The sequence below is a fragment of the Apodemus sylvaticus genome, chromosome 8, assembly GCF_947179515.1.
Source record: "Apodemus sylvaticus chromosome 8, mApoSyl1.1, whole genome shotgun sequence".
In the NCBI taxonomy this organism is placed as follows: domain Eukaryota; kingdom Metazoa; phylum Chordata; class Mammalia; order Rodentia; family Muridae; genus Apodemus; species Apodemus sylvaticus.
Genome location: NC_067479.1, coordinates 61,603,977 through 61,725,872, shown reverse-complemented (window position 1 = coordinate 61,725,872; position 121,896 = coordinate 61,603,977). Strand labels below are relative to the sequence as shown.

At 47.1% G+C, this 121,896-nt stretch overlaps 1 protein-coding gene across 1 annotated transcript; it reads left to right on the top strand.

The window, feature by feature from the left end:
* Nucleotides 1-6,465: 6,465 nt before the first annotated feature.
* Nucleotides 6,466-108,025, top strand: Scara5 (scavenger receptor class A member 5). The gene is made up of 9 exons (XM_052191165.1): nucleotides 6,466-6,795; nucleotides 11,140-11,257; nucleotides 29,615-29,743; nucleotides 73,291-73,965; nucleotides 79,592-79,672; nucleotides 81,477-81,575; nucleotides 83,310-83,357; nucleotides 100,472-100,666; nucleotides 105,964-108,025. The coding sequence occupies exons 2-9, from the start codon at nucleotides 11,143-11,145 to the stop codon at nucleotides 106,098-106,100; spliced, it is 1,479 nt and encodes a 492-aa protein (XP_052047125.1). The 5' UTR covers nucleotides 6,466-6,795; nucleotides 11,140-11,142; the 3' UTR covers nucleotides 106,101-108,025.
* Nucleotides 108,026-121,896: the final 13,871 nt, after the last annotated feature.

Here is a 121,896-nt window from a genome sequence, read left to right as displayed (position 1 = left end):
ATGAATTGACACACATATAGACAAGTTTTGGTGCACCAAAGACGTACAATAGACAGCGAGGGAACTTGATGTCCCCAAAAGATCCAAATATCTTAACCTGAACTAAGGAGATCTCCAGTAGGTTTCAGAGAGAAAACAGGACATCTCCCATTTTCTTCTCCTTTCCAGGAGAGTTTTGAAATAGCTTCTTTCTAACTATTTCTTTCTTTCTTTCTTTCTTTCTTTCTTTCTTTCTTTCTTTCTTTCTTTCTTTCTTTCTTTCTTTCTTTCTTTCTTTCTTTCTTTCTTTTCTTTTTTTTTTCTTTTTTTTTTTTTGATACCGTGTCCTACACATGGAAAAACTGCTTTTCTGCAACCTGCTTTTTCTCTTAAGATTTAACAAGGGGGAAGGAGGATGCCTAGTCGAACACACACACCTGTGGAGAGGGGAGGAGAGCCCAGGAATTTCTCTGCAGTCCAGGTCTTACATGCTGCCCATGAGCAGTTTTTCTTCCGCCGCCTCAGCAGCAGTCTCTGACTTCTACCTGCATGGGTCTCCCCTGTCCATTTTTGCCTAGTCCCTGTCCAGGGAGATAGCCCTGGGAGAGCATTTGTTGAGCAATAACCTCATTGGGACTACACATAAGGACTTTCATTTGAGAGAGAATGTCTCTTCCCCAGAGGTTATCAGGCAGACCAGAAACCACAAAGGGCTGAGTAGAGCCAGTATTTCCCTCTGTCCTCCCAAGACCGCAACTTTGAGCTCTGGAGAGTGTTTTTTTTTTTTTTTTTTTTTTTTTTTTTTTTTGATTGTCCAATCCCCTGCAGATGGGTCAGAGAGGCTTGCAAAGGCCAAGCAGGGGGCCAAGCACATTGCGAGATCACAGTAGAATCAGCACCTGAGTCTAAGATGCCCTCAAAGCTTTTACCATTTATTTTAAGGCTGAGTATAGGACGATCTCTGGTGATTGCCTGGACCCAGTAAAGGTCTGAGGAACTTTGCTGAGAGGAGCCGCACTGCATGCCTATCACAGGGTATAGGGTGGCAGGCCACGTGGAGGGGCTTGTTTTGGCTCTGGCTTTTTCTAGGCATTTGACTTTGAAATAAATCTTGAAGTTAGAATGACCATTTGTCCCTCGTAGCTCCTTTAAGAGGACTGCTTGCTCTCTGCAGCTTTTCTCCTCCAAGTTGGCTTTCTCCCCAGGGGTTCTCTAAACTTAATGACATATCAGCAAGGGATGGGTCCCTCAGGAGCGGAGGATAAAGAGAAGTTACAGGAGCGGATGGCGGGGACTCAGACCTGTCTATAACGACCAAGGAAGGTTTTGGAGAGTTCTTTTTACGGGAAAGCAAGGTCACAGAAGCTGCCTGAGACAAAGGGCGGAGGCAATATTCAGCAGGGTCCTCGTTCGCACTCTGAATGAGCCTCCAGTAACTAAAGAATGTATCAAACATTGGTTCACCTGTACCTGTTTTTAAAATCTTATTAATTTCTTTACCAACCTTATCTCAAGTTAACGGGTGAATATCAGGTCCACTTAAAATTAACCAAGGACATTTCTCATGACAAAACAAAAGAACTTAATTAAATCTTTTTTCTTAACTCTTACTCCTCTCTCCCTGAATGATTGCTTGATTTCTCCTATGAATCAAGCCTCTTTAGCCTCTTTTTTTTTTTTTTTTTTTTTTCCCCCAATGACAATCGGACGACAATGTTTGGCCACTCACCTGCCCCTCCAGCGACGCACGAGCGATGCGGTCTGTGGGGTCCTTGATTCCTTTTCCCGGGATTTCTCCTCCGTCGTCCGGTAGTTGACCGTACTTCGGGTCCCTGGTTCGGGCGCCACTGTAACCCGTCCCGCGGGTCAGTTATTCCAGGGTTCCGAAGGGGTGCTACCTGCGGGTCAAAAGGGGGGGAGAGAGACGGAGGCCAAGCACGAAGAAGGACAGAGTCACTCTGAATTGTGTCAAAGCCTCGTTTAATGTTCTGGGGTACCCACGTTATAAGGCTTCCAGAAGGGGAGTACCCCAAGGCAAGGACAAAGAGGGGCAGAGGTATTCCTGGCATTTACAGCAGGAGGTGAGGAGGTTATCTGATGAAGATACCCGGAGTCGGCGATGTTGACGCAGGCAGGATCATTCTGCAGTAATCTCGAGACAATGGCTAAACAAATACCCATTGGAGAGGCTCTTGTTTGCTTTTCTCAGGGCTTTAGCCCTGTCAGCCAAAGTGAGGGTCTCTCTAATGGCTTCCCACAAATGTCAACCACTTTTTACTTACTTGTTTGTTTATTTTGCACGTGTGTGCACTTAGATGTGTATCACAGTGTGCACGTGGAAGTAAGGTGATAACTTGCCAGAGTCGATTCCCACCATGTGGGTTCCGGGGATCAAACTTGCGTCATCAGGCTTGGCAATGAGCACCTTTGCCTGCTGAGCCACCTCACAAGCCCTGAACTGTTTGAGCTTAGGTGACAAAAAAAAAAAATAAAAAAAAAAAAAATAAAAAAAAGGAGGAGGGGACTTGAGCAGCCTGAAGTACTTCTTGCCCACTAAGAAACAAAGCCTGCCTTCCCAGCTACTGCTCTCTTCTATTATCCAGAGCCTGGGGCTTTTTATTCAATTTTCATTCAATTAAACAATCAAAATGCCCATAAAGGAGAGCTAAGGCTGGAGAGATGGCCCAGCTGTTAAGAGTGCTGACTGCTCTGTCAGAGAACCCAGGTTCAGTCCCTAGCACACACATGGTGGCTCACAACCATCTGTAACTCCAGTCCCAGGGGATCCCAATGGCTCCCCTGGCCTCTGTGTGTTTCTGCATGCATGGGTACACATATATGCATTCTGACACATACCCATACACATGAAAAATTAAATAAACAAAGAAGTAAAATATTGTGGGTTCATGTACATAATGTTACACTACTCAGCAAGAAGAAAGGAAAAAAAAAAAAACCAAAGACTTAACTTGTTAGTGCAGATAGATCTTACCCTGAGACAAGTCAAATGAACCAGAGACAAAAGAGGGGAAGGGGAAAAGTGTCCTGGCCCATAGCCACTGGCTTTTAAATGATACACAGATTTCTCCAGCCGTCTTACAGTTTGACAGTCCTATGCCTGTCTGTGGGCCTCCTGCAAAAAACCCAGCCCCTGTCTAAATCAGTGTCTTACTCACAGATGGTGCAGGAGGGGCTTGGCTAGGCTCTTGTTACTTCTCTGCTGCCGTGATAAAACATGGTGACCAAGGCAGTTTATAGAAGGAAGAATTCATTTGGCTTATAGTTCCACAGAGTCAGAGTCCATAACAGCGGGGATGTTATGACACTAGAGCAGAAGCTGAGGGCTCACATCTTGAACCCAAAGCAGGAAGGAGGGAGGGAGGCAGAAAGGGCAGAGGGAGAGGGAAGAAGAGAGAGAGAGAGAGAGAGAGAGAGAGAGAGAGAGAGAGAGAGACTCCAAGTAGGTTGGGATTTTACTTTCAAAGCCCCCCACCCCCAGTGGTACATTTCCTCTAGCAAGGACACACCCAAACCTACCCAACTGGGGATTCAAATGCCAGAGACCGTAAGGGACATTTCTCATTCAAACCACCACACTTGGGCTGTGCATAGATTCCACCTCGCTCCTCCTTGTCCACATCTGCCTTCTTTCCCTACTTCTTAAAGCAGGTCAGTGAAGGTTGCTGAATAAAAACAGACAATGTTCCTTTTAGGCACGGTTGGTATTATAGTCTGAATCTGAAATTCCCATTGCAGTCTTCATGGTTTGAATGCTTGGTCCTTAGCCACTGGTGCTATTTTGGGATGCTATGGAGTCTTTAGAAGGTGGAGCCTGACTGGTGGAAGTTATGTCCCAGCCTCTGCTTCCTGCCTTGGTATCTGCTTCCTGTCTGCCATGTTGTGAACATTCTCCACCACCCCTTTGGCATCCACCACATCTCTGCCAGGGTGAACTGAAGTCACCAGGCAAAGGACGCCTTTCCTCCTTAGCTGTCGGCAGGTATTTTGGTGCTGGGAGTCACAAAGGTGAAGAATACATAGGACAACCCCAGGTCTTAGCGACCGTCTTAATTTGTGATATAAAACAAAATGTCTGTGGATAGAAATCTAGAACAGACAGGGATTCGATTCTTCTCCATTTGAGATCTGAAAGTCCAAGATTAAAATGGCAGCCTCTGGCGTATTCTGACAGTGCGATCACGTGGCAGGAGGCAAGAGAGAAGGAAGGTCGAGTCTTCCCATGGCAACAGACAGACAAGAGGAAGATACTTCTGTAAATCATTCTTACAGTGTGGTTGGCTCCTGCCATTCCCAATAGGCCCCGCCTCCCTGCACTGTTGCCCTGGAGATTCAGATTCTGGGAAGTCAGCTTCAACCACAGAACTGACACGCTGGCTGCATTTCTTCCTGATGCATGTGTATCTGTAATGAAGGTCTGTGAGTGTCACATTCTGAGTGCACACCTAGCTAGATGGGAGATTCCATTCCCAGGGATGTTGGTGACTTGTTGAGTGGCAGAAGCATTATTTTGGTAAGGGGTAAAAAGGGGGTGGTTATAGGCCTAGACTCACAGCAACGCCTAGGACGGAATTGAATTGCAGCTCTTCCATTCACAGGCTGGAGTGACCCAAGACAGATCTCTTGATCTCTGTGTAAATGGTTTCAGGAACCGCACCTGCCTCACATGGCTGCTATGAAGTCCACAACGTCTCTCACTGTGTTAACAGCATCCACATCTGCAGATGGAAGCTGACCACAGATCAAGACTATTTTTTTAAAGTAATCAGGGTTTGTACTGAATATTAAAATTCTCAAAACTATATGGCATGATAGCTGTTCACAATAACATTTATATTGTGTTGGATAGCATACATAACCTGGAGATGATTTAGAGTGAGTTAGAGTAGACAGGATGCTATGTGGGGCCTTTATGCAAACACCATGATGTTTTATGCTGGGCACTTACATGCCTGAGGTCTTCACATCCATGAAAGAGTGAAACCAACCTCAGGAGGATATCAAGAACCAACTACATAGGTATTTGAAAAGCATTTGAAATAGTACATACATTATCTGTATATATCAATATCATAAAGTGTCCCTTCCTCCTCCTCCTCCTCCTTCTCCTCCCCTTCCTCCCCTTCCTCCTCCCCTTCCTCCCCTTCCTTCTCCTTATACAAGGACTGCTTTTTTCTTCCTATAAAGCAGTGTCTTACAGGAGCTGCCCTTGGGGACAATTAAGAGGGTGGTCACTGAAGATGGCTAAAACTTTTCGGAGTCAGTTGAGGGTTGGCAATTGCACTGTGGGCAGAGTTGAGTTTGGCAGACTCTCCTTCTGTTAGAAACCCGACCTTGAAACCCCATTCTCGTGTTTAGCCAACAAACAGGAACTTATTTATGAATGTTCGCTTCTGTGCCCTGCGGTCCAGATCCATCGCCTGATCTATCCAGTCCTGGCTCGCACTGGGTTCTTGGGGGAGGTGGGCATGACTCTCTGATATCCTCTCTCTTCCCACCTCGCTCATCTGAATTCATTGCTTCTTTAACACCTGCCTGGGTCTCTTTTTAATCCTTTCAATTTGTATTTAATTTCACTGTGTGTGTCTGTATGTGTGTACGTATATGTATGGGTGTCTATGAGTGTGCATGTGTACAAGTGTATCAGGGGACAGACTGGCGTCAAGCTCAGATGTCATTCTGCCTTGAGGGTTTTTATACAGGCTCCCTTGCTGGCCTGGAACTCACCAAGCAAGCTGGGCTGTCTGGCCAGCCTGCATCTTGTCCCCAGCCCCAGCACTGGGGTCCCGGTGTGTGCCACCACACCATCTTTTGTATGTGGGTGCTGGGAATCCAGTTCAGGTCTTGCTTGAGAGGTAAGGGCCCTGTGAACTCTGCTATCTCCCAGCCCAGTGTAACTCCTTTTTACAAGGTAATTATTTGTGCTGAGGTTTCCAGTTCTTTGAGACCCAGTCAGACTTCCAACCAGCCGGCTTCTCCTAGGCCTGTTCTCTCTTGCCTTGTGCGGTCTTTGTGCTCCACAGACACTGGCATTGTTACTGAACTGTGTTGATCTGAACTTCGGGAAGTTCTTTCAGCGCCTCCCCAGACTTTATTCTAAATAGCCCCAGTGTGAACTGTCCAAGTCCTTTGGGAGTGGATGTAACTTCAGGAAATGCCAAATTTGCTGAATGAATTGAGAAATGCAAGTTCCGTGCTACAGTAAATTTTACAAGACTGGTCTCGTTGGGTGTGTCATAAACCAGGTCTAGCTGCCATTTTCCCAGAAGCTGTCCAAAAAGTATTTTGAGCAGGGCCTTTAAAACAGTCACTGAGTCCCAAAGCCAAGGGCTGGAAATGCGATGCAGAGAGTTGTAAGTCTGGGGGTGGCCACAAGAGGGCAGGCGTAGTCCAGACTCCCTCTAGCAGTTGCTTTCAGAAGTTTTTAAAAATAAAGACTGAGAGGTTGGAGCACCTCCCACCCAGTCAGTACCTAGCAGAGCGGCGGGTGGCTACACAGAATATCTCCTCGGATCGCTTTCTGAGGGTGACCGACGCTGCACCAAGACAAGGAATCCCACGTGCAGACCAGTCATTTAGCCACTTTGTCCAAAGTCACATAGAAGTGACTGTGGCTCTCACCTAAACCACTAGGTGACCCTGAAGCCTCTTTCTATATGACTCCATCTGGATTTGGCTGGCTGTGGGGACAAGCTTCAAGGGACTTTCTGGGTCTCCGTGGGGCAGCAGTCAGCTCTCTGTCTACCATGGCAATCGCTGGGAACTGAAGGAACCCCAGCCTTAGAGTGGAGCATACAGGTGAGTTTTGACATTTTGAATTAGAAGCTACTGGGTAATGGTGCCCCGAGGGCAGATGGAGGAAGCGATGCACTAATGTAGCCGAGTACTGGGAAGTCGTGCAGATAGAGGACCTGGAGTTGCCTGGCTCCTGGTGGGAGGGTCTCAGGGATCAGAGCCTGTAGACACACATGGGCCCCAGGTCTCAGTTACTAAAGCTGTAGAGTGAGAACTCGCATCCAGATACCAGAGGGATGCTGTGCTTCCGTGGCATCTCTGCCTGTCTTATGTCTCATGTCATAGCTCCAGAGCCTGTCGGGGACTAAATATGTGTGCACCGTATGCAGTGTGCATGTGTGCATGCATGCATGCATGCGTGGGTGTATACATGGGTGCATGTGCATATGCACGCGCGCGTGCGTGTGTGTGTGTGTGTGTGTGTGTGTGTATGTAAACACAGCAGGGTGGGACAAATGATGCAGGAGGTTGTTCATGAAGCATCTAGACCTCTCTAACGGTGAGTTAGGATCCAGTAAACTGAGTACAGTTAGGAAAAAAAAAGGGTTTAAGACCCATCTAGCAACTTTTTCTTGGGGGCCGCGTTTGCAGTGACTTTATTTGGTTTAAATGAGTTTTAGAAACCAGGCGAGAAGCAGTAATCCCTGCCAAGTGAGAGGTCAGAGCCCACGGAAAAAGATTCAGAGTTGCAAGGGAGGCCCCTGATCTAGCTCCCTGCCTCAGCACCCCTTTTGGTGTTCCCAGAGAAACTTCCGGAACCAGGGTTCAAACCTCAGTCTTAAGCCACTTTTGAGGTTGCATTTTTTGTGTGAAGGAAGCCCCCCCACACACACACACAACTGCATTTCTGAGACATTTTGAGCAGTGGGGAGTCCTCAGGACTCTGAGACCCCCTACCTGCTGAGGAGCAATTTTATAGTCTTTGGCTGTCCCCTGCTATTTTGTATGGCTTTGAAAAGTCCTTGCTCCTTTATCAGCCCACATGATATTCTTCACTTCTCTCTCCCTCACATCGCAGGGCTGAGGCACAGATTGGGTCAGCAAAGGAGACCACTTTCCCAAACTGAGAGACAGGAAAAGCAGCCCATGTGCTGTGAGCTCCCTCACTCCCGCACCTGCACCTGCGCAGAGATCGAGGGTGTCCCAGGGCAGCTGTCAGACAGACTCTGGAAGCAATGGTTAGCCCCTACCTCAGCCTTTGTGGGGAGCGACTCATAACACACCCTGGGTGGCTTCCTTGTTTAGCAAAGCTGAATTCAGGCTCCCTGAGCACCAAGGAACCTGTGGCTCCACCCATGAGGCCTAGGTGTCCATCCAGGCCTCTCTGCTCAAACCCTTACAGATGTGCACTGGCTGCCCCTCCAAGGTGTGCCCAGTGCAGCCCCCATTACAGCAGCCCTGAAGGCGGCCACTGAAAGTAACAGCCGTGGATATATACCTTTGATACAGCAGCCTATGATGGGGTCAGTGCTGTGTGTGTGGACCCCTGAACCACCCATCTAATTCCTGCCTCTTTGACTCTTTATTTCCAGTATTGTTATTCTTGCCTCTTTGGTCTTGGTTGGGTTATCTTTAAAATGGGAATGATAAAATGATGATCTGCCCTCCTGCCTTGCTCATGGTGCTCCCGGGAGGTGTTCCCAGGAAATGCTCCTAGAAAGTGCTCCCAGGAAGTTTTGGGGGTTTGGGGACAATCAGTCTGAGGCCCAAGGGGGCGTCTCCAATGCACCAGCAGCTTCCATGAGTCCCACTACTCTAGATCGTCAGCTGTGACATGCCTGAGAGCACAGACTGGGTCTAAAGCTGGCAGAACAGGATCTCAGAGTTCAGAACCTGCTCTGGACTCTGAGAGGAGAAAACACAGCCCCCACGTAAAACCACGCAGGCAGAACACGCTTGCATTTTGTTTCCAAGTAATGAAGAATTGACCATTTTCAAAGTTATCTGGACCTGCTCTGCCCCGGCCCCTTTCTCTAGTCTGTTGCTCAGTCCATCCAGGAGGTGGGGAGGATGGCTAAGGCGTTGCCAGTGGACACATTCTAGGTCCCAGTGGTCTGGAGTTGATCAGGAGAGAAGGAAGAGGTTCTGGGGACCTCTGGCTGTAGACACTGTTGCCTTTGGCAGAGCAAGGGTTATCACAGGCTGCAGAGACAGTGGCCTCCAGCTTTGTAGCCTCTTACGATTGAGGCCAGAGGGGAAGGACCACACACATCTTGAGACCAGGGAGGATCCCCTATAGTTGAGCAGAGCTGGAGCCATCCAGCCCCACCTAGAGGCCCTTGCTGGGCGGAGGGCTTGGTTAGGAGATTAGCAAATTGGCCATGGGGGTGGAGGAGGCATAGAATGGCTGGGTGGGAGCTGTCTATGTGAGAAGTCCTGATAGACCCAAGGACCATCTCCCTCTCCTGTCCCTCTCATAGACTGGGAGAAAGACCAGTGCCTGAGTGCCTGTGTGTGTGTGTGTGTGTGTGTGTGTGTATGTGTGTGTGTGTGTGTGTGTGTGTGTGTGTGTGTGTGTGTGTGTATACCAAAGTGAGTGAGCCACTGTGGGGAACTCCACTACTTGGAGCAATAGAGCAGAAGACCCCATAGATCCTGGGTCGTTGCTTGGGCAGTTAAACAGCCACTGGTCACTTTTAGCCTCTTCTCCTCCCCAAAGGCCAAGTCTCTGTTCTGGAAGCTTCTCTAGTAGTCCAAGTTCAAGTTGTAAAGAGAACACATGGTTTTGCTTTGCCCTTTCCCCTCCTTCTTTATCCCTGTGGATGCTTCCTTTGTACCTCTAAAGAGGAATGGATGACCTTAAGACCCATTGCAGTCTCCCTGCCTCCCCACCAGTACCTTCCAGGCACCGTGCACCCATCCAGGCTGAGGGTTCCGCTTGTTTCTCAGGATCTCAGGTTCTGTTCCATGCTGGGCTTGTGCCTGTCTTTCTAGGGACTTTGTTTTCCCAAAATTCACCTTGAAGATAAATAAATGCCTCTCCCATCTGACTTATTTTCTCTTCTCTTTACCTCCTTTGCCTTCCTTCCCCTCCACTTCTTCCTTCTCCTCCCCCCTTCTTAATTTTGGTTAAATAATCAGACAGCTAAAGAACATCAGGAAAGCAGGTTGACATACACGTATGACCAGTTAGAGTGGTCACTGAAAGTAATATGTAAAATTACAGGCTGCGTATGTGAGGAAAACAGCCAAAGGATTTTGTATAAACAAACACTTTGCAATTCAGTTTTATAAAGAGGATTTTTCTCATTACACAAAGAATGCAAATTCATCTTAGAAGAACTCAGAAAATCCCTTCCAGCCTGGGTCTCATGATGCCCTTCCTCCCCAGAGCCACCCACGCAGGTTCTGAGGATGATGTTCCAGTCACACAGTTATGCATGGCAGAATGGGATGGTGTGGGCCACACTGTTCTGCCATCAGCATGGCTGTGCCACTTCAAGTGAGAGCTTCCACGTCAGGAGCTCAAGACCCCGTCCGTCCCAGCCTTGAGGGCATCATGTAGGCAGAACCCCCCACCCCCCCACCCCCCACCGCTCACCCCCTGGACTCCTCTGGAGATGAGTTCCTGCCACAGCCTGCTGTATGGTTAGGGACCGTCTGATGCCCTTTGCTGATCCTAACCCATCTCAATGCATCTGTGCTTGCAGATTCCCTCTTGCAATTATCTGACTCTCCCAGGCCACTGAGGCTTACACGGTGGTTCCCAACCTTCCCAATGCTGCGACCTAATGCTGCTTTAATACAGTTTCTCAGGCTGTGGTGACCCCCAACCATAAAATTATTTCATTGCTATTTTATAACTGTAATTTTGCTACTCTTATGAACTGTAATATATCTGTGTTTTCCAATGGTCTTAGGTGACCACTGTGAAAGAGTGGCTCGACCCCCACAGGGGTCACGATCCACAGGTTGAGAACTGCTTGTAGGAGCTACGAGCTGCTCTCTTCTCACCATCTGGGTGGTAGAGTCCCTTTCAAGTGCTGCCCAGTGTGGCCATGGTGTCCCCAGCCTAAGGCTCCAGCCCCATAGAGAGCTGTCGAAAAGAAAGGTCAGAGCCCATGCTTGACCTTCTAGCACAGAGCAGGGAGAGCTAGAAATGGGGGTGGGCTGTCCAGAGAACCTGGATGATGCTCCCAGATCCTGCTGAAGAGGTAGAAAGAGCCCTGTTCCAGGCTGGCGTCACATGGGTGGGCACCTCCAGGCTGGGGTCACATGGGTGGGCACCTCCAGGCTGGGGTCACATGGGTGGGCACCTGATTCTACCATTTGTTTGTCACATAGTTGACTCTGTATTGCCTCTGTCCCCCCCCCCCCCCCGTGCTCCTGGTGTCTCTACTGCTTCAGGATATGATGGACAACAAAGCCATGTACCTGCACACCGTGAGTGACCGTGACAACGGCTCCATCTTTGAGGAACCCTTTGATGGCAGGAGCCTGTCCAAGCTGAACCTGTGTGAGGACGGTGAGTGCTTCTAGCTGCCTTGGGCTCTGAAGCTCTTTCTGGGGTGCTGAAGGCCCATGCTTCCCACTGCTGCCTTCCCCCATTTAGTTCTGCAGATAGTGAATGTTATAGCTTCGAAAATCTCTTTTATGACTTTTCTCACTCACTCATTTCAATAAACCTGTATCATTAGAAAATAAGAACCTATTTTATAGATGGGCCTGTTAAGACCAAGGACATCAAATATTCCATAACTCACCAGTCCCTCAGAGAGGGTCCAGCATGGAGTTGTCAGCACTTGTACCCTGTGCACCGGCAAGCAGGCATTTAGTAAATGTCTGTACTGCTATTGGACAGGTACTTAATAAAAGCTCACTTCAGACACAAACCCACTCTCCACTGGGCTTATGTGGAAGAGGAGAACACCATCCTACTTCTGAGAGCAAAGGAATGAGGCCTACAGGGTTGTGTTGTGGGGACATCAGGCTGGACACAGACCTAGAGACAGCCCCTTGTCCACAGTGTAGTGTGCAGCCTGGTTCTTTGCTTTGTGACACTGCCCACAGCCTTTCTCGGGGGCGCTGGCTCTGTCTCTTTTCTCACAGGGGCAGATGTAGGAAAAAAAGAGTGTCTTGGGAAGACAGAGGGGACAGCCCCTGCAGGAGGGGCAGACAAGGAGATCTGAGCTTTGAAGTAAAGATCCCTTGGTTCATCCTTGGGGACTCTCAGTGTTTCGCTCTTCCTCCTTGTTCTAGTCTGTGTTGGGTGTCAGGGATGCTCTGGGAGGGACTGCAACAGCGCCTGTCCTCAAAGGGCTCATGACTGCTGGTGGGAGGAGGAGCAAGTATGAGACTTGAGCAAGCAGGAGGACTGCGTGAGAGCAGTGTGGACGCTGAGGTAAAGCAGGGACATGGCTTCTGGAAAAGAGCGTAAGAATGTAAGGATGACCGTAAGATTTTTGGCTCACCATCTGAGGGTGCAGAGCGTAATGACAGACAAGGTGTGGTGGCAGGGCCACTTTGCATGCTCAGTCACAAAGCAGAGATGATGAATGGGGTTGCTACGCTCCCTGTCTCCATTTTGTTTGCTTGCAGCCCCTGCCCATGGTGTAGTGCTGGTGGGTCTCCCCCTTCAGCTAAACGTCTCTGAACATCCTCACAGACACACCTAGAGATGTGTCTCCACGTTGTCAGTCAAGAGAAACCATCACACAGAGATTTTGAAAGAGAAGAGTTGGAGAAAGGTTCTGTCAGCTTGTTCCCCAGACTAATCCAATGTCCTAACACCTGGGGAGGAGAACAAAAGTGTACATGTCTATGCTACAAGTTACACACACACACACACACACACACGTATGTGCACACATGTGTGCACGTGTTTACCCTGCTTAGGAAGTCAGCGAGGATGTTGCTGGAATTCACTCTTGATCCAGTTCTATTCCCACTCGCACATTGTTAAAGAGGCCGAGCTTGGCCAGAAAGGACCGTGGCTGTGAGTAGTTGGAGGGAGTCACCCAGGGTCAACTGGGACACCAGGCCTGGAGTAGGGGCGAAGCCTGCGGTGTGGGATGTCACTGGGACTGCCACCTTTTTTCTCCCCTCTCCCACCTCTCCCCTGTATGTTCTGGACCCCAGATCAAAAACAATCATTTCGACCAGGGAAACATAACCAAGCAATGATCTCAGCTTCCGTGCTTCCTGGTGCCAGCCTGAGGGACCTGCCGGAGACACTGGCGATTCAGTGGCCGACGGGGCTCTCAGCTGTGCCGGGGTCCTGAGTAGGGCTTCTCTGGGCCCCAGTTTCTGGTGCAGTGAAGCCAGGAGCTGTGGATTCCAGATTGACTCTAGGCTGATGTCTTCATCCACCAGAAGAGGATACAGCCGGTACCTCTGAGCTCATTGCCTTAGGGTGTGTCTCTTTAAATTCAGACTTGGAGAATGATGCTGTCCAATTTAAAAGCCAGTCAAAGCCCAGCCCCTGATCACTTGGTAAAGAACCCAGACTCTCCTCTCTCACTCTCCTCCAGGATGGAGTCCCCAGTGTTCTTCAGAAAGACTCAATCTGTGGGTTGTTTTGGAAGGACATTGGTCCTCCCCCCCTCCCCCCCCTTCCTGCTCTTCCTCTCTGGAGAGCCAAACAGGAAGGAGAGGGGTGAGTCCAAGAGAGGCAAGGAGAAACTGGAAGGAGATAACAAACGGTTGGAAGCCTGGGCCACGCCCATCCCAGGGGCCTTCAGTAGATTAAACTGCAAAGTGTTGTCTGAGCTCCAGGCCCGCTTTAGGCTGCCTCCTCCAAGGTAGAGTCGGAATGGAGAATGAGCCTTTCCTCTCATTGGAGGCTGGCTCTCGGGTCATGGCTTGGAGCAAGATCCTTAAAACAGAGCCCGACTATTCAGGTGTGACTTTAAGAATTTTGGCACTGGCTGCTCTTCCAGAGGACCCAGGTTCAATTCCCAGCACCCACATAGCACCTCACAACTTTCTGTAACTCCAATTGCAGAAAGGAGTGGGACATTCTCACACAGGCGTACATGCAGGTAAAACACCAATGCACAGAAAATAAAATTATAAATTATAATTAATATATTATAATAAATTATATTATAATAAATTATAATTTTATAATTAATTATATATAAAAAGAGAAAGGAAAGAACTGTGGATGTAAATACTCATGTTAGACAGAGGTTCTGTCCTGGCTACATCCTTTCCAGTTCTCTCTTGGCGTCCTTGCCAAATGGTGGCACTCCCAACATGAGTCCACAGATTCTGTCTGTACCTTCTTGCTCTTGCCCACCTCCTGAGGCAGCCACAGTCTTCCCACATCCTATTCTTCACCTCCCTGTGCCCCATCTACCACCTCAAGTCCCACCCCCTGCTCTGCCCCATGGATGGCATCCCCAGGCACACCCCTGCTCTGGGTCTCAGAGCTTGTGTTTGGTTTCCACCAAATGCCCAATCCCTTGACCGGAACACCTTACAGGAGGGAGGGATTTGGGGCTCACAGTTGGGGCCCGACTTGAGCAGGATACCATGATGACTGGAGCACAGGCAGATGAGGACACCTTTTGACTTCAGAGTGCCCAGGAAGCAGAGAGTAGTCCAGGACATTGCAGTCCCCAAGGACATTCCTCCAGTGACCTTCTTCCTCCAAGCAGACCCAGGCTTCAGAAGTTTCCATCCCCTACACATGGTGCCAAATTGCAAACCCATCATGGTGTCAATTAAACGAGAACCCCCAGGAGCCTCTGACTTCTCAAGGACCAGATCTGTGGCTTCAAGCACCTGAGCCTGTTTGGGGGACATAAACCATAACCAATCATTTTGTAAAATGTAGTGTATTCCAGCTGGCTGGGCTCTTCTCTGGGTGGTGTGTGTGTGTGTGTGTGTGTGTGTGTGTGTGTGTGTGTTTGGGGGACATAAACCATAACCAATCATTTTGTAAAATGTAGTGTATTCCAGCTGGCTGGGCTCTTCTCTGGGTGGTGTGTGTGTGTGTGTGTGTGTGTGTGTGTGTGTGTATGGTGTGTGTGTATGTGTGTTTGTGTGTGTATGTGTTTATGTATGGTGTGTATATTGTGTGTGTGTATGTGTGTGGTATACATGTGGTATGTGTGTTTATGGTATGTGTGTATGGTGTGTGTATTGTGTGTGATGGTGTATATATGGTGTATGTGTGGTGTATTATGTGTGTGTGTGTGTGTTGTGTATGGTGTGTGTATGGTGTATATATGGTATGTGTATGTATTGTCTGTGTGTATGTGTGTGTCTCTGTCTGTCTGTCTGTGATTTTTTTTTCATCCTTACTGCACTCTAAATGTTTTGAAGCCAGGGAAGGCAACAGGTTTTTCTCTGTGTTCCCCAGGCACTCAGGAAGGCAGTGATATTAGTGCATAACTTACCTAAGGCCACTCAAATAGCAGCAGGACTGAAGCCTGACTCAGGGCCTCTCTGCCTGTGATTCAGGGTTCCTTTCCGGGAAAAGAATGAGAAAGTGTTGGGCTGATGATCCTTAAGATCTCCTCCTCTGGATTCTGAACTGACAGAAAAATTGAGTGGGAGACACGTAAGACTGAAAACACAGAATCTGTCTTTTTCCTGGAAAGGCTACCTTCAGGGATGTGGCCTGGGGCCTGTGACTGGCTGCCAATGGAGTCTGATGCAGCAAGGCATTCATGGTGTGTGTCTGTGTGTGTGTCTGTGTGTGTGTGTGTGTCTGCACCTGGTACTGACTCTTACTTGGTTGCTGTGCCCTGCCCTCCCCACAAGAGGATCAGAGACAAAGGACTGGAGGGCCGAGAGCTCCTGCTTTGCTAAAACAGGAGCTCCAGAGCATGGAAGCTGCGTGTTCAGGAGCTGTGAGTGAGCCTAAGGGTCGAAGCCTCACACCACGTGCTGGGCTAGAGGGTGCATTGCCAGGGTGTGTCCTCGGTGGGCAGGAAGGGGCCTCTTCCTGCAACCACCTTAGTAGCAGCTTCTACTAATCACGACTGTTGCCCCCTTCGGTCCAATCTATTTTTCAACCTCTCTCTCTCTCTCTGTCTCTCTCTAACGTCTTTCTGTCTGTCTGTCTGTCTGTCTGTCTCTGTCTCTCTGTCTCTCTCTGTCTCTGTCTCTATCTGTCTCTCTCTGTCTCTTTCTCTGTCTGTCTCTGTTTCTGTCTGTCTCTCTCTCTCTCTGTCTTTGTCTCTCTGCTTGTTCCTAGCTTCTGTCTTCTTTCCTTTCCCTGCCTCCATTCCTCTATTTTTGTTTCCTGGGTGATAAGAAAAGGGGAGGGACTTGGTCTCTCACTGGTCCCCTTTTCAAGCCCGCAGCATCCTCACATCCTTCAAGCTGCCTGCCTCCACAGCAGCCTCAGTAGCTCAGTCTCTCTGTACCTCTGAGGCCGCTTCTTCCTTTCTGTGCTATGGCTCAGCAGGGTCCCTGGAGCCCACTGTAGACTGTCAGGCCAAGGGCAGGCCTACAGCCTGCTAGGTAATAATAGCACAGGGGACGTAATATCAGAAACGTTTAGGAGAACCGGCCCAGAAAAGACCGGAAAGCTCTTTGCAGCACGTGGTCTCACTTGGTTATCCCTCCAAACTGAAACTCATCTGAGACAGTCAGTCCCTGTTCCTGTCCTGTCCTTCCCTCCCAGGCCCCTCCCCTCCTCACCTTCCCCTCTCCACCCTGTTCAGCCCACTGAAGACTGCTCCAGGCTGGCTCTAGCACACAGAGGAGTCCTGGGAATGGAAGGTGTCTGGCTGGGCCAGCCTCCTCCTCTGAAGTGTTTTTTTTTTTTTTTTTTTTTTTTTTTTTGAGGCCCAGAGAGAGAGGTGTTAGAGTTAGGAAAACATAATCCTGCTCTCTCCGTGCCCTCAGCCCGCCCCACCACACACGGGGCGTCATTCATGGCTCCCCATGGGAAGCCAAGGTAGGTAATGAGTTACATGTGCTTCTGGTAGTGGCAGGATGCCTGTAGCCCGGACTCCCTGGTCCCTCATTTCTTCGCCATAAAATTAAATTATTCTCTCGGGGGACTTGCTACACTCTCCCTTCCGCCCATCAGACATCCTTGCTTCATTTGGTGTAGTGAGAACTGCTGTGTGGCACACAAGGGTCTGGCTATGACCTCACTGAGAGTCACCGCCCTTTACAGGTTAGAGCAGAAGAGGGGCGTTAACCTGTTCGGTCCTGCAACACTAGGACACATGTCCTGTTAACTACGAGCAGAGAGTACTGTTAGATTAGGCTGTGCCCCCTGGGGATGCTGCCCCCTGGGGATGCTGCCCACTGGGGTTGCTGGCGGCCTGATGGCCCACTGGGGATGCTGGCGGCCTGATGGCCCCCTGGGGATGCTGCCCACTGGGGATGCTGCCCACTGGGGATGCTGCCCCCTGGGGATGCTGGCGGCCTGATGGCCCACTGGGTTTCCTCTCCGAGACAAAGAGAGGGAAAAAGAGGCCAGAATTTCAGTCTGTCAGATCCTAGGCCACCCACAACCACCGTGGGCCTGGGCACAGGTCCCCAGATGGTGCAGAAGCCTGTGTGTAGCTCTCTGATACCCTGTGACACTGTTTTGTATTTGGCTTCATGTCTCCTGGGTTCAGGTATCAGGGCCCTAGCAGCAGATGGGAGGCGGGAAGACATGGGGGCTCCAGCGTGTCCTACACCCCAAGACCTACTCTACAGGGCCGCCTCAGGCCCAGGGACCTTTCTAGGAAAGCTTTTCCTTTCTGAGTTCCAGTTACCCTGTCTCATGCCTGAGGCAGCCTCAGGCCCAAGGCGTTGACAGCTCCAGGACGCTGTCTGTGCCTGATGGGTGTCTCACCTTTAAAAAAAATGATTTTATTTTTATTTTATGTGCATTGGTGTTTGCCTGCATACATATGTCTGTGTGAGACTGTCTGATCTCGGAGTTACAGACAGTTGTGAGGTGCCACGTGAGTGCTGGGATTTGAACCTGGGTCTTTTGCATTCTTAACTGCTGAGCCCATCTCTCCAGCTCCTAGACCACTTTTTTAAAACCTAAAAGTCTGTACATAGGAGCAGGCCATCTGCGGCTGGGGGTTGGCTTTGCCCGGAGTCCTCATCTTTAAATGAGAATCATGCCATTGTTCTCCCAGAATCATGCACAACAGCAGACACTCCATCCCGTGTGTTTCCCTGTTTATCTGTTGAGACCTTGAAGACCTTGGAGAGGTGGGGAAGGAGGGAAAGGAAAGGAGGGAGGGAGGGAAGGCAAAAGGAAGGAGGGAGGGAAAAGGAAGGAAGTCCTAACTGGAACAGCACAGACAATCCCAGCCGTAAGCGTGTGTTGTTTATCTTTGCTCAGATGAGCCGGGCTTCCTTCTGCGGCACACCCTGCTCTGTTTTGGGGGCAGAGGTGGCCCAGCTGCAGCCTCCAGGGACACACCAAGCTCAGTCCCATTCAGAGTCCCATTCAGGTGGCTCAACCTTTCTGTCTTCAAAAGCAGACACCCACGGGACCCTTCCCAAGCCTTGGCTTGCAGCTGCTTGCAGAAGGGGCGAGGAGAAGACCGGGGCACTAAGCTTGATTTTCTGCTCCCTGTCCAAAGGAGAAGCCAGCAGAAGCCAGCGCACTAAGACACAGCGGGGACGGAGCTGGCCCGGAGGATGCGGACCTGCCTGAGTCCCTCACTTCCAAGTTATAAACATGTTCAGCTCCGGCATTTGACAGGGACAGGAGAGGAATGGGAATCTTTACTGGAATTTGGGGCTACTCTACAAGCTGATGATCTTCATGGGATTTTTGTTTGTTTGTTGTGGAGTCTGTGTGCACACACATGTGTGTATGTGTGTGTCTACGTCAGAGGTCAGCCTCCGGTGTTATTTCTCAGGCATCCTGCACTTTGTTTTTCTCTCTGGCCTGAAACTCCCCGTGGGTCAATCTGGGATGGCTGAGCAGCCGGCCCCAGGGGTCCCGTGACCTCCTCTCCCTGGTGCTGGGATTACACGAATGCACTGCCGTGTCCGGCTTTTTTCATGGCTTCTAGGGATGACTTCGGGTTCAGCTAAGGATGAGCCTAGTGTTTGCAAGGGGAGCACTTCACTGACTGGGCCACCTTCCCAGCCCACGAAGGGGATCTTTTGGTCTGAATTTAGGCAGAATCATAGGCCTGCTGCTTTTTGAAATCCTGGATGTTCCGGCAGCATTCCCTCCTCCCCTGTATTCCAAGTATCTTTTTAAAGCAGGGGCACTGCCTTTTATTTATTTAAGTGAAAATTTATTTTTTTACACATAGAATTACACACGAATTCACATAGAATTTCGTATGTGAGTGCTGTATGCACATCATTTCTACCCTTCACCCTGCCTTCCCAACCCCCAACTACTCCCATTTGTTTAGGGCTGACCATTGAGTTCTGGATAACCCAACAGTGGCTTGTTCTAGCAGAAGTGGATCTTCTTCTCAGCGGCCATTAATTGCCTATAATTCTTCATTTAGCAGTTGAACATCCGATCCTCGGTCCACCTTGATACACTGTATCAGTCTTGCTTGGGTGACCAAATTTTTGAGATTTCATGGGTTCTGACTCTTACAATCTTTCTGTCTCCTCTTCAGTGACGTTTCCTCCGCCGTGGGTATGGGAGTTGTAGGTGCATCAGTTGGGGCAGGGCACTCCACAGTCAACCGTTCTCTTCATTTTGAGTAGTCATGGCTTCCTGTAAGGTCTCTGTCTGCTGCAAAAAGAAGCTTCTTGGAGGAGGGGAAAGAGCTACACTTACCATGAGCATAAGGATACGTATTTAGAGTGCAGTTAGGAATTGTGCTGGCTTAGGTAAGCGGCTGTGGCAGGTTTTCCTTTAGGATCTATGGCCTCACCAGCCACCGTAGGTAGTTGGTAGTTGTCTATGTTTAATGTGCCAGACATCAATTCTCTCCTGTTGAATCGGCCTTGTGCCCAATTTATACAGCTGTTGACTCCCATCAAGACACAGGGACTGTGTCTCTGCTGTACCCTGGCCATGCTGGTCTTTGACGTGGTCTGTAGGCTTTACAGCTGGGCAAGACTAGCGATTGCTTTTCTCTCTTGGCAGCTTACAAAAACTCTTCGGATACCACCTGGGCTACAGTAACACACACCTTTAATCTCAGCAGTTGGAAAGCAGAAGCAGACAGGTCTCTGAGTTTGAGGTTAGCCTGGTCTACAGAGTGAGTTCCAGGACAGCCAGAGCTATGCGGAGAAATCCTGTCTTGAAAAACAAAAAATGAAAACCAACCAACCAACCAACAAACAAACAATCTCAAGATACTCCTCAGGGAGGAAGTGGCTTCTTTAGGCCGCTTCCTCCAAATCATGTATTCAAATACATGGTGACTTCAACAATAGGTTCTCTGTCACCTTCAAGTTCTAAGAGGCAAACAAAGGTGGTGTTAAAAGCCTGTATTGTTTTGGGAGTCTTGTTAACTCCTCTGACCGACAACTCAAAGGGAGATTTCTCATGCCTGGCACTGGGAATTTTGTAGATAGTCTATAGCTCTTGGGAAAAGCATTATTATCTTAAGTGGCTAAATGTGTGTGTGTGTGTGTGTGTGTGTGTGTGTGTGTTATATTTTTAAGGAGTCATGATATAATATGATTCCATGTGGGGCTAGACTAGTGGTCGCTCCCAGCAGCCCCCACGAGTGGTGTGTTCTGGGTCCACGCCATGGCTCTTTCCATCCCACTGGGTGGTTGGCTGGCTCTCCTTGCCTGCTCTTCTCCACCCCTGCGCTCGCTTCCCGTCTCTCAATCTTAGCTCTAAAGGCAGGCGCACAGCAGCCAGCAGGCTGTCCTTCCATTGGTTTCCTGTGGAAGATAAGCACAAGCCATTGACTGTTTTCAAAGAATCTTTTTTTCCCCCGTTTTTCTGAGACCAGGGTTTCTCTGTGTAGCCCTGGCTGTCCTGGAACTCACTTTATAGATCAGGGTGGCCTCCAACTCAGAAATCCTCCTGCCTCTGCCTCCCAATTGCTGGGATTACATGTGTGCACCACCACGCCCGGCTTCAAAGGATCTTTATTTGGAGGGCCCTGGGGAACAGATGGGGCTTGGGACACAGAAACAAAGTGATAAGACAATCTGGAAGTACTAGGAGGGGCTGTCCTAGAGCCCCATGAAGTGGAATTAGCTCAGGCTACCCTTTTTACCACCTTCTCTCCTTTTCTTAGAAATGGGTGTGAAAGGTTCAGACCAGTTTGATAATAAAGGTGATGGCTTCCTTCTACCTGTGACCTACCCCCACCCCCACCCCACATCTCCTCTGCTCTGGCCTGTCTTCCCCAAGGACTAAGTAAGGCCTGAGATGACACAGGATCACTGTTTGCTGCTCTCTGTAGCCCACTCGGCAGTGCTGAGATAGGATATAAACCAAACCAAGTGGTGGGGTTGAGTTTTCTTTTTCTACCCTCCTATCAACAATCAACACAGAATACTTTAGCTCAGCTCATCAAAAAGAGGGAGGGGCTTCTCTCCATCAATAACCAGCTCTGTAGTAACTGGGTTCCAGCTAGCTGTCTTCTAATTCACTTCAATTCTGACAGTATCTTCCTGCAAATAGCATCAGATCCCACAGAGAAGTCTTACCATAACACTGTCCCCATTAGAGAGCCCATTCATGCACCCCAGGTGTAGTATATGCTTGTTACCGTGGCTATAAATCAGAGTTCCCATGAGCCTCCTCCTCTGGTCTAATTGGTTGCAGTGGCTCAGAACTCAGGAAAACACTAACTATGTGTCCCCATTTGTTGCAATAGGCGTTACCAAGGACACTGCTCGACAACCACATGGAAGCTTTGTGTAGGGTTAGAAGTGCAGAACCCCCATAACCTCTGGGGGTAATACCATGTCCAGCATCACCCACAAATTCTTGAAGCCCTCGGAAGCCAATATTTTGTTTTGTTTTGTTTCATCTAATTATCTAGCATGATTGCGTAGCTCACTAGTTATTGTGATCAGCCTTTATCCTCTCTGCTTCTTAGTGACTGAGGGGAGGGCTGGAGTCCACCCCTCTCTGTGTACCTTGCTCTTTTTGGGGACCAGTCTCATTTTAAAGCTCTGTAGGAGCCCCCGCCTCTCTTACTGATGTATAAAAGACATTCTCTTTATTCTTGAGGTTTCAAGGGTTTGGGGAGATTTCTCCAGAATATATAAGGAAGACCACTGTATATATCACCACACCAAAGATGGTTAGGGCCCTCCCAGGTTATGGCTCACTGTCCCTTCAGGCCTGAGGCTTTCCTTCCCGTTGCCCCCACTGCACAGGTGTCTTCCTCCCTTCTATGAGCAAAGCTAAATGGAGTCCCCATGAAAGGCACAGTCACAGCAGCAGTAGAGACAGAGGTCATCTGGGGCCGCCTCTCATCGTGCCTATTGTACAATGAAAACAACGTGAGGGATGAGTAAGCAGTGGGAATGACGCTGGTCCTAATGAAGTCAGACTTGGGCAGGTCGAACGGAGATCCTTGGATGAGCTGAGGTTCCTCCCAGTAATAAAACCCGGCCCCACCTGCTGTTTATGGGCCCCGGACCAGTGAGACCCAAAGCAAAGGACTGGGTGAGTGTAACAACTCAAGTTGTGGACTCACAATCATCCCAGCCCCTGTTTGCTGACGTCTCCACCCAGTTACTGTGGAGATAAATACCTGGTTTATCAGACCCAACTTACAAGTACGTTTGTACACCAGAAGAAAAAACAAATCTAAGACGATAACTCCAAAGGCTCTGAAATTATAACTAAAACAACCTGAAACATTTCTAGAGGAAGTGAAAGTTATGTGTTCAGGGGAAGAGTATATTGACGAGGGACAGTTTGGAATGCTTTAGCATGGCCTCACAGCCCTTACGTGACAGATCGTCTTTAAATCCCCCTCCAAAATCCCCACACCCATCCCTGCCCACATGACAGGGCCAGGAGCAGGGCTGGGCTGCTCGATACTTTCTTTGGACACACTCTTGCTCCCATTATTAAGAGTACTTCACACTTTTAACCTCTGGGAATAATAAAATACTTTAAGACAATCTCATTTTGAATATGTCCTATCAAAAGAAATCAAATGCCCCCCCCCCAATAAATCAACATTTCATTTGCTGTCCAAAAATGTGTCTTCACATTTTCTCTTGCTATGACAAGTGTCTTATTCTAGAACCATGGACTTCTATACCCCAGATTTTGTCATTGGATCAGAATGAGAATGTGCAGAGTAGAGTTTAGCCCAAAGAATGTCAAAGAAAGCTAATTAAGTTCCAGGGAATTGATTACATGGTTTACCTACGTGGGCACCTAGTGGTATTTGGAAGTCCTGGGTGTGTGGAGAGAGCCAAGCCTTCATTTGCCTTTTCAGAACAAAGTTTTGCTCCAAGTTGCATTTTGTAGCCAAGTAGAAATTTGCCAATTATTTATTTGTATGAGGCCAGTGTAAGAGATGACCTTTCCAGCAAAAATAAATGTGCTCACATGTTCCTACAGAGAACTTTACCAAGCCTTGCTGCTCCCAGAAACAAGAAGGTGACTTGAAGCCCTGCAGTATGTGGGGTGTACAGAAACTTATGCCAACAGTTACATATAATGGGAGATGTGTGTGAGGTCCTAGCATAGTTCTCTTAACGATACTTAGAAATCCTCAGTGTACAGCCTTCCAGAATATTTGTAAATGTGTGTATATGTATTTGTGTGTGTATGTATGTGTATGTGTCTGTATGTGTGTGTGTATGTATGTGTGTATGTGTGTGCATGTGTGTATGTTTGAGTATATATGTATATCTTTATGTATTTATATGTTTGCATGTGTGTATTTGTATATGCAAGCATGTACGTATGTGTGTGCATGTGTGTATATGTATATCTGTATGTGTTTATATATGTTTGTATGTATTTGTATATGTATGCATGTGTGTATGATTATGTATATATGTATATGTACATATGTGTGTATGTGCATGTGTGTATGCATGTGTGTGGACATATGTATGTGTGTCTCTGTGTCTGTGTGTGCCTGTATGTGAGTTGATGTGAAAAGCAGCCAGAGAACAATCGTGCATGTTGGTCCTCAACTGCTATCCACCTCTTTTTTGTTGTTGTTGTTGTTGTTTGTTTGTTTGTTTTGAGACAGGTTCTCTCACTAATTTGGAACTTACCAAGTAAGTTAGCCTGGCTCTTCAGTGAATCCCAAAGGAATGTCTCTACTTCCCTAGTTGTTGGATTACAATCCTACTATTATGGGTGTGTGTGTGTGTGTGTGTGTGTGTGTGTGTGTGTGTTCAGGAAATTAAACTCAAGTCCTCGTGCTTGAAAGGCAAGCCCTTTACCAACAGCCATTCTCCCTAGTCCCTTCCTGAACATCCTTAATCTTGAACATCTAAAGAAAGTTGTGATTGCTTTACAGTCACCAAAGTCAGTGTTCCTCTGAATGTGACTACATTCAACACAGCAGCACCTAAAGGGACAGAGTCACACACAGTGCATAGTTGTAATTTTAATAGTAAGGTATTTATTTATCTACCTACTAGGAGGATATTAAATTCACATGTGATGATGTTACAGTTTTCCCTAAGTAAATTTAACTTCAACAGAGGGATTATGTCAAGAATGTAAGAGCCTGGGAAACCAGGCCATGGCAAATAGTACAGACAGCATGCAGTCACAGATGTTTAAAGATGGAGAGGCTCCAGCAGTTGGAAGAAGCCACCTGCTCCTTACCTAGATCCCTGTCTCCTATGCTGGCACACTGAGCCTAGATCACCATCTCCTATGCTGGCACACTGAGCCTAGATCACCATCTCCTATACTAGCACACTGAGTCTAGATCACCATCTTCTATACTGGCACCCTGAGCCTAGATCACCATCTCATATACTGGCACACTGAGCCTAGATCACCGTCTCCTGTATTGGCACACTGAGCCTAGATCCCTGTCTCCTATGCTGGTACACTGAGCCTAGATCACCGTCTCCTATACTGGCACACTGAGCCTAGATCACCGTCTCCTATGCTGGCACACTGAGCCTAGATCACCGTCTCCTATGCTGGCACACTGAGCCTAGATCACCATCTCCTATGCTGGCACACTGAGCCTAGATCACCATCTCCTATACTGGCACACTGAGCTTAGATCACTATCTTCTATGCTGGCACACTGAGCCTAGATCACCATCTCCTATGCTGGCACACTGAGCCTAGATCACCATCTCCTATGCTGGCACACTGATCTCTTTCTTTAGGTCACTTAATGTGGATTTAATTTTCAACTTACTCAGAGCTGTTGGCCTCAACCTCTGATGACCTCTTGGGTCCTGCCCATCACTTCCTGGTCACTGGCTGTTTCTTTTAGAGGCCATAGCCAGACGAAATACCTTTCCCATGATTCCCTTAGAGCTAGGATTCCTTGACTTTCCTAACCTAAACTTTGCTGTAACCCTTTAATACAGTTCCTCATGTCGGTGGTGATTCCCCAACCATAAAATTACTTTTGTTGATATTTTATACCTATCACCTTACTACTATTATGAATCATAATGTAGCTACCTATGTTTTGTGATGATCTTAGGTGACCTCTGTGACAGGGTCATTTGACACCCCCCACACTGGGTTGTGACCCACAGGTTGAGAGCCACTGGCTTGGAAGGGTTTTGTTGTCGTTTACTATTTTCTCTCCATCAATCTGGATGCCATGTCCCTTCAGCTGCAAACAACAAAATCTAATAACTAGCAGCTTTGCCAGGACTCTCTTCAGAACTCTTCTTGCACTAGGAAGAACATTTTCTTCTCAGAGTCTCAGCTTTTGAATCTACAACAGCTGCTCAGTGAACCATGAGGCTGGCGGGATGGGGGGACATCAGCCTCTCAGTCCAGCCTGTCCTTCAGGCTCGCCAGGGTGAGATCCCTCTATGGAGACTCCCCTCAGACACAGCCTGTGCCAGAACACTTACTGGTCCACGTCACTCTGTTCACAGGCCTTCTTGCTGTCCACTGGGATTACTGGAGGGCGGTGACTCACTTGTTGATTGACACGTGCCAAACCCCTGTCTAGGAACCGGGATGGAGGCGGGGAGAACCAGGACATGCCTCTTCCTCGCGTATGCCTTTGCACTTCTGAGGCTGCTTATAAATCTATTGGTTAGCCACTACTGTATGGCAATTTCCTCTGCACACACATTTCCTGAGGAAACCAGGGTCATGCAAGGAAAGTCCCAATTTTGCCATCTTTTAAAGATAAAGATGTTACCTAAAATTATGCTTCTATACTTGATCTTAGCCAAGAATGCCAAGTAACATCTGCAGTCTGGGGAGATGGCTCAGTCAGTAGAGTGCTTGCTGCACAAGCGTAGGGACCCGACTTTGGTCCCCTTCAGTCCACGGCAGACTTGACAGCGAGTGCACACCTGCATTTCCAGTGCAGACAGGGAGACGCCACCAGCTCACTGGCCCATCAGTCCAGCTAAATGGGCGAGAGTTCTAGATTCAGTGAGAGATGTGTCAGACACACACACACACACACACACACACACACACACACACACACACAAGAACAACAACAAAAGCTCCTTAGTCTTCATCTTAGTTTCTCCCTTCCCTTGGTGTTATATTCTCTAAGCATCTTGCCCTGGTATTCTTGTTCTGCTTGTCCAAAGATTGGTGGAAAATGTGTCTGAAGCCCTTAGCCTGCTATATTTGAAACACCTTTCTTTAGTATAGGAAGGGATTAAGGCTTCCTAAAAAGAAACATGCTATTTCAAAGGAAGGTATAATCTCCTGTTTTTTTTTTTTTTTTTTTTTTTGACAAAGGGATCCATCTCAGGTCGGGTACTCAAATAAGAGGAAGGGGGCTTCTCTTTTTTCATGCCCAAAAAATATTCTGCTACTATGCAACATGCACCTAAACACGCTTCCCGTGGCGAGCTAGTGACATGCATACAAATGGCAAAGGGTGGATTTGACTCAGCAATGAACATGGCTGTCAGTTTCCTCCTCCTATGTGTTCTGAGACCCAGAGAAGGGAGGCCCCAGAGCAAGGCAGATGGAACTCCCATTGTGATAATGTGTGCAGCATTACACAATGTGGCGGCGACTGCCTTGGCTCTTTCAGGAGGCAGGCTTTTCTCTGTAAAATGTCAGTAAGGCAGCCAGTAGCTCTCACCAGAAGTAGAAGTGTTCCTAGAGTCTACATATGCAGGAGTAAAACCAGCTAGATTCTAGTATAGAGAGAGATAGAAAATTCTAGCCAGGCAATGGTGGCGCACACCTTTAATCCCACCACGTGGGAAGCAGAGGCAGGTGGATTTCTGAGTTCAAGGCCAGCCTGGTCTACAAAGTGAGTTCCAGGACAGCCAGGGCTACACAGAGAAATTCTGTCTTGAAAAAACCAAAAAAAAAAAAAAATTCTAGAAAGATAATTTCAGGTAAGTTAGAAAGATTTTCTCTTCAGATGCTAATGGAAAACCAGCCTGACTCTCAAACTTTGCTAACATTTAAGGATTGAGGGGGAATGGTGATTACTGGTTTTTATTTCTTTGGCAGTTAGCTTTGAGTTGTGCCTGATGTTTTATGGCAAGATTGTCAAGACTCTCCAGCTTGGTGTTTTAAAGGCAGTGTTTACAACAGAGTGGGGTATATGCATGGGAAAAGGTTCAAGTCAAACACTTCTGAGAATCCAGAACTATTTGGATCCAAAGGCATTCACTGCCACCCACTACTTCCCAAGGTAACAAAACCTCCAGGGGCTAAGAATTAGTAAGGACTCCCAAGAGAGAAACACCACCTTTGCTGCCCCTCAGAGTCAATGAAATGGACCAAGGAATTGCAAGTGCCTGGGCAACTTTCAAGAGTTTTTAAAACGACAGCATCTCGTGCCAACTCTTTTCTTCTCAGTACCTGCTCACCCGTGACACTGTAAAGGACAGTCCCTCTGGAGGGGTCAGTCACTTCCTGGGAGCGGAAGAGACATTCCAGGGCCAAGCAGAGACATTGTTCTTTGAAAAGAATGTCACACATTTGTTCTGATAAACTGTCTGGGATGGGGTAAAGAAGTGTCCCTTACTGTCTTTCTCTTTTAATTGACATAGTAGCAGTGGAGGTTTCTAAGTTTCTTGGTCTCTGGGTGGAATCTTAAGGACTACCTTGAAGGATAAATTGAGTTGGCAAGCCACCTGAAGTCTTAATGCAAGGTTTGTCACTAACAGTAGCTGCTATTTGTGATACTAAGGACAGGGCCTCGGGCCCCATGCCTGCTAGACAGGCACTCTACCACAGAACTACCAACTGCCCTATCATTTTTATTTTGAGTCAAAGGCTCAGTAAGTTACCCAGGCTGACCTTAAACTGACCATGTAACCCAGACAATCTTAAATTAGCCATCCTCCTGCGTCAGTCTCTCAAGTAACTGTGTTGACAGGTATAATGGTTACTCTTGATTGACAACTTCATCAGGTTTTAGAATCACCATTAAAAATTTCCCTCAGTGTACCCATGAGGGTCTTTCCAGAACAGTTTAGCTGAAGAGGAAATATCTACCCTGAATATGGACAGCAGCACCCTCTGATCTAGAATTCCAGTACTGAATAAAAAGGAGAAATTGGGCTGAGGACTAGTGTTCATCTCTCTTTGCTTCCTGTCTGCAGATGCAGTGTGACATCACACCCCTGACACCCCGCGATATGGACAACACATTTGGATCAAACAATACCTTCTTTCCTTGTTGCTTTTGTGGGGAATTTTATTACAACACAAGAAAACCATCTAGTACGTCAGGCATTTAGTTAGCTGACTTTGGATATGAGCCCAATGAAGCGGGACGCTCAGTCAGTCCATAAGGCCCGTGACAACAATCGATGTTTTATTTTTGCCAGATGCTGGAGGTCTGATGGCACAGGATGAAGTTACTATGTTTTTGGGGTTTTTTTTGGTAAATTTACACCCAAGTTTGCAAGCTGGTGATCAGATTTGGGTTCCAGATGCATTTTATTTTCACCTTCCCCTTCATTTAGTTTTTAATTAGTTGCAGATATTAAAATTAAGGTCTCATGCAGAACCTTCTAGAACAGTAGTTCCCAACTCATGGGTCACAAACCCCACAGGGGTTGGATATCAGATATTTATATTACAATTCATAAAAGTAGCAAAATTACAGTTATGAAGTAGCGATGAAATAATTTTATGGTTGGGGCCCAACACAACACAAGAAACTGTATTAAAGGGTTGCAACATTAGGAAGGCTGAGAACCACAGCTCTAGCATGTCTCAAAAATTCTAGGTCTTATATAGCTCTCAAGTTCTTCCAGAAGAGGTGGCCCTGTCTATGGTCTGGCAAGAACCCTGTGCTCACTCTCATTTGTCTCTAATGACTGCAGAAGGTGGGACTTGCAAGTCCTATTTTTTTAAATTCACTATTAACACTTGTGTATACATGCATATGTGTGGGTGCACATGACAGCACCCTGACAGGCCAGAGGAAAGCCCTGTGGTGTCTGTTCTCTCTTTCCACCTTTCTGTGGGAGGAGGGGACGGAAGTCAGGTCTCCAGTTATGTGGGGCAAGCATCTTCACCCATGAGCCACCTTGTGAGCTCAGCAATTCTTAGTTTAACTTTTCTTCATATTCCCTGGATCGCGTGAGATAATGATGCTTGGTAAAGAACAGAACTTAAAGCCTACTTTATTGTTTTTCTATTACTTGGAGACAGGTTTATGGTGACCACACAAACATATTTGGGTTATTCCTAGATGGTAGACGGAGAACAGGAAAGCTGAACAGCATGTGATGGTCCTAGAAAGTTCCTGATTGTGGTGGCTGTGTTGCAGATGTGCAGAAGGGCATAAACATCTGTATGCAAGACGTAGAGGTGAGACCACACAAGAAAAATGAGGTTGTTTTCATTCCTGTTTCATTTCTCCTCTTTTAGGTCCATGTCACAAACGGCGGATGGGCGGCTGCTGTACACAGCTGGGCTCCCTGTCGGCCCTGAAGCACGCAGTTCTGGGGCTGTATCTTCTGGTCTTCCTGATTCTTGTGGGTATCTTCATCTTAGCAGGTAAGAGCAGTCTTTCTCTGTCCACACCTTTGGGGATGAGAGAGGAAGACTCAGAGGCTCTGCTCCCATTCTCACTGTCATAAGCCCAAAGGCTGCCCTTGTTGCTATGGAAACCACAGAGGAAGATGCTGGCTGCTCTTTCTGACTGGACTTGGCTCTTCAGTGGCATTGTCTGTCTATGTGTGATAGACTGATAGGGGAGGCTATCTGAGAGTGTGGAACCTCTGGATCTAGTAGGAGAGATCTGGCTTCCCAGGGTGACTTCTAACTATCCCTGCATCTTCATGGGGCATATGCCTTATTCCAGGACTCCCCAACCTCTGGGATGTGGTGTGTACCTAGCAGACTGGAGTTTATCTGAGTTCTTTCTCCGGGGGTGTCATCAAAATAGTCACATAGCACTTTGCTGCTGAGGTTGATCAGGGTTGGGGAAGCCTGTTTCCTTTGCAATTACAAGGAGTTAGAATAGATTCTATCTCAACTAAACAGGTTCTTCCTCAATGTTTGTTTATGAAGTTGGACTTTGATGGGTAGAGTGTAGGGAAGAGGAGCACAGCCTATAGCTAGGGCAAGAAGATTTAGAAAGGGTTGGGGTGCACACCTTTAATCCTAACACTGTGGAGGCAGAGCCAGGCAGATCTTTGTGAGTTCAAAGCTAGCCCCGTGGACATAGTGAGTTTCAGAAGAGCCAAGGTTATATAAAGAGATATTGTCTCAAAAGAAGAAAAAAAGAAAGAAAGAGAAGAAAGGAAAAATGAAGGAAATAAGAAAGGAAGGAAAGAAGGAAGGATGGAAGGAAAGAAGGTAAGAAGGAAGAAAGAGACAAGAAAGGGATCCAATGGGAGGCTCCGAATAGCCTGGTTCCCCACCTACAGGTCATCCCACCATGATCGAGACAGTAAAACCAGGCCATGGTGTCTCTTCCTGGATATCTCCAGAGGAAGGGCCATTCATCTATCACCTTCTCAATAGAGATATGGCCAGTCTGACAACTGGCCAAAGGAGCTCTCTCTCACACGAGAAACTACTGTGCTAGGACTGAATATGGACCAGGGGATTCTCTCAAGGAGTTTCTTCTCTAGAGGCTGATCCAGGGTCAGGCCACTAAATCCCAGTCAAGGTGAAATGCAATGGGCTCTTTGCCAGGGTATAAGTGGTGCTGGGGTGGTGTACTCTGGGAAATGGCTGTAGCATGAAAGAGGTGGGGTTGTTTGGAGCGAGGCTGCTGACCAGGCAGAACTGACTTACTCAGGGTGGGGTCCTTGAGTTAACTAGAGGGCAAGACTCTGGAGGTTCAGCCCTTACAGATGACCGTTTGCTGGAAACCCTGAGAGCTATGCCCAGGACCTCCCTGATCTTGACTCACTCTGCATCAAGTGGGACAAGCCACTTGGGCATTGTAATAAGATAGTCAGTGTTGCCTGTGCCCTTGGGTTTCCATACTCAGGGTCTCAGGGGTGGTGCCTGTCTCACCAAGCACTGCACTGAGGGTGGCCAACAGCAACACTGAGAAAAACTCATGATTCATCCCAACGACCAAAGGATGGTGTCCAGCAAGGTCTACCATGGGCCAAGCCAGCCAGGGGATGATTTGAACATGTTCCTGGGCTGCTCGGTGAGAGCTTGGGATCTGGGTTTTGTGGTTTTGGCTGCCAAGACCATAACAAATTTCTGGAATGTTTGGAAAGTCTTTCAGCCCAGCATGAAAGCCATAGTGTTACAACTGCTCTGAACAGAAACTTTCTAGGTGACCAAAGGGGGTTTCCAGGAGAGGAAGAGGGGGAGGGAAGGGATCTGGGATGGGACTCCAGAGGCCTAGAATGGGAGTGGATGGATACCATCTCACTCAAGAGAAACATGGAGGAGAGGAAAGTTCTCTTCTGATATCTGAAGGGCTGCTGCCTGGAGAAGGGTAGACACATTCTACTTGCCTTGAAGGTGGACCTACAAACAAAGGGTAAATATCACGAAGAATGGCGCCCGTTCTGAACAGAGACACGCTTTCTGAGGGCCAGAGCTGTACAGCGTGACACGGAGAGGCCCTCTTTCTTGGCTTAGTAGTCAGAAACGATTTATGATGATGTCCTGGAAGCTTCAGAAAAGAGGGTGGGGTGTGGTTTCCCAATCCTGTGAAACCACTGCCAGGCTTCCTTGCCTATTCAAGTTGTCCAAACTTGAGCAGGGTTTTTACATTATCATTGTCACCTTTGAACCTGTAAGTTTTGCCGTAATGTATTACTGCTTGTGCTCGATAAAAATTGAGCAGATTGGAATGGATCTCTTGGATCTGAGGGTGTGGCCACTGTCACCTCCCAAGGTTCTTTTCTGGATAATCAGGCTGGCCTCTGGGGCATGTGTCATGAGGGAAGCCCACGGAATTACAGACAGCACAGTCTCTCCCAGCAGAAGGAGAATGGGGTACTGAACATAGGCCCTTGAGGAGGCTCTTCCCTGTCTTGGGGAAGAAGGTTCTTTGATGGCCTAACTGAATACCTTTAAGATTCCTTCCTAGGATATACCAAGATGGTGGGAAGTGGAGAGGGTGGTTTAGGATGACCCCGAACTTGAAAGGCTGGCGGACTCTTAGGTTCTCCCTGTGGAAATTTCATCTCCAGCAAAACTTGTCATCCACACCCAACATGCTCTCCTGTATTGTAGCCCAGGCTGGACAGGACTTCACTTTGTAGCCCAAGTCGGCTTCAAATTTTTGCCAACCCTCTGGTTCAGACCCCTGACGGCTGGGGTTTTAGGCATTTACCACCACACTCAGCTCTAACTCTTTCTTATTGGCAGCAGTTGGTCATTACCATCATGAGAATAAAAAGTCATGAGAACAAAAAGGCATGAGGTGTGTTTGCTGCTCAGGGTAAGTTTAAAGTCTCCCTTCCCCTAGACACACACATGGACACACACACACAGACACACACACACACAGAGACATACACATACAGAGAGACACACACATGTACACACACACAGATACACACATGGACACACACAGAGAGAGACATACATATACAGAGAGACACATACATAGACACACACACAAATACACACATGGACACACACACACACAGACACACATAGAGACATACACCCAGACTCACAGACACACATACAGACATGCACACAGACACACATATAAACATACACCCAGGCTTACAGACACAGAGACACACATCTAGATACACACATAGACACACACACACACACACACTGTAGCTTATGTTTCACAGCAATTTTATGTAAAGAATGTCCCATTCCTGAAGCTGGAGTTTGGCGTCCTCAGCCTCGTGGGGATCTGGCCAACTGTCATTTGAACGGAAGGCTCACTTTTCTATCACTTTGTTTCAAGCAAGTTGGTCCCTGAAACCTGCAGACGAGGAAGTGCGATTAGAGCAACTGGCATCTGCGCTGTGGGTTCTGATCACATCAGTCATCGTGGAGGTCGGAGTGTGGTACCATTGATCTTTGTTAGGACAGTCCTGTGACATTCCACTCTATGTTTGTAGCTACTGTCAAGGACATCGCCCATTGTGTTGCAGAATCCTGACTCTGAGGTTAGCAGAGCTTTCCTGCCTAGTTGCAGAAGGAGGTACATTTGTGTACATTTGTGAAGAGTGAGCTTGCTTTCTCCCCAGGAAGCTGTGAATCTTAGGTCATTAAAATCACCTTGGAGGAGGCAATTAATGTGGACAGAGTCAACTGTCACCTGTCATACCTCGTAGGAATGTGGAAGTAATTAAAATGAGAATGACTGTTTACCCATAGAGAGTTATAGACCACAGGGAAGGGATTCTGGGGGCGCCTCATGGAGGCTCCATCTGGGGCCTCTCCACCTGCCCTTCCTAGGCCTGCTCTCATCAACTCCTCATCAAAGTCCTCAGTCACTTTTAGAACAGAGAAAGGTGTTGTAATTGGCTTTTCCTTACAGGTTTTCATCTGTTTGGTTTGGTTCTTCAGTGCCTATTTTCAAATGCGTGAATGGATGAATGAACGAATGAATGAATGAATGAATGAATGAATGAATGAATGAAGACAGCCTTGGGAAAATGCTCAAGTGGGGAAAAAGATGATTGCTTTCACGTTAATCAAGTATCTAAAAACTATGAATATAGAATTTCCCTTCAAGAACATTTGGCTGGTGCCTTTGTAGCTGACGATGTGAGCACACATTCATCTCAGTGTGTTCTGACCCTGGAGGGAGAGTTGGCAGAGTGTGGTGAGATAGTTCACACCGGCAGGAGTCCGGATCTTGGAGCCAGCCCCTCTAGGCTCAAACTTTAGGTTTTCCGCTGCCATGTGATGTTGTCCACATCACCTGACCTTTCTGCATCTCCCCTTTTCAATATAAGGGTCCTTATATTGAAAGTAGGGGAAGCTGGCGTTCCTACTTGCCACACTGGGTTGCCATGGGCTGAGGGTTAAATGGGCTGATATGTCTAAAGCTGACAGCCGGCCACCATGGAGAGGAGCTGGTCTATAGCTGCCGTTGGTATTGTCACTCTTTCTTTTCCTTGGTCTCCTTTCCAGTCAACTAAAACTGAAAGGTGGTTTTGGCTCATCTCCTACACCCTGTTCTCTCAGAGCATCTCTCTGGCATATGGATATTAGATTATTCACTTATGATATCAGCAGAGTAGACCTCACCAGGTGTCTTGTCTTTCCTTCCTTCCTTCCTTCCTTCCTGCCTTCCTTTCTTTCTTTCTTTCTTTCTTTCTTTCTTTCTTTCTTTCTTTCTTTCTTTCTTTCTTTCTTTCTTTCTTTCTTTCTTTTTTTATCATGACCTTGGTACACTTTACATCCCGGCCCCCACACAAACCTGACACGAGCTGTCTGATCCCACTGCTGGTTTTCTACCCTATTCCACTCCATTCTTTCTAGTTTTTAAAACATTCCCAGCCCAGCCTTTCATTTCATAATCTCTGAATGGAGCCAAGGTCTGAAAAATAATGGGTCAAATGACAGTTTTATTTTTCTCCATGTCTTTCACATATTGTAATAAGAGCTCTGTCCCTTCTAGGCTCAGGCTCAGAGGCCAAACTTGTGGTTTAACTCCAGGCTCCAGCACTGAACAACTGTGTCATCTTGGGGGTAAACAGATTAACCTTTAATAATTTTTATTTCCTCATTTATAAAACAGCACACACACCCCTGTAGGATCCCTGTGAAGATTAAATAGATTAATATGTGAAAACTCTTAGTTCTTGGCACAGGAAAGGGACTCAATAACCATTAGATTATTAATTATTATTATTATTATTATTATTATTATTATTATTATTATTATCACACTTGGAGGAGTTTGCTTTGAGAGTAGAAAAGATTAACAGACCCACTGGTTTAGCCTAAGCCCTCATAACTGTCTGTCTTGCTGTCCCTCATGCTGGCCGCAGTGTTGATCAGTTAGAACCCCTAGAGTGAGCAAGCCCTTTCCCGCCAACAGCAGTAGCTCGGCAGACCTGGTTTGGAGACCCCTGTGTATGGAAATCTCGCTCCTTACATTTGCATTACTGAAGTTAATGATGTTTATCTCTGTTCCCTTCCACTGTAAGAGAACTCTTTCAGAATAAGGCACTACCACTTGTTGTTATTGTTGTTGTTTTGTTTGTTCAAGACAGGATTTCTCTGTGTAGTGTTGGCAGTCCTGGAACTTCCTCTGTAGACCGGGCTGGACTTGAACTCACAGAGACCTGCCCACATCTGCCTCCCATGTGCTGGGATTAAAGGTGTGTGCCATCACTGCCCCATTACCTCTTGTATTCTTAATTCCCTGTGTATGACTACTACTAAATTAATAGAATAAGCATATGACCATTCTCCAACAATACCCATCCTCCCAACAAGCTCCAGAGAGATAAACATAAGTAGACACTGCTCATGGTGTGCTGTGGCCAGGGCAGCCTAGACTAGGCTCAGGAGAGTGTGTTCTGGCCCATGGAGTTTTAATTATGGAATACTATGCGGCCCCCAACACTCATGGCCATTTCCTACCCCTCCCTTGGATCTCACTCAAAAGATACACTTCCTGGTAGGAGCTCTCGATTCTATGCTAGGAAAACAAGCTTTGTTGGTTCTGTTGCTGTTTCAGCTTAAATGCAGATGTTGTCAGGGATCCCAATGAGATGTCATCACCTGCATTCTGCCAAACATTGCAGTCTGTTGCATCAACTTGATGAGTGCAGATATCTGCCATTCAGCGTTCTTGGGCCAGTGTCCCAATCCAATCTCCACTCCATAGCCTGCTGCCACATGTACAGTTCCCCGGAGAATGTGACCAGGGACTCACCAGCTCACATTTTTTACTCTCACCCCTGTGTTTTGAAAGAAGAGACAGGTTACCTCTAGGGTCCTTAAATCTGAGCAACCTGAGAGACTACTGCTCCCCTGAATCTCCCTCCCCTCACTCTGCTGTGTTCCCCTCCTGTCAGAACATCTCCCATCATCTCTTAGGTCTAAAAGGGTAGGAAAAGAAAGGACCAGAATAATGTTGAAACACTGACATCCCCAACCCTAGCTACATCATCCAGGATCATGCCTCTGACTTCCCTTGAGGTGAGGAAGGTAAGGGACAGACAACACGGTGACAACAAGGTTGCTAAGTTCTCCCTCTGGGTCACCAATAGAGTCCTGGATGCCCAACAGGGAAAGAAGAACAGAGATATTTCAGCTAGATCTTTCTTTTAGGCAAAGGACTACATCTGATCACCACCTGTTTTTATAAATAAAGTTTTATTAAAACACTGCCACACTTGTTCATTCACATATACCCATCCATGGCTGCTTTCACTCTATAACAGCCCAGTTAGCAGTAATAGCTATTAGGTGACTACAGAATCTAAGACGTAAAATTCCTGACCCCCGAGAGAAAGGGTTTGGCAACTCTGATTTCTGCCTATGTGCTCTTCAGCTGGCTCCCAGACCCTCTGTCTGCTTCACAATTTCCATGGGGTTTCAGGTAAATTTTGTCATCCAGTCCCCATAACACCAGAGGAATCCAGAAAACACTTTATTTTCAGAGTAAGTTGTGTGCTATGGCCAACGGACCCACAGGGCTGAGGTTCAGGCCTGGAATATAGAAGGGTATCAGGAGACCATGGTATTTCCTTTACCTAAGGCTCCTGGTGTGAGGTAGAATCTACTGCCTGGTGGGGAAGAGCAGGACCATTGGACATAGACTGCAGGGGAACAAATCTTGGACAAGAGATTCCACAGGACTGATCCTTAGTGCCTTCATCTACAAGGAGGAAAGGACCGCAACACACACACACACACACACACACACACACCCTTCATTCCCCAATTCAGGAAGAGATGGGAAGTCCTCTGTGCCCCTCCCAAACACACACACACACACACACACACACACACACACACACACACACACACACACACACACCTGTACCTGTTCAGGGCTCACTCTACCTATCTTTCTGCCTTATGCTCTGGGTGTCCAGGACTGCTGAGGAGATTTTGCCACTAACTGGGGGCTGTGAGTTTGGCCTGGGATTAAAGCCAAGCAGTTGGCATACTTTTGTCTCCACACTATTGGTGAGAAGTCGTAAACGCTTGGAATTTCCGTGCTAATCCTGTAGGCAACATGACTTGGTGGGCACACCCAAGGACTCAGGACCTGCCTTCATCAAAGCTAACTCATCACTTCCCAAGAGCCAGCCAAATGCCACACACTGTGGGAGACATAGGAGGAGGAAGAGGAGGAGGGGAGGAGGAGGGGGAAGAGGAGGTGGTGAAGGAGGAGGAAGGGGTGGAGGTAGAGATGGAGGAGGTGGTAGAGACTGAGAGGGAGGAGAAGGTGGAGGAGGAAGAGGAAGGAGTGGTCCTAGCCATAGAGATGGGGCCTGGTGGTGGAGCAGACAGCTATGACACAAACAGAATTAGCAGAGATATTTTGTATTCAGCAAACCACAATTCACATCTTAGCTTGACTTTCCTTTTTTAAATTTTTTTAAAAAATTATGTGTACATATCTGTATCTCTGTGTAAAGGTATGTGTATATGAGTGTGGGTGCTTGCTGAGGTCAAAGGCACGCAATCCTCCTGGAGTTGGAGTTCCGGGTGGTTGTAAGCTCTCCAGGGAATGCTGGGACCTGAACTCGGTCCTCTGTGGAGCAGAATGTATTAGCAGCAGCTGAGCTGCCTCACCAGCCCCACCTGGATCATTCATGATCTGTGATCTGAGGAAGTGAATTAAGATCCCCCAAGCTTCATGCTTTGAAAGTATTAAGACAGGGATGTGAGAGAGTTCCCCTACACTCCAGGCTGTCACCTCTAAAGTGCCTCCGTGGTTGCCTGCCTTGAACCAGGAGAGTCTTCAATGAACGCTTCCTGCAGAGTTCAGCAAAGGGTTCTAAGATACTCTGAGGAACAATCACTGTGTGCTCTTGGCTTCTCACCCCAATCTGTACATCGCGGGGAACAAGGATCTCAGTCCTGGGTTTCACTGTCTTCCTAGTGACCTGGATCCCAATCTAGTACATTCCATGACCACTGGGTTACATCAAACAGCATTTAGACAAAACTCTTGATTTTCCCACACAGATCTTTCTCTCCCTCTGTATCCCCATCTCTGTAAATGACTTCGCTCTCTACTCAAGTGCGGATTCCAAAGGGAGGAATCCTCCTCGCACAACCCCATCCTCATCTGTCTGCATACCCACATTTTTGTCTCTTACGTGACTCCTCCCAGTCTCCATCTAAAGCTGCCAGAGTCAGAAAAGCAGTGTGTGTGTGCGTGTGTGTGTGTGTGTGTGTGTGTGTATGTTCATGAGGGTGCACCTGTGCTTGCGTTGTGCAACCAGTGACTTGGAATTGCTCTGTTATGAAGCAAATAGGACCATCACAGGAGGTGAGATTAAGGCTCTCAGCGTGCAAGCATAGTGCACAGTGTCTGAACATGTTAGTGCCCTACTGGTGTTCTACTTGGAAGAGGACCAGGAGGAGCATATATTTGGCCATAAGGACAAATACCTTCACCGCATAAAAGTGCACAGTCTTACTCTCATTCTGCTTGGAGGGGTGGTTCATACCCTCAGGCCAGACTTAAGTCACTACGACCACTTAGGACAAGGCAGTGGATGGTGGACAGGATCTAGAGAGTGGGGAAACAAGACTCTTATATTCGGTCTGAGGTCACACAATGCTGCAGTTGGTCCAGAGCCAGCCCCTGACTAAGCAGGACCTGGTTAATGCTTAATTTTTCATCCAGAGACCTAGGACCAGGACTCTGGCTACCAGGATGGGGGGGGGCGGGTCATCTCTGGAAGTCACTTAGTTACCCTTGTCAATTGTTTGGTTGTTTTGGGGTTCTCTTAAGAATTCTCTCTATTCATAATTGAACAGATCCTCACTGGAAAAATAGGTTGCTGGGGAAGGGGTCCTTATCAGCCCGTGAGGAATATGTGAATGTTGCTGAAGGAAGATGAACAGGTGGACCACTCATTCTCAAACAGGGAAGTCTCCGGGTGTAAGATTCTCTTAGACTGGTCTCGCATACAAGATGTTGTCTAATGTGTAGTGCCTTACATATGTATATTTCAGGAAGGAGAATGCTTACAAAGTCATGTTACATGGAAAGAGAGGTCTCAGTTGTGTGTATACACTTACAGGACTGTTATGTAAATATGTATATAAAAGGACTTTGAGAGGGTCTCAAAGTCATGAACACCCCAGTGGTAGGATGGGTGGGAACTTTCCTGGGACACAGTTTTTTCTTTTCAATTTTCTCTAACTCTGTTGGTTTTGGCAAACAAACAGCCCTTTTAAAATGCCACAGGAATGCCTCTCCAATCCAGTGAGCCCAGCAACCAGTGGAGTTTCTGCGGCCCTGAGGGAGTGTAGATAGTCAATCCCTATACCAAGGGGAGGGGGCAGAAGGTGTCCTCTAACCTCTGTCCAGATGCTGCTCTACCTGGCTCAGCATCCTGGGCAGCAGAAGCCCCTGAAGTGAAGAGCTGGGGGCAGATCTGGAAAGGGGTACACACAAGGCAAGGTTGGGGCTAGGGAGCATTAGCCCTGCCTCAATTCTGTAAATGGGTCGGGGTGGGGGGCCAGGGTGGAGAGGAAGCAGAGGGCCTTGCTTACAGGTTCTGGTTTCTAGAAGCCCAGTCTTCCTTCTTGGGGGTCCCAGCTGCTACAAGATCCATACACACCATGCTGGGCCCCTCCTTGGTTCTTGAAGCCTGCTATTTCACTAAAACACAAAAACAAAACCAGAAGCCACTTGTACCTTTTCTTTTCTTTCCTTTTCTTTTCTTTGTTTTCTTTCTTTCTTTCTTTCTTTCTTTCTTTCTTTCTTTCTTTCTTTCTTTCTTTCTTTCTTTCTTTCTTTCTTTCTTTCCCTCTCTCCTTCCTTTCTTTCTTTCTTTCTTTCTTTCTTTCTTTCTTTCTTTCTTTCTTTCTTTCTTTCTTTCTTTCTTTCTTTCTTTCTTTCTTTCTTTCTTTCTTTCTTTCTTTCTTTCTTTCTTGGAGTAAGCTATAAATCAAATGTTCCTGCATTTCCCCTTCTGAGTAACTTCTTCCGTGAGCCCCACCTTCCCAGCACCAGAGGGACATCCTCAGTGAACTGTAGTCTGCTGTGCTTGCACCACCTTATTCGTGTTCTAACCTGGAGGCCCCACATCTTTCTGTATAGGCACTTGTTTTCCAAGTGGAGACTCTGAAGACTTCTCCTTTACCAGGAGACGCCCACTGTCACCAATCTCCTGCACCCCCGACACTTCTCCATTATTGACATGTTCCACCTAGGGTGGGACCCAATTTGACAAGTATAGTATCCTATTTTAACTAAATCCCCCTTGCTGGGAGCTAAGGCTTCCAACTCTGGATCTGAGGGTCAGGAGAGAGCCAAGATTGGTGATGTAGAGTTTGCCAGCAGGCCGGGGCGGAGAAGGAGGCTGGCTTGCTCTTGAGCCTGGGTTCTGGTGGGGGAGAAGCACAGGGCTCCTGTGACAGGCTAGTCCGTGCAACTTGGATTTGGGCTCTTGGGCTCTATGAGAGGTAACCCTTCCTTGAACCCTAGCCCCTCTGACCCGGAAGGGCTTCCTCCTCCCTTCCTGGTTTTAGATGCCTTGTCTCCCATCCTACTAAGTCCTCTTAGTCATGGTCCTGGCGTCACATGGTAGTGTCTCTCCTGGGTTCAAATGTAGGGAGAGAGAGCACTTCACAATCCTGCTTCTGGGTCAAGTGTCTACACAGATCACAATCTTGCAAATGATCCACCGTGAGTGAAACTGTCCCATACTGTGATGACACAAAGGATCCCTTCCCCTTCCTTTCCTTTGACTCCCTTCCTTTGGTTCCTCTCCTATGTCTCTTGATGAAAGGCTCCCTTCTGTTATTCTAGCATGGCCTGTGCCTGGTATCGAAAGGAACTGGGGGCGTGCCATTGGCTGTGCAGATGATGCTTGCATGGATGCTATGCATAGGGCTATACCACCCTAGGAACCACCAAGGTTCCTATACCACCTATACCACCAAGGTGCTAGAGCACCTTGAGGGTGCTCTAAAGAGGGCGAAGATGTGATTTTATGTCTATATATAAAGGTTATACCATTTTGGAGTGGCCCAACTTTTAAATTATCCCATCTCTGTGAGTATGTGTAAATGGTTTGTTATTATTGGGCCCACAAGAAGAGCAATCTGTGATACCAAGAGAAATAGAGCAGATGGCTTAGTTACACTTCGAGCATTAGCAGAGGTCAAGGATATGGGAAAACCGCTTTGCTGTGTATATAGAACCCACTCCCCTTAGCTCACTGATTCTCAACCCATCGGTAGCACTACCTTGGCAAACCTCGACCTCCAAAAATATTTACATACGATTCATAAGAGTGATAAAATTACAGTTATGAAGTAGCAATGAAATAATTTTATGGTTTGAGGTCACTACAACATGAGTAACTCTGTTAACTGCAGATTGGGAAGGTTGACAACCACTGCCTTGGGTGGTGTCAGAAAAGGCAGAAAATAAAAGCCACAGCCCACTACCTTTTCAAGGAACCCACCCATATAAACCACTATCCACTTACCAGCTGGTGCCATGTCCAGAACATACTTCAGCAATCATCTCCATGTCTCGTCATGAAGTCACTGGGGCCTTTTTGAGGAGCCAAGTTCATACCCACGACCCCTTCCACACATAGCAGATTTTCAGGGGCCACAGATCTGAAACCCTGTCAGGATTTTGCTGGATGGCTCCAGTTTCTGCAGTTGTATTCCCACAGGATAATATTAGGCATGGGATGTGGCCAGGATGGGAAGGAGGAGGGGGAGGGAAAGGGAAGGGTGCAGGTGTATGAAGGTCCTCTGTACTTATCTGTCCATCGTCTGAAATGCCATCCAGCAGCAAAATGATTGCTTTCCAACCTGTTCAATTTGTACTTCCCTGGGCAGCATGACCTTCTTGTATATCAGAACTCCGCACCAGCTCCACCGTTACATTACGGTAGTGGTTCTGTCTTACATCTGACATGTCAGCTGATCCCTCTACTGTGCTACAGTGCCATCTCCATTCACAGGTGAGAAGACAGAAACATAATGAGGGCCATAGTTTCCACAGATGATAAGACATCCAGGGAGATGGGCAGAGGGGTTGGTTCAGGGTAGAGTGCCCGCCACACAAGTGTGAGGACCCAAGTCCAACTCCTCAGCACCCGTGTGAGAGCCTAGATGTGACAGTATGTCCTTGTAATGCCTGTGATGGGGACAGAGGGACAGGAGGATGCAGGAGGCTCACTGACAAACATATAGCCATTAAATGATCTCCAGGTTTAGCCAGAACCCCTGTCTCAAAGACTAAGGTGGAAAATAATACAGGGAGACACTTGACTTGACTTCTAGCCTTTACAGATATATACAACTGTACATACATGTGTATCATACACACACACACACACACACACACACATTACCACCACCAATGACAAAATTAGGTGCACAAGGGTTCAACCATTTTAAATGGTTCTAGTGGTTGGGATAGGGGCTGGAGTTCACCCTGTTCCTAGCTCAAAGCCTGTCTTACAAATGCCTGCGGTCCAGTCGTGATTTACACCTGGCCTCCACAAAAGCAATGTAGACCAATTGAACCTAAAAACCTGGGCCAGGCAGAGCTCTGCCCACACCCGATGATATCAAGCCAGACCTCAGGTCTTACATTGTCCATCGGATTCTTAATAAGAATGGGGCTTGGGGTGGGGATGAATCAGCCAGAAGCAATTGACATAGGGGGTGATTTTTCCACATGGACACAAGCACCAGGCCAATTCTCTGTTCCCTTCATTTGGGCCCTGCGCACACAGCCTGGGCGTGTGGGTTTTTATGAGGTCTGTTTTATGGCACATGCTCATACACAGATGTGCAGAGGTATCACAGTACCACGGTGGAATTACGAAGCAAAACACACGAGCTCTCAGGGATGGCTTTTCAAATTTCCTTGATAAAACGGCTTTATGGAAATATCCCCATTCCCTCCCTTTGCCTGTTGCTTCCCATTTAACTAGACATCTGGGGCTGGGATAACTTTTTCCCCCTCTTGGCTTTGGAACATGTGCGGCAGCTGGAGATGCCTGCTCTCAGCTGTTTGTTTCTCTTCCTAGGAGGGGGGTTACCCCCCAAAGCCCATGGGAAGCGGTAGTTTGAGGAACTCAAAAGTCCCCAGTTACACAAAGCTCGTGGTACTTCCTGGGCAGAGGGGTTAGCCTACACTTTGGACAAGCGCGTAGAACAAGCCCAACCCAGGCCCCACTACCTCTTTATTTGATGGAAGAAAGGATAAGAGGCTCTGAAGAATGAAGGCTCTAGCTGATGGGCTCAGAGCCAGGTCCCCAAATTTCAATTGTGAAAGCTGAGCTGGGCCTTCATGGGGTCCCTCCCAGCTGGCCCATCCATCATGTGGACTTGGGTGGGACCGGGCGGACGCTGAGTAATCGCTTGCCTGGAGAGCTCGCCCGACTCTAGCCAGACTCTCCCTCAAGTTGCCTCCATCATCCCTGGGGTTGAATCTCAAGACCCAGACTGAAACTCAGTCCATTTTCCCACCCTCCACCCTACTCAACACCCCTCTTAAATTACCCTTTGGAATCATTTCATTGTGGGAAAATGTGTGGCAGAAAATGTACCCTCATAACCATTTTAAGTATGCAGATTTCTTTTTTCTTTTTTTCTTTCCTTTCCTTTCCTTTCCTTTCCTTTCCTTTCCCTTCCTTCCTTCCTTTCCTTTCCCTTTCTTTGCTTCTTTCTTTCTTTCTTTCTTTCTTTCTTTCTTTCTTTCTTTCTTTCTTTCTTTCTTTCTTTCTTTCTTTCTTTCTTTCTTTCTTTCTTTCTTTCTTTCTTTCTGAAACAGGGTCTCACTATGTTGGTCTGGTTGGCCTGGAACTCATTATATAAATGAGGCTGGTCTTGAACTCACAGATCTGCCTGCCTCTGCCTCATAAGCTCTAGGATCAAAGGCATGTGTCACCACACCCAGTCTTTTAAATGCATGGTTTAATGACAGTGCATGTATTCACATTGCTGTGTGACTGTAGCCACCAGCTGTAGCTCTAGAACCCTCTTTAGCAACTAAAGGAGGAACTGTGTTCATCAAGAGCTCACCCCATCTCACCCCTGCTAGTGCCTGACCTCTCCATCTACTTCCGTGACTACATGAGGTACCTCCTGCAGGTGGGATCTGTCCTGTTTGTGATTTCACTGAAAGTCTTCAAGGCTCATTGCATGTAGGCTGGGCATGTGAGGTTGCTTCTGAGTTCTAATGAATACTGCTGTCAGTGAGAGTGTAAACTAGTCTGCCCGAGTCTCTGCCATCTATTTCCCCACTGTTTATGTATGTGTCATGCATGTTGTAGTATGTGTGCATGTGTGCTGTATATATGTGTGTCTGGTATGAATGTATAGTGTGGTATGTGTGTATGATGTTGTATGTGTGGTGTGTGTGTGTGTGATGGAAGACATGGGATATGTGGTGTGTGGCATATATGGTATGTAGTATGTATATATGTATTTGTGTGTATGGTATGTGGTATGAATGTATGGCATGGTATGTGTATGGTGTGTGTGTGATTGAAGACATGGGATATGTTCTATTGTGGTATGTATGGTATGTGTTGCATGTTTTGTCTCTCTCTCTCTCTCTCTCTCTCTCTCTCTCTCTCTGTGTGTGTGTGTGTGTGTGTGTGTGTGTGTAAGATAAGAGAGGGAGGATATAGTATGTATGGTGCACAGGATGTATGCTATGTATATGCATCTTTGCATGTGTGTGGACACATGTGTCTAGATTAGGAAACCCTTTCACTCTCCCCTTTAACCCTTTCCACTTCCCTCTAGACCTTCTCTGAATATGAGGTGTACAGTTCTGGGTTGCAGGACTTGAGGAACAGATGAATTTAGGGGAAGACACTGTTCAACCCTTTCTTCCTTTGGTCAATAGGTGATTAGGTCAAATTCCTTATGTGGTTCAAAGATAGCAGCACTATCTGGGTCCATGGGAACCCACTCACCATCCTGTGCTCTGGATCAGTTACTTTGAAGAGTGACAGCTTCCGTTTCATCATGAGTTCACATGCATATACACATTTGCTTACTACCGAGGCGAGTGCCTTTCAGTGGTGTTACATAAGAGCCTTCGGGGCTCTCATATGGAGGGCGTTAGCAGAGTCCCTCTACTTAATGTGTTATGGTTTAATTATTCTTAGTTGCCCGTTCATGACTATCCAGGTCTTCACAAACTACAGATGAGTGACTGATGACGTTTTTCCCCCACTATGCATCTCTGTTCTTTTGAATCTTTTTTGTTTTTTGTTTTTTTTGCAGGGGGTAACCCCCAGGAGGGAGAATAGTTTATGAACAATGAGAACACTTTGTAAGGCTCAAGATGAAGTTTGCCAGACTGTTCTCTAAAAGAATTTTGCACAGTCATCAGCAATGCATAAACACATTGGCTTTCACTGTGGTCTCGCCAGCATGATGTAGCATTCACTCTTCGTTATATTTCAAGAGAGTTTCTTTTTCGTTTTGCTTTCTTTTTGCTAGATAATGATCTCACGATGTTTTTTAAATCCATATGTTTATTAATTGAATTATAGCTTACGGGAACTGAATCTTTAAGCCTCTTCTCGGTACTGTGAAGTGTGAAGTCAGTTGGTTACGTTTAATATGCTTACCACCATAGGCAACTATGGGATGGCCGAGGGAAGCTTGCTTCTTATCCCCAGAGGGTTATGAGTGACTATTGTATTTTATTCATCTGGTGTTGCTTCCTATGTCAGATATGTGTCATGCTATTTTGTTCTATGCAGTTCAATCCCAAATAATGTGTTTATCTTTTTGTGGCATTTGGGGTTCTGTACTGAACTGTAAGGAATGGAGACTCTGGATGCAGCATAATCCTGAATCTCTGAAAGAGAGCTCAAGATATTGATAATTTAATATTGATAATGCAGAATTCATACCTCAGAAATGGGGAGGTTGCTAGTTGTGGTGGTGTATGCAGGCAGAATTTGCTAAAGGACGCAGAGGCAGGAGGATCACGAGTTTGAGGCCAGCCTGGGCTACACATTTTAAAAAAAGAAAGAAATGGGGAGGCTGTAGTGCAACAAACCAATAATAACAACGCACTTATAAGTACAGTGTGAAATTTCATCTCCTGGGGTTTGCTTCTTTGTTCAGAGACATGGTCTCAATCTGTGCTCCGGGCTGACCTGGAAACTCACTTTGTAGCTCAGGCTGGCCTTAGAGTTGAGGTTAACCTCCCACCTCAGGCTTTCAAGTGCTGGACTTCTGGGTGTGAATTAGTTACCCTGTACAGCTTCAAATCATATTTGACAACAGTTTTTAAACCAAGGTTTGCATTTGAAGCAGGTATCATACTCCTCAGTATAAGTAAAGGTGACACAGAGACCATTTAAAAGAAGACCAAAGTTCAATTAATAGAAGTATAGTTCATAGAATCAGGAGTGTGGTCACCCTGTTCAGCCCAGTGCATCCTGGACCCTCTTCACTTGTGACTGCCTTTGCTTTAAACCTACGGAGAAGGGGACAATGTAACCCGCACCCACATGCCCTTTATTTGTGCCATCAACTGTGAATATTTTACTACATTTTGGTTGTTTCTTGCTTCTTTCCTCTCTCTCTCTCTCTCTCTCTCTCTCTCTCTCTCTCTCTCTCTCTCTCTCTCCCCTTGCTTTGTAGTTTTATAAAACCATTTGAGAATGAGACACAAATACTCCCCCTAAATTTAGTAAGAATTCATAAAGCCAAAGGCATTCCCTTCCATCAGCTGCTAAATTCATAAATATAAACATTGATACAATTTGAATATAAATCTATCCTCCATGTTAACATTCTTCAGTTGCTCCAGTAATATCAATTATAGCATTCTTTTGATTCTGGGCCACTGCTCAGGCTAGGGACATACATGTGGGTGTCATGTCTCATTGCTTTGCCATCGAGAATGGCTCCTGGACCCTTACTGTATTTCATGACACTGAGTCGTTTGTTTGTTTGTAAGGTAGGCGAATTGCTGGGCATACTCTTCTACAACAACGTGGGTTTGCTGGGTTTCCCCATGACAGCTGTAGGCTAGACATCGCTGCCATTCTTACTACACCCTGCCCAGGAAGCAGCTCGTACCAATTTTATGAATGGCAATAAAATCAATCCTTCTTTAAAATGGCACTATCTAGATTTATCTGCTGTCAAGACTTCTTCGATTATCTGTTATTAGGAGTTGATCTGAGTTAGGGGAAAGAGCTCAGCTGGTGAGCAGCTTGCTATCCAAACAAACATGAGGACACAAGTTGCAGTCCCAGCATCAACTTTAAAAGCTAGGCATAGTAGGCTGTACTTGTAATCCCAGCACCATAGAGACAGAGATAGGCAGCTTCCTGGAGCTCACTGGCTGACCAGTCTAGCCTAATCAAGATGGAAGCTTGTCTCCACAGCAAGGTAAGTGGCTCCTAAGAAACAAGACCTAAGATTAACCTCTGGCTTACACATACACACGTATGCACACATATAAAACTGTGCACACATACACAAACAAGCAATCTCTTGGGAGATCCTCTGATATACTGTATAAATATGCCTGATTTCCCCAATAATTCTTTTCTTAATGATTTTTGCATCCACTGATAATTTTTGCCCCCAAAAACCTCTTATAGGTTTAATATCTCTTATCTGAAATACTTGGAACCAGAATTTCAGGGTTTTCTTTATTAAAATGTTTGCATATGCATTATGAAGTCACTTGGAGAAGGAAAGAGGGACCCTTCTTATTCTGATCCTCATGGAAACCATGTGAATGCAGACACTGTAAGGTGCACAGTGGGCAGAGTTCATGCTATGTGGCTTTCATATTCTTTGCAAGGTGGGTTGAGTCACATCTAAGAGTGAGATGACAAGGCAGGCCTGAGTGTTAAGGAGTGTGAAGAAGGTTTGAGGTGTCAGCTAAGGAGATTCTGTTCCTACTCACCTACCCACTCAAGGTAGTACAACTGAAGATGTGTTCAAAAAGCACAGAAAAGGGCCTCATCAGCAAAATTCTTTAGGAATTCCATGTGATCCAGGAATTAAAGCAGGGGGAGACGTTGGGTACCCATGGCCACGGATGATTATTTGTGGGTCTAGAAGCAGCAAAGTTATGTAGAAGGGTGTGTGTGCACAGCCCTGACTCCAGGAATGACAGTGATTACCAAGCAGAACCAACAGAGAAAGTCAAATTACCCATTTATGTTTCACATTGTGAGCACTTGAACCTTAGTTTGTAGGTGATTTTCTAACATTTTGAGTGTGCCTGTGTTTTAACCTTAGCCTATCTCAACATTTTTCCTCTTGTAATTAGATAGATTAGTGATCAGCTGATAGATGGTTAGGTGGTTAAACAATAGATGGATGGGTAGAAAATGGATGGATATATGCATGCATGAGTGAATGTGTAGGTGATGCGTGAATATATGGATGAGGGGTGGTTGGTTAGATGTATAGGTGAATGAATGTGAGGATGGATGAATAGATGATAGATGGGGAGATGAGTGGATGAGTAGATGGGTGGATAGAATGGTGGATGGGTATATGTGTGGATGAGTAGCTTGGTAGATGGTAGAGGAGTAGATTGGTAGATGGTAGATGAATAGATTGGTAGATGGGTGGATGGATGGATATATGGATAGATGAGATGGCAGATGAGATGCTTAGATTGATAGATGGGAAGATGGGTAGATGGATGGATAGATAGATGGATGATATATTGGTAGATGGGTAAATGGGTGGATAGTTTGGTGGGTGGATGCATGCATGAGGACAAGAGCAGGTTGGGATGTGATGTTTTTAGCAGAGGTGGATGAAAGGAGAATACAGTGTTCTAGACCTCTTGGGAGAGCATCAAGTGATCATTAAACCCCAGGGAGAACTAGGCTTGTGGCCACAAGGGTGAGCAGGGTATAGAGTTGTGTGCCCAGGTTTTTAAAAGTCACAGGTCTGAGCCCAGGGCCAGGGAAACAAGAATTCTGACTTAGAGTCTTTGGATTTTACCTCGGGGGTCTGGTTGTCACACACCAGTAACGGGAATATCATTTTTTTTTCATTGGCCTCAGTTCTTACCTGATGTGAGTAGATATTGAATGCTGACCAAATGTCCTTTGCTCTGTGTTGGAACAATAATACCAACAAATCTGATAGTGAAGAAAGGGGAAGCATCAGGATGCAGTGGGAGTGCACTGAAGGATGTAGATGGGGACCGCAGCCATAGCTTGGATTTGAGCCGGACTTTGTAATGTGTGCCAAATCTTCTTCTCTAGTATTTGACTTCTTCAGATGGAAGAAAATCTGCAAAAAACAAAAACACAGCCCGGCTCATAGTAGATATTCCCCTAGAGCTCATTCTTTTCTCGAGTCTTCAAACAACTCCCTGGGGCAAATGTTGAGAGTGTCACTTTTATATGGAAAATGAAGTGCACAGAAAGACAGATTGCTTTGCTGGGGAGTATTAGCAGTGTCGTGGCAGACAGGATTTGAACCCAGTTGTTTAGATTACAAGTTAGTGATCCCCTTCCTTTCTAACTTAGTTATGTCTAACATCCCATCCGACTGTAAAATTCCAGAGTCACTTCCTCAGTGTAACCTTCTGCACTGCACACAAAGCTGCCAGAATATGAAAAACTGTAAACATAACATGAATATAGAGGATTTTAAAATTACAATGTGTTAAATGTTGTCATCAAAGTTGTTCTCTTTGGTTCAGAAAGGCTCTGGATCCATCTAATACCATGCTGTGACGGATGACTATCGCTGGCAAGGTTTCATACAAGCCTTTTGCAACACTAAATATTTTTGTAATACCAGAACTATCCCCCAAGCCAAATACTCTGGGGACCAATCAGTCCTCCCAAATAATTATTTGTGTTAATGGTTTTAATAAGAATGATTCTGACTATGTAGAAATGCTCTTTGTATTACTGTCAGTACAGACTCAGGTGAATGAATATGGTGGGTAGGTGTATGCATGTATAGTTAACAGATAGGTCAATATGTGGTAGATAAATGAATACATGGATGGATAGACAGATGATGGATGGTGGGTAGTGAATGGTGGATGGAGAGATGGGAGACGAGTGGATGGATGGATGTACACATGTATGAGTAGATGGATAGGTGGGTAGGTGATAGATGAATGAATGACTAGATGATTAGATTAAAGGGTAGATGGATAAATCATTATGGAAGGAAGGAAGGATGGATGGATGGGTAGGTGGATAATGCTTAGCAGATGGGTCTTTGGATTGATGAATAAGTGGGAAGGTAGGTGATGGAGAGATAGATACCTAATTCTGGTTTCCTTGGCAGCAGTTTGGTATAGGAGAATAAGATATAAACTGTCTGCAGAAATATGTGTGTGAGTCTTGATTGAATCACCAGTGATATAAGTGATCCAAAACATGTGACACCATCTTTTCCGGGCCCAATTTCTTAATCTGAAAGTGAGGAGTAAATTAAGGTCACTCTTAGCTCCAAGTGTCCAGGATTTTATTGTCTTCTCGGTCCACATTTTGGAAAACAGAGATGAGAGAAATTCAATGGCACCAAACCTCAAGTTCGAAGAGAGAAATCTCAATAAATGCCTAGAGTCCTGGCAAGTCTGTCCCAGATTCCTTACATGCTTATTAGCGAGGATAATTTTTAGCCTCCTTAAAAAGTTTATGACAGGCTCAACAAGTGAAGAAACATGGATCTGAGAGAACTGGCCAACATTGCTCAAATGAAAAGCAGTGTGGCCCCCCTGGGGGAGAGATGTTGAGCTGTTTGAAAACAAGCGCTTACAGAACAAATTGTCCAAGAAGACAGAATGTGGGAGCATGCTGGCTGCCCTTGATGGTTTCAGATCCCAGCACCATCCCAGGGAAACACAGGAGACTTGCTCAGCCTCAGTGGGTTCCTACTAGAGCAGGAGTGATGGACTTGCATGGAAGTGAGACAGAATGAGGTAGACAGACTGGTTTCAACCCTGCATTTGCTGTTCTTGAGTGGAGGTATTCTGAACAAGACAGCCAGCCTTCCTAAGCTGCATATGTAAGTTAGACCAGAACGCAATGAGCTGGAGGCTCTCTGCCTGACTGTGAATAGACACACATTAGTGTTAGCTCCCTTTCTTGTCCACCCCAGTCAAGAAGATAGACCTCTAGGTTCGTCATCCCATCTGTATGCCCATCATGGCAACATGGGCCTGTAGTCCCAACACTGGAGATCTGGGGACAGGATTAGTCCTGTAACACACTGGTCAGTCAATTGAACAAAATCAGTGGATGATCCTGTCTTAGAACATAAGGTGGAGAGTATATGAGGAAGACACCCAATATTACCTCTGTCCTCTAAACCTACACACACACACACACACACACACACAGTACACATATGTACATATATCAGTATATATGTGAATATATATACATATATAGATATAGATAATAATAATGAAAGGGCAGAGAGAGGAGACTCCACTGGTAGGTGTGAAAAGGCAGAGTATACCCACTGACTTGGGGGTTAGAGACATGATGCTGGATCAAGAGACAAAATGTACCTGCTAATGTGAGCCTAGAGCCCACTGCTGTCACAGCCACCCACACTGAAACTCTCCTAGGAGCCCACATCTCCCCAGCTTTTCATGAGGCAAGAAGAAAGGATATAGCAATGAGTAAACAGAGCAAAAAGAGTCTCTGTTCTCTCACATTTAATTTCATTTCCCCAATGATTGGAGTAACTTGTCAGACCCTAGTTTTTACACATCACCTATCCCTGAAGACTGCTATAAAAAAAATCAGGCTAAAGGTCTGAAGAGATGGCTTAGCAATTAAGAGCACTGACTGCTCTTCCAGAGGTCCTGAGTTCAATTCCCAGAAACTACATAATGACTCACAACTATTTGTAATGGGATCCAATGCCGCCTTCTGGTGTGTCTGAAGACAGCAACAGTGTACTCACATACATTAAATAAATATTTTTTTTTAAAAATGAGGCTGAAGAAATGGCTCAATAGCCAAGAGTGTGCATTGCTTCTGCAGAGGATCCCAGTTTGTTTTCCAACATCTAAAACAAGTGACTCCCACCTGCCTCTAGCCTCACTCAAGAAGATCTGGTGCCTTCTCTGGCCTCTGAATCACCTGCACTCGTGGGCATATATCCAAACACAAACACATGTACATAGATGTAACTAACAAACAAATCTTTTTTTTAAAAAAAGTGAAAAGATCTGGTCACATATCAGATTCCATATGTGAAAAACTGCCCACCATAGCACTTGGCTATCAGTTAAATGAAAAATAAATGAAACCGTTCCTTCTGAAGAATTATTCACAGCCCAATTGTTGTATCTCTGCAGTAAATTTTAAAATGATGTCAAGCCAAAAGCACACAGGAGAAAGGAAACCACCTTCAACAAATGGTGGGGTCAAACTGGACAGTTGAGTGTAAAATAATCCAAATAGACCCATGCCCATCAGGTGCATAAAGGTAAATTCCAAATGGATCAGGGACCTCAATGTAAAATACCCTGAATCTGATACAAAGAAAATAGGGAATAAGGTTGAGCTACTGGCACAGGACCATGATAGCATAGGCATTAAGACTAACAATTAGTAGGTGGTACCTCATGAAGCTTAAAAATAAAACAAAATAAAAAAACAAAACAAAAACTTTTGTATAGTAAAGGACACTATCATTTGAGCAAAGAGGAAAGCTATAGAATAGGGAAAATATCTACCAATTATGCATCAGATAGAGAGTTAGTATTGTAGATATATAAAGAAATCAAGAGCGGCGGCGGCGGCAGCAGTGGCTGCTCCAGCTGAAGGGCCATCAGCAGTGGAACCAAGGCGTCCCTGAAGAACTTCGGATGGCGGAGAAGCATCTTAAAAAATGCTCAACTTCATTAGTCATTAGGGAAATGCAAATCAAAACAACCCTAAGATTTCATCTTACACCAGTCAGAATGGCTAAGATTAAAAATTCAGGAGACAGCAGGTGTTGGAGAGGGTGTGGAGAAAGAGGAACACTCCTCCACTGCTGGTGGGGTTGCAAATTGGTACAATCACTCTGGAAATCAGTCTGGCGGTTCCTCCGAAAACTGGGCACCTTACTTCCAGAAGATCCTGCTATACCACTCCTGGGCATATACCCAGAAGACTCCCCACCATGTAATAAGGATACATGTTCTACTATGTTCATAGCAGCCCTATTTGTAATTGCCAGATGCTGGAAAGAACCCAGGTATCCCTCAACAGAAGAGTGGATGCAAAAAATGTGGTATATCTACACAATGGAGTACTATTCAGCCATTAGAAACAATGAATTCATGAAATTCTTAGGCAAATGGATGGAGCTAGAGAATATCATACTAAGTGAGGTAACCCAGACTCAAAAGGTGAATCATGGTATGCACTCACTAATAAGTGGATATTAACCTAGAAAACTGGAATACCCAAAACATAATCCACACATCAAATGAGGTACAAGAAGAAAGGAGGAGTGGCCCCTGGTTCTGGAAAGACTCAGTGAAACAGTATTCAGCAAAACCAGAACGGGGAAGTGGGAAAGGGTGGGTGGGAGGACAGGGGAAGAGAAGGGGGTTTGCGGGACTTTCGGGGAGTGGGGGGGCTAGAAAAGGGGAAATCATTTGAAATGTAAATAAATTATATCGAATAAAAAAAAAGAAATCAAAACTTCAAGAAAACAAATAACCTAGTTTTAAATGGGGTTTAAACAGAGTGCTTAGAAGACGAGACACAGATGTCCGAGAAACACTTAAATGATAGTCAGCGTCCTTAGCCATCAGGACAGTGCAAATCAAGACTGCTTAGAAATGTCATCTTCCAGCAGTCAAAATAGCTAACATCAATAACACAAATGACAACACATGCTGGTAAGGATGTGGGGAGAGGAGACCGCTCAGTCACTGCTAGGGGAGCAAAAACTGGTTCAACCACTATGGTGACTCTTTGGGAAGCTGGGAATAGTCCAGCTGCACCACTCTTGGGGATACACCCCAATGGCTCAGAGACGCTTGATCAGCCCTGTTCTTTGCTCCTCTCTTCATAACAGACTCTGGGAACAGTTAAGATGCCCATCAACTGAAGTGAATAATTAAAGTATGGTACATTTACACAATAGAATGTTATTCAGCTGTTAAGAAAAAGAAAATTTGCAGATCACTGCACTGTTTAGCTCTCTTCAGAGATGCTCCTTCTTGCAGTAAATGGCTAGTAATACAGAGATCAGCAACTGGACAGTGTGCAGAGAGTGAGAGACCTTGGAGTCCTCAGGCCTGAAGCCTCAACCAGACAAAGATCAAACCAGACAAAAATTCCAGCATGAAGAAGGGGAAGTGGGCACAAAGTCCCACCCCAGCCAGGATACTTTACAGGTGATAGCTGCTGGAAGGGAAAAAAGTCTTTTTCTTTAGTGGAGAGATTCTGGGTAGATGAAGCACACTCGAGGGCAGACACTGTGCTCGGGAATAGATGGCTGGGATAAATCGGACTCCGTGTTTTCTAGTGCATTTTCCCCCCTCAGGAAAGAGAAAGAACGTGAAGTTGGATAGGTTGTGGGGGAAGAACTGGAAAGAGTGGGGGGAATAGGAAAGAATATAATAAAAATACTGCTCGAAATTCTCAAAGAATAAATTTAACAGAGGGGAAATGAGTATAACATAAAATACGTAATACGGTTTAAACCATGTGTTTGTTTTTAAAATGTGTAGATGATCATTTTGCTAGCTCGGTGATGAAATGAAATTCCAGAAGGGAGTTACTGCTTTATGATGGGTGGGTGCTACGTTTATGTAAAGGGGCTGGGAAGTACATGAACTCCAGCTTGTCAGGGTTTATTTCCATCCTGAACTTCTCCAATAGTAATGAAACCTCTGGAGATAAGACTGGCCTTGGGCTCCACAGGAGCAGTCGCCAATACTGTCTCTCTCTGTGCATTACATCACTGTGGGCCGGACCTTTATTTTCTTGAAAGCCAACTGGGAATTCTGTTTTGCTTAACTGCAATGCTGAGATACCTGGGAGAGTCAGTGAGCAAGTCATTATTCTCTACGGGGCACTCTGCATTCTGCATGTGATTGAAGACAGACTCCAAACTTGCCTGGAAATGCTTTATCTCTTTATATCTATAGTAAATATTCTGTTAGCCAGTCACTGAACCAACTACAAAAAGCACAGATAACATGCATTGCCTTACAGAGAAGGTTGCCCACAGGAAGTTTGGTTTTGTTTTACAAATTATAGTACAATCTCATGCCAATACATTGAGTCTCTTAATCATGCTCAAGTAAAGTCAGTAGCGTGAAGCACTCATGCTGTCGCACCCACCAGGGCATTTGTACATTTCTGAACTGCCATCATCGGATCACACGAGCACGTGCTCAAGGGTGGCAAATGGTTGGCTTGGTTCTGGGAGTACCAGGCTGCCAGGCCCCAAAAGACTCAGAGTGGCTATCCTGTAGAGCAGTGGCTCTCACCCTTTACTACAGTTCCTCAGGTTGTGCTGATCCCCCACCATAAAATCATTCTTGTTGCTCCTTCATAACTATATTTTGCTACTGCTATGAATTGTAATGTAAATATATGTGTTTTCTGATGGTCTTAAGCAACTCCTGTGAAAGGGTTGTTCACTCCTCAAAGGAGTCAAGCCACAGGTAGAGAATTGCTGCTGTAGAGCCTTCTGAGTATCCTGGGTCAATTTGCCTAATCTCATGAGCATGGGAGTTGGCAGCTGTCTTTCATGTGTGTCCCATATTTTTCCAGTTAATCGTCAGTAAGGGACCTCACTTAGCTACCTTTTGGAGGTTGAATTTTGCCCTCTAAAAGTCATGTGATGCAATCCTGACTTCCAGTTACCTGAAACTGATATACACGAAGACCTCTTTAGAGAGGTGGATGGGTTTAAATAAGGCTGCTGGGGTGTGTTCTAGTTTCAGTTCTGCTGCTGTGACAAAAGCATCCCAACAAAAAGCAACTGAGAGGATGAAGGGCTTATTCAGCTTACAATCCTGTGTTAACAAGCCATCGTTGTGGGGAAGTCAAAGCAGGAACACATTTGCTGACTTCATTAGCGATCGGGAGGCAAGGATGCGTCCTCAGTGACCTAACATCCTTCTACCAGACAGTTCTACCATCTCCCAGTTAGCACCATAGGCTGGGGACCAAGCAAGTCTTTATCACGTGAGTTCTGGAGGAACACTTCAAACCACAGCCCTCTGGTTCAGGTACTTCACACTCTCATCAGGACCACAGCTTCCCTCTCAGGCTCCCATTTCCCTCTAGTACATTCTCCTCATTGCTAACAGAAGTATTTTAGAAGCGCCTCTCTGTCGCACATACATGAAGAATGTCCACTCAGTGTTAGGCTTCTTTAGATCATCTTCGTGTTGGGTTTTGACTTTCCAAGCAAAGTTTATGGGTGAGTTCTTACTTTGTTTTTTCTATATTCTTTGTTTACATTCTGAATGTTTTCCCCTTTCCTGGTTCCCCCCCTCCCCATCGGTCTCATAAGCCCTCTTCCCTCTGCCCATTTCCCAGTCACCCCCTCCCATTTCCCTGTCCTGGTACTCCCCTACAATGCTGGATCAACTCTTTTCAGAACCAGGGCCCTCTCTTTCCCTCTTCTTGGGTTTCATTTGATATGCTAATTGGGTCTTGAGAATTCAGAGCTTCTGGGCTAATTAATACCCACTTATCAGTGATTGCATTCCATGTGTATTCTTTTGTGATTAGGTTACCTCACTTAGGATGATATTTTCCAGTTCCAACCATTTGCCTAAGAATTTCATTAATTCATTGTGTTTAATTGCTGAGTAGTATTCCATTGTGTAAATATACCACATTTTCTGTATCCATTCCTCCATTGAGGGACATCTGGGCTCTTTCCAGCTTCTGGCTATTATAAATAAGGCTGAGTTCTTACTTAAGTAAGCATTTTCACATTTTAATCTAATTTTATGTGCATGGGTGTTTTGCTTGCAGGTATGGACCATATGTGTACAGTGTCCTTAGAGGCCAGATAATGGTCTTAGGTCCTCCAGAACTGGGCTTATAGACAGTTGTGAGGAGCCAGGCGAGTGCTGGGAGTTCGATCCATGTCTTCTATAGAACGGCCAGTGCTGCTAATCACTGAGCAATCTCTCCATCCTCAGTAAGCTATCCCTTTGCACATAGTTTTCTCCCCTACTGTACTGGTAGGAGAGCTCATGTTTTAGGTCACCAACTATAGAGACTCATATAGTGAGTAGCTACTTCACATTTGTAGATCAGATGAATTCAAACGTATATGATCCTCCAGTCTAAACCCAAAAACATGTGTGGTTTCTCAAGATTGTGGGGAGTCAGGAAGTGAAGAAACTAAAAGTCAAAGGAAGATGGGATTTGGGCTGCTCTAATGTTGTGGTGGAGGAAGGCATGCTTCTTATTTTGGCTCGGGATTTCTGTGGGACCAGAGTACAAGGTAGAGGCCTAGTAGCTGGTGTTGAAGTGTGAGCAGTGGTGGGAGATGGAGAGAATAAACCCATGAAATAAAGAAAGCCAAGGTCAGCACGTGGCTTTGGGTCAGTTTCCATTGGGACTCTGCCTGTTTCTGCTAACTAAGGAGCTGGTCGCAAGAGCTGCGAGCTGTCTGTTCCAAGAAAGCTTATCGACTGGCTGCTGCCTCCTTCCATCAAGATCTCCCAGGGATCGAGGGCATGAAAGTGTAACTCAAAAGTCATTCCTCATGTTTCTGAGATGCCAGAGGCACTGGATGCAAGAAGCTAGAGATAGGGAGGAGAGCTGGATTGCGGAACAATAGGCAGCTATTAGGGGACTTGGGCTGCTCAGGGCAGACGTCACAGCCCGAGACCTGCCAAAACAGCCGTTCCAAATCCATCTTTTTCTAGGAAGAGTGGAGGACACTTGGGTTTCATGATGCTCTCCATTTTCAATCATTCAGTGACACTTTCGACAACTGTTTGCTCGTGGCCTACGAAGTTCAAGGCTCTGTGTCAAGCATCATGCTGGTCTAAGCAATCTTGACTTGCACTTGAAAAGAATCAGTCCTTTTCCTCTCAGGTACATGAGCCTAGTGAGAACTCTTGGGGTTATTTAGAGTGGCTGGCCAAGATTTCAAACACTCCAGCCTCCAAAATGGGAAGCCAGGGCTAATCTCCTTGTTAGGAGACTTCTTGGTTTATAATTCATCTTGGATCTCATTTTCCAGTAATCAGCAGAAACGATTAGAGACACTGTGTGCTTGGATCAGGGTCAGGCAACTTTCTGCCAGGACATAGTATACACAATGTATCCAGTCCTGCCTCTGGGGACAATAACAAGCACACTGGTGGGACTGGCTTCCTTTGAAGTTCTCACAGGGCATCCTAATATGGGGTGGTTGTAATTGGCTGGTGTCCTCTATCCTGCCTGTGTGCCAGCAATGTGCCAGGGATTTGGACTTATTTGTAGACCATGGGCAGATCTGGGGTAACTTTTCAAGGTGCAGACAAGTATGGTAGAGTGTGATGGAAGGATTATCCCCCCTTTATTCTGATCAGGAGACTTCTGGCGCGGTGGCCCCAGCCAGGCATGCTCAGTCCCATCTGCGCTCTGCAGAGCTCACCACAATCTCTGCTACTGAAAGTTCCTCCCATTCTCCTCATGAAGAGACTGAGGCCAGGAGGTAGAATGATCATTAGTGACATGCCTCCTGACTCGTGTCCCCATGGCCACACCATGGTTGCCCTCCGGAAGCTGCACTGAAGAGGTGTCAATATAAAGGCAGCTTCCAGGGAAATGGTAGCATGAGCAACCAGAGACAGGTATCCACAGGACCTGGAGCTGGAGACACCACAGACAGTGCTTGACTAAGTGTAAAATCAGTATGTCTCTGCACATCCCCCCCACCCCCACATTGGCTTGGCAGGTGGAGAATCCCAACATTTTCCCATAAGCCTCTGCTCAGGACAGCCCAGAGCTCAGGCAAACCTGAGTTCCTCAGAGGTAGGAAGGACTCGCTGAGGTGTGGGTGTTCTGCTTCTGATGTTGTAATTGGGAGTGTGGGAGAAAGAGTTCCAGACCTTTGGTTGAAGTCACAGGAGTGGTTTAAGGCCATAATTTCTTATAGGGCAGGCATCAAGATAAACAACTCCTTCCCTTTTCCTTCTTCATCCACAGCCCACTGGTCCCTAAGCCCTTGGAAGCGTCAGACCCTGCCTATCCATTCCTCTCAGAACTTGCCAGCTCAGAGTCCTTCTCCCTCAACAGGAAGCGGGATGAGACTGTGCTCCTGCAGGAACAATTGACAATTACTTTCCCTGAGGTCTCTCTGGGTCCTTGATTATTGCACAACTAATTTGACCATAAATCCAAATTATGAGGAAAAAAAATCCTCCCTCAGCCCACACCCTCAGTGTGTTGCTTTGTTTCAGATCCACCCATTTGCATATCTAGGCTGTACAAAGTTTCTTCTGGGGAGCTGTCCCACCTAATATTATTAATATAATAATTTCATAAGAATTTTACCATCCTTCTCCTGGTCGTTTATAATTTTAAGGACCGAAAAGACTCCCACAAGGGGAACCTGAGACAGAAAACAAACTTTCTTCTCTTGTTCTCAGTCGACAGTCAGAGGAGAAAATGGCACATGGAGTCAGGGAATGAGTCTTTCTCCCCATACACCAACCAAGCGAGAGGTTCTGCGAGGATGACAGTTGTGTGTCTTCTAATTTACATCTGACTATCTACTCAAAGATAGCATCAGTCCCCACAGGCTGAAGTCTCAGTCTCCAGGACTCACTCAGCCACTTCCTGAGTCAGCTGCAGGCTCAGGTTTGTTTGGCTTGTGCTTCTACTTGGTGAGCTACACACATCGGGTCTAGTGCATTCACTAGAGAATCCAGGGAAGCACTTATGCTTAAGGATTTATCATAAAGGGCATTCCAGGGTGTGCATGGGACACAGCAGGCAGTTTTCTTTGGCCCCGACAGTTGTGAGCTGCCAGTGTAGGTGCGAGGAAAACGCAGGTCCCTTGGCATGGCATCCTCTAGCTATCCCGGTCTTCTGGGATTTGGAAGGATCCTTATGTAACCATGGTTGATTACATCATTGGCCAGTGGTGGGCCCTCGGCCTTCAGCTCCTCCTCCCTCTCTTAAGGTTGGTAGCAGGGAAGGGGAGGTGATGGTTCTAGGACTGAAAATTCCCGACTGTCCCAAAGTGTCTCTTGGTTTTCCTAGTGACCAGATACCATTCCTGAAGTCCCTGGGGACTGGCAACCGTCATCTCCTCCATTAGCACACATGAGACATTTCTGATAGTATAGCAGATTCTGAGGTGGTTAGCAGTCCTCTGCCAGGAAATTGGGATGAAGAACAAAGAAGGATTTTGCAACAACACTGGGACACATTGTAACTGACCCAGTCTCTTTCTGGTGAGTCTCCTGTTCAAGCTTGGTGAATAAACACAGAAACCTTTCCCCATCTTTTGAAATTATTTTTCCTAACAGCAAGTTCCCAGCAGTTGGATTAGTAGGTCAAATGGTGTAGACATTTTTTTTTTGACTCTGAAAAAAAAAAAAAAAGCCAAGAGGCTGGAGAGATGGCTCAGCAGTTAAGAGCACAGACTGCCCATAGAGGATCCTAACTTGGTTCCTAGCACCGTCTGTCAGGTTCAAAGGAAACTCTATGTCTGTACATTCTGGTGGTTAAACAAAAGCCAGAATTCCTCAGGAATTTGAGAAGTCAGTGTTCTTTTCTATCCAAAGAAGCCATTTCCTTTATCACCCATGGTGCCTATTGGCTTGCTAAGGTCATGTGACCTCCAGGCTCCCTCAGCATCACAAGAACCATGTTGGAGTCCATGCTCTTCTCTTCTCCTTCCCTATCCTAACTCCAGCTCCAAGGAACCAGCACCTTCTTCTGGCCACCATAGGTATCTGCACCTGTTTGTTTATATACTCATACATACACATGTGCACAGCCAAATTACTTCCCATGCATTCCACTAACACCAGTTTACACTGCAGACTTGAGAGAGTGTCCACACTGATAGGACTCTGCCCTAATCTCACCTTCTCACCGTCTACCATCTTGGGAGTGTCGGTTCCATCTGCTGATGGGAAAGAGCATTCTCTACCCACAGAGAGGAGGACAGAAGCACAGACCCCATGTGTCTGTGTGTTGCCAGCTCACTGGGTACAGTCTGGAGCTCAGCTGTGGATGGAAGGAGAGACTTAAGGAGGTCATAAGGGCGGGCCATGGTCCCATGGCTTTAGAAGGAGATACCAGGAGTACAGGAATGTGAGTGTCCTGCCCCACGGGAGGCCTCAGGAGAAACCCAGCTTTGGGCGCACGAGAACTCAGACTTCCAACCTCCAGTGTAGGCTTCCCAGGCTGTGGCCTTCTCCATGGCAGTGGATCTGATTTCCGTCACATTCCCTCACTCCCAGGACTAGCTTAATCAGACTTGCTATCTCCAGAGTGACAGTGCTGAGTTTGGGTCAGGCCCGCCTGTAGCATCTGAGGGCCAAATACACAGAAAAATGAAGGCCCTTTGTCCTGCAAATGGGGAAAAGCTGCCAGGATTTTATATTTGCTGTTCATTGCTGTGTGTCCTTGGGCATGGGACACACTGGGCTGTGGAAGCCTTCATAATCACCTGGGCTCCTTTCTGGGCCCATCACACGTGCTGCAGTCCACCCTGAGTGTTCCTGTTGTGGACAAAGAGGACTACTAGGTGGAGGTCAGAGGGTAAGATGCATCCCAGTGCCGAGGGAAAAAATCCCACACATTGGCAAGGCAAAAGCCCAGATTTGTTCATTCCACAGTCTTTCACTGGGAAAACAAAAGTTGACAGATAATTTGATGTCCATTTGCAGAAAGGAGTCTTGGCGGGACTAAACCCAGTGTGGGTCCTGTGTGTTGGCTCTGGTGACACAGGAAGGAAGGACATCAGGAGACACTAGCAAGGCTGGCAATACAGTCCACATCACAGCTCTGTGGCAGACTCCTCATCACAAGTGCTGAAAGGATATCGGGCTCTGCTCTCGTGTACCTGTGTGGCGTGCGTGCGCGTGCGTGAGCATGCATGGGGCATGGTCAGCCATGAGGTGGCATCCACAGGCGCTCTCCACCTTGCTTCTGGAGCCAAGGTCTCCCACTGGCCTGGAATTGTCTGAGAAGGCTGGGTTGGCAGTAAGCCCCGGGGTCCCGCTGTCTCCACCTCACCAGTGCCAGGGCTGCAGATCCGTGCCGCCATGCTCAGACTTTTTACCCTGACGTTGCACAGGCTCTCGTGCTCGCATAACAAGTGCCTGATCCAGATACCCTGGCTCTGAACTCTGATTTTAAATGAAATTTTCACTCACATCATTCACTGTGACCTCAGGTAACAGCCCATCTTAAAAAAAAAATGTGCCCCTCGTTCCTGATGCTTCTGCGAATGTGCTGGTTTTGCCATTATCTTTCAGCCCTATTCTCTCCCACATTCTGCCCTGAATATAGTGTTCTGTGAGTTCTGATACCCACCTGCCTTCTGCGTCACTGGCCTGAAGATAGCCTGGTTTGTGCTGGGACCTTGGTAGGAGTATAGGCTCACAACTCACTCCTACTAGCAGGGTGGCCTTGAGCTTAGCAACTGGGAGGCCTGTGTTTAGATTTGCCCAGCAGAGATCAGTGACAGTGTCTATCCTCGGGAGCAGAAGGCCCACAGCGGGGACACTTGGAGAGAGCATCCCTCAAGGCGGAGGATACTCTGTGCAGCTTTGTTCAGTGGCTGACAGCCTTGGTTCCAAGGCCTTCCCTGCCCAGCAGCCAAGTCTGCCCACACGCCTGACCACCTCTCGGATCTGGTTCACCTGGAAGTGGGTGTGGCCGCTCCTGCTTCCCAAGCTTGCTGGGAAGGGCAAGAGAGCAACTTCTAAAAGCCAGGACTGTTTGACAGACAGGAGATAGTGATAACTAACCTCTCTTTCCCTCCCTTTCCTCCTGCTTGGCTTTGGCACATGACTGACTACCTGGCAGCAAATTCAGAGGAGAATTGCACTGGGAAGGGGCAAATGGCCCGAGTGCCCCATGGTTTTCTGCTTCAGACAATCTCTTGGCATCCCATCTCAGACAAAGAAGAGTGTGAATAGTATAAATGTGTCCTCTCACTTCTCAAGGGAAGGTGGGCTGAAAACGAAGGAGCCTAAGAGATGTGTGGTCCCTCACAAACGTGTAAGATGCAGGGCTGGAGCATTGGCTGTGTTGGCCAAGTGCTTGGCCTGCAAACGTGAAGACCCGAGTTTAACCCCCAACAACTGCATTGAAAATTGGGGCATGTTGGCACATATTTATAATCCCAGTGCAGAGAAAGTAGAGATAGAAGGATTTGTGGTGTTCACTGGCCAACCAACCTAACCAAATTGGCAAGACCAGTGAGAGGGCCTGTCTCAAAAAACAAGTCAGATGCTGCTTGAGGAACAAGGAACAACACCTGAAGCTGAGCTCTGGCCTACACACGTGCTCTCGCTCTCTCTCTCTCTCTCTCTCTTTCACACACACACACACACATACATGTATGTACACGTGCACAGATGAGCAAACCCCCTTATGGGGGAGCAGGGATTAACAACAATTCCCAACATTCATGTCATGTCATTAAACATCCAGTGGCTTGGAGAACCTTCTTGTCACACAAACACACACACACAGACACACACACACACACAGATCATACACACACACAGATACATACAGACATACACACTACACACACATACATACAGGCACACACAGAGATACACACAGACAGACATACAGATGATACACATACATACACACAGATACACAGAGACACACACAGAGATGATACACACACAGAGATACATACAGACACACACACACCACACTCACACACATGCACATACACGGTCTCTGTAATCAGTGCACTCTTGCTATGCTGAGGAAATTACTACACACTCACACACATGCACATACATGGTCTCTGTAACCAGTGCACTCTTGCTATGCTGAGGAAATTACCACACACTCACACACATGTACATACATGGTCTCTATAACCAGTGTACTTTTGCTATGCTGAGGAAATTACCACACACTCACACACATGCACATACATGGTCTCTGTAACCAGTGCACTCTTGCTATGCTGAGGAAATTACCACACACTCACACACATGCACATACATGGTCTCTGTAACCAGTGCACTCTTGCTATGCTGAGGAAATTACCACACACTCACACACATGTACATTCATGGTCTCTATAACCAGTGCACTTTTGCTATGCTGAGGAAATTACCACACACTCACACACATGCACATATATGGTCTCTGTAACCAGTGCACTCTTGCTATGCTGAGGAAATTACCACACACTCACACACATGTACATACATGGTCTCTATAACCAGTGCACTTTTGCTATGCTGAGGAAATTACCACACACTCACACACATGCACATACATGGTCTCTGTAACCAGTGCACTCTTGCTATGCTGAGGAAATTACCACACACTCACACATATGCACATACATGGTCTCTGTAACCAGTGCACTCTTGCTATGCTGAGGAAATTACCACACACTCACACACATGCACATACATGGTCTCTATAACCAGTGCACGTTTGCTATGCTGAGGAAATTACTCCCTGGTCAGGTCACATCTGGAGCACCCTGCTGAGCCTGAGGACGATGGTTTACTCATGAACAGGACAGCTGTGGCCGGGGAGCTGACTCAGGGCTGAGTGTGGATGGAGGGCCAGGTGGGGCTTACTTAAGATGCTGATGTCACTGCAGCCTGAGGTAGGCATTCGCTCCCACACTGACTGGATTGTCATGAAATGTGTACTAATTCATCAAAGAGGACACAGCAATGGGATCTGAGCTTACACATCTGTGTAATTTCTACCAAGTACCCTGACTCGGTTTAAGCTGGGGAGCTCACTGTCTTCCTGACTTATTCGGCACTGAGTGTGTCTGTGACAGGGTTTGCTCTCTGCATTCAGTCCTTTCTCCAGAGAGCAAAGGTGTTCATACTGGGGACTCTGCGGCCACACTTCCAGAGCCCAAAGTCAGGGCTTGTGAGTGAAGTACCCTCTGTTTGCCCAGTCTCCTCACTGGGACCATGAGAATGCGGATGATGAATGAGACTTATGTGGCAGGGGCTCGAGATTCTTTGTATTAGCCTGGAAGCCACACACTCACAAGAGTACGTGGCACTCGATGAGGGCTCAGGAGAGCCCAGCTGTTATTGTTAGGCTATATTTATTTTCCCACTTGTGAAAGTATAAAAGTTGAAGAATAATTAAAACACATTAAAAGTAGATCTGCCAGGAAGGGAGATAAATGAGCTGTTTGCATAAACATGAATTAAGAGAGTCACACTCAAGGAAGAATTGTTCCCTGTTGAGGACAGCAACCATCTGGAAGGAATTACAGGGGGAGGGGGTGGGTCACGAGCAGGGAACACTCGGGGACTGTTGGAAGGAGATAATTCACTCCACTGTGCTTAAATGGTCCCAAAGGAAAGACATTGCTCTAGGCCTGGCCAGCATGAGTAGGGGCCCCCAAAAATTTGACCTTGTAAACAGTGATCTGATTGGTTTAGGTACCTAAACTATCTAGGCCATTCCAACGGACAAAGACACCACCTTGAAAAGGCTGTCTCTGTAACAGAAATACGCCAGTAGCGAGGTGCCACTTTGTGGAAGGAGCAAGGAGAGCACAGGACTGCAGTGTGAAGTGGGGGTGTGAACCGACTCCATTCCGCGTCCATGCTCTAAGTATGAATTAGCACCATTTGGGGAGAATCATTTGACTGTGATTTCTTTTTTCATTTGTTTGGTTTTGGCTTTTGAGATGGGGAGGGGGTGGTCTCATTCTGTAGCCCAGGCTAGCTTATAATTCACTATGTAGCCTAGGCTGGCTTCAAACTAATACCACTCCTCCTGCCTCAGCTTCCCTAGAGTGTGCTGTAAGCTACTCCATCTGGTTATGGGATGTTTTTTTTTTAAGTTATGAAATGTCTATATATCTTTTGATTTACTAATCCAACTTCTGAGACTTTATTGTTATGAAAACTTAAGAAAAAGAGACACACAGAGAGAAAGGAAACAAGGAAGAAATATCTGCATTATTTGCTGGGATAAATAGTGTGTCCCCTCCAGAAACCCTTTTCAGTCAACAAAATTATAAGAGACTAAAAGAAAGATGGTAAAATTCTTGTGAAATAATTATAATTACATTAGTTAATGGAAAACTCTGCAGAAAAGACATTGTAAAGCCGGGGTATCCATGCTGGGAAAACAAAGTGAACCGTGCTCTGACAGAGGGTGTGGACTGGGGGAGGAGCTTCTTCCTTTCATTTGGATTTGTGTTCAGATTGGTTGCACAATGCTCAAGGACCCAGAGGGACTCCCTGGGATGGGGAAAGGTTGTTGTCAGATGTCTCCATATAAACACAGACTTAGCTCCATTCCCTGACAAAGAGAAAGACCTAAAGCTTGCAGGTACCAAAGAATGGTCCTATGGGCAGGGCTTGGGGCCTTTGGGGCTGGGAAGGAGAAAGAAGAAAAAAGTTGCTTAGCTCACTCTCTGGACTCTGGGCAAATACAGCCTTCAACCCCTCTTGAGACTTCAGCCCAGGACCTCACAGTCACGTTAGAACCAGGGCACCCACACCTTAGCGAGTCCTTCCTACCTCTGAGGAACTCAGGTTTGCCTGAGCTCTGCGGTGTCCTGAGCAGAGACTTATGGGAAAGTGTTGAAATCTCTGTTCCTCACCTGCCCCAAATCAATGCCTCATCCAGTGTGGGTGGGACATGCAGAGACATACTGATTTCACATGCAGTCAAGTACTGTCTGTGGTGTCTCCAGCTCCTGGCGCTGTGGACGGACCCCTGCTTCTGGTTGCTCATGCCCCATTTCCCTGGAAGCTGCCTTTATATTGACACCTCTTCAGTGCAGCTTCCACAGAGCAGCCGTGGTGTGGCCATGGGGACACGAGTCAGGAGGCATGTCACTAATGGTCATTCTACCTCCTGGCCTCAGTCTCTTCATCAGGGGAATGAATGAGATGTTCAGGAGCAGAGACTGTGGCGACCCAAGCAGTGGCTGCACTCTGCGCCAGAAGTCTCCTGACTAGGGTAAAGGAGCTTATCCTTTTGCTAGACTCTGACGGTCACACCTTCGTTCGACCTGCAAGTGGCTGTTGAGAGACTAGAACCATTACAGAAGGCAGCCGAGATGTCTGGAGTCTAAACCTAGTCCTGAGAAAATGAACAGGGAAAGACTGGGTTTTCAGCAGCCTGGGGCTGAGCAAAGCACTGGGGCTCTGCTGCGACTCTTTGTAGCTTTGACCCGCGAAAGGCACTGCCAAGGGCTTCCTCAGCCCCTCCGCCTTCGGTTTGTTTTGACTGTTGGAATAATTTACATTCTGTTCATGTCTGAATTGGCCATAATGGAGTCTCTGTCCATGGATCTTTGACTAGGGTATAGAACCCGCACATTTCACACCACAGAATCTCATCTGAAGTGATTTGCTTTCTCCTGAAGGGGTCATCACTAATGCTGTGTGATTCCAGGACCATCCCGGAAGGAGTACAGCAGCGAGTTACCACATGGTCGAAGAACCCTCGTGTCTTATTTTCCCGTTTCATGGCTGGAATTTCGTTCATGATCCTTGGGACCTCAGAACTAGAGACAGGCACTGAATCTTCATGTTTCCCTTGACTCATGGGGGCGGCAATCTGAGCAGATGGTGGATTGGTACCCTGTACCTTCACTTCATCTTTCTCAGCCAGCAGATCTCAAGGAGAAAACAGAGCAAAGCCAGTCAACCCTTCTAGGGCTCAGGGTTGCCCCGCCTGTCTCTGAGATGTGCGGTGTTGTGCCTCTCTCCGTACCATTCCCTGTGTCCTTCCCTCATTCCGTGGTTGTGTAGACTCCAGAACTTCTAGAAGTGCTGAGTCAAGTTAGTTTCTGCTGGTTTCAGCTTTGTGTTTCTCCAAGGGTATCTCAGATGAGGTGGAGAGTTATCACAGAACGAACAAACCACCATCAATCAGTATGTAGATGCTAAGCTAGCAGTCCATGTATGGCCTGCTTCCTTCTTACAACATGGAGTACAAGTACGTCTCTGTAATACAGAATATGAGCATGACCCTCAACATGTGTCTTAGTCAAGGTTTCTATTCCTGCACAAACATAATGACCAAGAAGCAAGTTGGGGAGGAAAGGGTTTATTCAGCTTACACTTTTGTGTTGCTGTTCATCACCAATGAAAGGACTGGAACTCAAGCAGGTCAGGAAGCAGGAGCTGATGCAGAGGCCATGGAGTTACTTACTGGCTTGCTTCCCTTGGCTTGCTCAGCTTTCTTTCTTTTTTTTTTATTCAATGTATTCTTTATTTACATATCAAATGATTTCCCCTTTTCTGGGTCCCCACTCCCCGAAAGTCCCATAAGCCCTCTTCCCTCCCCCTGTTCCTCCATCTACTCCTTCCCACTTCCCTGTTCTGGTATTCCCCTATACTGTTGTATTGAGTGAACTAGGGGCCACTCCTCTGTTCTTTTAGGACATCATTTAATATGTGGATTATTTCTTGGGTATTCCAAGTTTCTAGGTTAATATCAACTTATCAGTGTGTGCATACCATGATTGATCTTTTGAGACAGGGTTACCTCACTTAGTATGATGTTCTCCAGCTCCATCCATTTGTCTATGAATTTCATGAATTCATTGTTTCTAATGGCTGAATAGTACTCCATTGTGTAAATATACCACATTTTTTGTATCCATTCCTCCGTTGAGGGACACCTGGGTTCTTTCCAGCTTCTGGCTACTACAAATAGGGCTGCTATGAACATAGTGGAGCATGTGTCCTTATTATATGCTGGGGAATCCTCTGGGTATATGCCCAGGAGTGGTATAGTAGGGTCCTCCGGAAGTGCCATGCCCAGTTTTCTGAGGAACCTCCAGACTGATTTCCAAAGTGGTTGCACCATCTTACAATCCCACCAGCAGTGGAGGAGTGTTCCTCTTTCTCCATATCCTCGCCAGCACCTGCTGTCTCCTGAGTTTTTGACCTTAGCCATTCTGACTGGTGTGAGGTGAAATCTAAGGGTTGTTTTGATTTGCATTTCCCCAATGATTAATGATGTTGAACATTTCTTAAGGTGTTTCTCAGCCCTCTGAAGTTCTTCATGTGAAAAATCTTTGTTTAGCTCGGTACCCCACTTTTTAATGGGGTTATTTGGTTCTCTAGGTTCTACCTTCTTGAGTTCTTTGTATATATTAGATATTAGCCCTCTGTCAGATTTAGGGTTGGTTGCCCACCGAATCCAAGAACACATCAAAATGATCATCCACCAGGATCAAGTAGGCTTCATCCCAGGGATGCAGGGATGGTTCAATATAAGGAAATCCATCAATGCAATCCACTACATAAACAAACTCAAAGAAAAAAACCACAAGATAATTTCATTAGATGCTGAAAAGGCATTTGACAAAATTCAGCATCCTTTCATGCTAAAAGTCTTGGAAAGGACAGGAATTCAAGGCCCATATCTAAACATAGTAAAAGCAATATACAGCAAACCGGTAGCCAACATCAAACTAAATGGAGAGAAATTTGAAGCAATCCCACTAAAATCAAGGACTAGACAAGGCTGCCCCCTCTTTCTATATCTTTTCAATATAGTTCTTGAAGTCCTAGCTAGAGCAATTAGACAACATAAGGAGGTCAAAGGGACACAAATTGGAAAGGAAGAAGTCAAACTATCACTATTTGCAGATGATATGATAGTATACTTAAGTGACCCAAAAAACTCTACTAGAGAACTCCTACAGCTGATAAACAACTTCAGCAAAGTGGTTGGCTATAAAATCAACTCAAGCAAATCAGTAGCCTTTATATACTCAAAGGATAAGCAGACTGAGAAAGAAATTAGGGAAATGACACCCTTCACAATAGCCACAAACAGCATAAAGTATCTTGGGGTGACTCTAACCAAACAAGTGAAAGACCTATATGACAAGAACTTCAGGTCTCTGAAGAAGGAAATTGAAGAAGATCTCAGAAAATGGAAAAATCTTCCATGCTCATGGATTGGCAGGATTAATATAGTTAAAATGGCCATATTGCCAAAGGCAATCTACAGATTCAATGCAATCCCCATCAAAATTCAACCCAGTTCTTCATAGAGCTAGAAAGAGCAATGCTCAAATTCATCTGGAATAACAAAAAATCCAGGATAGCTAAAACTATTCTCAACAGTAAAAGAACTTCAGGGGGATTCAGTATCCCAGACCTCAAACTTTACTACAGAGCAATAGTGATAAAAACTGCATGGCATTGGTACAATGTCAGGCAAGCGGATCAATGGAATAGGATTGAAGACCAGAAATGAACCCACACACCTATGGTCACTTGATCTTCGACAAAGGAGCTGAAAGCATCCAGTGGAAAAAAGATAGTCTTTCCAACAAATGGTGCTGGTTCAATTGGAGGCCAGCATGCAGAAGAATGCGAATCGATTCATTCTTATCTCCTTGTACTAAGCTCAACTCCAAATGGATCAAGGACCTCCACATAAAACCTGACACACTGAAACTAATAGAAAAGAAACTGGGGAAGACCCTTGAGGACATGGGCACAGGGGAAAAGTTCCTGAATAGAACACCAATAGCTTATGCTCTAAGATCAAGAATTGACAAATGGGACCTCATAAAACTACAAAGTTTCTGTAAGGCAAAGGACACTGTCAAAAGGACAAAATGTCAACCAACAGATTGGGAAAGGATCTTTACCAACTCAGCTTTCTTATAGAACCCAGGACTACCAGCCCAGGGATGCACCACCCACAAAGGGCCCTCCCCTCCCCTTGATCACTAATTGCGAAATGCCTTACAGCTGGATCTCATGGAGGCATGTTCTCAAGGGAGGCTCCTTTCTCTGTGATAACTCCAGCTTGTGTCAAGCTGACACACAAAATCAGCCAGTACAACATTCCTCCTGTCTCCTATTGATTCCCATTGCAAAGTCCTCGAAGAGAAGTTATCCTGTCAGTTTTCTTATTTGACCAAGCTTTGGACTAAGTTCCTGGTGTTCTGGGTTTCAAGATTTCCATGCTGGGCAGTGGTGGCACACACCTTTAATCCCAGGACTTGGAAGGCAGAGGCAGGCAGATTTCAGCTTGCCTGGTCTACAGAGTAAGTTCCAGGACAGCCAGGGCTACACAGAGAAACCCTGTCTCGAACCTCCCCCCCCCCCCAAAAAAGGAGGGAAAAGACCTCTCCATGAGGAAATGTTGGGGAGGGGGGCAGAGTGGCTTGTTTTGCTGGGCAGGAACGTATCAAACCTAGAAGGACAGAGAAGGTACAAGAATAGATCTGAAATGCTCTCCCCTGCCCGGGGGTGCTCTTGCTGCAGCAGAAAGAGAGATGGGGCCTTGAACAGAGGAAGCCACAAATCCAGCACTGATGCTGTTAGCCTGGTTTGGCCTACTGCCAGACAGGGCTGCTTTAAGCAGCTCTCAAGATGGCATAAAGCAGCGTTTCTCAACCTTCCTAATGCTGCGACCCTTCAATACAGTTCCTCATGCTGTGGTAACCCCCAACCATAAAGTTATTTTCATTGATACTTCATAGTGTAATGTAAATTTTTTGGAGAAAGAGATTTGCCAAAGAGGTTGTGACCCACAGGTTTGAGAACCACCAGCATAGAGGATATCCCAGTTCTGGGACAACCCTCTCGGATAGGGTTTGCTGTGTGACCCTGGGCCACATTGACAGGTCTAGCTGAAAACGGAGGTGTAACAGGATTGACTTAGTCTGTTTGGACCACTATAATGAAACGCCTTAAACTGGATAGTTTATGAGTTTCTTGCTCGTGGTTCTGGGGGCTGGATGTCCAGGATCAAGGCCCTAAATGATTCAATGCCTGATGGCCCCTCTTGTGTGTCCTCCCATGGGCGTAAGGGTAGATAGTTTCCGTGGACTTCACTTCCAAAGGCCTCACCTTTAAATGTCATCACTGGCTATTAGGTCTTTAATTCTTGTAGGAGAATTTTCAACCATTGCTGGTATCTACTTCCTGAAGTGGAAGAGATCATAACACACAAGCACCACTCTTTCTCTCAGGGTGTGTGTGCGTGTGTGTGTGTGTGTGTGTGTGTGTGCAACCAAGTTTAATGAGCATTGTTTATAGGAACAGTATTTAGAGGAGTGCAGGCAGCTAACCAGAGGCCTATCACTGAAGAAAACGTCTTCCTTCTCTATCAAACATTAATGCCAATAGATCTTCAGGAGGGTGGGGTCTCATACACCCCTCTCCCCTCTAGGACAGACCGCTGACAGCTCAGTCTAGTGCAGGCTCTGTAAGTGCGTGAGTACAGAGGCCCTGCTGCACTTGGAAAGCATCCTTGCCCCCACCTCCTCCTCTGTTCACATCCTTTCTACCTCTGCCAGGGTGTGCCCTGAGCTCTGGAGAAAGGATTTTTTTTTCTTTTTATAGATTTGGCTGTCCTAGAACTCCCTCTGTAGACCACACTGGCCTTGAACTCAGAAATCTGCCTGCCTCTGATTCCCAAGTGCTGGCGTTAAAGGTGTGCACCACCGTTGCACAGCTTGGGACACCAATATCTTAAATTGAATTACATAAAACTGTCTATATCCAATGGGAAACAGTGGCCATTTCCTGTGGATCAACCTAATACATGATGTGTATATTTGTGCAGCAGGACACTAACTAGGCTCTAGCTTAAAGTTGCTGGGAATATTTTAAAGTCTCAAAGTCACATCCTGCCAATATCAGCAATATCTGCAGGTGATTACAGTGACAGATAGGTCTGAGGACCACTGTTAGCACAGGGCCTGGGATCTACTGAAGCATTCAGTATCAGCAACCCCTCCCTTTCAATCACCGTTTATTGAGCACCTGCTATATGCCATAGACTTACCTGTTGTTATTTGGACCTCTCTGCTCGAGCCTGTCTCACTCCTCATCTCTTCTACAGTGTCCCGGCCTCGCAGCTCCCCAGACGACTTGAAGGCGCTGACTCGGAATGTCAACCGGCTGAATGAGAGCTTCCGGGACATGCAGCTGCGGCTGCTGCAGGCTCCATTGCAGGCAGACCTGACGGAACAGGTGTGGAAGGTCCAGGATGCGCTGCAGAACCAGACAGACTCATTGCTGGCCCTGGCAGGCTTGGTGCAGAGGCTGGAGGGCACACTGTGGGGGCTGCACGCGCAGGCGGCACAGACTGAGCAGGCGATGGCCCTGCTGCGTGACCGAACGGGACAGCAGAGTGACTCAGCACAGCTGGAGCTCTACCAGTTGCAGGTGGAAAGCAATCGAAGCCGGCTGCTGCTGCAGCGGCACGCGGGCCTGCTGGATGGGCTAGCTCGCAGGGTGGGGGTCCTGGGTGAGGAGCTGGCTGATGTGGGCGGCGCGCTCCGTGGCCTCAACCACAGCCTCTCCTACGATGTGGCCCTGCACGGCACGTGGCTACAGGACCTGCAGGTGCTTGTAAGCAACGCCAGCTCAGACACACGCCGTATGAGGCTGGCGCACATGGACATGGAGATGCAGCTCAAGCAGGAGCTGGCCATGCTCAATGTGGTAACCGAGGACCTGCGTCTGAAGGACTGGGAACACTCCATTGCCTTGAGGAACATCACCCTTGCCAAAGGTACTTGGGTGACCTACCCTTCCATAGTTCCTCCTGCCTACCCTTCCTACCAAGGCCTCTCCAGCAAAGCTCATCCCAAGGACCCATCCCAAAGAGACAGTTAAAATTTATACCTTCACCTTTAAGTCTTACATTGTATGATTCTGGAATGTTCTGCCTAAATGGCCTGTGCCCATTTCCAGGGTCAACCTAGGTCTCTCTGCTGAGTCTCTCCCTGGAGTAGAAAATGGACCCAGCAACCACAACCCTAGGCAGGAAAACAACCATGGGTGGGTGGTGCTAGGTTGGGTGGTCAGAGATTTGGAATGCCCTCTGCAGCCTTCAAGAGACAGAAGAGAGTCCTGCAATAGGATTTGACAAGAAGGCAGAGAGAGCTTCCAGTTGCAAAGGTTCTAATGAGTGGAGCTTCAAGGACTGGAGAATTCCAAACTTGAGCTTGGCCTACTACACTGTTAGAAAAAATGTTTGGCCAGGAGTGGTGGCACACACCTTTAATCCCAGCACCCAGGAGACAGAGGCAGGTGAATCTCTGAGTTCGAGGCCAGCCTGGTCTACAGAGCAAGTTCCAGGACAGCTAGCTATTCAAAGTAACCCTGACTCAAAACAAAAAAATAGAAAACAAACAAAGAAGAAGAAGAAAAAAAAACTGTTTGTCAGGTAATGTACATTTAAATTCATTAAATTTATTTCCTAAATACATACAATTGGCTGTGTGTACTGGCACATGCCTGTGAGCATATCACTTGAGAAACAGAGGTGTAAGATTAACAGATGGAGACCAGACTGGTCTATTAAAAAAAAGATCCTGCCTATGAATGGATGAAGTCACTAATGAACAGGTTGATTTTGCTGTGATGAGACCCTGTGACCAAAAGCAAACTGGAGAAGAAGAGGTTTATTGAGCTTACTGTTCCAGATTGTAGTCCATTATTGAAAGAAGTCAGGGCAGGAACTTGAACAGAGCAGGAACCTGTAGCCAGAAACTAATGCAGAGGCCATGGAGGAGTGCTTCTTATTAACTTGCTCTTCAAGGCTTGCTTGGCCTGCTTTCTTATAGAACCCCAAACCAGCAACACTGGGGTTGCACCACCCACAAGCACTACAGGCTTGCCTACAGTCTGATCTTAGAGCAGCATTCTCTCAATAGAGGTTCCTTCTTCTACAACTGTAGATTGTGTCAAACTGACATAAAACTAGCCAGCACACTCGACAGCTGTTAGCCTAGAGACCCAGCTCTCCTTTTATGATAAGTCTCCATCTTTTCCCCTGCCGGGCTCTGAGATTCATGAGACCCTGAGTAGTGGGGCATTTGGCTCTACCGAAGTTATCCTCATTAGTACACCTGCTGCAAATGGGTGTACCAAGAGCATCTCTTAAGAGCAGCTCCTGTCTAGGGAAGTGTCACTGTCCCCTTGGGTGCTGCCATGGACACTGAGACCCAGGAAGCTTACAGAGCCTGCCCAGCTTGCAGGCATGGATTCTGGCCTTTGGGCGGCCATGCTTCTATGGCTCCTGTTTTGTTTTCTGGAGCATTTCCTCTGTTTTCTGCCCCCAAACAGAGAGGTAGACAGAGCCATCGGAATCTCTCCAGTTCATCTCCTCCAGCCCCGTATCCTCTCCTCATCACACCACAGTCCCTCCTCTGAGCTGCCACCGTGACCACAGGGCACCATAGTCATTCTGGCGCCTTTAGCTCTGCATGTCCAGAGTGATCTAGTATGCTTCTGTGAACTTTTATACTGTTGTTGGAGTGGTCTCCCTGCCATAATTATTCCTAATTTGTCTCTAATTTATACCTCTCTAAACACACATGTACATATTCATGCACACACATGCATACTTGCCTACACATACCTGTATAAACACACACATGAATGTATAACTCACATGTACACACACATGCACAGATACATTCACAAACACAGATACCTTTATGTATAGCTCACATGTGTTCACATGACTGGATACATAACTCACGTGTACCCAAATATACATGCACAAGCACATACATAGCCACCTCCATGCATAACTAATCAGCACACTCACAAACACCTGCATGCATAATTCACATATATATGTACATGTACGAACAAACACACATATGTGAATGCCTAACTCATAGGTACACACATGTGAACATATACACAAACACAGATACCCTACACGCATAGCTCACACATATGCACACATACAGACAGGCTCGGATACCATGCTCCGCCCCTTTTCTCTTTTCTGGCTCATATTCATAACTACTCAAGAGAATGTGTTTTTCAAAGACCCGGGCATTTACATTATCCTTGAGCTACAGATGATTTTCATTCTCTCACTTTGCTCGCAGTTTTCTGTGAGTTTCAACTCCAGTTCATCTTTTGTAGACATTTGAAGCAAAGCAGTGTTTTCTTCTGCTTTGGATCTTTGGGCATTGATGAAGTCTGTCAAAATCTGCCTGTGCAATTTAAAGGCACAGAGAACTTAGATCGTCAGAGAGGGAGGCCTCCCTAGAGAAGGAAGGAAAAACAGAGTGGGGAGACATGCCGGAACACGTCAGTACGGCAAGCCGTGAGGCAGGCTACCCAAGCCATATGCAGATGGCGAAAATGAAAGCTTTCTAGAATTCTTTGGAATGGGAGTAGACCTCTGGGATCATCTGGTCTAATCCTCCAGAATCGTGGTGGAGAACCAGAAGGCCCCAGGAGGGGAAATGATTTACCCAAGTCAAATGTCAACCCTCTGATGAATGAAAGCAAGTCTTCAAATCAGCTTTATCTGGCAGCTGCTGTGTGTTCCATAGGAAACAACACCTAGTGGATGGGGGAGGGAGTCCCCTCAGTGCCTTCCTTCTGTCTGGTGTGTGGAGTAAAGGAGTCGGGCTGGGTCCTAGGGCTGACAAGGGGACTCTGCTTTCCAGTTAAGAGGCAAACCAAGATGTGCATCTGTCAATGGAGCCACTTGTAAAACAAGTGTATCTGATCTACAAGGGTTGGGGTGTGTGTACAGGTCCTGGGTAGGTGGTATGAGCCTCTGTCTTCTTACCTTTCCTCAGAGTGGATGCAGGACACTCTGTGAAGCTGAGCTGATTGGTGCATCCTGTTCCCATTCCCTTACCCTTGAGCGTCCCTGCAGCAGGGCTGCCCCTGAACCTCCTGTGGGTGCCGCTCTCCTGGCTGTGGAATGGAACTACAGTCTCTGCCCTGTCCTTTTCTTAGGTGGAGATGTTTTGACTGAGGAAGGAGTCAGGACACGCTCAGCAATCAGTGGCAGGGACCTTGTGGGCTCAGATGGTAGACAGACCTTGTCCCAACCTCTTCCACATTGTGATCTACCTCAGAAAAGACCCGTGACTATAAAACTCAGAGAGATAAAAAGGGCCCCTGTGGGTAAGCCTAGGTCAACTTCAGCCATAAACACTTAGACTGCCCAGATGTTACCTCAGGATGCCATCTGTGGGCTGACACAGCTGTAGCAGGCTCGATTCCTGGAGCCCAGGGTGAAATCAGATGAAGTGTTTGGACTGGGTGAGCTTTAGCAACAGAGATCTATGCTTTGCTGCTGGGCTTGTCAGGAGGGGACGGGGATGGGGAAGAGGTGCAGACGATGGAGATTGTCAGCACCTTAGCTCTGCCTTATATCGGCTGTGTAACTCTTGGCAAAACAGTTTTCACATCTCGATCCTGTTGTCTGAGAACTGGGATTAAAAAAATAGGATGAAACCTAACAACCCCAGCTTTCCTTAAATGTTTTACATAATTTGTGAATTAAAAAAAAGCTAACTACTTTCCCCTTGCTCTCCAGCCCTTGACTTGTTAAATAGCTGTCAGCTTCGGTTAGGGTCTGAGGACAGTGCCAACTTTTGGAATGTATCAGTACATCTTGATCCTGGCAGCCGGGTTGTTTTGTGTGTATTAACACCCACTGGTCTCATAGCCTCATCCGTTTGTCAAGTGTTGATTGTGCAAAACAGGGCTCTGCTAAGAGCCTACATGTTTGAGCGTCACACACTGGAGCTAAAAATAACAGTTTATTGTCGAGAGATTGCAAGCCTTGGAGCAAGGCAACCGTAGGGTTACGCCCCTCTGACACTCTGGGGGAGGGTCCTCCCTGTGTCTTCCGAACCAGTCTTTGGTGGCTGGGGCAATCTTGGTCTGCAGGTACCTCATTCCCCCTCTCTGCTTCTGTCATCCTGTGTCTCTGTCTGTTTACAGGACTCCAGTCACATGATGAGGGTCCCTCGCTCTCCAGTATGCCCTTAACTAATGACATTTGTAAAATCCCAATGTCCTAAGGAAGGTGAGGAGGTTCTAGGGACAGATGAGTTCAACTATTCAGCTAGTACAGCAGGAGGTGACTGCTTGCAGCCTGGATTCCTACAACAGGGTCAGGTCTAAGGGATGCATCAAAGTGACCCAGATCTTCTTGTCTGGCTTGCGCCCATGCCAGCAGGAACCCCGGACCAAGAAATATCAGCAGCAAAAACAATGAGGATCGTTCTCAGACCATAGCCATGGGGGAATTGACAGGGGGGCCTTCTGGGGCACTGAATGAGTGGCAGGAAGGTGGCAAGTGTGAGATGTCTGACCTCATGGGTGTGGCAGAAAGGATAAGTGTCAGACAGACCTGGACGGAGATCGCCGTGGCTGCCTGTGTGGCCTCGGACAAGTAACTTCAACATATGGCACAGGCGTAGTGGAGACGGAATTCAGTCATGTGTACTTGAACCTCCGCCACACTGGAGCCTCTCCCACAAGGTAGTCCCATTCATAAGTAATTAGAAATGTATCCTCCACCCAGGTGCCCAACTGAAACCCAAGCTTAGCAGGACCTCCTCCTCCTCCACTGCGTCCCCAGAGGGAGCCAGCAGCTATCCTACATTCTAAACAGTCTGGCCATTCCTTCTGTCTCTGATGGCCCCTTTCCTAACCCACGGTTCCTCCACCTCCCACTCAATGGACCACAGTCTTTTGCCTTCTTTCTGTTTTGTCTTTCTCTCATACCACAGCCCAGCCATCTTCCTCCCTCTGTTATGCGCAGACCTGATGTGGCTTTCCTACCAGACCCCTCCCAAAGCTGCTCATACCTACCTGGTCAGAGTCAAGTCCAGCATCTTAGCCACCAGTCCTCCCACTTTCCCAGTCCACTGAGCTCAGGCTGCTCGGTTCACCATAGCTTACACAGCTAAATCAGTGCCTTCATTCTGGAAACTGGAAGTCTGAGTTTAGGGTACTGGCATAGTTGGATTCAGGTGAGGATACACTTCCTGCTGTCTATATGACTACTTGTTTGCCATATTCTGGTGTGGTGCCAGAGAGACAGAGAGAGAGAGAGAGAGAGAGAGAGAGAGAGAGAGAGAGAGAGAGAAGATGGATGTTGTGGTATGGCTGGGTAGTAAGGGACAGAGCAAAGGGAGAGGAAGGGCATGCTAGTGCCAAGCTCAATGGTGTCCCCCAACTCCAGACAAGAGACTGGAGTAGCTGGGTACCCAAAAGTACCCAAAGCTAGGTAGCTTCCATTATATTGTTTCAAACACAGAATTCTGACTCTTCCTCTCATCTCAGAGTCATTTGCTTTTTCCACCAATGTCCTGGCTTTCTAAACCTCTAATCTTCTTGTTCTTGTTGTCATCTTTCAGGGCCACCGGGACCCAAAGGTGACCAAGGGAACGAAGGGAAGGAGGGAAAGCCAGGAAGTCCCGGGCTTCCTGGATCTCGAGGTAATGGGGCACACTGGGAGGAACCTGGGGGAGTGCTTCAAATCTACCCCTGACACTCTCTTCCTGGGGCTGATAGACATCCACCAGGTGACTAGGAGGTTGTCAACTTACTATAGAATGGGCTAGATGCTTTTCCCTAAGAAGTACCAGGAGCGGAAGTTCCAGAAAGCCCCAGGTTCACTAAGCCACTACCCACATAGGAATGGGGGTTCACATGGCCAGGGCCTTCAAGTGAAGCCGGTCTACAATGCTAGAAGCCCGATACTCTCCTGCCCCATCTCACTGACTGCTCCCCTGCAGCCTTTCTTAGGCTCATAGTCCCAGAAGTTTCCCATCAGGGACTCTGACAAACATCTGAGTGTGCCCATTCCTGAGCTTGTGTTGCATGCAATGTTTCTCAGAGTGAAGAGACTTCAAGATGATGCAAGGAGAAGAAGCTTAGCTGGGAAGGGTCTGGCTATTTATTTTAGGGGGTTATTGCTGCCAGATCTCTAGGTACATTACAGATGAGGGGAGTAGACAGGGCATGGAAAGGGAGTGCTCCAGCCTGACCTCCCCCTCTCTCCTCAGCTCCACAGTGGAGGATGTCCTGAGGCTCTCAGGACAGAAGAGCCACTTTTCTTGCCTAATGAATCATAGGGTGGGGGCCTTTGGGCACATCTTGCTGTAGACTCAGAGATCACCGCAGGACTCTTAGACTCTGGGAACAGATGCATCACGTCAAGAAGAAAGAGAAAGACATTCCATCAATTTCTTTGCCATCCTCACACCCGTGGGAGGCCACTGACCTCCCCGAGTCGTTTGCTATTAGCCCTGGGGTAATGATTGGGAGACAGGTTTCTTGGGCTATGGAAAAAGAAGTCCAATGAAAACCAGCTTGCTCTCCAAGCAGGAAAGAACAATTAGGAATTTGATTAAGAGAACTGTGCTCTGCTGCGATGACTCGTCTTGGGTCAGGACTCTGGGGCCTTGGGCTCTCACTCCATAAAAGTGTTTGTTGATTCTGGCTCTCCGTGGTACATTCAGTGCAGGCTGTGGCCATGGTGTTTGATAGCCAAGAACCTGAAGCAAAAGGCCTAATGGGATGGCCGGCTATGCGCCCATTGATTGGTTGTGTGGCCTTCCCAGTGCTTTTGACACTTTGTTTGTGGAAAGAAAGGAAATGGGTTTTTTTTGTTGTTGTTGTTGTTCTGTTTTCTTTTTATTTCCTTTTCCCCTTCTTCCTTTAAATAGGTTAAGGCATCACCTCTGCCTCCTCCCTCTCACTAATGCCATCCCCACAGTGTTCTCCTCTCTAAGGACCAGGGAGAACCTTAGCCTAAAGCATGCATAATGTTAACCAATCATGAACTTTCTGTAAGAAAGAAGGGGACTCAGCTCCTGCTTCCAAAGCCCTTTGCTCTGTGCCCTAGGGCAAACATCCAGGAGCCTTAGTTTCTTTATTTGTGGTGTGGGTATGCATAACACCCCCATGCATGTTATAAGGATGAAATGAGATTCTTTATGCTTGGCACACAAAAAGTAATCCAAAAGATGTTTGCGGAATTTACAAGTCCAGCATGCTTACAGGTGTCTGAATGGGGCTGGCACTACTACCATCACAACAGTACTAGGCTTTCTGAGGGTGAGGAGTCAGGGAAAAGTGATGTAGGTGTGTGGGGGGAGGCTCTGAGCTGTCCCACAGGATGCTAAGCAGGGGAAAGCAGAGCCTGTGGAAGACCAAGTTCATATTGATTATTAAACTAGACAATGGCATCTAATAGACCTGAGTCTGCAACTCCACCCTTGTCTCTTCTCACCCCAGGTCTGCCAGGAGAGAGAGGTGACCCAGGATTGCCTGGTCCCAAGGGTGATGACGGGAAGCTAGGGGCCACAGGCCCCATGGGCATGCGCGGATTCAAAGGTAATCCTGAAGCTTGACACACCCTGGAGCCCACAGATCTTCAGTCCTTGAGTAGCATAGGAGCCATCTGGGAGAGTGCCTTCTGTGTGTGTGTGTGGGTGTGCATGAGTGTGTGTGTGACTTGCACACTCATGCACATGTATGTGGGGGCACATGGGTTTGTGAATATAGGTTGCAGAGATAAAGGCAGGGAAGCTAGTGAGGGGTCTCTGAGAACAGAGCCAGGCTGCCAGTCCCTTACCACTTGTCCTCAGTCCTACCAGACTCCTCTCCTTCTTGCATGCCCCCAACCCCTGTGCTGACAACTTTATTTCCTTTCTCAGGTTTACTTGGCCAACAGTGCTTCTTCTGATATCTTTTCTTCTTTCTGTGGGTAGTCCCCTTGTTCATCCTTATTGGAACCTACTTCTCCAGGGTCAATCTGGATTGTCAGATTGGCCAGGCGTGGTGCTGTATACCATTAATCCTAGCACTAGGAAACAGAGGCAGGTAGATCTCTGTGATTCCAAGGCCACCCTGGTCTACACAGTGAGCTTAGGTACACCCAGAACTACATAGAGGACCATGTGTCAGATAGATAGATAGATAGATAGATAGATAGATAGATAGATAGATAGATAGACAGACACAGATACATAGATACACATAGAGAGATACATAGATAGTATACATAGATGATAGATAGAAGACAAGGATATCTGATGCTCTTTGCACAAACTGCCTACATTTCACACATTACCATGACAACTCAGAAAAAGTACTGCTCACCTCCCCCACCCAACCCACACACACACCCTGTGACTGTGAGGTCTTCTGTTCTTGGATCATTGGGAAGGAAATCATATTCTAGTGATAAGATGGACTAAGGTTTTTCTTTTATGATCCTAATCTGAAAATGTATAATTTTTTAAAGACCATATAAAGAGAGCCAGTGCTTGTGAAAAATGACTAGACAGTACAGACAAACCCAGAGGGTAAAGTAGACAGGAAGTCCTTTCTTCTTTGGCCTCTTTGGCTCTGACTCTTCAGAATAACCACTGTGAGCACAAACCTTTGGCGCACACACTGGTGGATACTTCTCTAAACATGTTCAACCATGTATGTGGTTGGTTTCTTCTTTTCAAACCTGAGATCACAGTAAATACTCTTTCCTGGACATTTCTGACTTGCTTTCTTCACCCATAGTGTGCAGTAGGCTTTGGACATGCAGAGATTATGTTGGGAAAACCTTAAAGTAGAATCCCCTGTGCCTTTCTGTTGTGCACTGAGTGAGTGGTACCAGGATGGTCTCCTTCTTTGAAGAGTGAGACAGAAGCTAAGAAAGCTCTGATCTTTTAACTCAACCCTGGAAAGGAAATTTCACAAGTCCTCAGAAACTGACTCTCCGGTCTCCCCTACCAGAAAAACCAGCCTGACTTACAACCTAGCTCTATAGACTACTGGAGCCCAACTCCTTCCTCTCCGATGAACTTGGGTGTGACTTTCTCCAGCACTGACTAACTTTGCTCCCTGCCAGGCATTCCTTGATGCTATATGGTAGATGGGGCTCTAATGTGCCCTTCTCTTTCTCTTATGACCAGAGCAGATGCTATAATTATCTTCCCCACAGCGCCCTCTGGTGGCTGCTGGCCCTTGCCTGAGGGGTTCCCTGGCCTTAAGTTACAAGTCCATAGATAAAAATCTTATTTGTAGTATGTGTTTCCATTCCTAATGCCCGTTTTCCTTTGGTTGCAGGTGATCGAGGCCCAAAAGGAGAGAAAGGAGAGAGAGGAGATAGAGCTGGTAAGGAAGTTCTGCTGGGTCATGGTGTACTCTGGGGCACAGGAGAAGCTCTATAAGGTCAAGGGTCAGGTGCTGAAACCACACTCTGGGATTTGAGTATCAAAGAGTCCCCCTCCCCCCTTTATAGCCCTCCATGACCCAGCAATCTGCATCGACAAAACCTCGTGGTGTAGGTTTGGGGCTGTATAGATGAATCCTCCCCACAGCACCCTGTAGAGCCACCAGCTGCCTATATACAATCTTTGTAAAATGGAGAGAATAAGAATCCTGACCTCTTAGGGCCAAGCTGAGAATATGAGAGTCTAGACACCTGATTCAGAGCTCATGAAGTATTAGCCATTAATATTCCATGCCATACACCAACTCAGATATACTTCCTAAAATCAATGGAGATGATTGTTAAAACTCAGCTCCCAACTGTGTAGAAATGGCTCATGCAGTGCTCAGGGAGGCGTGCGGAGGCTCCGTGGGCCCTCTTTCGTCTTCTCCTTTGCTACTTTTGTGGCCACGAGGCTAAAGACATTCCCCAGTGACCACACAGTTGGGCACCTCTGCTGAAACCCTTCCTGTAGCAGTTGCAGGAGAGCTGGCAGATCCAGCGGAACCACATTTCTATGAGGTGTATCTTCCCCCAAAGTGCCATGTGTAGACTCCCAGCGAGACTATTGGGGAAAACACACAGAACCTCTTAGCCAAGTTCCAAACAAGAATAGAACACCCAGTACGTGACGCCATTGGCTCTGAGAGTATATTCAGGAGAGCATGGCTGGATTAGCATGTCTGTGGGCACCTGTGTGCTGGGCATTGCTTCAGGGGATGTGGCCTGGGTACAGATCTGGGGAAGTACAATCTGAACTGTTTACTGAGGGCCTTCCCAAAGGGTGAGGAATGTGGTCTTTCAGGTGCTGCCTGCTCCTGGGCTTAGTATTGAGTGTGTGTGTGCGCGCGCGCGTGTGTGTGTGTGTGTGTGTGTGTGTGTGTGTGTGTGTGTTTGTGTGTGTGTGTGTGTGTGTGTGTGTGTTCTGACCAAGGTGGCTGAGGGCTGGAATGGACTGTGGCATTTAATTCTGAGACATAAACAACTTGTGTGGGGTTGGACAGGAAGAGAGGAGCTGTGTGGAAAGATGACCTTTGAGAATGAGATCAGAAACCCTGCCCAGATACCAGAGGGGTCTCACTGGAAACTGTCTGCCAACTGTTCTCTTAGTTGACTTGCAAACCCAAACAGGAGAGGTCACAGCCAGCAGAGAGACGATGGTCACCGCCTACCTGAATAGAGCTGGTTAGGCTCTGAGACTGTGACGGTGGAAGTTGGATGGTGTGAGGCTCCCTAGTTAGAGGCTGGGGCACAGTGCCCATCCACTTGACCTTATAGCCTGTGGATGGTCCAGCCAGGGACTAGCATCAGCTCTGGGTATGTTTCCCAGGGGAAAGAAGGTTTTCTCATATGGAGACGATATCCAGACTGGAGCCCAGGGCTTGTATACAAATCCTAAGCCCACAGCTTGTACAAAGCTCTTAGCTACCTTTCAAAGACCCCAGAATTGGTCTCCTTGTGCCGTGGAACTGGCAGGTGAGGGGACTTAGCAGACTGCAAGCTACTCACGACATAAGAAAGGGCATCAAAGGTGCACAGGAATTCTAGAACCATGATACTGGAAGTCTACCATTCACCTCCCCCACTGCTAGAGGCCCAGAACTGAGCACCGCGTCCTTGGCTTCCTGAATCTGGAATGAAGAGTCAGGCCACAGTCTTGGAGCAGTGGAGTCTTGGGTAGTAGGGCTGGGCTCCCAGAGTTCCTCACAAGTTCCTCTTCCCTTGTGGCTCTAGATGCTGATGGCAGACCCAAGCTGATGGAACCTTTGCCTCGGTTCAGAGCTGAGGTCTGAATCTGGTCGGCAGCAGGGTTATCTTCCCACGGCCTCAGCTTCCTAGGGTTGCTTCTGGCCATGCCTAGTCATATGTCCCCTGTCCCCGAGGTGTTACTTATATCCCTGAGACCCAGGCTCTAAGGAGAGGCCCAGAGCTCATCTTTCAGAAAAGTGTGGAAATTCTGATGGTCACAGTGCCTACTGCTACTGGGGCTTTCTTAGTCATTCCCTGGGTCCTTGGCAGCCCCACCGTGGGATTTATGGAGGAGGAAGTGTGAGTTCTCAGCATCAGAGAACCTAAGCTGAGTGGCGCAGGGTCAGCTCGCCTGGCTGAGTTCTGGCATTTCGTGCTTTTGCCAGAAGCTTGAAACCTTTACCAAATTCCTCAGGCTAACCTGCATTTCAAATGCCTGAAGTTCCTTCCAGCAGGGAGTGTTGCTATAGTAACAGTGCTCATGATAACATCAAGATGGACACCTCTCAGTGGCTGGTGGCCAGTGCGTGGTTCTAGGGAACCCTCCTGGGGGCAATGTTTGCAGTCAGTGTTAACATGCTTTTCAGAACAACATTCTTGCTGGGCTTTACCCATATTGAGCCTGGAGTTTCGGGATTTGGGAGTTTGGATAGGTTTCAGATCACTTCCTGTCCTATTCCTAGCTCCATCCCTGCAGGTCATTGACGAAAGAGGTGGAGCGACTCTAAGGTTACCTGCTGAGATGATCATTGCACTGGGTCTAAAATCCAGACCGCTTAGTGTTTTTCTTGAAGTGAAGTAAAGACTTTTATTTTCCCTTCAGGCCTTAGTGACATCAACCATCCCATAAAGTCCCATTAAATCGCCCTGGCTTTTGGAGATTTGGCCATGGAAAAAACAAGTTCCATATGCACATTCAAGAAAGACAGACATCGTGTTGCCTTGGAATATGATCTGTTTGAAACATAGATATGTGTGTGCAAAGTTTTGTTTAAATCCCAGTGCATACATTTTAAGCTCTATATAAGCTCAGGTTATTTTTTTTTAAAAAAGCAACAACAACAATAACAAAACTTTACTCAGTTTGGTTTCACATGAGAAGAAACTATGCAGCCTGACAAGGGGCGAATCCCCAAGCCAATATTAATCAATAGCTATCACTGGAAGTATGTTTTGTTGTTTAAGTAGAGGGGTTTATGGGTCCCAGCAGGATCCAGACCCAAACATACACACATGTACATGCACACGTATGTGCACGTGTATACACAGAGAGAGGGGGGGAGGGGGAGAGACAGAGACAGAGAATGACCAAGGAAGGGAGATTCCACATAGCTTTCCAATGGCTGCTGGGATGTTGCTACCTCTATTTAAAATAGAGAAGGGGAAGGGTCTCCTTAAAGTATGCACGTGTGTTCGTGCGCACGCGTGCTCATAGCTAGAAACTGAAATATATAGAGATACACATTTCACTCTTGAAAATCAGCTTGAAGCAAAATGCCAAATGCCAAAGAGGAATAACAAGGCAATGCTAAATGAGGCCTACGGAGAAGGAGAGGAAGGACAGCAGAGCCAGCCCCAGGGCAGGCAAGGGTCAGGACACAGGGGTGAGGGCAGAACTGACTTTGAAAAGGAATAGAGGCCGGAGAAGGCGAGGGGCCTCGTGGGGAGTGGGGGGCTGGTCTCCTTTACTTCTCCCAGGATGAGAGGTAGGTGCGTGGATGGAAAGGTAGTGCGAGTGAAGAGGGTGCTGGGCACCCATCCCTTTGGCAAATGTCTATTGAGTGTTCGCACCAGGAATTTCCATCTAGCAGAGGGGAAGAGACTCATTAAAAGTTACCGGTAGCAGTGGTGGAAGTGGGGGGTGGGGGGAAAGGTCAGACAAGAGTTGTGATCCAAACTCTGGAAGAAAGTTGGAGTCCAGTAGGTGCTTGTGGCAAGTGATGGATGGCATCCCAGACGCAGGGAGCTGCGCATCCCAGACGCAGGGAGCTGCGCATCCCAGACGCAGGGAGCTGCGCATCCCAGACGCAGGGAGCTGCGCATGGGGCTGATACTCCTATAGATGGGCTAAGTAAGAATCTAAGGTCCTCGAAACAGAAATCCAAGGCCCGGGGACAAGTGAGAATCCCGGGGAAAAGTGAGAATCCCAGCAGAACTTTGCAGTGGTCGGGAGGTTAGCTTTGACCCATTTACTTTAGAAAGCCACCAATGGGTTGTAGGCAGAAGTGAGCACTGTGGGGTGGCTAGGAGAACCAAGCAGAGGCAAAGTCATCCCTGGTGGCCCTCTTCCTTCCCAAGACCTGAGGCATGCCCTGCCTCCCCTGGGGACAGTCCCCTCTGTAAGTACAGGCTGCTCCTCTCCTCCAGCTCCTGCTTGAGTCTCAGGGGCCCTGTCTTTAGCAAAGTCTTCTTCAGAAGCATCATCCAAAACAGAGACAAGACCCAAACACCACAGAACTCTAAACAAACAATATGAACCACGGGGCAGCTCGGAGAAAACCCGCTTGTTTCTTATGAGCCCGTTTCACATGCCAGGACCTCAAGCTGGCTTTTCCCATCCCACAGGTTCCTGGCACCAGTCAGGTGTCCTGCCTTATCTGCTCAGAGTTAGTACAGATGGACGCCACAGGCTCAGTGCTCAATCTCTCAGGACCTGCTTTAGATCCAGTTGCTGGCGCTTCCCATGAACTCCCTGAGTTCACTCATTTGCTAGGATGGCTCTTGGATGGTACCTCCTCCGGTTCCCTCCCTTATTCCCACCCTCCCTGGGCAGCTGGAGAGAGACAAGAATAGGATCTTCGCCAAGCAAGGAAATGTACTAAGGCCAATGTCGAAAGAAATGAAGTCCCCCTTGGGAACCCAGCAGTGCTGAGGCCATCAAGGGACTGCTAATATCAGTGTTCAAAACACATGTGAGTGCAGGAGTCTCAGGCCAGTGCCTGAGAAGGGCAGCTATTAGGAAACAATAAACAAATGAATGTTTGGCATGCGCACTAAGCAAGAGTTAGCAGCCAGGGGCATATTAGGATTCTGGAGGGCTGGATGCTTTGAACTGCTTTTCTCCTGGGTTATTCATGCCTGCTAGTCAAGCCAACCAGTTTTCTGTTCTGGGCCCAGCCCTGTGCTAGCGTACCCCCATGGCTCCGTGCTAGTCAATCTTTCTGCCCAGTGCCAAGAGACAGCTCCCTTAGGACTCAGAGGTTTACTCTCGGGGATTTGCCCTGCAAATCGAAGAGAAAACTCTTAGTAACACAAACCCCAGACAGAAGGTGAGCAAACAGTGCCTTGACAGTGCTGGAGAGAGGGCGCCACAGTTAAACAAGCTAGCTGCTCTTCCTGAGGACTCAAGTTCGACTCCCAGCACCCAAGAGGGGTGACCCACAATGCCTGTAGCCCCAGTTCCAGCAGATCCAAAACTCTCTTTGGGACTACACACACATGGCATACACATTGAAAATAAAAACTCAACTAAAATTTAAAAACAACAAAAAAGGGGGTCCCTGAAACCACCAAAGAACTGAAGCTTGGGTCACTGATGTGGGTTTTGTACAAAGAAAGTTTGGGTTGAAGCAGAGTTGAGATGTGCATAAGAACTAGGAGTGGCCGGACTGTTTGTTTGGAAAACATTTCAAACAAACCCAAGAGTGATTCCAAGTCACCAGGACCCTGAGCTCTCTCTCTCTCTCTCTCTCTCTCTCTCTCTCTCTCTCTCTCTCTCTCTGATGCTGGGTCTCTCTCTGTCCTTGTGATCCTGGGTGGTAGAGGATGATGAGTTCCCTGCAGATGCCAACTGCAGAAGACTGAGGGCTGCCAATGTTTGATGTCCTATCTCCACAGCCCCTCCCATCCTCGGATGTGGAAGGCACCTGGGTGGGTACTTGGAGTCAGTTTCAGATGGTCTTGCCTCCTGCTATGGGTGGCAGCCAGCTTCTATTCTTCAAGGAGATGTTAGTGAGATTTGGATAGACTAGGAAGGAAATGAGAGCTCTCCAGGGTGGTCTTGTGGGTGCTGTGATGGCCGAACCTCATGCTGGCTGTCTTGCTGACTCAGCCTGGGAGGGACACTTGCCACTTCCCCCCACACCACAGTCCCCACCATGGTCTTCCCTCCAGCTCATGCTGAGTTTCACACCACAGAGACAGACCTCCAGCCAGTTCTCAGGGTATTGTCATTCCATCAAACAGAGGCAGACACTACAGAGAGGGCATGTCCTCACCCAGGGTGACAACTCAGTACTAAGTTTGGGTTTCCAGGTGAGGGTTTACAGTATGGATATACAGTGCTTGGTCCTGGACTTGGAAGGACCCAGACTAACACATGAACCAGGGTGTGGAAGGAGAAAGACTTCCAACTCCCACCCCATCCCCACCCCCACCATTGGCCATTGGACTGAGGGGATGGGGAGATGGGAGCTGGTTAAGCAATAGATCCATAAGGCCTTTGCAGGGAGGTCTTTCAGATGTCAGCATGTCTCCCTGGAGGGCTTGAGCAAGGAAGGCTCAAGGCTTGCTGACATAAACAATCAGCACTCCTAGACTGTCGCCTGGCTCTCCTGGCTCCCTTTCTAGCTCTAAAAAAAAAAAAATGAGGTTTATTGGCTCTCACCTTTTGGTGTCATTTGAAACCAGGAAATAAAAGATGGAGAAGAGCCCCATGTATCTACACAGCTGCCCAGGAGATGCCTACTGATGTGGTCGTGAGAAGCTTTGGGCTTTGACCTCTCCCTCTAGCTCCAAGCATTCTTCAGTTATTGTTTAACAGAAACATCTTTTTACTCTTTTTAATTATGTGTGTGTGCGCACAAGAGTAGGTGCCTGAGATGGAGGCCTCAGCCACCAGAGTTGGCCTTACAGATGGCTGTGGGCCACCTCCTAGATGCTGGGAATCAAACTCATGTCCTCTCAAAGAGTAGATTGCACTCTTAGCCACTGAACCATGTCTCCGGCCCCAAGATGCATCTTATAAGATTTATTTACTTATCGTTAATACGTGTGGAGGTCAGAAGACAACTTGCAGGAGTCTGTTTTCTCCTTCTACCATGTAAGCCCCAGGGATCAAACTGAGGTTGGGAAATTTGGCCGTGTGTTAACTCATGGAGCCGCAGTACAAGCCCCTAGACACATCTTTACTGTCACGAACTAGGAACCAGGAAGCCAGGAATCGAAGCATCGGAAAGCATAGTTTTCAAAGACTATGTGACCAAACTGAGGAGGGGCAGACAAGAGTCAGCAGTTTAAAGGGCCAATACTGGGGACTTGAGGATGGCTCTGCTGATAAGGGGCTTGCTACATGGACAGGAGGACCTGAGTTCAAATCCCCAGAACCCATATAAAAACCCAGTGTAGAGGTACACATGTATAATCCTAGTGCCCGACAAGAAACCACAGAGGATTCCAAGCCTTCTAGTCCTCCTGAACGGTGAAGTCCAGTCTTGGGAGAGACCCTGACTCAAAGCAGAAGATGGAGAAAAGGAGGGGGAAGACACCTGACTCTGATCTTGGCCTCCACAGGCAACACCACAGACAGACAGACAGACAGAGATAGAGAGATAGCAAGCAATGCAGTCAGGGCAGTGACACCTTTCAGGATGTATCTGCTACATCTTCTATCTTCTAAAGTCCTGAGTTTCCTGCTGTGGCTTCTTTCAGAGACCCATCACAAAGGGGGACACAGCACAGGAAAGACCCAGGAGTGGTCATTTCTTCAGCTGACCTAGAGAAAATCTTTTCCCCTTCTTACCTCTCCTTAGAAGAGAGTGGCAATAGTTCCTTTAGAGCATTTAATAAAATGTCCTGTAGAGGAGCCCCGTCCCTTATTAGGGTCAGAGAAGACATCCACCCCAGAAATGGAGTTTTGTACCCTCAGGCCATGCCCTCCAGGAGAGCCTCCCCACAGATGCCTTCAGGGATGACTCCCAAGCTCCCATATGGATCATATTTCCTGCTGAGAAGTGTCACCCCAGCCTAGGGGGGTGGGGACTTCAGGCCAGCTCAGGGCAGGAAGAGTTCTTCCTTTATAAGAGAATGAAAGTTCAACTTCCTTAATGGGCAGATGGTCCAAATTATCCCTGCCCCCTCAGCCCGCCCCTCCACAGCTGCAGAAACTGCAGCGCCCATTTTCCCAGCCCTGTGTGTTTATTTCCATTCTCCACAACCTCCTTGCTTGCTTTTGCTTTGGCTGGAGGGGACTGAAAGGCACAAAAACAAACATCAAGGGACTGGACCATTCTGACCATAGCTTGAGCTCTCTCTCCCCTCACTTTAGAAGCAGAATTCCCGGACTCTGGGACTCTGCTGTGCATAGCCAAGGGAGGCTCAATAAGTTAGTGCTCTGTCTGGTTCTTAGAGCCCTTAAAAAGTGCTCTGAGTTCTACTCACCCATCCACTCCTCTACTTTTCCATTATGTACAATATGTCGAATACTTTGCTCTACCACTGTCAAAGCTTGGGTCTGAGTCCAGAGGGTACCAGCTAAGATGTCCAAATTTCTTCTGTACTAGAACAAAGAATTAGACCACGAATAGTGATGTTATTAAATTAATAATTATTAATAGTTATTAAAGGAGAGAGAGACACTCCTGAGAGTGGAAGTGGGCTAGAAAGCTGAGACAGATCCCAGACTCCAAGCCCTGACTCCTCCCATCACCACTGAGGACCCTTTATCGGTCCTCTATACAGCACAGACTTCTCAGACGGCACTTTGCTTGGGCATTCTCTATTTTGTTTTACAGTCCTTTTGACAACTGTTTTTTTTTCTTTTAATCTTTCCCCCCCCCTAAAGATCTGATTTGTTTGTTTGTTTATATGTGGGTGTGTGTGCACATGAGTCCAGGTGTCCACAGAGGCCAAGAAAAGGGTGTCAGATCCCCTGGAGCTGCAATTACAGCCAATTGTGCGCTGTCCAACACGAGGTCTGGAAACCGAGTCTGGTCCTCTGAACGAGTGTCCGAAGCCAGTTCTCTTAAGCACTGAACCATTCTCTAACTCAGTATGTTAATCTTAATGATTCTTTCTCTATACCTATTTTCCTGCCACCTCAGGGTCTCAGTGCCTAAATGGGGACACAACTGGATGCTGAATGTCTGTCATCTTCTCACAACTTAGTGGGCGGGTAGGGTGCACGGCGATCCAGGAGGGAAAACTGCAGCATAATAATTCCCAAAGATGGGGAGCACCTGTTAAGGAAGCTTCCCTGAGTGGTGACCTCCATGTGCCTTGCAAGGCTGGACAGGTGGTGGGCTTATAGCTCAGCTGATGCCACATCTGGCTGTCTCTAACATTGCTTTAACTGTACATGGAGACCACCTTTAAAGTATTCAAAACCCCCCAGACCGCTCAAAACTGACCCTGTATTGTTGGAGGCTTTCAAATCTCCCCAAGCTGATTCCTGTGTGCAGTCAGGCAAGGCTTTAAGCCTAAGACACAGACCCTGTAGCTCAGGGCAGTAAGTGCTGAAGACCCCGAGGGGGGGAACTAAAGAGAGAGAAAGCGCCTTGCTAACAGGGCTGCTGTTAGATAGTAGCCGTCAGTGTTCGGCCTGAGACTCACACTGTTTGCAAAAGGAGAGGCTATTGCTCTGAGCACCCTGTAGCAGCTGTGTGAGCCTGGGGCAAATCACGAGACTGTTCTGGGCCCATGTCTTCTGTTGAATGAGAGAAGCCATGACAACCAAGTCATGGAGTAGTTGTGAATGACAGTAAGATATACATATAGAGTACTTGGCAGAGCATTCAGGGAAGTCAGTGGGTAGACGTCTGTTCTCCATGCTGTTCCTGCTTCACTTACAAACTCCGCCTGTGATACGCAACGGACAGGGCTTTGATGTGGTTGGGTCTGGGGACAGTTCTGAGGCATATGGGACCAAGGAATGCCGGAAGTTCCAAGGCCACTTCAGCCTGGAACCCAGCTCTGAGAGATGGCAGCTCCCAGCCACTTCAGGACCTCCCAAATCTGCCTGGGGGCAGAGGGATGGAGCAACTTGCTCAGGCTGAGAGCAGAAAGACATTTCACAGTTTACCCCCAGTAAAAGCCACAAAACCCCAAACGGGGTGTGCAGGCAAGGTAAAGGAGCAGGGACAGCCAGAGATGCCAGCACCCTGGAAGTGAAACCAGATGCTGGTTTGAAAGACTTGGGGTGGGTTCCCAAAGAGGCTGCGTCAGCAGCTGTCAGGCTTGTGGAAAGATCAGAGATCTGAGCCTGGGGTAGGGGTGGGGGAAAGCCTAAGGCAAGGCCCCTGCCACCTGGTGCTTAGGGAATCAGGAGCCAGATCCAGACTCTCCCCGGGACCCTGCTTCTTCTCCAGGCGTATTTATAGGAGACTAAGAGCAAAGCGGTGTTTGCTTTGAGAGAAGAATCCCCACACATTAGATTTATCAGGGCTGTGTGAGGCGCCCAAGAATGGCCTGGGCCATGGGGCAGAATTCCTGTATCATTCCAGAACTGCCTTGCTTAGCAAATCACATCCAGTTTACATTAGTATGCAGAGTTGCTGACAGCAGGAGCCAGGCTTCTGCGCGCGCCCCCTTCCCCTCACCCCCAACTCCCTGCCCTGGCATGCAGAGGAGCCAGAAACTGGGGAGAGTAGAGGAGGTGAGGAGGGACCCACCCAAGTGTAGGGAGCAGCCCGGATCCTGTGCAGATCCGCTTTCCGTAAGCCATCTCTGCTGGGGCCGATGCTATGCCAGCTGTCCTCAGCAGTGCATGGAGATGTCCAGAGATAACTCATGTGCTGGCTGGTCTGCTGGAATCCGAGGTGTTGGATGTTCTACATCTTTGACACTCACGGTTGCTCTCTTTGTGACCAGTCTACTTATGTTTCCAGAGATGGCATGGACCAATGGTGCCAACATTCCAACCTAGCCCCTGAAAGCAGAGGCACCCCATTTCTACTCGCCAGGACCATGGGCCCTCAGAGGCAGGTTACCAATCAGTCATTAGATGGGTGTGACCGTCTCCCCCCCCCCCCCCGTTTTGTTCTCTTCAGATGTTTCTGGGAGTCATGAGTCACTTTGAGTAATGGGGCCTGGGGAAAGGCCCATCATATCAGCAAGCCTTGCACAGCCTGGAATGAAGGGGTTACTGGAACCCAAGGCTGCTCTGGGCACACTGCCGTAAGTAGGGGGTCAGCTTGTCTAGTGTCGCATCTCAGACATGGCCTAGTGACTCCAATTCCTGAGTCTCAGCCATTGTCACTCCTGCCTGCACTCTCCCACCATTTCCCAGCTTATATACTTGAATCTGATTCTGTAATTTTTATACAGCGGTTTGGAGAGACCTGCTGGGTCTTTCCCGCAAACAAGGAAGTGCCGCGGGCTGTGGGCACATCAGACTCCTTGATCAATTTATCAGATCTCACAGTCTTACCACATTAATTGGCAAAGTCAACTTGGCACTAGTGACAGGGTAGTGGAAAGATTCAAACAGCAGTAACTACTGCCACAGGGAAAGGAATTCTACACGAAGTGTACTCTGTCTCAATTTGAACAGAGGTGACGTGAAGAGGGGCCGAGGAGGGCTTGGCGGGGCCAGGAAAGTAAAGTTATAAAAAGAAGGAAGGCAGCCGGCTCCAGGGGAACTCATATGCCCTTGGTAACTGCTGTTTACCAAAGTGAACTGCTGTCGTTCAAGAGATGCTGAGGACAGAGGTCTCGCTATCAGGAGACCTCAAGTTTGCTCCAGGAACTTACTGTTGACTCCCACAGCGCCTGTAAGCAGGCTTCGAGGGATTTGTCTGTGTCTTCTTGAGGTCCTTCTAGGCCAAGGTTGAAGTTCCAGTTAAGTGTGTGTGTGTGTGTGTGTGTGTGTGTGTGTGTGTGTGTGTTGGGGGTGGGGGGTTCAAAGGGGCCTGGCTTGGGCTTGGGCATGGAGCCACCTTTTGTCACTGATCCCCCGATCAGGCCAGGAAATGACAATGGAAGCAACAGAGAGAGGCAGTCGGCCTTGTGTATCAGACTCAAAGGGACACTCGCTGGACGCCTTGGTGGGCCCTGCCCATCCAGCTCATTTCTCAACATGCTCCTTTCCTCGCTGCCTGGGGATGCTGCCTCAGACCCACGGCTGCTGTGTTTAGCAGGGCATGACCTAGGATTGCTGCACAACACTGTGGCAGAAGAAAAGAAGAAGAAGGAGAAGGAGAAGGAAGGAGAAGAAGAAGAAGAAGAAGAAGAAGAAGAAGAAGAAGAAGAAGAAGAAGAAGAAGAAGAAGAAGAAGACGACGAAGGAGAAGGAGGAGGAGGAAGAAGAGGAGGAGGAGGAGGAGGAGGAGGAGGAGGAGGAGGAGGAGAAGAAGAAGAAGAAGAAGAAGAAGAAGAAGAAGAAGAAGAAGAAGAAGAAGAAGAAGAAGAAGAAGAAGAAGAAGAAGAAGAAGAAAAGGAGGAGGAGGAAGAGGAGGAGAAGAAGAAGAAAAGAAGGAAGAGGAGGAGGAAGAAGGAAGAGGAGGATGAGGAGGAGGGATCATATGTCCCTTATTGGTATCCTGTCAGGTCCGGTATGAGAGTTGGACAGGAGCATTCTGGTTATGGCTGCTCATGAAAACACACAACCATCCATCCATGCAGCTCTGGCTACCAAACCTGTGTTTAGTCCTCAAAGCTAACCTGAATCGGTGCTGAGCGTCCAGGACTGTCCTTCAAAGGAAATGGGGTAGGCACATGTAGCCTGCCTGAGGTTGGGAGCTTCCTAGAGCCATCTCAAGCAAGGGCCCTCTGGGCTGTGGAGTGCTGGCTCAAGGCCCTGGGCCTCCAGAACCATTCACCAGCTTCCCTGGATAGGGTGACCCAGTTCTGAGAGTGAAGAAAGAAACAGTGCTCTGTGAAAGGGGCCTTCCAGGAACAATAGCTTTCTCAGTTCCAGTTTCCTCATCTCTGCATGGAGCTGGAGTAGCCTGGGAATCCCTGAGGCCCCAGCCGCTGCTGGTACCCTATGATTTAAGGTGAAAGACAGTGTTTCTGGTCCCACTCTCCCTTGGCATCCATTCTAACCATGCCATGTGGTTGGAAGTTCCAGAGGTGGATCTGGACGGAGAACTAAGTGAGAAGTTGGAAATAGAAATGTGTGCACCAACATATTACAAGAAGTGACTGTGTGACGCACAGGACATGGGCAGACTCTCCTGGCTTTCCTCCAGTGCCTAGCTTCCTTCTACCCCGGCCTCACAGAGCAGCACACTCACTTCTGATGTCACTCAGAACATCCGTGTCCTGCAAGGGTGTGGCAGCCATCATGGTTCACCCATACGACTTGGGGGAAGCTGATGAATTTCTAACGAACATGCGACAACGTGACTTTTCTGAGCATCTGCTTCATCATGGTTGTGAGGCAGATTCATAGAACCAGCCCAGAGGGTTAAGCACCCAGTGCAGATCTCAGCTTCCCTACTCACAGGGGATGACTTGGATAAGTCACATCACCTCAGTGGGCCTCTGGGTCCTCCTGTCACCTCAAAGTCTTGGCCAGCTGACAAATTCCATGCTTCTCTGTCGTTTGTGATGATTGGAAAAGCCCAATGATTGTGTCACCTTTTAACTAAAATAGCCCCATGCGCTATGGGATGGGGTGCTTGGAGTCCACAGCTAAGCTGCTGCCAGCCATGGCCAAGGGAAATGTTGAGTTTCCTAGTCCAGACCCACTTGTCTCTCCACAGCCTTACCCCAAGTGTGTCCCGTTCCGTCTTCACTGGAGAGGCAGGATTGGACTTGGGAACACTGAGACCTTCTTCAGGAGTGTGGGTGAGGACCAGGAGCAGCCTGGGTAATTGGCAAAGGCAGTTCAGCATGCCAGGGAATAGGAGGTAGTTTCCAGGAGCTGGAGAAGCAAGGTAGGAAGCCAAAAGCAGAGATCAGAGCCCCTGCCTGACACCCCAGGAGGCCACGTGACTGCAAGGGGCTAATGCCCTGTCCTGACTTCCTTGTGTGTTTCTCCCAAGCAGTGGTGCTTCTGGACTAAGCCCTGGGGTAACTAAAGGCTTCTCAGTATAAGGGGAAACCACCTACCTCCAGGTGTTATGGGGGTCCACCATCCCCAACCCCAGAGCAGAAGGGGACAAACTGTCAAGTTGGGATAACCATCCCGTATCCTCAATGAATCAGGTGAGGGGCAACTGCTTAAACAACTGGAGTTTTCCAGCCATGGAAAGGCATGACAGACAAGCCATGGCAGGGAACTGGTGGTGACAGAAGAGGCCACATTGTCTGCGTAATCAGGCAGCAGAGAGCAAACAAGACACTGGGCCAGACTTGTTTCCGACTTCCTCCAGAGGTCCCACCTCCAAAGGGTTCAGTACTTTCCAAGCAGTTCCACCAGCTTGGGACCAAGTGCTCAAGCACAGGACCCTACAGTGTGTGTTCAAACCACAGCACTAGCTGAGGCTGCCTCTCGGGCTCTGGGTCTGGTTAAGTTGGGGCTGACATATTAAATGTGGGTTGGGAGCATTTCTGGATGATGGGTGGTTGTTTAGTCGGAAAACTCTACCTTGAAACAGAAACTGTGGGAAGAAGTCCAACTGAAAACCTATCCATAGGAAACCCAAACGTATAAGCAAGAAACGGCACTCTAGCTGGCTGGGCTAGAGACAGATTCTCAGTGGAAGGTGTGGTGACTCCCCAGATATGTGGAGGGGAGTAGCCACACCCTCACGCTTGGGAAATGTGCGGCCTGCCCTGCAGCTACTTGTTCCTCTGCAGGCACAGGGAGGCCAAGGACTGTTCAGGGACCCGTCTCTTGAACTGAGGTCCCTGAATTGGGTCAGTTGGTATCTTAACCAGGAAAATTTTAGTGTATATTTCATAAGAAGGTTGAAAACAGAATTGAGATGTGTTGGTGTGATGGAGAGACATTTGAAGAAACACATCTTGCAGCCATATTCTTTGAGACATGGCAAGAATGAGATGGGCCATCTGTCCAGATGAGTCCCAGAGCAGAAACCAGCGTTCAGATTCACTGTGACCCTTTGGGGGCACGCTGCATCTACTGACCCCTATGGGCAGGTGGTATTTTTCCCTGAGAGTACAAGTGACAAAGAACAAGCTCTTTAGTATTTGAAATGACTCAGGTCTGGGTGGAGTGACACTTCCAGGCCTGCCTAGGTGTCCTCTAGTTTAATCCCCGCCCCCATAGGTACTAAGTCTCTATTTAATCCCTGGATGAGTGTGGTGCTAGCTGAGAGGAACACCCTACTATGGACCCATGAGTCTGTGTGGTGCATAGGCCATGGGTAACATCTTTGAAGACGGTGTTATGTCTCCCATCATTTTGGTGACCACGTTTCCAAAGTCGTAAAATTGCCCTGCATCTAAATACTCTTCTGTCACTTCTGTATACTTTGAGACCTGCTGAGAATTTCAACATGTCACCATCTAGATGACATTTTCCAAATGTTCTTAGTATCCACCAAAATCCAAGACAGGCCACACTCCTGTTTTCTCAAGAAGAGAGCGGACTTGTTGTGCTGCAATCTGAGTTTTGAATCTAGAACCTAGAACAGGCTCATGGAAAGCCATTGGGTAATTGTGGAGCAGTAATGTATTATGTGAATTGGTGCCTCCAGAGTCGCTGATGGTGGACCTCCACTCAGCTCCCTCACCAAAACCCTGGCCTCTGAGTTGTGTGTTCACCTGGATACCTTCATCTTAAACACAGTGGATACCCCAGTGTCACTGTCACTGTACAATAAAATGGGATCACCTGAGAAAGTAAGGCAATTATATTATGAAGGGATAAATATGTCTAGAGCAAAGCCAGATGTGGGACTAGCATAGGTCGTCTGAGAGAAGGAGACACTGTGTGTGAGGCCTAGAGGAGCCTGGGACGGTGCATATGCATGAGGGGCTTCCCATTGCCACACCCTTCCTCCCGTCTCCTCACCCACCACTCTTTCCCTTCCTCAGCCACATCTCTGGGATGGTGCCTCTTCCCACTTTCAACTCTCTTCCTTGTCTAGTTCCAGTATGGTGTCTCCCTTCGCTCGGTACACTCTACTTGACCCACCCTTCCTAGATGCCACCTTTCCTGACCTTCCACCTTCTTTCCTGGTCTAACTTCCATTATGGTGCCTTCCTTTACTCCCCTCCTTGCCTAGCTCCCAAGATGGCCTCTCCCTTCACTCTCTCTTGCTCATCCTTCAAGTGGCATCTCTACCCACTTCCTCATCTACATTTCTAAGTGATGCCTTCCCCACCACCTACTCCAGTCTTCTGTCCCTATCTATACATGTATTACTATTTGAGAATCCATGTATTGAAACAGGGTCTTACAGTATGGCCCAAGCTGGCCTATGAACTAATGATACTCCTAAGTCAGCCTGCCAGGTGCTGGGACTGCAGATGTGTACCATGACAGATGGCTTTACTAATTGTTTCCCAGGCTTTTGCCAACCCCCCACTCCTAGTGTCAGCTTCCTAGAGGCATATCCCTAACTCCTGTGTGTGTCCACTCTACTCTAACCGATGCTTGCTCATTTGTGATAAAGGGAACAGAATAAGCCAGGGACTCTCTGAACACCAGCCTCACAATACTTGCAACATTCCATCTCTTGCTCTTGCTCTGACCTGATCCTCGATGCTGCCTGACCTGCTCTGGAACCCGTAGCTTCCCCCTGCCTCCTCTGACCTCACACGGAGGCTTCTGCTCTCAGCCCCATGGCAAGCACCACACACATACTCTCAAGTGACCTGGTATTGACCAGAGGCAAGGCAGGTCTGGGGAACCCGTAGCCAATCTGAGGTCAAACCTCTGATCTATTTTGATGTCACCATTCCCTCCTAACCGTCCCCAGGGAGTTTCCTTTGTCACACTTGGCTTCTGGGTTCTACCTTCCCACCCCAGCTTCCTCTTCAGGGCTCCCGTGTTCTCCCTGAGTGCCAGCAGGAGCTGGGTTTTCAGTAACTGCCAGGCCTGGCTGGCTGCCTGGTCATGGAGAAAACTCACCGAACACTGAGGAGAAGAGATGTTGTAGCCAGTTTTGTTGTGAACTTAAAACTCTTTTTAGAAATCAGTTGGTAAGAAGAAAGCTGACAGCAAGAAGAAAGCCAGACATGGCGACATATAGCCATAATCCAAGCATTAGCGCACGAGGGATGGGGGCAGCCGGGCTGTGGGAGACCCCGTCTCAGAACAAAGCAAAACAAAACAAACTAGCTGGCGTGACACATGTGGCCTCGGCGTGGTTTCAGCCCTAGCTGTCTCTTCCCTGTGTGGAAGCATACTCATTCAGGAGGCTGGGTCAGGTCCTGGGTGCCCAGGGACAGATAGTAATGATGACTCTCCCGGCAGGGGACATGGATTTCACAATGATTCGCCTAGTGAATGGCTCTGGCCCACACCAAGGCCGAGTGGAGGTGTTCCATGATCGCCGCTGGGGCACAGTGTGTGATGATGGCTGGGACAAGAAGGATGGAGATGTAGTGTGCCGCATGCTGGGTTTCCATGGTGTTGAGGAGGTGTACCGGACAGCTCGTTTTGGGCAAGGTAAGGATGGTGAGGTAAGGTACCGATCGGACAACATGGCCTGGCCTTCTTCCCCAAAACCTGTGTCACCTTCATGTGAAACAACTCACACAGGCCGACTGTGCTCTGGGGACACTGATCCCTCACTCCTGTTCTCAGTACACACCTCATACTTACAAACATTCCCTCTCTATAGAACTTGAGCAGGAAGAAACTTAAGTGGACTTGAACCCAAAACAACAGTTCTCAACGTGTGGGTCTGAGAACGTCTCCCCATCTGTTCAGTGTACCCTGTTCCTCAGCTGTGTGCACTTGCCCCTGGCCCCTCTCCATTGTCTTGGTGTTCTTGTCTGGGAACTGTGCTTACAGAGTCTGGGATGCTTCCCAGCCTAGACCCCTGGGATCTAATATGCTGCCAACCAACTGTTGTGATCATATCACCCTCAGCCATCAGGTAGTCTGCTGATCCGTGAGTGACAGTCGCCCACCAAAGGTGCTTTGGGGTTGTGGAGTTGGTGCCAGACAAGCCCACCATCTCACCCAGAGCTTAGGCTTTCTATTCCTGAGCCAAAATAGTTACAGGGGCTGCTAGTGTGACATGAGGAAAGAGGGTGGGTAGTTCCTTCTCCTCTTCCTCCCTCTCCTCCTCTTCCTCTTCTTCTTCCTCCTCCTCCTCCACTTCCTCTCCTCCCTTGAGGCTGTCCCTGGAGCCCATCTCTACTCCTGAGGCTTCAATCATGGCCCAGATCATTCTCTCTACCCTGAAATATTCCCTTGATCCTCAGACTTCTCAGAATCCAGTTACCTCCTTGATAGAACCACACAGACACAGCCTGCACCTGTGAAATGGGCCACATTTTCTTCCCATCAAATCCTTTACCTCTATCAAGCCTACAGCACCATTTTGTGTTAGATTTCCATCTAAACCAAACCCTGGGCATTTCCATCCTATCACCAACTTCTTAACTGTCCACCCCCAAGTCTTACAAATTCTATCTATGCCCACCCCTCCAGGGTCTTTTGAATCTGTCTCCCCCTGCCTTCTTCCTCTCTGATCCACCTTACAGTATTCATCAGAGCAGTGAATGCTCAGGATGGAAACTCTGGAGTCTGACTCCTGTGTTTGAATCCAGTGGCATCCTTGAGCAGATTTCTTAACTCAGCATCAAATCTTTCTCCTTTACAGACGAGCTGTCAATGTTAGATGAGGTTGCATGTGTCAAGCAGTTAGCATGAGGTTGTGTGTGTGAAGCAGTTAGCATGAGGTTGCGTGTGTCAAGCAGTAAGCACGGTGCAGGCACCATTGCCCATCTCTATCTGCTGCCTATTGAGTGAAGGTGGGTGCCAGTCCAAGGGGCCTGAGTGCATCCCTGAGCTTTTATGAACCGCTGTCATTTGGGCTGTCACTACAACCTGCGGGTTGGTTCCTGGGCCTGCCTTCTATAGCTGCCAGCAATCTGTCTTCAATGAGCAATAGTTTGTGTTAAGCCCTTCCTGAAACTTAGGTGGGCCTTTATTGCTCTTCGGATCGAGTTAGCCTTCCTTTTAATCCCTCCCAGCAATTGTTCTTTGAGACAGAATCTCACATATAGCTCAGGCTGGCCTTGGGCTCACTGTGTCTCTCAGGCTACCCTCTAACTTGCAATCCTCCTGCTTCAGCTCGCTCAAGTGAACGGATTTTAAATACTCACCACTACTACAAAGCCCTAACTAAAGCCCTTCTTGTGCTACTTCCTGTCATTCCTCACTTGTCCCAGGGTGCTTCTATCTCGGGGATCTAGTGTGCTTCTGAGGCCACCTGATGGTGTTCCCTGTCACCCTGACTCTGTATGCTATCTTTTCCCATCATCTAAAAGGCAGTTCTGTTTTGTCTCCTGGAAGGAGCTTACCAGGCCCTCCCATACCTCAGCTCACAATGAACATACACTTTAGCTCCTGTGGCATTCTGTGCAGGTGTCTGGCATCTGTGTTGTTCATTGTGGGATTGTAACTATGCGGGAGAGTGCCGGATGTTGAGCAGGCCCTCAGGATTATCTGATGAATGAATGAATGGTCACCTCCAACCTAGTGATGTGTCCATCTTACCCCATGAAGAGTGCCTCCTGTGCCGTTTTCTCATCTGTCCACCAGGGGGTGCTGTGCTGATCTTTTTTTTTTTTTTTTAAACACTGGGGACTGTGCAGTATTAACATTTTAATAAATGCCCTGGCATGGAGCAGCCGAGATGGAACACAGTGGTTTATGTTTCCAAATGAAAGACACACACACACACACACACACACAGTCTTTATATTTTAATATGCCATAAGCAGCACATTAGCTAGACTGCCTAGCCTCCATGCTGCTAGAATCTACCTCCCACTGACAATTCTGAGTTACTACTTACTAATTTCTGTGTTCCATCTCGGCCATGCTCTAGACCCAATTGGACAGCCCTCTGGGCCATGCTTTCTTGGCCCAGAGCCCAGGGTGCTCTCCTTGTGTCTCTACCCCATGGTGGCCTCTGGGTCTCTCCTCTCTCCACACTTTTCTAAAGCATGGCAGGTCTTTCTCTCCTCCTTCCTCAAGGTCTCAAGCACAGAAAATCTGTCCCCCCCCCCCTTTACCCTCCCCACCTCCACTTCTCTCTCTCTTTCCTCTCTCTCTCTCCTCTCTCGTCTCTCTCCTCTCTTTCCTCTCTTCTCTCTCTTTCCTCTCTCTCTCCTCTCTCTTCTCTCTCTTCTCTCTCTCTCCTCTCTCTCTCTCTCTGTCTCTGTCTCTCTGTCTCTGTCTCTCTGTCTCTCTGTCTCTCTCTCTCTCTCTCTCTCTCTCTCTCTCTCTCTCTCGCTCTCTTCTCCCCAACAATTGGCTTCTGGCATCTTTATTTACCAATCAGAATTAACTGAGGGCAGGTTCCCAGAAGCTTTGTGCAGACCCTCTTGTGCGAACTGTTCTTGGGGGACCCAATTAGCATTCGTAATATAAGCAGCTACAGGACTGTGTTGTGCACTTCAAGAGGGACAGCCAGAGTGGAGCTGACCTAGCCTGAGCAGGTTTCCTCAGACCTACATATATTTTGTCCTGGATCACCCAGGACAAAATAATTTCCTAACGAGTTCTCAGGCTAGTATTGGGACCTCTCCTTGTGTAGGCAGAGGACTGTTCTAATCCAGAGGACAAATACCTGGTATCTTCAGAGCACTGGCTTCTGTGACATGGGGTGCGGGGCATAGATATCTGCAGCTCCCTTAGCAATGCCCCCACACATGTGTAAGAATGGCGGTTTCAGGGGTGGGGGGAGGGCTGCTTGTGAGATGACCCTGCTCCAAGCCTATTGTCCTTCCAGAGGCTGGACAGCAGCCCATCCTGGTGGAACCCCGGGCTGCTCTTACAGTGTCCACATCCTGCAAACGCATTTGGGATGGGCAGCCTTAGGCCTGTTCTTTATTTGTTAGTTCCCTTTATTTGCTTTGGGTGTGACTAATCCAATGGAGCTCTTGGGCCTGCTGCCTTCTCCTGGGTAATTTGTGAAGTGATGTGTTTTCCAGGAGATGTTTAATCTGCAAGTTATTGCTGTCCCTCAAAGGGCTTATTGTGTAGGAGCCAGGGAGGGGCTGTGGCAAACACAGGGTCCAGGCAGACAGCGGAAGGAGGCCTCTCCTCCTCGGTCTGTCCTTGCCTCACTGCGTGGCAATCCTGTGAGAGGAGACCCTGAGAATCTCCATGGAACATGTCTAAGTGGCTTGATTCAGGAAGCTGGTTTAGTCAATAGCACAGTGGCTCAGGTGGTCCCTTGAGCTCTTGGTAAAGGGATATCACAGGGCAGATCTAGAGTGAATGACCGAGCTGAAGATTTTCGAAGTCTCAGTGATTCCACTAAAAAGAGAGGGGTCATCAGGCTGTGGAGGAAAATACAGTGTGATCGGTTATGGGTCTAATCACTCAGCTACCTCTCCTGTAGGCTTTCATGGATACCATAGCCCTCACCAATACATAAACCTCCAGTTCACTAATGCGAAGTGAAATACCAGTAACGCTAGAGTCTGGGTTAAGACCCTGGACCTTTTACTTTATGCTTCTTTGTGGTATTCATTATTTTTTATTACTGTGACCAAAACATAACTCAAGGAAAGAAAGATTTGTTTTAGCACATGGTTAGCATCCTGGCAGGGAAGGCATGGTGACAATGCTACTAGTGGGAGGTGGCCTCTTCCAGTCTAGTGAACTAGGAAGAAGACACATTAGGCTGGAGTGGGTGTAACTTTCAAAGTCTACCCTTTACTGATCTTCTTCCTTTGGCTAAATAGGCCCTGCCTCTTAAAGGTTCCACAGTGACCCCAAACAGAGAGCCCCAGGATCTCCATGTATGGCCACCTTCAGACCAGCAGGTTGACCCATTACAGCTCAGCGAACAAGGCTGGCTGCAAGTCTTAGGGACTCAGTGTTTGAGGGTCTAACCTAAGGACTTATGGTTGGAGGATGACTGACTATAAAGTCAAATTTGGGAATCCTTTATATTTCTAGTACCGTGGTCTTGGGCTCACAGAATGGGATCATGTAGTAATTTGCTACTAACGAAATCAGTTCTGGACCACAGGATAATCCAGAATCTGTCTGACATTACCCTTCTGATTAGACCTTGTCAAATTGCCCATTCATAAAAGCTTCAAGATACTATATCTCGGTGGCAGGCAGTCGGCTATCAAGTGTGAGCCTGGGGATAGGTGGGTAGGCTGCAAGAGTTGACTTTGAAATTAGTCTCTACTAGTTATAAACGGTGTAATCTGGTACCAATTGCTCTCTGAGCAGAAGTTTTCTCATTTACAGAATGTGTTTCTTAATCCTTTTTTAAGATTTATTTATTTTATTTACATGAGTACACTGTAGCTGTCTTCAAACATACCAGAAGAGGGCATCAGATCCCATTACAGATGGTTGTGAGCCACCATATGGTTGCTGGGAATTGAACTCAGGACCTCTGGAAGAGCAGTCAGTGCTCTTAACCGCTGAGCCATCTCAGCGGTTAAGAATGTGTTTCTTACTGTCTACCCCAAAGCATAATGGTAAGGACTTATAGAGGCTCATATCTGAAAGAAGCCTGATTCATAGAAGAGACAAGCACCAATAGTCCCTGTTGTTGTTACTCTAACTACAGGAAGCTAAGCTCATAATGAAGGATGCATTCTGAGTAGAGTGGAGAGGGAAGATGGCTGCCGACAGATTTGAGAAGCACCCGAGGGACAGCCAGGGCATGGCCATGTCATTTACAGGCATATCCCTTTTCTCCTCCTTCCTGCTTCCAAATGCTGCTAAGATGTTGTGTTTGCCTCTCTTCACAGGCACAGGGAGGATTTGGATGGACGATGTGAACTGCAAGGGAACCGAGACCTCCATCTTCCACTGCCAGTTCTCCAAATGGGGGGTGACAAACTGCGGGCATGCTGAGGACGCTGGGGTGACTTGTACTACCCTCTGAAGGTGGCCACAGCCCAAGGCCAGGGCACTGCTATCAAGCCACATTCCTGTGTCTCTGGGGTAGGGGGACTTTCTTGGAGCCACCTAACCATGGCTCGTTCCCGATCCAACACCACCCCACCCTTGCTGCCAGTTGGCCCTACTCTGGTTCCAAGGTGATCTGGTGTCACTCTCCTTGCAGACGACTCCTCCAAAGTGCTCAGTGGGACCTACATTGTCTTTCCTTTCCACCAAGGTTTCTACATGGGGAGCCCTGGTCAACTGAACTAGCAATATGTTCAGCTATCTGAGACGATTCATAAGGGTCCGGGGATCCATATTTCCTTTGGTCTCTTGGCTACATATGGATGCTGATATGATGTCACAGGCAAGAACAGCAATGGAGGTGGGAGGTGTTATGGGTCATTTACTTTGCAGATAATTCCCAAATCCCACACTTTCACCATCCACCTCCCCAGCAAGTAGAAACCCTCAATGACTCTGTTTCCCCTCTTTTCCTCTGCTTCTCCACACTATATGTTAGTTTGAGGAAGGGACAGTGGAGAAGCAAGCTATAGGAGACATAAGAAAATAGCAGGCACCTGAAGAGCCCAGCTGGAGCTGGGAAGGGAGGGGAATAATTACCATGCTGTACTCCATCCTATCTTGGGTGCTGGAATCACTTATCCATATTGCTGTGCTAATAATACAAGGCATGTCCCTCAGGGCAGGGCCCTGCTCCTGGGAGTGCTCATCTGATCTGTTCATCTGGCTGCCAAGTTAGAAGACCAAGAATGACCAAGACTGAGACCAGGTTCCCACATGAATCTTAGTGTGCCCTTGTTGGGCCCGAGCAACAAGCTTTGGCTATAGACATTGCTTATTAGAAGGTTGTATGCCCCAAATCCTACAGCAAGCCTGTATAAGATCAGACATAATGGGTTTCTAAGTCAAGCGTACACAGGGATGACTGATTTGAAGGGTGCTATCCACATTAACCTGAGCCCATTAGTCATTAGAGACTGTGTCTCAGGGTTGTTGGTGACATTGCACCTTCTGGGCCCTTCTAGATAGAATCCTGTGATCCAAGGAATGCAATCCTGATAACCCCCTAAAGGGTAGAAAGAAGTATGACATTCTTATAGTCTTCCCATTGGAAATGAGAGGCCTTGGGACTCTTCAAGCCTTTGAGTTACACTTCCCTCCTACTTACAAAGAGAACATAATCTGCTCTTGACCCAGGGAGGAGGTTAAACTAGACTGTACATGTGTTCTAGAACTGGGGAGCTACAGGGCAGCAACTGAGTGCAGGCCTGTCTGGCTATCGTAGAGTCACAGACACAATCACATATCCTATGAGGTGAGCATTATCCTGCTCGGGGTCAAGACCTAAGTACCTCCAGATGTAGTTGCCCCAAAGATCCTGACTGACCACTCAGCCAGTATACCATCTTGGTCATTCTTGCTTGCAATCTGTGTTACTCACTACTGTTCTCATGATCTGACCAACTGTTATGTTTACATAACATGCATGCACTCATGCATTTCCTTCCAGCGCTGATGTATGTATACCTGTACAAGCGTAGCACTCCTATTACATTGCTCAGCGTGTCACAAGGTTATGTTTTAAAAGATATGCTAAAGGCTATATTTTTTAGAAAGGTATTTTAAAAGTGCCTAAACATCCCTTTGAGAATTGTGGGAGAGAACCAGTTACGCCTACTTTCTCACTTGGTCTTTACATGGAGGAAACACAAGTTTGGTTTTATGTCTATAAAAGAAATGTTGAAAAGTATTTTAACCATAAAAATAAAAGTCGGCTAGTTTACAGACCTACCTATGAGGGCATGGAAACGACCACGGCCTGTATTTCAGGGACTAATGAAAACTAGGCCTAAAACACTTCAGATGTTTTGTAAGAAAGAATCTCAATAAAGCAAACATTTGGAAAAAGGTGTCGCTGATAAGTGGTCCATCATATCCTTTCTCACAAAAAACCCAGGAGACTGTGGAGAGAGCTGGAAACCGCAGTCTTTCCAGGGAGAGTTGTTAGCATGTGCTGCCCATGGAAAGCCAGCTCTGTGTTTTTCAGAAGACATCCAACACACATGTCTAGACTGATTATGGGAGAGAACACATCTTAGTCTGTTATCTGTTGCCATAACAAAATACCTGAGGTGAGGTAGATTTTTAAAGGAACCAGGTTTATCTATAAACCCAAAACTGGGCAGCCGTATCTGTCAATGGACTTGTGCTGCTTCAACTTGAGGCAGAAGGAAGAAGACAAGGAGTCTGAACAATAGAGACAATCATGCGGGAGGGCTTGCTTTAGAACAAACTAGAACCACCACCATCCATGAGGACCCCACCCCTGTCACCCAGACACCTCCTCAAACTGCCACATTGAGGAACCAAGGATCCAATACATGCGTGTGCATGGGGAGGGGGAGGGTACACTCAACTTGCAGCAGGACCACACCAGTTAAGCCTGATTGGGCGCTTCCAAGCAACAGAACAGCACCTGGGACCCGTTCATGAGAGAATGGTTTTGAACTGCACTTGATCTTACCCAAAAGAAAGTGCCCGTGTTTGTACCTGACCCAAGAAAAGTGTCTTAGTTAGAGTTTTATGACTGAGAAGAGACACCATGACTAGTGCAACTCTTATAAAGGAAAACCTTTCATCGGGGCTGGCTTACAGTTTCAGAGCTTGGTCCAGTATTAGCAAGCATGGCAACACACAGGCAGACATAGTGCTGGAGAGGCAGCTGAGAGTTCTACCTCTGGATCCACAGGCAGCTTTGTTGACTGCAACACACTTCTCTCTCTCTCTCTCTCTCTCTCTCTCTCTCTCTCTCTCTCTCTCTCTCTCTCTCTCTCAGGCTGGTTTCACTGCCTGTTAGCAGCTCTGTTTGACAGGAGGTATCCTGTGACTCTGGCATCTCTAATCTCTTGGGGTCTCCAAGTCTTCCTCTTCACAGCCTCACACAGTGGCCTCTCTAGGCACTCCTGCCACATGCCTGGCCTCAGTGGCTTTCCTTAGTGCTGAAGGGAGATTCCTTAACCCCTTTCTTGTATCCCTGACTCCATATCCAGAGCCTCATGGGTGAAGCTGTCAGGTTCTGCTGCTTGCTGAGGCTGGAACACGGCTCTTTCTTCAGATACATTTTTGACAACTTTCTGTTTTTAATGGTGTATTTATTGGCTGGTTTTGTGTGTCACCTTGGCACAGGATGGAGTTATCACAGAAAAAGGAGCCTCCCTTGAGGAAGTGCCTCCATGAGATCCAGCTGGAAGGCATTTCGCAATTAGTGATCAAGGGTGGGAGGGCCCCTTGTGGGTGGTGCCATCCCTGGGCTGGTAGTCCTGGGTTCTATAAGAGAGCAGGCTGAGCAAGCCAGGGGAAGTAAGGAACATCCCTCCATGGCCTCTGCATCAGCTCCTGCTGCCTGACCTGCTTGAGTTCCAGTCCTGACTTCCTTTGGTAATGAACAGCAATGTGGAAAGTGTAAGCTGAATGAATCCTTTCCTCCCCAATGTGCTTCTTGGTCATGATGTTTGTACAGGAATAGAAACCCTGACTAAGACAGATGGTTTCCTTCATTGCCTAAGCTTGGCTGTCCTGGAGCTCACTCTGTAGACCAGGCTGGCCTAGAACTTAGAGATCCTCTGCCTTCCAAGTGCTGGGATTAAATGTGTGCACCACCCCACCTGGTCCCAAACTTTTCTTTAATTTCTTTTCACTTTTCTTTAGTTTCTTCCCACACATTGGAAGCTTTGCTGGACGGGGTCTTGCTCTGAGGTCACCTCTCTCTTTACTCCACTTGGCGTCAGGTTTTTCTGCAGTCTGCTCACACTTCCTGGGACTCCTTTTCTCCTACTGTGCAGTTGGTATGTCTCCTTCCTCTTCTTGCTCCTTTTCATTATAGATCTGCATGAGACTAGGCACTAATAGTCACACTACACAGTCGATGCTAGGTTTGTTTTGGAAAATGTCCTCCAACAAAGCTGTTAAACCAGAACTCTTCAATTGAGCCTCAGGCAGAGTTTTGGGTTCTTTTTTTGACAAAGGCAGAAAGCAGCCACATTCTTCACCAAAAGACCAGCCTCTAGGCAACATAATAAAATTCTTCTCTGAAACCTCACGAGCTGGACCTCCACAGTTCAAATTACCTCAGTAAACACTGTCTTCCACGTTCATACTACAATGAAGGCCATTGAGGCCCACGTTAAGTGTTCAACTGCTTTTCTGATCCAAAGTTACAAAGTCCACATTCCTCCAAACAAAATCATGGTCAGGCCTATCACAACAATACCCCAGTGCCTGGTACCAATGTCTATCTCAGAGTTTCTATTTCTCTGAAGAGATACCAAGGCCACTCTACCAGTCCTGAATGAAGTCAAACAGTCCTATGAGGGGGGATCGAGGCTAATTATAGGAAAGATAGAAAAAAGAGGCAAGAGACAGGCATGGGAGGGCTTCTTGGCAGCGAGTGTATTTCTCATAGCCCTTTATACTACATGCCATGGGAGGCAAAGCCACAAGCTAACAGAAACAATTTTGCTAAAATGTACACAAGACATTTGTTCCCATCCCCAAAACTTCCCTTATCCTTCCACCAAGATCGATAGAATCTTCAGCCCCTAGCCTCGAGACTCAGGTGCATCTCCTCTTACCATTCTAACAACAGGCAGGAGTGTTCCAGCACAGAGCCACAGCAGCCTGTGAGGAGAGGTCTGGGCTCCACAGCCCTAGATGCTCCTAGGTGGCTGCTCATTGATGTCCTTATGCCCCGAGTTTGCTGCAGGCCACTGCAGTGGGCTAAAAATCAACACGTTTCTGGAAATCCCTCAAGGAAGTATATTTTCCCTCCTCTTTCCTAAAGCCTGGATGGTAGCTGTCCTCCCTTCATCCTCCCTCCCTCCTCTTTTCTTTCCTTCCTTCCTTCTCTCCCTCCCTATAGATATCGTAGCCACTCCATCTATGTGATCAAGACCCTGGAGGAAGGCAGCACCCACCACCATTTCTTGCCTTCCCCACTGCCTAGAAGTCAAACACACCCACTTCCAATAGACAAACGTGCACATATTTTTGGACAAGTTTCTCAAACTCCTGCCCCAATTTTCTTCACTGACATTGATGGTAAAATAATAAAGGTCATGCTAACATTCTCTAACAGGTCCAGAATGTGAATCAGTTTGGTTCTGTTTGTAAACTGGCTCCCTACCTGAAACCTTCTGTAGAACATACATGCCCCACCCAGGCTTTGAATCCTTCTTCTCCCTGCACCTATAGAGCTAAGGTGGGTTCTACCTGTCAGATGCTTCCTAGTCATCCTTCTCCACCAAGGAGAATAGGTAAAGCAGCTTTCAAGAACATTTACTCTCCTGGGGGAGACCTTGAGTGTGTCCAAATGGAGTCAGTAGTTTACACTTTAATCTTAGGTCTTTCTTTAGAAGTTGTGTCAGCTGCATGAGCTTCACATATGCGCTGATCAATGCTGAGCTGCTGTCTTAGTTAGGGTTTTACTGCTGTGAATAGATACCATGACCAATGCAACTCTTATAAGGACAAGATTTAATTGGGGCTGGCTTACATGTTCAGAGGTTCAGCCCATTATCAAGGCAGGAACATGGCAGCATCCAGGCAGGCATGGTGCAAGAGGAGCTGAGAGTTCTGCATCTTCATTTGAAGGCTGCTAGCAGAATACTGGATTCCAGACACCTAGAATAAGGGTCTTAAAGCCCACACCCATAGTAACACACCAACTCCAACAGTGCCACACATTCTAATAGTGACACTCCCTGGGCCAAGCATATATAAACCATCACAGTCCAATTCCTTGCCCCCATAGGCTTGTTCAAATATATGAGTCTACGGAGGCCATACCTAAACATAGCATAAGAAAAATACATTTAGTCCAACTTCCAAAGTCCCATAGTCTATAGCAGTCTCAACATTGTTAAAAGTCCAAAGTTCAAAGTCTCTTCAGAGATTCATCCAATCACTTAACTGTAATCTGCAAAGCAAGACAGGAAACCAGCTGGGCAAACTCCAAACTCTGCATCTCCATGTCTGATGTCAAAGTGGTCTTCAGAGCTCCAACTCCTTTTTCATCTTTGTTGACTATAACAAACTTCTTTCTCCTGGGCTGGTCCCACTCCCTGTTAGCAGCTTTCCTCAGCAGATAGCCCACAGCTCTGGCATCTGGAACATCTTGGGGTCTCCAAAGCAACTTCAATGCTACAGATTCTTGTTCTAATGTCTGGGATCCACACATGATTTTCTGGGCTCCTCCGAAGGGCTGGCATCACTTCTCCAGCTCTGCCCTCTGTAGCACTCTGAGCTCAGGTTGATCCACTCACTCCATTTTGGCTGCTGTTCTTGGTGATCATCCCATGGTCCTGGCATCTCCAATACACTGGGGTCTTCTGCTGCAACTAGGCTTCACCAATAGCCTCTCAATGGCTCTCTTCATGGTGCCAAGCCTCAAATCCTTTGCATGATCCCTTCAATTCTGGGCCATCAACTGTAACTAAGGCTGCACCTTCACCAGTGGCCTTCCATGGCTTCTCCCAGTGCCAAGCCTCAGCTGTTTTTCATGAACCTTTCATGCCTTCAAAACCAGTACCACCTAGGTGACTCTTATTCATTACCAAGTACAGCTGCAGCATGAGGTACAACCTTGACTATCTCTGGAACACAGCTTCTGTGTGTTCTCAGAAAACACTTCCCAGATTTCACCTCAATGATGCAGATCTCTTCTTTTTTTGTTGTTTTTTGTTTGTTTGTTTGTTTCATTTTTGGGATTTTTTTTTTTTTGAGACAGGGTTTCTCTGTGTAGCCCTGGCTGTACTGGAACTCACTCTGTAGACCAGGCTGGCCTCGAACTCAGAAATCTGCCTGCCTCTGCCTCCCAAGTGCTGGGATTACAGGCGTGCACCACCACGCCCGGCTGCAGGTCTCTTCTTAATCACCACTAATTTCTTAGCCCCAGGTAACCAACATCAATTGTCACAGTAGTCTCTTCTACTCCGGACTCTAAAGCCAGAGCCACATGGCCAAAGCTGCTGAGTTCTGATGGGGTCTCCTTTCTCTCTCCCTCCCTTGACCCTCAGGTAGCACCCCTTCGGAATGCTGAATAACTGGACCTGCTGGACGGGTCAATCTGCAAATAAATCTTGCCCCAAGGTCACTACTCCCTTAATTCAATTTAATATCCTTAAACACAGGATTCAGCTCTATTTCACTTCCTGGTGCCTCTTAATACTCGAACCATATATTTTATATTTTCCCTTTCTCAGCTTGCTGTGCTTGTTTAAAATGCTCTTCATGAGACTTAACCAGAGAACGAAGTCTCTGCGGAGTGTTTCTGAGACTTCCTTTGTCAGTGCAATTAATCTGGGTCTCTTCACCTTAGCCTTGGGCACACTCTTCAGACAAGGTGCAAAAAGTAGCCACGTTCTTCACCAAAATACCACAAAAACAGTTTCTAGGCCACACATTGAAATTCTCCACTGAAACCTCTTGGGCCAGGCCCACACAATTCAAATCACTCTCAGTAACAAAGTCTTCCATATTTCTACTAGGATAGCCCATTAAGCCCCATTTAAAGCATTCCACTGTTTTCCAAAACCAAAGTTTCAAACTTCACATTCTTCCAAACAAAAGCAAGGTGAGACCTATCACATCAATTCCCCAGTCTCTGGTACCAACTTCTTAGAGTTTTACTGCTGTGAACAGACACCATGACCAATGCAACTCTTATAAGGACAACATTTAATTGGGGCTGGCTTACAGGTTCAGGGGTTCAGTCCATTATCATCAAGGCAGGAACATGGCAGCATCCAGGCAGGCATGGTGCAAGAGGAGCTGAGAGTTCTACATCTTCATCTGAAAGCTGCTAGCAGAATACTGGCTCCCAGACACCTAGGATGAGGGTCTTAAAGCCCAGACTCACAGTAACACACCTACTCCAACAAGGCCACACATACTCCAACAGGGCCACACCTTCTAATAGTGCCACCACCTGGGCTGAACATATACAAACCATCACAGCTTCCAGAGCTTCGAAGGAATGCCTATACACCTTTCTGGAACTTTCTTTGTGTCCTTCCCTTCTCTCAAATACTGGGAAATTCTGCAAAGCTTGGCCTCTCATCTCTAAGCATCGTTTCTCGTGTCTGAACAGCTGTTAGAACTGGATTACTCCTGTTGCTTCAAAAAAAAAAAAATCCAGGCCAAGGTCAAGTTCCCCACTGGCTCCCTTCGCTCAGGGATCACGGTCTTCGAGTGGCATGCTCTTTAATGCCTAAAATGATAGGTTTCAAAAAAGTTATGCAATTTTCAATTTTCCAATTATGTCAGAAGGTGGGTAATTCTGGTAAGTACTCTCTAAGGCTAGAAGTAGAGGTCTTCCCTATAGCCATTTACTGGTCCAGGAGAATCATAACAGAACATCTTTGTTTAAGCATAGCACCATTTGGCAAAGATGAGCTCTGGAAAGATCTAGCTGGGCGAGGTGACTGACTCAGCAAAAGCTTCCCATAAGGTTCTCTTGTAGCCTTCCTCTCTCCCCAGCCCCTCCCCCTCCAGACACCCTTCGAAGGGCAGTCCCAAGGCTGACCATAGGTACTCCTTTAGCATTTGCAGAACTAAGCTTTGGGTGAGCAATGAGGAGATCATTTCAGTAAAAATATAATCAGGTTTAGTCAGACATGTCAAAGTAGTCAATGGCAGCTTGTATTGTGGCCCCAAAGAGTTGGTAACACTTTAGTGTCCCTTTGCCCAACTCACTTGCCTGTCAGATCCTTTATAGTCATCACCAGGGCCAATTTCTTCTTGTCCAAGCTGTGTTCCCTGTCATCCACCTGGGTTCCACTCCTGGTGACATGGTTGTGCTCCTGAGGACAGATCTCATACTTCTGTGGTGGGCAAAAGCAGGCTCATTTTAATGGGCACTGTGAGGCAGTCTTCTTTCCTTGCAGAAACCCATGCCTTCTCCCTAGGGAAGTGTCACAGACACAGATCTTATATCCTGCCCATTTATTTATTCACTTATTGTCTTAGTCAGTGTTCTATTGCTGCAAAGAGACACCATGACCACAGCAACTCTCATAAAGGAAAACATTTAACTGGGGCTGGCTTAGAGGTTTAGTCCATTATCATCATGGTGGGAAGCATAGCAGCATGGAGGCAGACACAGTGCTGTATCTGCAAGCATCAGGAAGAGATAATGAAACTGGCGCTGGCTTGAGCTTCTGAAACCTCAAAGCCCACCCCCTGTGACACACTTCCTCCAACAAGACCACACCCACTTCAACAAGGCCCACCTCCAGTAATGTTCGTCTCTCTGAGTCTGTGGGGGCCATTTTCATTCAAACCACCACATTTACTATGTGCTAATTGAGCATCTACAATGTTTGAGGCCCATTTGCCATGGTTAACAGGTACTAACAGGATCTGCCTTGCATTCTTTGCATAAAGCACATTAGAGAAAGGTGCAGGTGTGTACAAATTTGATCCTCGGGATCACAGAAACTCTTCATGCATACTTCCCTTCAGCATAACACTGACTACTCAGGGAGATTACTATCCAAAGGCAGGAAATGCACAGTGCTTGTTTGCTGAACTTGTTTGCAAAACACAACAGCTTATTGTACAGAAACACATTGAGGTGTTCCTCCTTGGCTTCTGATTCAGTTCTTCCTCTCAGGTTCCTTCCCAGACTCCTTCAATGATGGACTGTGATGTGATGGGGTAAGCCAATGAACCCTTTTCTTCATGAGCTGCTTTTGGTCATGAGCTTTAAAATGGCAAATAATTTGGGTATGTTAACACACATGTGTAATCTCAGCTGGTCAGGAGGCTGAGGTAAGAGGATTGAAAGTTCAAGGCCTGCCTGAGTAACTTAGTAAGGCCTTCTCAGAACAAAAATCTCAAAAGTCCAGGATGTAGGTCAGTGGCAGAGTACTTACGTAGCATGTGCAAGACCTGAACTCAGTCCTTAGTACCACAACTTAATACTAATAATGGCTAATCCAAATAATATTTTAAAAGTCAATACAAGTATTGGGAATGTAAATGAGGGCAAAGAAGAGAAGTAGCAGCACAGGAGACCATAGCAAAAGACTATGATAAGCAAGATTATAACAATGCAATGTGGGGAAATTAGGTGAGACTGATGCATCTGTGGAAACAGAATCAAGAGGAAGACCTGCACAGCCAGTGAGTCCAAGAGCATGGAACCTGTGGTTGGATGCTTCCCACAAAGGAAGCAGCACCAAGGACTTACAAGGTGAAGCCTGGTGCTCACAGAACGCAGGGCGAGCATCTGCCAAGCCACCGGAGCACGACAGTGGGGAAGCACGCTGCGTCATTCTGTGAAATCTGAATCATTTTCATAACAAAACAAGACAAAAAGACAGGAAAACAGAAAGATCCCAGGCCTGTCTCACACAGCAACATACAAAAGCCACAAACAACATTTTAGCAGACAGAACCCCACCAAGCATTAAGAATTATACATCAGGCTAAGTCGGAGTTTTCCTAGAAATGCAAACTTGGTTTAATATAATAAAAATCCATAATTACAGTTCTTCACATTAACAAACTCAGTGAGTATATTTTTATATACAACTGTCTCAGTAAACACAGACATTTCAATATTTATGTATAATAAAAACTTTTAATGGACCAAAGAAGATTGGTGACTTCTCACGAAGACCTCTGTCAACACCAAGCAGTAGTGGTGCATGGTGATACATGCCTTTAATCCCAATACTCAGAAGACAAAGTTTGAGGCCAACCTCGTCTATAAAGCAAGTTTCAGGACAGCCAGGGGTACAAAGAAAAAAAATCCTGTCTCAAAAAAAAAAAAAAAAAACCAAACAGGCAAAAGAGACTCTGTCAACAAAGTGGAATAAACAGATATTAACGTAAATATTTTAGGTGTGAACATGGCAATAAACAAAGTGAAGTGTCAAGCTGTCTCTGCTGTTTTTCTGCCATGTCCAGAGTCCCAGCATGCACAGCAAAGAGAGGAAAGTGACTAGGTCTGGAAAGGAAATAGAGCTAAACATTTATAGGTGAGGAGCTCACATTTATAAGTAAAAAATTAAATTAAAATTTACATTCCTGAATAAGGGGTTCACCAGATGGCTCAGTAGGTAAAAGCAGATCCTGCAAAAGCAGGAGGACTTGAGTTCAAATCTCCAGGACCCACATGAACATCTGGGGTGTGGCCTTGTGTGCTTGGAACCCCAGCACTGTAGGGGGCAGAGGCAGGAATGTTGCTAGGATGTGCTGGCTGTCAGCCCAGTGCCAGGTTCATGAGAGGCCCTGTCTCAGAGGGAGAAGACAGAGAATGAGTGACTTTCTCTGTTCTGAAGCTGCCCACTCTATGTGTGCGTACAACACCCCACAGCAACTCCCCATACACAGACCAATCTTAAAAAACACTCTGTAGTAACTTGCTAGAATGCAGACACCTTCTTTGCATGTGAGTAAGGTATAAACTTCAACCCTCTAAGTCTTCTCAACTCAGAGAGACTCTTAACTGGATGTTTTAGGAAAATGAAGAAACAGTTATTGTTGAGGGCTCAGACACCCCCTCCAAGGCTCAGGGACCAGATGCTTGCCTGATTCCCATGCTGTGGTCCCCTTGCTCTTAGCTGTCATGTAACCCCATCCACCCACATTACCACTCCTGTTTGCCCAGTGTCCCTCTTCAATAGACAGTCAATTCCGTGAAGACAGGAGCCGGGCAGTAGTCACTGTATCATCAGGCCTGAATACAAGGCCTGGTAAATGCTAGGGCAATGGTCTGAATTCAGGCATTCAAATCCTAACACCCAAGATGGTGGTAGAAGTTGGAACCCTAAGGCAGTAACTGGATCAGAGATGTAGTACTCTGTCAAATGGGACATTAGGTATTTAATATCTAAGAGAAGAAGGAAAGAAGAAAAGAACAGGAAAAATTACTCTTTGCACTGGAAAGTAGTATGGTGATGTGTGGGAACTAGGGATATGATTTGCTCTCCAGGTAAATGTCACCATTTTGTTGTTGTTGTTGTTGGAACATCACTTTCAAAACCTGGAACCAGCTTCCCAATAGCAGACTCAATGGGCTCATCTTTGGGGATAGTAGTACCTACCTTCTGTGTTACTGCTGATAAAAATATTAGCAGATATAGATGGACAGCTGGCAATGTAGCTCAGGCTGTAAAAGCACTTGCCTCCCAAGCTTGACTGGAATTCAACCCCCAGATTCCATGGTGGAACGAAAGAACCACCTCTCTCAAGTTGTTCTCTGACTTCCAAATGTACACTGTGGCATGCACATGTCTACACACACAGTAGTAGTAGTAGTAGTAGTAGTAGTAGTAGTAAATCATCTTTTAAATTCGATATATTTTTATTTACATTTCAAATGATTTCCCCTTTTCTGGCTCCCCACTCCCCTAAAGTCCCATAAGCCCTCTTCCCTCCCCTATTCCCCCCCCCATCCCTTCCTCCTTCCCTGTTCTGGTATTCCCCTATACTGCTGCACTGAGTCTTTCCAGAACCAGGGGCCACTCCTCTGTTCCTCTTGGATATCATTTAATATGTGGATTATGTCTTGTGTATTCCACGTTTCTAGGCTAATATCCACTTATCAGTGAATGCATACCATGAATGATCTTTTGAGACTGGGTTGTTGCCTCACTTAGTATGATGTTCTAATAAATCATTTTAAGACTAAAAGAAAGCTGTTAAATCCCTACATGAAACATCTCAGTCGTGGGTAACTGACTATAGCTTGGCATGATTATAGAGCAGAGATTTTTATTATAATTAGTGGAGGTCTTTGGTACAATAGAAAGATTATGGAATGTTGAAAGGAAAATTCCTGTGACCAATTACATTTAGCAAAATTAGTTTGAGCAAGAAAAACCAAACAAAAGTAAGCAAAAGAAGAAGCAAAAGCCAAAAAAATGGTTCAAGAATGGGGCTGCTTCCAAAACCGGAGCAGATTCTGAGAGCTCCAACCAACAAGGCAATCTGACATTTATAGAAAATGGAACTGTGAGAGACAATTTAATTGGTTACAGCTTAATGAGATAATTGGCTGCAGAGCCTCCTGCAATGAACTAAATAAAGGCCAGCTACTGTGATTAAATTCCATATTGGCTTGCCTGTTGGGCTTGGTCCAAATCAATGTCTCCTATAAAGTTTTATTTGACAGGAATATGGGATGGAAGGACCTAGATTCTGATCTTGGTTCCACAAATTCATAGATGAACAAGGGCTCCCAGCCATTGCTATAAATGGATGTATCCTAGGCACCTTTAGTTATGAGGGTTTTAAAAAAAGCTCATTTGAAAGTGGTTCGCAAAATCTGAAGCAGTATGCAAAAAACTGTTTGGCTAACATGGAAGATTCTGGTTTATGGGAGAGATGATCACTTACTTTTAAAACTGTGGGGAATTGGTGGGCAACAAAAAATAACACAGAGGCTGGAGAGATTGATCAGTGGTTAGAAACACTCCTGTTCTTGTAGAGGACCCAGATTCAGTTCCCAGCACCCACACGGTGGCTCACAGCCATCTGCAATTCCTGGTCCAAAGAATCTGGCACCCTCTTCTGGTCTTGAGTACCAGGCACACACATAATGCACATACATGCTGTCTGAATACCCACACACATAAAATAAAATGAATATGTAAAGGAATAGAGACCATAGTGTGACAGATAACTCCATGAATATTCTAGGCAAAGATGGATTGTAGTTCAGTAGACGACATTATTACAGTGGCAACATCCAACCTAATTTCGTCTAGACTTGAAACATAAGTAAAAGGAAGGGATGCTCATGTCACCCCGTTGCTAGAGTGCCAGGAAGCATAGCACTGCATGGAAACAGGTGGAGAGTGGAGTACCAGCCCCTGGAGGAGGAGTCTGGAGCATCAGAATGTTAGCAGTCCCTCTAGGCTCAGCCCCACAGTTACCTGGCGACACCCAACTATTCCTGACTATAAAAGGGGTTGTTTGCCTACACACACACCCATGCTCTTACTTTCTCTTTCTCCTATTTCTTTCTTTCTTTCTTTCTTTCTTTCTTTCTTTCTTTCTTTCTTTCTTTCTTTCTTTCTTTCTTTCTTTCTTTCTTTCTTTCTTTCTTTCTTTCTTTCCTAATTGACTATAATCTTCATTACATTTCAAATGGTAAAACCTTTCCTGATTCCCCCCTCCCTGAAAACCCCCAACCCCTCCTCCCATCCACTGCCTCCAAGTATATGCCCCTACACCCAACCCACTCCCATCTCCCCCCACTGGATTTCCCTTTGTTGGGGCCTCTATTGAGCCTTCATCTGACCAAGGACCTCTCCTCCCACTGATACCTGACAAGGCCTTCCTTTGCCACATTTTTGGCTGGAACCATGTGTACCCCTAGGTTGATGATTTAGTCCCTGGGAGTCCTGAGGCATCTAGGTGGCTGACATTGTTGTTCTTCCCATGGGCTGTAAACCCCTTCAGCTCCTCTGGACCACCCTCCAACTCCTCCATTGGGGACCCCACACCCAGATCAATGATTGGCTACTAGTGTCTGCCTCTGTATGTGTAAGGTTCTGGCAGGGCCCCTCCAGAGATAACCATGGCATGCTCCTTTTGGTATACACTTCTTGTTGTTCATAATAGTGTTGGGGTTTGGTAACTGTTTATAGGATGACTCCCCAGGTAGGGCAGTCTCTGGGTGGCCTCTCCTTCAGTCTCTACTCCACACTTTGTCACCTTTCTTGCTCCTGTGAGTATTTTGTTCCCTTTCTCAGAGGAACCAACACACCCCCACTTCAGTCCTCCTTCTTGAGCTTCCTGTGCTCTGTGAATTGTACCATGTTTATTTTGAGCTTTTGGACTAACATCCACTTATCAGTGAGTACATTCCATGTGTGTTCTTTTGTGATTGGGTTACCTTGCTCAGGATGACACTTTCTAGTTCCATCCATTTGCCTAAGAATTTCATGAATTCACTGTTTTTAATAGCTGAATAGTACTCCATTGTGTATATATACCACAGTTTCTGTATCCATTCCTCTGTTGAGGGACATCTGGGTTCTTTCCAGATTCTGGCTATTATAAATAAGGCAGCTATGAACATAGTGGAGCATGTGTCCTTATTACATGTAGGAGCACCTTCTGGGTATATGCCCAGGAGTGGTATAGCTGGTTCCTCAGGTAGTACTATGCCTAATTTTCTGAGGAATTGCCCAACTGATTTCCAGAGTGGTTTTACCTACTCACTTACCCTCTCTGTCCCTTCTCTCCCCATTCCCCTCCCCCACTCTCTCTCCACATGTTCCTGGCCTGTCTCTCTGTCTCTCTCTGTCTGTCTTTCTGTCTCTGTGTCTCTCTCTGTCTCTGTATCTCTCTGTCTCTATCTCTCTGTCTCTGTCTCTCTCTCTCTCTCTCTCTCTCTCTCTCTCTGCCTTTCTCTGTCTTATCCAGGTCATGTAGCTTATATCTCAGGGTTAAGGGATGTCTCAGCATGGGCCGACAGAGGCACCCCCTTCCATCTCACCATACCATGTCTCTGACAAATATATCCTGGTCCTTTCTTTCTTATAAAACACAACACAGAAGTTCAGGTCAATTTCAACTTCATTTTCAGTCAGCCTAGACTTGGTGAGACCCTGTCTTAAAGCACACAAACAAAAAGAGAACACTGGAATTTTTGTTTTTGTTTGTTTGTTTGTTTGTTTAATTATTTCATATGGGTTGCTCAGAGGCCCTTGGGTTTAACTCTGTCCTAAATTGGCAGGCACTTAAATGTCTGCAGT

Excerpts from the sequence above, each read along its gene's own strand:
- Scara5 (XM_052191165.1), top strand. The coding sequence starts at position 11,143 with ATGATGGACAACAAAGCCATGTACCTGCACACCGTGAGTGACCGTGAC. Across the intron at positions 29,744-73,290 it reads GGGTATCTTCATCTTAGCAG|TGTCCCGGCCTCGCAGCTCC; the intron begins GTAAGAGCAGTC and ends TCTCTTCTACAG. Across the intron at positions 81,576-83,309 it reads GGGCATGCGCGGATTCAAAG|GTGATCGAGGCCCAAAAGGA; the intron begins GTAATCCTGAAG and ends CTTTGGTTGCAG.